Source organism: Rhipicephalus sanguineus, unplaced genomic scaffold (assembly GCF_013339695.2).
Source record: "Rhipicephalus sanguineus isolate Rsan-2018 unplaced genomic scaffold, BIME_Rsan_1.4 Seq484, whole genome shotgun sequence".
Taxonomy (NCBI): Eukaryota; Metazoa; Arthropoda; class Arachnida; order Ixodida; family Ixodidae; genus Rhipicephalus; species Rhipicephalus sanguineus.
The window spans coordinates 462,389-606,567 of record NW_023615352.1 but is presented as its reverse complement, the minus strand read 5'-3'; the positions used below and the strand labels follow the sequence as shown (position 1 = coordinate 606,567).

General features: G+C 47.8%; 2 protein-coding genes and 1 long non-coding RNA gene across 3 annotated transcripts in view; 1 reads left to right on the top strand and 2 right to left on the bottom strand.

Annotated features, from left to right (window-relative positions):
* Positions 1 to 786, bottom strand: part of LOC119377522 (uncharacterized) — a 21,824-nt gene extending 21,038 nt beyond the window's left edge. The window contains exon 1 of the mRNA XM_037646957.2: positions 664 to 786. Coding sequence (XP_037502885.1) covers positions 664 to 775 — 112 coding nt within the window. The 5' untranslated portion in view covers positions 776 to 786. The remainder of the gene's footprint in view (positions 1 to 663) is intronic.
* A 23,829-nt stretch (positions 787 to 24,615) lies between these two features.
* On the top strand, positions 24,616 to 24,796 carry LOC125756694 (uncharacterized). Its single transcript, XR_007414691.1, has 2 exons — positions 24,616 to 24,658; positions 24,714 to 24,796. It is a non-coding gene; the product is annotated as an uncharacterized LOC125756694 (long non-coding RNA).
* A 37,388-nt stretch (positions 24,797 to 62,184) lies between these two features.
* On the bottom strand, positions 62,185 to 131,446 carry LOC119377529 (ATP-binding cassette sub-family A member 7). The gene is made up of 22 exons (XM_049411600.1): positions 131,155 to 131,446; positions 129,360 to 129,575; positions 124,854 to 124,985; positions 124,163 to 124,357; positions 113,850 to 114,031; positions 111,988 to 112,131; positions 109,612 to 109,729; positions 108,947 to 109,101; positions 107,687 to 107,842; positions 98,210 to 98,420; positions 97,081 to 97,333; positions 92,098 to 92,355; positions 89,353 to 89,503; positions 85,520 to 85,693; positions 85,368 to 85,402; positions 83,231 to 83,646; positions 79,064 to 79,189; positions 77,845 to 78,015; positions 73,134 to 73,441; positions 71,427 to 71,561; positions 69,404 to 69,963; positions 62,185 to 62,772 (listed from the first exon to the last, which is right to left on the bottom strand). Exons 1-22 carry the CDS (start codon positions 131,444 to 131,446, stop codon positions 62,481 to 62,483), a joined length of 4,680 nt encoding a protein of 1,559 aa, XP_049267557.1. The 3' UTR covers positions 62,185 to 62,480.
* Positions 131,447 to 144,179: the final 12,733 nt, after the last annotated feature.

Sequence of the window (144,179 nt, the reverse complement as noted above, 5' to 3'; positions counted from 1 at the left end):
ATCCCAGGTACCTGTGTACACGTTAAAAAACACCAAGTTGTCGTAACTTCCGACGCTCTACACTACGGCGTCTTTCATAAGCTGTAAGTCTCGCATACCCGTTCATATGGTGATGATGATGAAAACTTTATTGGGGTCCAGAGAAGACGCAGGGGAGACCCCGCGCCACCCGGCTAGTCCCACGATTTTGAAACGTACAGCCCTAACAACCATCACCAACATCACGAATTACGATTCATTTATTAAGGATAACAACATCGCCTTTATTTCATTACCACGATCGGATATCACACTACCAAGATAATGTCATGTCGAAAAGTGGCAGGCAACATCTGATCAACCATGACCAATTACCTTGGAGTGCCTCGGAGAAAACACCTACCCTTGTTACTAGCGATGCGCTTCGCAATAATTTGTAAATGTATTCGCGCTAACTGGGCCCTCCTGAACGCAAGATGCACCACCTATAGCAGGAAACGTGAGCTTCGCCACAAGTAGACAAAATAATTAGGCTAGATTACTTCAGGAAGACTATGCGTTCGATGAAGGTTCTCACAAGTCTCACACTCATAATTCTCACAAATTTAACTGAACGCCTTAGGTTTCTGTTCCTCCTATAAAACATACTCGCAATGCATCACGTAAAGTGTAGCTGTTCCTTACCCGTTCTTTCTTCGCAGACATCAAATTTCTCGTCTTTGGATGCAGTCAAGGAAAGGAGCAGGAGGCTACTAAGTAAGCGCAGAACTATAGCTTCGAACTTTACCGTGAGCATCGTCGGGCCGTTACTGCGCGTTGGTGTGAATGTGTGGGGGGTATTCGAGGTTTCTTGTGGGGAATGTTTTTCGACCTTCGCTGATACCTAGCTGCATGAAGGCAAAAGTTTGTAAAGCAGGCGAGCAGTCATCCTTGAGCATACAGAACATAACTCACACAGTGCCCCAGAGACAGGGTTTCCAAAACAGAATCCCAGGCAAGATTCACACCTCCTGACCTGTTGACACGTGCCTCTTCTAAATGATGTCTGCGCAGACGGTTTCAACACGGCGTGTTTGAAGAACACTCCCCGTCTGTGGGTCATTAATAAAAGTACGGACGCCGTTTCAGGAAGGTGACATTTTTGGTCTTGTTAAAGCACGGATTCCGCAAATAAAGGAATGGAGCCGTCGTTGCCTGCTTGATTTAAGAGCTAGTGGAACTATCAACATTCATTTTACACTGGCGTACTGTTTTAAGCGAATGCGCATATGGCTAGGGGAAACAAAAAAGATGGTATGTCCTATGCACGCAGAGACTGCCAGCGTGTATGTGGCAGGAAAACTGGGCGATCGCCACAACTCACCACCGGTCCACTCATAATGTAGAAGAGCAGGTGTGAATGCGGAGCGAGAATGGGAGCCTGTGAATAAAAATTCACAGGCTCCCTTATGCATTCACTTAAGACGACAGGGAGGCGAAATGCATCTTCTTCTTCTTCTTTTTCTTCTTTTCGGTCGATGTATTGGTCCTGCTCCGCCACTCCGAGAACTTTGCGCACCTAGCGTGGTTTTGCATCGCCTCCATGATCGGAGGCTTCTCACTTGGTTTTGCACTCCCTCCTTAATCTGCCTCATTTTGACAAGCTACGATGCCACATCACATGACGGCATCATGTGATGACGCCGAAATTTGTGACGTCATGGTGACGTCACAAGTTTTGGTGATCTGTCACGTCGTGATGACGTCATATCGTGACGTCATCACGTAATGAATCTTTTTTACATTACTTATTTTTAAATTATTTTTTGCATTGTCCGGCGTCCGACACCGGTGGACGTCAACGCCCTAGAGGGAGGACGCCAACGCCGACGGCCAAATTTTGCGTTTGATGAGGCATTTAAGGCTTTCGCCTGAATAAATGATAAATAGAAAGGCAGGCACACCATTGGCTGAGCTATAAGAGACGCCGTTCTCTCCGTCGCCGTCTCTCTGCGTGCAGCATAGGTAGGGCACGCATCGTACGAACTCCCGAACAGGAGGTAACTTACGAAGAACAGCGCCCGTAAAGAATATATACGAAAAAGTCTTTAATGAACCATCTAGATTAACCCAGGAGTAAAGAGAGAAGACGCACCTTTTATCTTCACTGGCTATACACGCGTACGGAGTGCATGGGCTGTCCCAAGGGTACGTACACATGTACACCTACCCGGCACGGCAAAAAAATGGAGAAAGCACCATGAACATCAGCTGACAATATGCAGATATACAAGAATGTAACCAGCTCCAAGGAAAGTATTTGTTGAGTATACGGTATCTGCAGAGAGCAGTGCCATGTCCACGCACTCAGTGCATTACGGTTCAGTTATCGCAGAACTATCACAGTGTGCTTCCAAAACAATACTCTTCGTTAGATTCTGTAACGGAGGCTTCCATGCGATAATTACTGGCGCCATTACAACGCCGGCGTGCCCAGGCTGAATGTGAAACTTATGAGAAATCCTGACAATAATAGAGTTGAGCTATTAGGTATGCGTATCTACGGTAAAAGACTGGGCTCAGAAACGCGGACACAACAGAGAAAATTGTGGTGTCTTCACTTCTCTCTGGTTTCCATGTCAACAGCCCCAATCTTTTAACACGGATACCTATCAGGCATGAGCATGTGCAATTCGACATACACATTCGTAAATATAAAATAAGAATGCCCAATTTTCTAATACTTCCACTACGTATATCTTCCACTAAACATTCCTTTCTAGGAAAGTTTAGTGCGCAATTTCTAGGAATGTTCAGTGCGCACGTGTTGCAGACGTCGACACAACTTAGGAAGTGCGATGACCGTTCCTACACGCTTTCCTTCTCCCATTCGAGTCGACTTGTGCTGCTAGGGGGATTGCCGAGTCCTGCGCCGCAGCGGCTGCAGTTGGTTGCTGCGGCAGTTGACGCATCGAGGCAGTTCCCGTGAGATAGGTCACGTGCTTTCCGGACACGGTTATTGCGGACGTCAGCTGCGTGAGCGCTTTCGCATTAATAAGAAACAACAGGGACGGTGCGCTGCTGCCATTTTGATTTTTTCTCCATTCTTTGCGCTGTTCGTGATTTCTTTTACCTCAACAACTCGCTCCGCGGTTCCTACATTCAATAGCTCAAATATCCTTACATCGTGCCCATCGTACTCCCTCGCATGCGCGTCACAAGGCCCGCCTCTGATTGCAAATTTCGAAGCTGATCTACAACTGCGGGAGTGTAGATGACAGTGATGAAAGTGAGAGAACTCTCGTAAGAGTGCTCGCGTCTGTTGATGTAATTACAAAGCAGTATTAAGGAGAGAAATGAAGAGAAGCGATAGTACAGCACACTGTCCTGCTGCTTTTAAGTGCGAATGCACTTTATAAGCGACCCTGAATCCGCCGTCCCATAGCAACGGCGCGAGGAGCGGAGAGGAGCGTCTGTAGCAACGGCGCAGCGACGTCACGCCCCACGTGACTGCGCGCGCTCCGCCCTCCGCTCCGTGGCTGCGCGCGCCCCGCGCATTGCCTGTGGTGATGAAGGCCGGCGGCGAGACGCCGAACGAAAGCGTGCGAAGCGAGCCGAGCACCCCGAAGCCGATCTGGCGCGGGGACGCGCGATGCGTGAGCGAGCGCGGGCCCTCGAATTCGATCGGCCGGACGCGCGCTTCCAGCGAGACTTCCTGGACCGCAGCTTCGGATATAGCTGCGCGGTGTGCGATCGACTGTGGTTCGACAACAACCTGAGCCCCATCTCGGGCGTGCGCAACGCCGCCAACAAGTTGAACGCGTTGCGGGTTCTTTGGAACGAGTTCGGAAGACAAATCATCATCATCAGTAAAAGTGCTTTGCACTTAAAAATGGCCAGACCTCCGTGGGTCGGCTGGCGCGTGCTCTCTCGCTGCCGTCTCCTTCGCTCGGCTCTGCAGTTTAGTCGCGCGCCCCCCCCTCATGGCATCACCCCGTGCTTCGCACTTCCTCATACTCCCCTTCGTGGAAATGCGGGTTTTTTTGGTGTTCATCTTGCATACTACTTGCACAATGGAACGGTATATATTGTCCCATACTCCCATAATACATCACCAGAGCTGTGGTCGTGTGGAAGCGGCTCACAGATATGGGAAGCGGTAGGATCAAACATGGTCGGGAATGTCACGCACCCGCTACCTCTAGGAGGTCGGGGGCTTGCATGCTCAAGCGAGAATACAAGCCACCTCCCGCCATGCCTTGAGGCTATTACTGGTAAGAGTGCGGAAAAGTGTTGGATTGCATCGCTGGGCCCCAGTTGTGATGGAGCTGGGACCGGGCGGCTTCCCTGCATTCTTACATCGGCATTCATCTTCGAACGAAGCAAAGATACAGATGTTATTTTCGAAGTTTGGCGTTGTTTTGTTTAAATACGAACTCTGAAGTTGCGATTATCTTGGGGTCATATTTCTTTGTTCATATGCTACTCGCTGTGGAAATGAAGTGCTGTGGTTAAACAAAAACTAGCATAGCTTGCACTGCAGGCGCAGTGCTAAAGAGACAGCAGAGCCAATGGGCACCCATAAAGTCATGGCTTTTGCTCTTTTGCGAAGTTTTGCAAGTTTCCTCTTTCTGTATTTCTCTATTTCTTTATTTTTCTCATAACACTATTGCTTGTGTATGTAGTTTTTGTTTCTGTTCGTTTCGAAATCTTTCTCTCTCTCTCTCTCTATTAATTTATTTCTCTTTCTTGGCCTTTCTATCCTTTTTTCTGTTTCATCCTTTTCTTTCTCTCTTCCTCACTGTATTTCTCGCTTCCTCTTTCTTTCTATTTCTTTTTCGTGCTTCCTATTTCATTCAATTTCTATCTCCTTTCTCTTTCTGCCTTTCATTCTCTCTCTTTCTCTTTCTTTCTATGCTATGTTTTATCTCTCCCCTCCTCCGTTCACTCCTCCTCAACCTCACATCTGTTCTCACCCTCACTTCTTTTGCCACCCCCTTGCTGCATTACACTCTACAAGGCTATGCTATGCTCTGATAACGCGCCTCCACACCAGAGTGGCTCTCTTTCTATACTTTGTTTCATCCCTCCCCTCCTCCTTTCACTCCTCCTCACCCTCACATCTGTCCTCCTCACCCTCACGTCTGTATGCCTTACCCTCACTTCCTTTTGCTACCCCTTCGCTATACTATACTATACAAGGCTATGCTATGCTCTGATAGCGTGCCTCGATATCAGAGTGGCTTTGTTTCTATGCTATGTTTTATCTCTCCCCTCCTGCTCTCGCTCCTTCTCGCCATCACATCTGTCCTCCTCACCCTCACGTCTCTACGCCTTACTCTCACTTCCTTTTGCTACCCCCTTGCTATACTATACTATACAAGGTTATGATATTGTTACGAATATATTTAACTTATTTACAATAAGGAATAGTCCAGCAGTCAAGATGGCGGTTGTGTATTCTCAGAACACCGACACGTCGTCTGCCTCTTCTTCGCACACCTCCCCAAGTCATAGCTGCAACCCCGCTACATCGACCTCCGGCGGCGAAAGCGCCGACTCGGCGCTTGTTAGCAGGTGGTGGGCGAAAGGTACGGCTTCAGGCGAGCGACGTGGACGACGTTGGAAGACGTAGAGGGCGCCGTGTGGTCCAGAGGGGCGATGTCATAGGTGACCTCAGTCACCTGGCGTAGCACACGGTAAGGGCCGGAGTACTTGGGCAGAAGTTTTTCGGCCAGGCCAACATGCCGAGACGGAGACCACAGGAGAACGAGGTCACCCGGATTGAAGCGAACGTTCCGGTGGCAGCTGTCGTATGTATGTTTCTGGCGGAGTTGCGATTCCGAAAGGCGTCGATGGGCGATCTGACGGGCCTTTTCGGCTGTGCTAATAGCGTGGCGAGCATATTCGGTGGACAGGTGGGCAGGGGTGGGTACGAACGTGTCGAACGGCAAGGTCGGTTCTCGTCCATACAAAAGGTAAAGGGAGAATATCCAGCAGTGTCGTGGCGCGAGCTATTGTAAGCAAAAGTGACAAAGGGTAGCGCAATGTCCCAGTCGCGATGATCGGTCGAGACATACATGGCGAGCATGTCAGTGAGCGTGCGATTCAAACGTTCTGTGAGTCCGTTAGTTTGGGGATGGTAGGCCGTCGTAAGCTTGTGCTTGGTTGCACAAGACCGAAGTAGGTCCTCGATTACCTTGGATAAAAAGTAACGACCTCGGTCCGTGATGAGTTGACGAGGAGCGCCGTGATGTAAGATGACGTCTTGGATCAAAAACTCGGCGACGTCTGTAGCGCAGCTGCTCGGGAGAGGTCTCGTAATGGCAAAACGGGTCGAATAATCCGTAGCGACGGCGACCCATCTGTTACCGTTGTTAGAAAGTGGAAAAGGTCCCAAAAGGTCGAGGCCGACACGATAGAAAGGCTCAGCAGGTACGTCGATCGGTTGAAGGAGCCCGGCGGGGTGCACAGCTGGCTTTTTCCGGCGTTGGCACGACTCGCAAGTAGCGACATAACGATGTACGGAACGGTAGAGCCGGGCCAGAAAAAGCGTCGGCGGACACGGTCGTACGTTCTGGCAACACCAAGATGGCCGGCCGTTGGTACATCATGTAGTTGCTGAAGTACGGTCGAGCGGAGATGAGTGGGTACTACAACTAGTAGTTCTTGTCCCACTGGGCGCATGTTCCGGCGGTATAAAATGCCGTCGATGATGACGAACATGCGAAGCGAACTGTCCGTCGAGTCAGTATTCAGGCGGGTGATTAGATCTCGTAGGGACGCGTCACGCTGTTGCTCGTCACCGATGTTGCCGAAAGCGGAGAGCGAGGAAATACAGATGGACGTGTCATCCGTTACGAGGTCTGGATCGTCGACGGGGTACCGAGAAAGGCAGTCGGCGTCTTGATGTAGACGGCCGGACTTGTAGACCACTGTGTACGTGAATTCCTGGAGGCGCAGAGCCCAACGAGCTAGGCGCCCTGTTGGATCTTTGAGTGCTGAAAGCCAGCATAGAGCGTGGTGGTCTGTGGTAACGGTGAAAGGGCGACCATATAAATAGGGGCGGAATTTACCAACTGCCCATACAAGCGCCAGGCACTCGCGCTCAGTAATAGAGTAATTGCGTTCGGCAGGAGAAAGCCGGCTGGCATACGCAAGAACTCTATCGTGACCGGATTGACGCTGGGCTAACACAGCGCCAATGCCGTAACCACTAGCGTCGGTGCGGACCTCGGTTGGAGCGGACGCGTCGAAGTGGGCGAGGATCGGCGGTGGTGAGCAGCGTAATGAGGCGGGAAAAAGCACTGGCTTGGTCAGGACCCCACCAAAATGGCACATCCTTCTTGAGAAGGTCAGTGAGGGGGCGCGCAATATCTGCGAAGTTTCTGACGAATCGTCGGAAATATGAGCATAGGCCCACAAAACTTCGAACGTCTTTGGCACAAGTTGGTACGGGAAAATCGAGGACAGCGCGAACTTTGTCGGGATCGGGTCGGATGCCAGATGAGTCGACGAGATGCCCTAGAATAGCAACTTGGCGATGGCCAAAGTGGCACTTCGATGAATTAAGTTGTAGCCCAGCCGCACGAAACACGGAAAGAATAGACGAAAGTCGGTCGAGGTGAGACTCAAAGGTGGGAGCAAATACAATGACGTCGTCCAGGTAACAAAGGCAGATAGACCATTTAAAGCTGCGCAAAAGCGTGTCCATCATCCGCTCGAACGTGGCCGGCGCATTGCACAAACCGAACGGCATGACTCTGACTTGGTAGAGACCGTCAGGCGTTACAAAGGCGGTCTTCTCACGGTCGAGGTCGTCTACGGCGATTTGCCAGTAACCAGAGCGTAGGTCTATCGAAGAAAAATAGGTAGCACCATGAAGGCAGTCCAAGGCGTCATCGATACGAGGAAGCGGGTAGACATCCTTTTTGGTGATCTTGTTTAAATGCCGATAATCCACGCAGAAACGCCAGGTGTTGTCTTTCTTTTTAACTAAGACTACAGGGGAAGCCCACGGACTCGAAGAAGGCTCAATAATGCCTTTTGTGAGCATCTTGTCGACCTCCTGTTGAATAACTTGGCGCTCTGATGGTGAAACTCGGTAAGGACGCCTGCGAATTGGAGCTGCATCACCGGTATCTATGCGGTGCTTGACTTGCGAGGTTTGACCTAAGGGCCTACCGTCAAAGTCAAATATGTCAGAGTAGGTCATAAGGAGATCACTGAGGTCTTTAACTTGAGAGGGCAAAAGGTCTAAGGCAATCATCTTGGTTATGTTCTTGTGCAGTGTAGAACAGGTGACTGCGTCGACTCTATGCGGGTTTGGAGAGACGACAGCGGGCAGTTCGGGTGACACCGATGAGATCTGGCACTTGTACGACGGTGACAGAGTAGCGAGAGCAATGCCTTGTGGTAGGACTTGAGGGCTCAATCCGAAGTTCAGAAGAGGAAGGCACGTCTTGTTCGCTGTAATAGTTACAACTGTGTACGGAGAGGATACGTTGCGGGCTAGTAGAACACTGGGAGAGGGAGAGACCACGTAATCCCCATCCGGTACACTGGGATATGGTTCAACAGCGACGCAAGTTAGGGCTTGTGGTGGCAGACGAACAGCCTCAGCACACGAAAGTTTCGTCTGAACCACCTCCGACACGTCGGCGGTCGCAGGCAAGTCAAGTTGTACAACACCGGCCGAGCAGTCAATGACAGCAGAGTGGTCAGACAAGAAATCGAGTCCGAGGATGACATCATGAGGACAATGAGCGAGAACATGAAACAGAACGGACGTCTGGCGGTCGGAGAACCTCTAACGTGCCGTGCAGATTCCGAGTACAGCCGGAGTTCCCCCACTAGCGACACGTACAAATAGGGACTCTGGCGGCGTAAGGACCTTATTTAATCGTGCACGGAGATCAGAGCTCATAATAGAAATATGTGCGCCGGTATCAATGAGGGCAGTAACAGGCAGGCCATCCACTTCCACAGCAAGCAGATTCTGGTCCGTAGTGAGGGTCAGCAGAGGGTTTTCAGGTCGGGGGTCGAATGCAGCATCACCTCCGGGAGCTGCATTGCTCAGTTTTCCGAGTATGGACGTCCAGTAGGGCGAGGCGACGAATGACGACGGGGCTGAGGTGACCGGGAGCGACGATCGTGTGGGGACGGCGAACGGCTGGAGCGTCGGACCGATGTCGTAGGAGCCTCATCGTATGGTCCACCGTCACGAGCGGGAAACTGCAGGGGCCGGTGGTTGTCGTCACGTCGATAGCCAGCAAACGAGCGAGATGGAAAGGTGCGAGAACGACAGTAGCGGGAAATATGTCCTACACCGTGGCAACGAAAGCAGATCGGCTTGTCGTCCTGCGTTCTCCACTGGGCAGGGTCACGATAGCGGCGCAACATTTCCGGTGCACGAGGAGGCGTTATAGAACTGACACGAGGTTCCGTCAACGAACATACCGGCTGCAGTCCGACATTTGCAAGCTCCTCCCTCACAACCTGCTGGATCAACGAGATCGTTGGTCGAGGATCATCAGATGGCCGCGTCAGGAAAGATGGTGGCGACGCCGCCTCGATTTCTCGGCGCACGATGCGAACTACGCTCTCGTTGGTAGGCGGTTGACCGCATGGCGGCTGAAGGTCCTCGCAGGATGATGTAGCGGCCGTGTTCGGAAGTCGCATGAAATGCTGGGCAATGCGGCGACTCTTCAGCTCTTCGAACCGGCGGCACTCTTTGATGATGTCGTCCACGGTGAGCAGTCTTTAGACACGTAAATTAAAAGCGTCATCCGCAATTCCCTTGAGCAAATGGCTTACTTTGTCACTCTCTGACATGTTGGTGTCGACACGACGGCAAAGGGCCAGGACGTCAAGGATGTAGGAGACGTATGATTCGGTGGAAGTTTGTGTCCGACAGGAGAGTTCTTTAGAAGCGGCCCGCTGGCGTCCGACGGCTCTACCAAATAGGTCGCGAAGCTTCTGTTTACAGGCATCCCAACTTGTTAAGTCAGCTTCATGAGCTTGAAACCACGCGCCTGCTGTTCCGCAGAGATAGAAGTCAACATTGGCGAGCATCATTGTAGGGTCCCACCTGTAGACCGCTGCAAACCGCTCGTACTTCGCAATCCAGTCATCGACGTCAACGTGGTCGGTGCCGCAGAAGTTACCGGGATCGCGCGGTTGAGTCAATACGACCGGCTGTACCGGCTGTACCGGTTGTACCGGAGTCGCGGTCGAAGCGGCAGCAGCAGAGTTGCTTTCTGTTGACATATTGAGGCTGTCGAGGACACGTCCGCTGCGGAGTTCCGTCTTGCGTAGTACCCAGCACCACCACCAAAATGTTACGAATATATTTAACTTATTTACAATAAGGAATAGTCCAGCAGTCAAGATGGCGGTTGTGTATTCTCAGAACACCGACACGTCGTCTGCCTCTTCTTCGCACACCTCCCCAGAGTCATAGCTGCAACCCCGCTACAATATGCTCTGATAGAGTGCCTCGATATCAGAGTGACTTTGTTTGTATACTATGTTCTATCTCTCCCTTCCTCCTCCCGCTCCTTCTCACCCTCACATCTGTCCTCCTCACCCTCACGTCTGTACGCTTTACCCTCACTTCCTTTTGCTACCCCCTTGCTATACTATACTACACAAGGCTATGCTATGCTCTGATAGCGTGCCTCGATATCAGAGTGGCTTTGTTTCTATGCTGTTTTATCTCTCCCCTCCTCCTTTCACTCCTCCTCACCCTTACGTCTGTCCTCCTTACCCTCACTTTATTTTGCCGCCCCCTTGCTATACTATACTATATAAGGCTATGCTGATAGCGTGTCTGATAGCGTGCCTCGATACCAGAGTGGCTAAGACGCTCACCTTCGTATCGTGGGCACGCAGGTTGGAATCTCGCCTAAAGAAGAAATCCCCCGCCCCCAAGAATTTCCCTCTTTCTCTGTCTTTTTCCCTTGTCTTTCTCTCTCGCTCTGTACTCGTTGACTCGTCCATCAAGTTATTGCATCCCTCGCCGGAGAAATCGGCGCAGGTGTTCCGAGTGCGATGCAGAATATGAAGAAGACGACGACGATAAAGAAGAGGACGAAGAGAGGGCCCGCCGGTTCATGATCATTTTCGTTTCGCGGCTGACGAACTAACGTACGCCTTAAACAGCCCCGCTTCTAACGAGAATTTAATGTTCCCAGGTAACTTACAGGCGCTTAAGTTGGCCTTTAATGAAGGAAGAAGTGATGTTGCTTGCTTTTGGTAGCGGTGGCTCCTGTAACACCCTTTTGCCTCCGCGTTTATTTCACTGCTGTATAGAGTGAGTGATGAACAGATAAACAAAGCAAAAGAAATTACGCCATCTCCCACTAAAGGGATCCATGACGGGATGCGAAGCAGCGCATGGGTCGACGTAAAGTTCCGTTCATCACGGGCACCTTGCCCGATGTTAACGTGTCCTTAGTGGAGCACACCATGAATTCACTGTAGTAGCTGTTGCTGTTACTCGTCCCGAACTCTTGTTAGAGCACGACACGCGGGTTCATCGCGCGTCTGCAGAATCTCGTTCCCCGACGCCATCACGTGATTGCTGAGAGAGTGTAAGGGGGAGAGGCCACAGCGCCTTACCCAGCCCCTTACACAGGCCCGAACGCGCTAGCGCGGGCCAGCGCGTTCTGACTAGGATACAACGCGTTGGTTCATAGCGCGTCTGCAGAATCTCGTTCCCCGACGCCATCACATGATTGCTGAGAGAGCGTAAGGGGGGAGAGTCCACAACGTCTTACCCAGCCCCTTACGCAGGCCCAAACGCTCTAGCGCGTGCCAGCACACATGATTTTGTCAGCGTTACGCCAAGCTAGGACAGCATACCGCAACCCAGGCCCCTAAAGGGCTCTGCACGTATCATCATCAAGACGGTCGAAGAACAACACGAAGACTTCTTGGCACGAGGGCGCGCTCAATATGTTACAGATGGATATGGTAGGTTTTAGAAAGCGGACGGTCGCCAATGGAACTACGGACAAAGCCCGGCGCAAAAGCTGCTTCGCATCTCAAATGGCAGTGATAGGGACATGCAGTCCGAGTCCGAGGTTATTCAGCTCAGAAAATCCGAATTGCGAGGAACACGTTGCCTGCCCAGAAGTTGAATTTCGTGGGATCACAGGACACCATTTCTATCGCCCACTGACGTGAGGTAGCGCTGCGAATGGATGAGCACGGAGTGGCTACGTAGGAAAAGTTTGTACTACGTGGTTGTCTGCAGCAATTTTTCAAGCCAGCCCCAGGCCCCAGGAACTGAGCGCCAGTTTCGGTTTCAAAGAACATGCGCGCTCGTAGCGCTTGTAGAGCATCCTAAGATCTGGTTGAGCGAAGTGAGGACGATGTGCATGTTCGCATTTATTGTCTTTCACAAGTTTTTACTAATGAAGAAACGTTGATCGAACCGTGAAGAAGCCTTCTTTTGTTTATTTGTCTTTTTTGTTTCTGCTTTCGTGAACATTAAATCGGGCGAAGCGCGGAAATTGGTTGACTTGTGTTCGTAACGCTTGCATTCGCCCACCCTTACCACTCGCTCAGCGATATCACAAGTCCGATCGCACTGGGATATCTTGCTCAGTTGGCGTACCGAGTATGAATACGGGAAAGATAAGACATTTGATGTGGCGTGCGGCGAACGGAAGCAGCAGTGAGCCACGTCGAGCAGGTCGGCGATGCATTAGACGAAGATGGCTAAATCGGGGCAGCACATGATTTGCGCGGCTCTGTGGTCTGTTAATCCTGGGATTTCCAGTTCGCAAAGGTTTTTTCAGCTTTCCAACTGACAACGGGTGAGCGCAAGTAATTGGCTTCATCATTTGAGGAAGTATTTCATTTTGCACAAGTAAACCCAGTTCAGTGCAAGCCTGATTGGACTGACATAAGCGCAGTGTCGCTAGACTATTTCTTCATTACGACAGCCTACCTACTACCCGCACAGTACGTGTAATCACAGGTTTGAATGACTGTTGGTTCACTTACATAGTTTGTTCATCCTTTACATTGGGCATGAAGTTGAAATGATGTGAAGCAATTATAGGCTCCTTCCTATTCATGGAAAAGTACGTAGCCAGTTTGAAGCTTTGTGGGCCTTTGCTTCTAATACTGTCACTGAAATACATAGACTCACTGATACTTTGAGAAATCGTTTAACAGGGAATGTCTTCTGGAGCCAGCGTTCTGACAAGTCTTTTCTTCGTCAAAGCAATGCAGCTGCCCGGACGAAGACAGGTCAACTTGCCGAAACATTGTATCCAGGGGCATTCCCTGTTCAACTATTATTGCAACAGCAATTATATAAACAGTCTCGACGAGTTTTTGCCGTCGCCGTCGCTGTTGCCGTCGCCGTCATGTCTTTCCGGTATGAAGTCCAAATTGATAAGGTCCCCCCACGCATTGTATGTTTTACCGCAAGTAAAAGCGCGCGAGCGGGGGTGACGAACGTCGCCCCCGCTCGCGCTCTTTTATCCGCGGTAAATATACCGAAGCAGAGGTCAAACGAGCCGGCCCATTTCCATCGCTTGGAGGGTGCATGCGATAACATCACCCCGCTCGGGAGGCCTGTCGTCGAAGCAGACAGGAAACGGCCCGCCCATCTTTAACGACAATGAAAAAAGACGCGAGGTGCGAGGTGGGGGGGAGGGGGCTTGTCGCGCGAGCAACCATATTGAACATTAAATCTAAGGGCGCGGTCGCAATCGCTGGCGCGAGCGCTGTCTCGAAAGCCATCACAGCGGGCGGCTCGTATACCTGTCGACGTGCTGCGCTCTCAGAGCGAAGTGACTATGCGGAGAGCATCTCTCCCTAGAGCGGCCGCATTCTTTTACACCAGCGTTTTGTAGTTACGCGAGATCGGATACAAAAGTTAGCTGCCAGCCTCACTTCGTGTAACGCTACAATTTGTTGCTATCGCTTTCGTTGCTTCGCCCTTGTGGTGAAACTGTGGCATTTTTCCCCTTCGCTTCCAGCCTCCCTCTTCCCCTTAACCTTTGTCTTGTTTCGTACTCAAGCTGTGTAAGAAAAATATGTGTGCCGTCATAAAAGACGTGATTGAGTCACGTACTACGTGGCCTGCTCGTGGTTGTTAATAATTTTCGCATTGGTTCGGATATTATGGGTGCGATGTTTGCACATTATATGCATACCTCAGCTTTCAATTAAAACTGTTTTTGCAGATTGACGCTTTCACACTACGTGTGTATCTCTGTATATTGGTGCCAACTGTGTGATTGACAAGAAATTTGGGCAGGGGCGAAGCATGTAGGTAAGGGTGTTTCAGCTCCACTAACGTGAAACCTGTGAGGTGGCGAAGCATGCAGTGTGCGGTGGTGTCTCCCACAGGAAAATCACTGCTAATGGTCAATGAGAGACAAAAAAAAGATTAGACACAGAGACCCGCAGTCCGCTTCTAGTTAACGTGCACGCTGCGAATTTTCATTGTTCAACTACGCACAAGAGAAATCTCCCAGCGGCACTACATTGCAGGTCAAGATCCAGTGCCTATATATACGGGGTAGCTGATGAACGGTTATGCAGCGCGAGCACTCAGTATTTTTAATCCAGAAACTCGCTAGCAGACGCTGCCTGCGTCGGCATTGTCTCCTCGCGGGTGAGGGCGCGTTCTCGTTCCTTGCGAGCTGGTAGTTCAGCCTTCATCGCAGAAAGAGCGTTTCCATAGTCAATGCGTGCCGTACGCTCTTTCTCGCCACACGGCGAGGGCTGAGGCAGCGGCGCCCTCTCTTACGCTCAGCAAATGGACAGGACACGATGATGCGCGCAAGCAAATGAGTCAAGACGGTGCACGTGGCGACAGCAGACGACGATTTACCGCCGACAATGTGAGATCCTAAGGTGCTTCGACCCTAAAAAGGATTTGAAGTTTACTTGTGCTGATCGAGTTTTCTCTCGTTGATAAATCGGTCAGATTTAGTTTGTCCACTTAACACACGAACAAAATTAATAAGAATAGTTAACATAGTTTAACAAATGACCGCGTCGCCCGAGCGGCTAGTGGACCTGCAAGAGAGCACGAACACATTCTGCTTGCAGAGGTTTAATGTTTGGCGGAAGCCCGTCTGGTCGGCATGATACATGGTGAAGGTAAAAGAACCTCGAGGCACTGCGCCGACCAAAGTGAAAATTAAAACAGACAGAAAAAGACGTTTCGGCTCCCACACGGTGAAGCATGTGACGTGGGAAATGAGGGTTTCCACGGCAACCCTCCTGCTCTCGGTTTCGCGCCCTTTCCCTCTATTTGCTGAGCCACTCTGTTTGTTGCTTAGTGCAGACATGGTATTATGGTGCCTGTTATGTCTGATAACACATTTGGAACGAAAGCTGGGAGTTAATTTATTGTCTGCTGTTAACCTGTGTGCCTTGTGTAAAAGGCAAATACGTTTTCAAATGTAACTGAAACCACTGAAAGGGAAATAGCTCATTGACAAATATGCCTCCCATCCCCGTAGCTGCCACATACCCTGTACACAGCGGACTTTCTACACACCTAGGCTACTGTCCACCATCTGCCCACGTAATATACTGTCTACTATCCACCCACATTATCCACCATCCACTATCCATCCACCTTGTCCACTATCCACCACTACCCACCATCCACCCACTGCATTAATCCACTATAATGGTGGATGGTGGTTTCCACCATGCCCACCATTTGTCTTTTTCCACTAGGGTGGTCTTTCTTCTGTGTACCATCCACAAGAAAACGGTCTTGTAGAACGGTTCAACAGTTAGGACAGTTTTGTAATCAGCTGTGCAGATAGCACTATATGAGCGGCAGTGATATTTGCGTCGCCATCACTTGGGCGTCTAGCGCTACACACGCTAAGTCACAACGGGAATGGCGCCCTCCTTTTTGCAGGATCGCCGACTGCCACAAACGCGATTTCAAGATCTTTGGTTTACCGGCCAAGTATTTTCACGAAACCCCAGCAGCAGCGATGCAAATGCTGCATCAGCGTGTTAGATAAAAAGAAGCTTCTTCAACTTTTTACGCAGACGATTGTCGCGTAGCCTGGACAACACTATGCTGTCGACGAGTACGTTTCCGTAAGAATTTCCACAATTCACGGAAATATACCGTGGCAGTTTTCGGACCACAAGAGGATTTTCGTACAACGATGACCAGCGCCATATATTTTGGGAGGCGGTAAAGCAGAGAACGCTTCAAAGTTTCCAGCAACAGGACCATAAGCTGCGGTGAAATTCACAACTGATCGTCCTGATTTTCTACAGCAGCCTCTACGTCTAGACGACACGCCTCTTCGTGGTAGCGTGATGCCTGTGACTGCGCAGCTTGCTGACTGTCCGCTTACATCACGGCAAGCGATAACAGCACAAGCCATGAACAGAGAATCCATTACAGAGCAGTCGTCACTGCAGAACAACATGACCGGCCCGACAATATAGAAGAGCGATCGAGTTAAAAAACATATCCGTTGAAGCTAAGGGATTATGTACTGCGCAAGGGGTAAAATTTTTTAGCAGTGGATCTGTCCTAGGTCAACCCTTTGCCGTGCGGCGTCACGCAGGGGCAGAATCAGGTCACGTGACCAGGAGAGAATTGATTCAGAGCAGCCGCGCCATGCAGACCACATGATGAGGGGGGGGGTGGACTACGCACGGCTCGAGCGGCAACGGAAACTAGCACGAGAGCGGCAGCACCGACGTCGAGCAACACACTCCGAGCTTTGGGAGCAGGAAGCGCAAGCCAAGCGGCAGCGGAGGGAAGCCGCCGATCCCGAGCTTCCAGAGAACGAATCGCAAAGGAAACAGAAAAAGAAACGCAGTCCGCTACAGAGAAACCCGCAAGAACTACAGTTAAACAGAAACGACGCCACCAAGAATCACAGCTAAACACAAGTACGACACAAGAACGCAGATTTAATACACCGAGGTTCACAGCAAAATGCAGAAAAACAGGGAAGGAACGACCACAGCCCTGCTATATCCCCAGATTTCACTTAGTTGAACTGCGTTGGGTTTTTTTATCAACCGCGGGAAATGTATATCAACGCAGGCGAAGGTGTGGGGGTATGAAGGAGGAATGTTGTGTTCATGCACCGGTTATCTTTGTCCTCCTAAATAGAACACTTCAAATCACGTAAAAGGTGCTGGCTTGGACCATTGCTCTAGGCAACGACGATTTGGAAACTTCCTCTAGTAGACACTTCAAGATTACCCCTTTGACAGCCCTGCGTGACGTCAATCGGCTATGACTCAGTGTCCTGTGGCTCCGCAAATTTTGAGTTCGGGGTTGACTATTTTTTCCTAACGTATGCTGAATTTTCTAGGCTGAATAACATGGGACAGAATGAAGTGCCGTTTTTGCAGTATTTATTTTTCTATTCTTCGTTTCTACAAAACCCACAAATATACAATGGACGCTAGGATAGTGTTAGAGGGGGCCTTCACAAGCAGAACCAAGCAAGGTCAATCTCTTCCTGAGTCGCAAAATGAGCGCCTTTAGGTTATAAGAGGGGATTAAAGTATTTTAACCCACTTTAAGTACAGAACTTTTCTCGGCAACAAGAAGCAAATATGAAAAAAAAATATGCGCTGACATGATGATTGAGCAGCTTGTGCAATAGAAAACAGTGCCAACTTTCGGAAACCTCATTCCCGTTTCTCCTTCGTTTAAAGATTATTGTCGATGTAAGAATGCAGGGAAGCCGCCCGGTCACAGCTCCATCACAACTGGGGCCCAGCGATGCAATCCAACTATTTTCTGCACTCTCACCGGCAACAGTCTCAAGACGTGGCGGGAGGTGGCTTGCATTCTCACTTGAGTATGCGAGCCCCCGACCTTCTACAGGTAGCGGGTGCGTGACATTCCCGACCATGCTTGATCCTATCGCCTCCCATATCTGTGAGCCGCTTCCACACGACCACAGCTCTGGTGATGTATGATGGGAGTAAGGTACAATATGTAACGTTCCATTGTGAAAGTAGTGCCAAAGCTTAATCCGACAAGCAAAAGGACAGTGTACTGTCCTATCGCTTCTCATCATATTGTCATTCCCAATGCTTTATGATTTTCTCAACAGACGCGCTCACTCACTAGGGCTCCCTCACTCTCATCTACTATGAACCTCACTCATTTGAGGTTCGGTTTTACAACTATGACTTTCTCTAAACACTACTACCATGATACTGCTGCTAACGCAATGTCGTTAAGAGCGTTCTCTCAGGAATTCAGATGTCGGTGTCGCGGCGTTGGTTGTGAGAGAATAATCGGCATTGTCCGTGAGTGAACTAGACAAGCCGAGCCACACTTCCGAGCCGGAATCGAAGCCAGGCCCTCTGCGCGGCAATCAGCTGCTCTACCACAGAGCCGCCACGCCAGTGCTTGAAGCGGTTTAAAAAAATGTACTATGCAGGCGTCATGAAGTGCGAGGAGTTGAGCTGACACACGTAATACTGGGTAGAAGAAGCGTCAAATAACAGAGAGCTGTGCTGGTACGTACGTTTGCAAGACCAGTATTTTAACAACAGCGTAGAATCCTAACAGTGTTCACGTTCTCTGAACTTGCGAACGAGTTGGTGCCTGAAAAACTCACCCCCTACAAAGCGCTCAGGTGTAATTCATTATCATCAACATCAACAGCATCAACAAAGTGGGCAGCTGTATGGGTGCGTACACTGCCTTACGTACACGTAGTAGGTACATCGCTAATTCGCACCGAGAAGCGACGTGTGGCAAACGAATGACAAGGCGATGCGAGAATGGGGCCCGATTATGCTGCCACGTTTCACTCAAGACGGTGAAGCTCAAGCGTTCTCGAAATTTTGTTACTATAATATGAACAATATGTAGTGTAATGTAACAATATGTAATGTAATGTAACGTTCTGTAATGGCGCAGTGCCTCAGGTTGTTTTACCTTCACTATAATATGAACAGCTCAAATGAAGGAAAAGGAAAAAAAATAAGGAGCAGCAGCTCACCTTCCTGTTGTCCCCTTATTTACCTGTCTCCCTTCTTTCTGCTGCTTAGTAATAACGTCACTGAGGTATGCTGGATGCTTATTTCGCACGAATCACGTAAACGGGTGATCATAGTCATTTCCAGGGCGGACTACAAAGTGTAGAGTGGAGGAAACGAATGGAATTGAATATTGAACATTTCTTTATAATTCACAGATAATTATGCCACATACTGGTGTTGATAACTGCAGAATTAAAAGCGCAAATGGAGAATGATAAGCAGTTTGAAGGTAGCAAAGTTTCACTCCGCAAGCAATGTAGGCTGCCGCACTACGTACATCCTTTTTATGACTATGGTAGCTTACTTTATTTCGACATACCTAAGGCGCAAACTGCTCCTGCATGATAGGTAGGAAATGTAAAACGAAAATCATCCAGTTGTCAACGGATCCAGTTGTCAACGAACACGGAGATCCCAGGGTTCAATCACTTATGAGCACGAGGGCACAGCAGTCTCCAATGAGGCGATGACAAGTTGACCCGACAGCGGGAAAGCCTTGTGCACGGAAGAGCAGAGGGGAGTTCGAGGAAGACGAGACGTGCAGAAGGTTGTTCCCGGACCATGCATTGAAGATGGGCCGTCGGGTTGCGCACCCCAAGCCTCCAATACTTCAACCAGCAGGAGCCTCCTGCCGTCGCGTTCCCGAGTGAGGACACCAGCCATTTTGCGCGAGCTCCAGCTCATCTCCGGCGGGCAACGTAGCAGCAGCAGCAGTTGGGTCACGGGCCCGAGCTGTGCATCGAGCTCGCTGGCCAGGTTGCCCTTGGTATCTCAGCCCGTTGCCCAGCAGCCTCCGTTTCGTCTTAGTCAATATCCAGCCCGCATCAACTCTTCAAGCTGGAGCCACCGTGTTCTGGTTGCGTATGCGTCAGCCAGCCCTTAATGATATGGTGAGACTGACCACCAGTTATTAGATGCGAAGCATCTTATGGCGGAGTTCATCCGGTGGTGGTGTGCGGCGTGACCACCTTTAATGAACATGCGCAAACCCTCTCCACTCCGACTCCCCCTTTGAAACGCGGGCCCGACATGTCGAAACGCTGCTTCGCATCGCCTCATGGTGCCCTTTAGCGGGAGATGGCGTGATTTTTTCCACCGCTCCGCCGCTCATCCGCGATGAACTATATTGCTTAGTTTAAGTGTGTGAACTAGCGTTTTGGTTGTTATTATGAACGCTTTATCGCTTGCAGTGAACTTTTTGTCAAGTGTTGGATTTAGGGCAGCTAGATGTCTTTTTTTTTTGCTTCAATTGTTTATTTAAAGTGTTCTTTGTTAAACAAGCGGCCTTCTCCTCTTTCATGCTTGGGAGGCTCAGCCACAGATAGCTATTACAAAAGTAGAAAAGAACATGTATAACAAATTTAGTTTTACACGTATTTAATTTTATACCGGGGTTATCTGAAGAAAATGACCGTGGCCTTGTATACTGACACTCGTTTAGGTGTTTCGACTCGCTATTTTACCACAAATAAGCACGTAGTACATCTTTGCAATGTTTTAATAATATCGCGCGAGCCTTGACCACTAGACATAGTAACACCTATCCTAGGCGAGAAGTGACGATATTTCCTACACGATGCGCAAGCGCAAAGAGCACGCACGTGCGCGTGTGCCGTGTGCTACGCAGTTTATTTATTTATTTATTTATTTATTTACACATACTGCAGCGCTAAGTGCGCTATGGCAGGAGTGGGATACAAAGATACGCGGAATTTTAACAAACATCAATGAAAATTATGTAAACAGGCAAACTAATACAGATGTGTGATTATACAAGGTCAAAAGTGCACAAACATGTGATGAACATGATTGAAAATAGATTAAAGAAACAATGCTACTCAAGAGATCACACCAACAGCAAATAGAGGATACATATGCTTAGAGATACATATGAACTATCAGCCTTAACTGTGTGAGCACGTTTTGAGAAAGCCGGTGTGACCCTGATCGTCGTACTGCTGATCTCGTTGCTTCTCGCCGATGTTACAAACGATCGCGTCCTGGCGTCGATGCCCGCCTGATATTATTAAAACATTGCAATGGTGTACATGCAGAAGGTCGTCTCATCAAGGGTGAACACCTCATTAGTATCGAAGACGTTATAGAAGCTGATGTTTAACGCATAATTCGAAAATTTAGAACTGTGTTCAGTGACGCCATTGTTACACTTCATAAAACGAGCATTGCTCTCGTGAAGTAGCGTAAACGCCTTAGTTTTGCCTGCGTGAGTACTAATGAGCTGTTCTCCTGAGTGTCGTCGACTGTACATGGCGCGCAGAAATAGACCAAGTCGGGAGAAATTTAAACAAAACAAAATTAAGCAAACAAAACGATATGCTGTACATATGCAAACCAAACGATATGCTGTACATATGAATAATGTCAAACGCATTAAAGTTGATGTAAAAGTCGTGCTCCACATTGACAATCTTAGCTACCTCTAAAATGCCGCACTACCCAAGTCTGTTGTATCGTTACGCAGTCACAGCGCAGTAGATGCTCTCTCTCTTTCTCTCTCCCTCTCTCTCTCTCTCTCTCTCTCTCTCTATATATATATATATATCTATATATATATATATATATATATATATATATATATATATATATATATATATATATATATATATATATATATATATATATATATATATATATATATTCTAGACGTGTCCTCTCTGAAAACGAACTTGTTTAATATTCATTTGCTAACAAAGAATACTGGCGCGTTTCATTTCACTAGTGAGAATGCGAACACTAGATGTTGCGTCATGCGCTTACATGACCTACTGAAGAAAGAAATTTGCCGAAGTATGTGTGTGAAATGGTGCAGCGCACGCATTATGGAAGTGAATTTGTTTAGGTGATTGTTCCCTTAGTCTCTGCCATTTTAGTTCCACTAGACTTTTTATAGTCTACCGTGAATTTTTACTCTTAGCAATACATTGGAGAAACCCCAACTTGTTTACAATTTTTATTAGATGTGTTGTATCTTTAAAGTCAAATATTATATTACGGTGGTGATGAATGTAAGAAGTTTTCAGGCATAAAATGTAGGCATCTCCCTGAGCATCGGGTAAATTGGAGATTACAGGAAAGAACCTGCGTCATAAAGTGGACATAATGTAGGCTGACAATGATCACTATTGAGAATCAAAATCTAGACGTCATTCTCGTTTTAAGTCAACTATATGGGGTGTTTTGGCGCTCTGAAGTGCAATGATCCCCTGTTTTATCTAGACACGCCGCCGTTGTTATCGAAATGATCAAAAGTTGAGCTTAATTATTGTATGGAAGCGTCCATTCTCCAACCTTGCGTTGGAAATATCGGTGCTTCTGGGAAAATTGCGGTGCTTCTGTGACAAGTGAACCACAACACACTCACCGCGGGAACATGGTGCTGCTTTCTATAAAGACCATAGAAACAGCAGGCTCTCGTCTTCCAGCTGGCTCCACGCTTATAATCGCATTTCAATTTATTATTAGCTGAAGATTTGAATGGCGTTTTCTTCATTTGTTGTGTATCGAAGTGGTCTATGTGCATGAGTACGTTTAGGGAAGGATTTAGCTAGGTAAAAGGTCAGCTTTGACAATTGCACCAGTTCCTACACCAAGCCGACAGCGGAGGTTTTCTTTCTAGAACGCAGCTTTTAGGCGCCGGTTTCTGCGTTGAGCGGCGTCGCTGTCGGTGGCGTAACCAATAGACATGAATATGTAACCGATAGACATGAAAAAATTATACGAGAAAAACATATCCAGGATTGAATGGGATTTGAACCCGGGCCCTCTGCGTGGCAGTTGAGTATTCTATTGAGTATTGAGGGACGCTGGTGCTTGAAACTTAGTCGCAAAAACGACCCTATACAGGCGTCATACCTGGCAAGGAATCGCGTTAAAATATGTAGTACAGCATTGCAGAAGAGCAGCATAGAGCAGCATAACAACCAGGGGTCACACAATGCTAATTGCGAAGCGAGTGGGTGGTTTAATGCTTTCCACCCACTGCAAAGTGCTCAGCCACAATTCTTCATCGTCATCAGCCGCATGCAGCATCAACCAAAGTGCACATAATACCTTACAGATGTGTAGCGGGTAGCTCGCTTATTCGCAGAAACATGAATAATGGCGTAGTTGGGGCTGTCCTACTTCACAAAAATTATGGTTTATGGCGCGTAGTCGATACCCTGCGGAAAGCCAAAACATCAAACACAGTTGGCCTTGCCCCAACACGAAGCTGCGCTCAGAATTCGCATTAAGCAGTATCTTAATGATCGGTGAATCCGAGCCTGAACGGGCTGAAAATGTGACTTTCCTGAAACGGCGTCTGCACGTTTATCATGCACTTTTGAAGCACGTCGTGCTCAAACCGCTTGCATAGGCACCATTTATAACAGGCACGTGTCGACAGGTCAGTAGATGTGAATCTTGTCAAGGGTGCTTTATTGGCAACCCTGCCTCCGGAGCGGTATGTGAGTTATGTACTGTGTGCTTACGGGTGCCTGCTTTCCCTTTAATACATTTTCCTATCGCACAACTCATACAGACAATTCACGATTTCGCTAAGGCAATTGATACTAGGGAGCGGGTTGATGTAATAGCCATAGATTTTGCCAAAGCCTTCGATAAGGTGCCCCAAAATAAGTTGATTTACAAGCTAGACACAGTTGGACTTAATACCACTCTTATAAATTGGATTAAAGCATACTTAACCGATCGCAACCAGAAGGTAAGAATGGATGGTCATGTCTCCGATTCACTGGCGATGCTCTCGGGAGTACCGCAGGAATCTGTCCGGGGACCACTCTTATTTTTGGTGTATATCAATGACATTTCTCCTATCATGGAGCCAAGTGTAAAACTGAAACTGTTCGCGGATGACTGTTTATTTTATTCTACAGTACGAAACAAGCAGGACCAAGTTAAAATTAACAGATCATTACAGGCGTTGAGCGAATGGTGCAAAAAGTGGAATATGGAAATTAATTGTTCTAAATCTATATACACACACATTACTACAAAGAAGTACCGTCTTTCGTTTTCATATACCATTGGAGATAAGTGCTTAATAAATACTGCTCAATTTAAGTATCTACGATTAACGATATCGCAAAATTTATCCTGGAACGTACACATAAACAATGTTTGTTCAAGGGCATACGGGAGGCTATGTTTCCTGCGAAAAAAAACTAGAGGATGTAACACCCGATGTGAAACTTACTGCGTACAAAACCTTTGTAAGGCCAGCTCTTGAGTACGCGTCGGTGGTATGGAGCCCTCATCAAAATTATCTAAAAAAATTAGAAAAAATTCAAAGGTACGCCGTGCGATTTATATGCTCCCGGTATCGAGGGACAGAGTCAGTCACGGAAATGCTTCGTTCTTTTAACCTGCATCTGTTAGAAACGCACAGGCGGAAAAATCGTCTGAAGCTATTATTTCAAATAATAAATGGTCAACTAAGTATTAACAAAGAAGTATACTTGCTGCCACCAGGTAAACAGAGCTCAAGAACGAACCACAACCGGACAATCCAAGCGTACATCACTCACACCGACAGGTTCAGGTACTCCTTCTTTCAGGACGTAGTTGAAATGTGGAATGAATTGCCGAAGTGTGTTGTCGAACAGGATGATTTGTCCAAATTTGAACAGACCTTGGAAGACTATCGGTGCGAGTGTACCGCTGACCTTGATGTAACCTGTATTTGTGTATTTGCGAATGAGGTTCTTTTCTGTTTTTATTACATTACCCTCTCTGTAAGGACTCTCGCAAGAGAGTTGACAGTATTGTGAAATAAATAAATAAACAAATAAATAAATAAATAAAACTACGTACATGTATAAGCGAATGCATAAGATTATACGCAGGTATGAAATTTTAAATACGTGCCATCCAACCTCACCAACACTCACTAACGGCGCGACGATGCGCAGGTTGATGTCCGCAGTTTCACTTTCGGGCTCATCTGTCGGTCTCTCACTGCTTTCCTTGGCTGCCTGCAAAGACGAAAAGTTTGATGTCTGCGAAGAGAAAACACGTATCCAACAGTTTTACCTTACTGCATGAATTTCGTGTAGTCATTTGTTTACCCCACGTGCGTTTGCGTCGCAACATTATAAGATAAAATTGCGCAGCTGGAACAGGAAGCGCAATGCTAAAGAGACAGCGGAGCTGATGGCCACCTAGCTAGCCTTGGCTGTTGCTGTTTTGCTAAGCTTTGCAAACTTATTTTTCTTTCTTTCTGCCTCTATTTCTTCCTTTTTCTCTCTTCTCTCTGTTTTCTTTCTGTAAATGTCCCTCTTCGTTTCTTTTTATTTACTCATTTCTGTCTCGCTCTGTCTTTCTATTTCTTTCTCTTTCTCGGTCTATATTTCTTTATCTTCCCTTTCTTTTTCTCTCTCTCTCTCTGTATTTGTCACTTGTCTTTCTCTCTCTCTCTCTCTCTTTGTCGCTATTTCTGTCACTCTCTCTCTTTGATTCTCTCTCTTTCTCTCCTTCTTTATGTGGTATGCTTTATTTTCTCCCTATCTTCTTTCTTTGCCCCTCACCCTCATATTGGTCCTCCTTTCCCTCAATTCATTTTCCGGCCCCCTTGCTATACTGCACTATGCAAGGTTATGCTATAATGCGCCGCTCTGCTAGCGTGCCTGGATAGCCGACAATAAAGAAAAAAAAACAAGCCTGGATAGTCGCGTCGTTAAGACGCTCCCCTTCGGATCATTGGAGGTGGATTTGAATCTCGCCTCACGAAGAAATGTTTTAGGTGCGAAGCACCTTAGGGAGGGCTCGGCTTGCCGGCGTCTAATGTCACGGTGTGTCATGTAGCGACGGTCCATCATAAAACATAAAACGCGTGTGCGCCACAAAAATTGGGTAATGCCCACTACTCGCCAAATTTCCGCTAAAAAGGAAGAAGGGAACAGTTAGTCCAACAAATAGCGGACGACGTTAGTGGAGCTGAAACACTCTGCCCACATGCCGTAGCTAACAGACACCGGCAACGTAGGGAAGAAGAAGAAGAAAAGAAAAGGAAGAAAAATAATAATAATAAGAAAAGACAGAAAAATAATAAGAAGAAAAAAAGAAAAAAAAAAGAAAATGGAAAGGAAGAAGTATAAGAAGAAGACCTAATGGTAAGCTGCGTTCCGACGACGGTAGTGGAGCGGAAACACCTTTCCTTAGATGCCCGGTTTCAGGCGTGGTACCACTAGTGCCTCACCAAAGAAATATATCTCGAAACACAGCATGCATCGCACCTCTCCAGGTTTCACGTTAGTGGGGCTGGAACACCCTTGCCTACAGGGGCGTAGCCAGAAATTTTTTTCGGGGGGGGGGGGGGGGGTTCAACACATACTTTATGTATGTTCGTGCGTGCGTTTGTATGTGTGCGTGTATACATACGCAAGCAAAACTGAAAAATTTCGGGGGGGGGGGGTTGAACCACCCCCCGCCCCCTTGGCTACGCCCCTGCTTGCCTACATGCTTCGCACGTCCCCAGTTTTATGTACAGACACTAAGTGACCATCTGCCCTAATAAACACAAAGCCATATCGTCTAGCTGTCAGAATCATCCCTCATGTTCTCCTTAAACTTCTCTCATTCTCTACCTTCATTTCTCTTTTTTTCTCTCTTTCTCATTTTCTCTCTGTAATTGTTGTCTAGCACGTCAGCATTATTGCATCTCGCGCCAGACAAATCGGCGCCTGTGTTCTTGGAAAGAAACAGAAGATGAAGAGGAGGAAGACGATGAAGAAGAGGACGAAGATAGCGTGTGCCGGTTTATGATGAAGATGGTCATTTTCTCTTCGCAGCTCACGAACTAACGGCCGCCTTAAGCAGCTTCTGAGCCACGTAGCGCCTTTCAAATTATCTTTTATCATTTGGTCGAGATGTGGGAACGCTCACGCTTTGTTTTGTAAGCGGTGGAGCTTGAACCTAAGGGGGGCACAATTCACGTCAATACATTTGCAAATGCATGCGAAGAACTTCTTTGGCGGACAAGCCTAGTTGATTTCTCTCGGCTTTTCGTAGTCTAGAACACTGCTCGGTCGTTATTTTCCAGCTCAACTACTCCTGACACACAACCTAAAATCTTGTTAATCACATTAGGTTGACAAATAACAGTGGTCGTGAAAAAATACTTCGCTACCTCTAATTACTGACTGGTAATTGTAAATATAAGTATTACACAGGTATCATTCACGTAGTGCGGCTAATTATTTATTTCATTTTTTTTTTCGGCATACTGTTAACCCTTCGTTCAATATCGCGACAAGGAGCGTGCAAAGAATAAAAGTTTCATATACAAGTACATTTCACGACGGTCGACTAAAACGTCACAGCATACTGGCGAAAATGCTCCTCTATGAATATTTGACAATAGGATCCATCACCTCTTCCTGTCCCCATCATCATTTTATAACTCTTTTTCCCCCTTCCCCTTTTCCCCTGTGCAGAGTAGCAGGCTAGAGCGCTCAAGCTCAGGCCGACCTCTCTGCCTTCTAATAAATTCGCTCTATCTATCGGATCCATCATTTCACTGTGCAGCGTCTCCTGGCAAACTGTTCCGTAAGTTAATAGCATCAGGCAAAAAAAAAAAAAAAATGGCTCAGCTTTCACTAGTGGCGTAAGGCTGGAACCATCAGAGGAGCTACTGTTGGACCTAGCTAAGTTTTGCTGGTATTGCCAAGCTTGTGCAGAGAGGCTAAGTTTTTGCTAGTAGTTCTAAGTATGCCTAGATTTAGCTAGAATGGGCTAGATATGTCCCGCGACTACTTGTTCCGTGATGTGATTTTAGTCACGTCATAAGCTGTTACGTGGTTCTTGGTGGGAACATGTCACGTCGCTCTGTGTTACGTGATTTATGGAGAGACATGTCACCTGACCAACTATTACGCGATGTTGCGTGATTTTAGGCTCGCGACAAAATTTTACGTGATTTTTAGTCCCGTGTCTAGATGTTGCGTGACGGTACGCGACTTTAAGTCACGCGAGTAGTCACATGATATTACATAATTCTAGTCACGTCGCTAGTTGTCAAAGTACGTGATTTTAGTCACGTGAGTGTTATGTCGTTTTTATTCACGTGACTGGATGTTACATGATTTTAGTCACGTGACTACTTATTGCGTGATGCTTCGCACTAGTCATGTCAATCCTGAAGGGGATGCGGAGCTGGGCGGCCTCATTTGTTTCTCTTTATTTTGCGATTTCTTCCTTCCTTTCTTTGTCTCTTTTTTTTTCATCTCTCTGTTCACTCTGTATTTTTGGATCTGTCTATTTCTACTTTTGTCTTTCTGTCTTCATGTATTTCTTTGTCTTTCTCACTCTTTCTGTCTTTCTCGTTCTGGCCCTTCTTTCTTTCTCTCTCTCTATTTATCGCTTCCTTTTTCTTTCTATCTCTTTCTCTTTCTTTATATATGTATCTATCTTACTTTCTCTTTCTGTATTTTTCCGTTTGCTTTTCCCCTTCTCTTTTTGCTATGCTTTACTTTCTCCACTCCTCCTTTCTCTCCTCCTAGCTCTCACTTCCTTTTCCCGCCACTTTTCCCGTCACTTTAGGACGCTCGCCTTCAGATTGGGGGGTAGGCGGGTTCGAATCAAGCTGCCGCACCGGAAATATTTTTTCGCCATAATTTTCTCTTTCTTTATATCTTTTTTTTTTTTGCTGCCTCTCTGTTTCTGTTTGTCTGTTTATCTCTATCACTGTACTCGTTCTCTCCTCTCAACAATCAGGGGTGAGAGGAGACAACAATCAGGAGAGACCCATCAGGCCGCGCCGGAGATATCGGCGCACGTGTTTTGAGGCTTCACTCAGAACACGTGCGCCAAAGGCGACGACGAAGTCGAGCATGTACCGGATCATGATGATGATAATTACTCTTCGCACTACCAGGTGCAACGAAAAGCTTAAGGAGCTCAGTGCGCGTTGGCAATGAGCCCAAAATCAATGCGCGTTCGCATCGTTTCCACAATGATGGTGTGAGACGTTAGCTGGCATTGTTTGTGAAGCTCATGCTTTACATATGTGTCTACGGTTATTTTTAGTTTTGCAGGCTATATATGAAAGAAAAAGAAAACTATTCCACCTGACAATTCTGTTATCTTCATTCTAACAGTTCCAAATCGCATTCTTTGAACGTGCGCTTCACCCGATCTGTACGCCTATGTTTCGATCATACAAAATGTGCAGAGATGCGCTGAATACGTACACTTTCTTTATTAACAGCACTTCCAATGCGCACCTCAAACTGCATAAGCGTATTGTAGAACTGGGCGCATATGCGTTTTGTGCGCGAATAATTGACCACTTTCGTTGTTTTCGCTTTTTTTCTCGTCAAAAACGTAATACTTAGTATGCTCACAAGCACAGGTTTTATGCATGATGAGTGCAATTTAATTTGCTTATAACTGTCGCATCCAAGTAATTCCAGAATTCTTTCCTCAATCTTATATTGATCTCCTGAGGCCTCTCCTAAGACATCTCCTAAGGCCGACATACTTCTTAATTGGCAACAGTGGAACACATTGACTCCTATGTGAAGAGAGACATAATGTACCAAATTTGGGGGGAAGTTTAGGCCAATGTGGCAAAAACAGGAAAACAGAAAGCATTTTAAAATTCGAGACATCACGCTGGCATTCATTCATGGAGTTTGTGGCAAGAAATTCGTAAATCAATCTTTCACCTTCATTATCACTTCCACGGGTAAGCCCGCGACTCTGGAACGGACTGTAGTGAAGTTCTGACTCAAAAATTAATCAGTCCGAACTGATTACCTCTATTACTGTAATCTCCATTTACACTTCATTTAATCGCGAGTATTTGTGTGTTTAAAATTAAGGTGGTGAGGACCTTCACTTTTTTTTCTCTTTCAGGAATTGCTCAGAAGGCGAAGGCAACACGGTTAAGGGCGAAGCTGGTGGATAAGTGTTTCCTGCCTGTTGCTGGCGCGTACAAGTTCTCTCCCAAGATGTTCCAAAGGGTGGGCACTGCAATGAAATTTTTCAGTTTTGATCTGGTATAAAAAAACTGCCGGAGTCTCTCGTAGGGGGCGCTTTGCGTAGCACCACAGTTCTATATCTCTATCAAGCAGATAAACGGCAAAACGCGACAGTGTGCTCAATATCATTGCTTCATTAGGTGCTCTCATTCATACTTTGCAATGACTGTTGTGAAAGTTAACAGAAGTCACTTGAGACGTTAATATGGTTTCGATTCTCTAGAGCAGCACTTGTGATCATGATTAATAATATTAAATATGCATACGCGAAATACAAAGACATAGATGAAACAAGCGGGCTGACAATGTCCACCCGGAGGGGCATATCGCCTGCCTACACTTTTGGAAAAGGGAATAAATACAGGGAATTAACATAGAAAAAACGAAAGAAGCAAGAATACAGGAAATTAACGAGTGTCAGACACTCAAACCAGAATTGAGTTGGAACACAAAGAAATATCTCCAGACGGAAAGCCAAATCTGTTTTGTTCAGGAAGTTCAGGAGTGTTCGATGGGCCTAGTCTCATCGAGAAGCACACCCTCTCGGAAACTGATGATCACCGAAATTCGCACAATTGAGTCAAATAAGTTAATATTCTTTAATTAGCAATGAACGCTGTACATCGAAGAAATCCGGTGCGCTCTAAGAAATGACTTAAAAGTTTTCATAATATTTCTACACAGTACCAGTGAGTGTGGCTCAATAATCTAATTATTTATCGTCACTCATTTTACATCGCCGTGGTATCTCTTGTTTGGAAAACAGCAGATATAATGCTATTTTCTAAACCTGGTTGTGCGCATGACCCGTCTAATTATAGGCCCACATTTTTAAATGCGAAGCATTTCTTAGCAAACCTCAAGCACTTTGGCCGTTTCCATCTATCTATCTATCTAGCTAGCTAGCTAGCCGCCTACGTCTGGGCGCTCTTCTGGTGGCCTCCATGGGTTATAATATACCAAAATTTGCATAGCAGAGGTTCAGTGCATGAAGAACATAAGTTACTGGTCATGACATGAATAACGCAAAATACCTGTCGCGTACGTCATGAAACCCTTTCTATCAGACACGTGTGGCACATACCCGCATACCAGAGTTCATTTTATGCGGGTATGTGCCACAGGTGATAGAGTCTCAATCAACACAGTAACGGCGAACATACACATTAACACGCAAGGAAAGTGATAATAATAAGAATTGTAGGGGTTTTACATCCCAAAACCAAGATATTATCATCATATCGTAGTGGAGGGCTCCGGAAATTTTCACTATTGTTCCAGTGTTCTTTAGCCAGTGTTTAACCAGTGTTTAACCAGTGTTCACCAGTGTTTAACGTGCACTGATACAGCACCAGTACACGTCTCTTTATTGTTTCGCCACCATCGAAATGCAACCGCCGCGGCCGGAATCGAACCCGCGACCTTCGGCTCAGCAGCCGAGCACCGGAGCCGCTACACCACCGTGGCGGACGCAAAGAAAGTGACGGAGCTGATGACGGAACACGCAAAAACAGGGGTCAGTGCTACCTACATTTACTCTGCCGAGAGGACTATGCCCCTGTTCATTGCCGGTGACTTCAACATTGATTTATCAAAACCCAACAATGCCTGCTTGTTACACTGCATGAAAGACAGCTTGGATGTGAACAGAGCATCACAAGACCTCGTTGCCAGGTCCAGGACAGGAGGCAACACAGATCATTTCTTCGTAAGAGGCATCCAGGATTACCTCCACCTATGCTATACATTGCACTTCACAACACTTAGACCCCTCGTAGGCGCGATCACGAACGGAATAATTCGATAACAAGTCGGGTCCAGCTGCTGGTGCTCACTGATCACGGTGATGATGACCTTGTTCAAGCACTGTCAAGAACCCTTTCCACTCATGCACAAGAGTTCGTGAAACGTGCGTGCGTTGTCCGTCATAACGCACAAGTACAAGCATAACAACTGCAACTGTGACTGTAACGTACGTGCAGTGCGCCTGTGCGTGCCACTCGGCTGTGTATATATCTAGAGAAATTTTTCCGAATAAAGCTTAGTTCTGAAAAGCGGCTCTTCTGCGCATCTGTGTTCTTTCTTTGTCCTGTTCGAAATCGTGCTACCCAGCATTGAAGAATATAATCACTACATATCAGCCTACTGCGTCTGGTGTTGATAACACCCATGTTGCTGTTAGCAGCGTCGCGAAACTGTAAACTGGTTATATAAGACATGTGCGACTGTTCAACATATGTGTGCGCATGCCGTTTACGCATTTGTCTAACGTCATTCCGTCATGTTTTGGTCAATGTGAAAAATTACGCCACAGATACTTTCTCGCCCACGCTTCGCATACCATCAATTCCCACGGTACGTGGGATCTGCCGAATTTTTTTAACTTCCGTTAACAGTAAAAGAATGGATCATGTACTTTACTCTCACGTTGTCCGTTATCGTGAATCTAGCAATTTCTTTCTCCTAGCCAACGCGGCTTTCATAAATAATTCCAAGCACTAAAATCTATTTCCTGGGCCGAAGTTTCGATTCACAGAGAAGCCAAGCTGTTCCCCTGTTTGGGACTCTTACAAAATAGATAATTAGTGTCTGACTAATTTGCACATGACATAATATTTACACAATTATGTAACTGTCAGATACTTGCATTAACAGAATATTTTACCTCAAGTCTTTTCTGCAAAAAACGTGGCACTGAGCAAGTCAAGATCGAGAAGATTAATTCAGAGTTCCTCGGCACGAATTTTGGAGTTTTTCGGAACGATTTCAGAGAGATTGTTTTCTGAACTTACAAATAATATATTTATGAGCGCTTTAGAAAGTACAAAACAGAGACTCACATTTGGATGGTACACAACAGGCTTAAGACTTCACTATTTCAAATTGAAACCCATGTACTGGAATGGCTGATCGTCTGCGAGTTCTGCGATAAAATGAGTACAGAAGACAGCCGTGTGTTATCTACAGTTTGTTGGTGGTTCTTTCAAGTGACATAAAACACGAAATTGACGTAGATCGCTAGCCGCATTGTCTATTTGTGTACCTTTTTCTTCCTTGTGCAGGCGGCATTCAAAATGTGCCTCGTGTTTCGCATGTGCTTTCAAAAGTATAAGCCCCTGATGGAAGCGGAGGTGAGAGCGCTGCTCTGTACTTCCCGTTATTTAAAGCAAACTTAGGTTCTTGTCGCGCACCCACATGTTGAGCCAGCGACCCGTCTTTTCCACACATGACTTGCCCCATACCATGGTAATGCGGTACACTACACAGGCTGTGCAAAGTGTAAACAGATTATCACATTTCGTTAGACATGCGTGTCGACCATATTCCCAGCAGTTTACGATGAAACAATGTCTGTACTCTGACGCATACCTTTCCAAATTCCTTAGAGTTCTGACATACATTATTGACGCCGTACCTGGGGCAGATTTGCAGGAAAAAGCAGGGACAGCTATTATGCAAGCAATAGTTCACAGTCGGTTTCAATGTGATTGGCATTCTTGAAGAACCTAATTCGCTTCGCGGACACTCAATGGTTTTTCCCCACCGCAAGGGTGACTAACTAGGCTGAAATTCTTCCAACTAATCATTAAGGTTGCTCGCAATCACTACAGCAAAAACATACCCAGCACGTGTGTATGCACCCTGAGGCCCAAACACAGCGCGACATAGCCACCAATGTTGTTGAAAGCTGCTGTGAATACTATGGTACAGAATTAAAATATACATTGGCATTCACACATGTTTTGCAATCCGAAATGTTCATTAGTTGTGCGTAATCCTTCCCATTTTCATCACACACCGTATTGGCAAAACCAGTGACACCTCTTGTAAAATAACACGAGCGTTCTTACGTTTCTTTAGCCTGGCTTATCGACCATTTTCATGCCTCTACGCGAATGCGTTAAAGTTATTCATATTTAATTTATAGGGTTCTGACGTGTACCGGGAGGCAGTAGACGCATGCATTGGGAATATGTCATCCCTGCTTACCGCTCGGCTGAACCCGGTGAGTGTGGCGGCTTCATCGTTAAATGAAGATTGCCAGGCCACATCAAAGAGCTATTGGTCGTTGACGTGCTGCTACTGTGAAAACAAGCTGTATGTATGCCCCATACGTACTGCTAATTCACCATCATAGAGAAGCTAACAGCAGTGTATATATACCCGATCCAGTCTCAACATCAGTCAGAGGGAAAGTGGCGTTATGATCATTATATGTGAAAGGGAATGGTACTAGATATAAAGTGGGCAACAAGATTTTAGTTGCAGGAGTTGTGGCATCAATCAACATAATCGAAAAAGAAAATCAAATTGTCATACACAGTATGTAGATGTGATTAACATAGGAACTTAATAGCAACGTTTAAAGCAAGGCGTACTGTTCAGAGCACAGCCGCGGTCTTATTATCACCTTATTCATTGCGAAAGCAATTACACGGACACTCCAGGTGAATTTTTGCCGTCGGTGTAGTTATGAGGTTCCGTATGAAGCACACGTTGCGATAACATCGCTCCGTGCGCCATATGTTCTGTGTGCGAGTGAAAGCGCCCAAGGCTAGCCGGCGACCGCGGCTCAAGCGGAAAGAAACCGAAAGGCCACGTTTCCTGCGCAGCGGACGCCATCAGTTTCGATTTCGCCCCTAAAATTCGGCTTCGAATATCTGTAATTACGTGCAACTTTCGTGATTTCTAAAAAAAAATGAGTATACCATAAATCATCGTGCACTACAACTTTTTAACAAAACAACTGTCCGCCAGTCTATACCTAATAGTTAATTAAGGAGTTTTTGTTAGTCGCGTCAATATCGTTTTAGCTGCGGAAAATATTTCAGCCTCGACATAGAGTTCACGTGCGAAAACGTCAACAGCCTTACTGTGATAGAATTTTAACCTCCCTGCCTTTACTCCTCGTTTCTCTCTATCATAAAAAAATATTTATTGTCTAAAAAACCAGCCTGCATACAGTATGAACGCGGATATTCTGCTTCGCGGATGGCTGCGTTCTTTTTCGCCGTTGGTGTAGCTCAGTACTCTAAGTTTTTCCTTACTCTAGCTCTGGTTCAAGCAGGCGAATAAATAAATGTGGTATCGTCTGGCAACGCTATTGTCACAGTAGCTGGCGACACCATCCTTTTAGTACAGAGGCTTGCAGAAGCGTTTTGCAGAATTAAAAGGAAAAATTGTGGCAGCTAGGCACTAGTGGTGCGAAGACTGAGGAAGCTGTGGAGATGGTGGCGTTGCCCTTCCTCTCTTTCCTTGTCCTTCTCCTCACTTTCCTTTCCCATCCCTTGCTCTACTCTACACCCTTACTCTACTCCCTTTCTCTACACACGGCTGTGCTTGCTTTCTCTATTCTATCTTTTTTTTGTGTCTGTTTCTTTCTATCTCTTTCTCTCTCTGTCCCTTTTTCTCTCTTTCTATCTTTTTCTTTCTTTCTCCCACCTCTTTCTCTCTTCCTTTTTATCTCTCTCTCTTTCCAGATGATCATGCTCTCGCCCATCAGAACTATTCCATGCCACGCCGAACAAATCGGCGCACGTGTCCTTGGAGAGAAGCAGAAAATGAAGAAGAGGACGAAGAAGAGAGAGAGGACGAGGAGAGCGCGTATCGCTTCATGATCATGATATTTTTCTGGTGTCGCCACACGGCATGACGAAAATCTTTACAGGTCCGCTGTAAAAGCGATTTTTCCTACCCTGTGTGTTGTTTCATAAACAGCTAGCGTTGCATCCCGACTGAACGGAAGTCTTGTCAATGTGCATTAGTCTCCATCAATAGAACATGTCAGTGAGAGAAATAGATAGAAAGAAATGTACACAGAAAGAGACAGAAAGAAACAGACAGCAAGACCTAAAGAGAAAGCGCGGTAGAAATAGAGAGAATGAAAGAAAGGGAATGAGAGAAATAGAGAGAGAAAGAGAGAGAAAATTGGGGATGCTTAAGCTTCGCTTTTAGTGTTGAACGCGATAGCGATGTCCGGCGACATCTTCATCGTGCTCTGTTTCGCTTGTCATTATGTTCAGTCGCGCGGTCTCACACAAATGGAAACACACACACACACTCGACAAACCTGCAGTAAACGTAAAGGTTTCCGCCCTCTTTAACAGCACTTTTATGACAACAGTTTACCTTCTACGTGTGTGTAACAGAATGCGCGCACTAATGTGTATGCCCTTTGTAATGGGTGGCGTGCTTAAACCAGCAGCAATTACGCGCATGATACATTTTCGAAGTTGCGATGCACCCACTACATGTTCGTAAGGGAATATGCGCAGTAAAATGTGTGCCTTTTGTAATGGGTGGTCGGCTTTAAGCCACCAACTCGTTATGCAGTTCACATGGTGTGACGTCCGATGGCAATATACGCTTGTACGCCGTTTTACTGCGATATTAATGTGCTGCGTTAAAGAGCTGGTTCCGCAGAACTTCCGGTGTCGGCGTCGGCGTAGGCATCGCCATCGTTAGTTGTCAGCGAAAAATCATCGTCTTGTATAAAATAAATAATAAAAAAATGTTGGGTTCGAGTGAGAATCGAATCCACGCCGTCTCCGTGGCAATCAGGTGTTCTACCGCCTGCGTAGAACTGCACTGCTTGGAATTGCATTGAAATTAACTTTAACGCTTCACAAATATACGCGTCCCTGTGTGCAGGTGTCACAGTACGAGATGTAATATGACAGTAAAACGGGGTACAAGCGTATATTGCCATAGGGCATCACACCACGTGAAGTGCATGACGAGTTAGTGGTTTAAATGCGGCCACCCATTACAAAAGGCCCTCACATTACTGCGCGTATTCCCTTACGAACACGCTGTGGGTGCATCGCAACTTCGAAAATGTATCATGCGCGTAATTGCTGCTGGTTTAAAGCACGCCACCCATTACAAAGGACGTACACATTAGCGCGCGCATTCTCTTACACACACGTAGTGGTTACACTGTTGTCATAAAAGTGCTGTTGAAGAGGGCGGAAACCTTTACCTTAACTATAGGTATGTCGAGTGAGCGGTGTGGTGTGTGTGTGTGTGTGTGTGTGTGTGTGTGTGCGTGTGTGTGCGTGTGTGCGTGTGTGTGTGTGTGTTGCGTGTGTGTGTGTGTGTGTGCTGTGTGTGTGTGTGTGTGGTGTGTGTGTGTGTGTGTGTTGTGTGTGTGAGCGAGCGAGCGAGCGACCGGGCGAGTGAACATAATGACAAGCGAAACAGAGCACGATGAGGATGGGGCCGGATATCGCTATCACGTTCCACTCTTAAAGGCGAAGCTTGACCATCCCCCAATTTTGACACAGATATATGTTTCCTCTATCATTCACTTACAACCAGTCCTGTGGGCGAGTGTTTCAAGATGCTCAGCTTCCCAGGACTGGCAGGTAGCAAGCGCGAGTCGCTACCGATTCGGGTGCGGTCCAGGTTGGCATTCTCAAAAGCTAATAGCAATTGACATAGGTCTAACACCCAAGAGGGAAGGACCTGATGCCGACTCTGTAGGCCACCCCTTGTCGGCTTGGTGTTGCCTTCGTGGCTCCTAAGAGGGCAATGCAGGGGCGTACACGGTGCAAACCGGCTTTCACAGTGTTGGCCCATACGTCTGTTTCCGCAGTACGTGGTGCTATAGAACTAGTGCCGACAGCTTACAAGTTAGTAACGCTGCAATGGGCAACACAAAGAAACACCGCCTGCTTGCATTTGTGTGTGCGTTCTGATACAGGAACTCTTCGACGGTTATAGGCGTGTCACAAGCTCACTCGCTTTGCTGTGTTTCCGAACACTTTCTGGACCTTTCGAAGCACGGTTGAGAGCGCCATAGCACGGTGGCGCACGAGCGCAGTTGCGCGGTCTTATTACATCTCGCACTGTGACACTTGCCACAGTACGAGATCTGCTTGCCACGCATCCGGCCTGGGTTCGGTTCTCACTCGAACCTAAGGTTTTTTTATTATTTATATAAGGTGATGATTTTTCGCTCACAACAACGAAGCCGACACCCACACGGACGCGATACAAGAGTTGTGGGTGTGGCGTATCTTGTTTAAATATCTATGTTGTTACGTATGCAATACGAAGCTACGCGTGCGCATGCAATGATTGTGGTTGTGGCATATATATGCGATGATGTGAGAAGAATAAAGCACTTGTTCATAAGCGCCGAAACGGCTGCTTGGGCGAGTTGGTTCATGATTAAGATAGATTTACCAGCGCAAGAAAGACAGGACATTTAGGAAGGACACACACACATAGCGCTGCCAACAGCAGCACTATGTGTGTGTGTCCTTCCTAAATGTCCTGTCTTTTTTTGCGCTGGTAAATCTATCTTAGTAAGCGCCAGTCCTTGTCTTTCTAGTCTTCGTGGTCCGTCTTCATTTGCGCTGAAGTTCTGTTCCTAAATCCAGGTACCCATTGGAAGATGACAGAGTGACCATTCGGTTGAGTGATATCGAATGCCTGTATCATTTTGGAAGCCAATACGGAAAGGGTGAAGCCTTGTACATCCGCTTATAGTATAGTATAGTATAGTATAGTATAGTAAAGGAAAGCCATGTATAGTATCGAATATGAATGGCTGGGAAAGGGAGGTGAAGGCTTGCAGGAGAGAAAGAAGGAGGGCAAAGGGTGAAGCACAGCGGAGCCATGCATAGTATAGCATAGAAAGTGGTGGGAAAAGAAAGTGAGGGTGAGGAGGAGGGAAAGCAGGAAGGAACACCACCAGCTCCGCTCATTCCTTAGTCTTCGCACCACTAGTGTGTAGATGCCCCAATTTTTTTGGTCACCAACCGCGTCGTGCGCAGATCACGTGCAACGTGACGCCATCCGGCAAAATGAGTGTCCCGCACTCGCCATCTTTGCTACGAGTGGCGCTAGCTAACATTCTCAGGGTTTACACGTATAGAAATACCCAACCAAGTGAACGTTGGCGAAGCGCCTTGCATCGTAACTGAATCGGTGCAGCATGGGACGCGGGATTCAAAGGTAGTGGTTTCGGATACCACCAACAGAATTAGTAAATTTTCTTTCAGTTTAATTCATTTCGTCTTACGTCATAATTACTACACTACAGTTTTACACAATTAATGTCGCCTATGCTTTCCTGGGCCCACTTGTCCGTTGATTTACTTTGTTGTGTCTAACAAAGTAACGAGCCCGTCGAAAAACTTTAGAGCCTTTCCAACTGTTTGTAAAGAGGGAAGGTCAGCGAAGCTGGGGATGCCTTCCGACTGCAAGGCGTCGCGCGTGCGTTGGGTTTCACTTGCCCGGCCGTCGTCTGTGGCATTGGCTCGACGGCGACACGCCCACTCGCGCTTGTGGGCGCGCCGACGTTCCTCGTGCTGCTACTGCCCCCTTTTTGGAACGTACAATAGACGCCCGACCCAGGCCTAGCCCAAAAACAACTCAACACGTTGCTACAAAGATCTCTTACGTCACAATACAATGAACAAACGTGAGTGCTTGACGCCAGTTATTGGGAAAAGACAATGACGTCTTATTAAAGGCGGCTACGCCAATCGCAGTGAGCGTGTATGTGCGGATGCGCTCTCACATGTCTGCCACTGTAAGCTAAGCCGTTAATAATACCTTGGTTTGGGTGAGTTGGTCCATCATGGGAGGAAACTTGAAAATACGCTTCTATTGATGTTCCAGTCCTGTTGTATGCCCTTCGTCTTCGTCGTTAGCGCATTTCAAGTTTCCTCTAAGTCATTAATGTAGCAGCAAGACCTAGGGTCCGGTGAAAAGCACAGTGCAATGCGTGCTTTTTACAATCACATGTCTACAACGCCGCGAAATGGCATGACGTGTCCGTCTGAATTAGGGCGCATCGACGTTAATTTTGCCTCCCCTGGTGATATGGCTGTGACGGCCTTTGCCCAGGTGAGCGCCTTATTAAGACGAAGTCGTTGACGCGGACGCCACCTCTCCTTAAGGTGACGTGCAATCATGATGACTGACATGCGCATAAAACTGCAGAAATGATAAGCTTTAACAGAAACAACGAACTCAAACATTGCATTAAAGTTGTATACCATAGCGCGCGTCTGCATGTTCCCACACAACATGGCGGCTCGGTAGTAGTTGTAGCTACCTTAAATCTTGTCTACATGTGTACTCATTGATCCTAGTAGTAGACAGCTTCGAAGTAAAAAAAAAATTCCTCCTTTCGTTAACCTAAACTGAAGGCGTGAAGCAAAAATTTACTAAGACTTCATTTCATTGTGGCTATGTGCAAGATGTCCCTGCCTTTTTCTTCAAAACCGGTTGTATATTATTCCACAGGACTGGATAGAAGAGAAGGCTGGCCTACATCCTAGTGGCCTCTACTATGACGGCGTTGTAAGTAAAATAAAAGTGTGGATCGACTTAAGGCAGCCGAAACAGTGAAAAAGTTTCGGAACACTTTAAATAATCTATCTCACAGCCCCATGAAGCATAGGTTCAACCAAATTGCGATTCTGTAATTCATTTGGTAAGATGATTATGGAGGCAGAAATAGCAATGCGAGTGGAGTTCTATAACGCAGGGTTAACTCATATGACTATGCTGCGGGTAACTGCTGGTGGGACTTGAAATATGAAATGTATATGTCATTATGCTAGGTACAGCGCTGTTTTCTGAAGCTATACTACGTGATCAAAAGTATATGACGGCTAAAGTGCCTACGTTTCGTGTACGGCGTTTCTCGGCACCAGCCACCATGGTGGTCTAGTGGTTATGCTGCTCGACTGCTGACCCGGAGGTCCCGGGATGGAATCCCGGCCGCGGCGGCCGCATTTTCGATGGAGGCGATAATGCATAAGGCCCGTATGCTTAGATTTAAGTGCACATTAAATAACCCCAGCTGGTCGAAACTCGCAGAGTCGTCCACTACGGCGTCTCTCATAATCATATCGTGGTTTTCGGACGTTAAACCCCAACAACTATTATTATTATTATTATTATTATTATTATTATTATTATTATTAAGTTTCCCGGCACAATTTAGTGCGATGCTAAACTCACTTTCATTATAGCAGCACGCTGACAAGCAGCCGCGTGATGCCCGAAAGCTTTACAATATTCGCTACTACTCATATAAAGGGTGAGAAATCGTAGAGCTACCGGAAAAAAAATAAGACGTACTTCAATAACATCTCACACAAGACTAAGAGGCTACCACTGACCCTGGACATGCGTGCGTTTTGCTTGCATTGTCAGACGTGTTCTACCAGCAGGTACATGTGTTTAAAGAAAAACATGCGAGGTTGTGCGCTAAGTTAGGCTGCCGTGCTGCAAATTAACCGAAACGGAGTTATCATTCAGAAGTTGTGCAACCCAATCGCAACAGTTTCTGTAAACTTTACAGTATGTGCTCCTAAGACAAATGTATATCTTAACACATGGTTTTCCGCATATTTTGACCGCGTGCCTGTTAGCTTAAGCTCTAAAGCATATGATGATAGCATTAGCAAGGGTGTTAGTTTATTGAGTCAAGTGCACAGCACACACCCTTAAAATGCGGCATCGGTGATGGCTTTATTCCCGCTCCGTAAATTCTTAGGCTGCCACGATTAGAGAGAAAATTGGAGGACGCTTGAGCTTCGCTTGCAAGCGTAGAACGCGATAACATAATCGGGCCCCATGCGCATCGCCTTCAGCCGTGCCTCAAGGAAAATAACATTTGTGCGCGTAATACAGGCCGTTTCAAACTGTCCTAGAATGCTTACTGCAAGTACACTTGCGAAGTGCCTACTACGCCATAATTCTTCCTTCTGCAAATTGACGAAGTACCCACTCCGAGTTGGTAGGTGCAAAGCGCACCTGCACAATTTATAATGGGTGAGCAACCCACTCTTGTGAAATTCTCTTATTTTGACGTCTGGTGCGATTCTACCATTCTGCCACGCGATATTACATGAGTTACAGAGACCGCTCCCACTACAAGACATTCTTCTAGCGTTCTTTTTTTTGAACCAGTTTGAATCCTGTTTATTGAGCTAGGGTATCATTGTATCTTGTGTGAAGAGCAAGAGCGGCACTGGGGCTTGGCGGCTTCGGCGAGAGTTCGGGGGGCAGAGGAAGAGAAAGACGAGAAGAGAATAGAACAGCTTGGCCCAGGAACGGGCGTTGTCTCTATCTCGTCCTTTACAATGGCGCAGCCTACGACCGACGAACCTCTGCTCGGCGACCTCCAACCGCACACCGTCCTGCGGAGCGGACGCACCCTTTCGCGATCCGCTCCTTCTCTACGGTGGCTTCGGGCTTCGAGCTCAACCCCGCTCCTGTACCAACCGGATCATCGGAAGGCTTCCCGTACCTCAAGTCGCCTACTCCACTGCCTTGCAGATGGACGCTACCTCGGTCCCAAGGGACGCTGTCCACGCTCCCTCGGACTTCACTGCCCCAACAACAGCACAAACGCCCCTGCATCCATGCCAGAGGTACTTAGTCCTACCTCGAATGCGGCTTCCTGCGACTTTGCCGGGTTCACGCAGGCAATTACTACCTTAAGGAAGTCCTTCGAGGACACCAATGCCTGCATTACAAGAGCGTTGGCACGTCCAGCGCTGCCTTCGCCATATCTTACTGAAGTTCCTGAATTTCGAGGGTTTCAGGACGACCCAACCCTCTGGCTGCAAACCATCGATACATTAGCCCGTCACCAATCATGGCCTGAGGACGTCAAATTGTCGTTCGCCGAAAGCCGACTGCGCGACTCGGCCAAAGCATGGCAACGGTACGACGGCTGTCATCACCACACTTGGACGGAATGGAGTGCAGCTTTGGTGAGCGCCTTCACCCCGCTCTCATCATCATATGATGACCAGTTCATGCGGATGCGATCGCGCCAACAAGCTCCCACTGAAGACGTCACCAACTACATTTATGACAAGCTCCAGCTCCTAAGCGCTTGTAGGATCACGTGGCAGTCTCCAGCAGCGCGTCAGTACGTCGTCGACGGAATGTGGGATGCTACTCATGCGGCCATCCTGTCTTCTCAGTCTCCGGAGACTTCACCCACTATCTTCGCTCACAAGGCCGCGGAACTCCAGCAGAGTACTCGACGTCGTCTCAGTTTCGGCAGGCCTCAGCAGCCCGATCCGCCGCCACCCACCTCCTCGCGACGGGGTTGCTTTTCGTGCGGCCGTATTGGACACAACGCCAAGGAATGCCGCCAACAACCGCACTCCCGGATTCAATATCAGGCGTTTCAAACACCACTGTTACCAGTACATGTCGAAGGAATCGGCGAATTGTCCGCGCTCGTGGATACCGGCGCTGAACGAACGGCACTGCACCGGCGTCACGCTCCCGACACCATTTCCCCGTGGACGCAGCCACCACTTCGCGGACTAGGAGGCAGCGTGACTCCAGTGGGCATGCTTGACGTCTACATCCGAACGACAGCGGGGACAAAGTTTCTCCCAGCCATTCCTGTTTTCGAGGACCTGCCTGCCGACATGATTCTAGGAACAGATTTTCTCCTGTCAGATGACATCCAGATCACCATCGATCGCGGCCACATTGAGCTCCGGTCTTCGTCTACCGAGACTACTGCGACGGCCCTGCCAACGCCGCGAGGTGAGCTGCCTAGTCCACTTGCATTAGGTGATATACTGTCTCGTCATAAAGCGGTATTCGCCGACTCAACAGCCGATCTCCCGGGCACTAAAATGTTGTTGCATCGAATACCGACGGGCAACCACTCCCCGATATGCGTGCCGTTGCGAAGATACGCTGAGAGGGAGCGCGCCGTTATCGCAGATCAAGTGCGCGAGATGCTCTCGGCAGGCATAATTAGGCCTTCGTCAAGTCCTTGGGCAGCCCCTGTCGTGCTCGTGCGAAAGAAAGACGGATCCATGCGCTTCTGCGTAGATTACAGGCAGCTCAATAAGTGTACGACGCCCGACTCCTATCCACTACCCCGTATCGACGACGCCATTGATACAGTTCGCCACTGCAAATTCTTCTCGTCACTTGACTTACGTGCAGGGTACTGGCAGATTAACGTCGCAGAAGAAGATAAAAGCAAGACAGCTTTTCGCACTCCATCAGGCTTATATGAATTCAATCGCATGCCGTTTGGGCTCAGAACGGCCCCCAGTACATTTCAGCGTGCGATGAATTCAGTCCTAGGCTCCCTCAAGAACCGAGCCTGCGTGGTCTACCTGGATGACATCCTGGTCGTTGGCACCACCGAGGACGAACACCTGCGAAATTTAGACGAAGTGCTCCACAGACTCTACGAGGCGGGGTTCCGCTTGAACCGCGACAAGTGTCAGTTCGGTCTGTCTAAGATAGCCTACCTTGGACATAATATTTCTCCTGACGGTATACAGCCACTCCCGGAGCGCATCGCGGCAGTGTCAGACTATCCCACACCAACCAGCTTGAAGCAGGTTCAATCATTTATGGGCATGGCGTCGTACTTGCGGAGGTTTATTCCCCACTTCGCTTCGATTGCAGCTCCCCTGAGCGATCTCCTCAAGAAGGGCGTCCAATTTCAATGGGGCGATGCGCAAGACACCGCTTTTCGGACGATAAAGCAGAAGCTCACTCTCTGTCCAGTATTGAGTCACTTTAATGATGACTGGACCACTGAAGTCCACACCGATGCTAGCCAAGTCGGTCTAGGGGCAGTGCTCGTTCAACGCGATTTAGACGGCGTCGAGCACATCGTCGCTTATGCCAGCCGGAAGCTATCCGATACCGAGCGCCACTATCACTCCAATGAGCTGGAATGTCTGGCGGTGGTGTGGAGCGTGGACGACAAATTTCGGCACTATCTGTTTGGACGCAGGTTCACCGTGGTAACAGATAATGCTGCTTTAACATGGATGTTCTCCAAGCAGCAGCTCAAGCACAAATTTGCCCGGTGGATTATTACGCTCCAAGAGTACGATTTTGACGTGCGTCATCGCGCTGGGGTCTTGAACAATATCGCCGATGCCTTGTCACGCAACCCTCTCACCCGTGTGGACGGAAGTAGGCAGAATCACATCTACTTCGCTCAAGCAAACATGCCCAAAGCCCAACAAGAGGACAAGGAATTGGCCCCAATCATTGCGGCTGTAACGGGTACAAAAACAAACCCGATGTTTGTAATACGCAATGATGTGCTCTGCCGTCGTCAGTGGCACAAGGACCTCTCGGAAGAACGCTACCTTCTGGCCGTTCCGAAATGTTTGCGTACCGAAATACTACGGGCCATTCATGACGACCCCGAAGGAGGGCACATCGGACAACGAGCCACGCTCCGCAAACTACAAGAACGCTTCTGGTGGCCGAAAATGCAAAGCAATGTGCGCTCTTACGTCGCCAGTTGCGAAGCGTGCCAACAGTTTAAGCGACTGCCAGGGTGCCAGCCAGGACTGTTGACACCTGTTGAGGTACCCGATCAGATATTTCACACGGTAGGCATCGACTACATAGGGCCGCTCCCCATCACATCTGCTGGAAACCGCTATATTCTTGCGGCTGTGGATTATCTTTCCAAATACGTGGAAGTGGCAGCCGTACCATCCCTTGCCTCTGACCATCTAGTCGGTTTCCTGAAACGAAGATTTGAATGGAGGCATGGCTTGCCAAAGAAGTTGATATCTGATCGCGCAACAACATTCCGTAGCCGGCAACTACACAAGTACCTCTCTAAGGCGGGGGTGCAGCACCATTATGCATCTGCGTTCCATCCCCAGGCAAACGGCCTTATCGAGCGAACCAATCAAACTATTCAAGCAAGACTCGCTCCGTATACTAAAGTAGAGAAGAAAGGAGAGGCCGATTGGGATGTCCACCTTCGAGCTGCTGGCTATGCGGTTAACACGGCGGTGCAGACATCGACTGGCTCGACGCCGTACGAAATCGTATATGGGAAGCTGCCACAACTGAAAGCTGTCCTCAAGCTAGACGCTCCTGTTAGCATCACACGCCATGACAGCCGTACGGACGCCTGCCAGAAGATCAGAGCTGCGGCGAGGAAAAGAGCCACACAAGCCCAAGAGAAACAAAAGTGCAATTATGACCGCCGCCGGCGACATGCCCCGACGTACAACATCGGAGACGAGGTGTGGGTTCAAAGGGGCGCCAGCTGTGTGGGCAAGAAGCTACTCGCGAAGTTCGAGGGGCCCTTCACAATCACCGAACGCCTGGGAGAGAACACGTGGCGCGTTAGCACCGCGGATCCAAACTTTGCACTCGACCGGCGGAAGAGAAATAACTTCGCAGTGCACGTGTCGCGTTTCAAGAAAAGATTGCGCCGTTTGGACTGAACTGTTGTTTCTTTTTTGTTTGCCAGGTCCGCAGCGTGGCCGAGTGTGAAGAGCAAGAGCGGCACTGGGGCTCGGCGGCTTCCGCGAGAGTTCGGGGGGCAGAGGAAGAGAAAGACGAGAAGAGAATAGAACAGCTTGGCCCAGGAACGGGCGCTGTCTCTATCTCGTCCTTTACGACAATATAATTGTCGGCTCTGTGAAGCTGCAGAAACTATGGAACAATGATTTATAAGCTGCAAGGGCACCATTCTCTTTTGGAATGTTCTACAAAACGCTTTTAAAAAGTTTGCAGTGATTTAGCTCGGCTATGCCAAGATATGCGTAGCGATAGCAAAGGTTTAGCTGAATATTCTTAGCTTTCCAGATTTTCTAGGATTATTAGCCTTCTTCTGTTCATTCTTCGTATGCTGAACCACTAATTGCCAGGCGACTACTTAGGGATCTGATGAGATAAGCTTCTCGGCTCTTCTGCGCCGTCGAGCAGCATTTGTGCTTTCCTTCTCCATGGCGTTACCCACCTGCAAACGTTAGTCTGAGGCGCTATCAAGCGGACCCAGCGCAGTGTCAGACGGAGACGGCACAGCGAAGGCGAATAACTGCGCGTGGGCCGGCGCAACTGTGTCTATGGCTACGACGTCACTCCTGTCGAATGCGGCGCAGACTAGCAGCGGCGAGCCGCGCGCGGCGGTGGCGGAGTCAGCGCGCGTGCCGGCGCCAGCGTGTCTGCCGCGCTTACGACGCCACTCCTCCCGAACGCGAGACCAGCGGCGGCGAGCCGCGCGCGGCGGTGTCGCAGAGCGCGTGAGATGCCAGCTGTGTGACATCACTGATCCTCGCGCATGCGCAGCACGGCTCATGACCATCCACGCGAAATCGGCTCCGGCTAGGCAAGTGTAGCTAACGCTGCAAGACTACTTGATTGAAATTTCTATAGCGTTTGTTGTCTCGTGCCACCCAAAAGCAGTTCTATGTCTGTTGACGTGCTCTTTCTATAGGGTATGCAGAGTTTATGAAAAACTCGCATGTTCTACAACAAACCTCGCAGTAACCTCATGAAACGACCTCGTCCTTAATGTGATCGCGTACAAAGCTGTGCAAATGAGTGCCCAAATACGATGGGCCAATGCACTATCAAGTAATTGTGCTTCATGATTGATTCCTTGTAATAAACCTGTGACCTGATGCCTAGCACAAACATAGTGTTTTTATGCCTATTTACTCTTGGAGCAGACAACCGAACATTAATTCAGAATGTCGATTGTCTTACTGGCCAGGTAATCTATGACGACGCTCTGATATCTCATACTCTCATCTTTTTTGCGGAAATGTGCCAGGAAACACAAGATTTTCGCAGAAGACTCAGCAGTTGCACTCTTTAGAATAAAATGGGTTCGAGACACGCTGTTCTAGATGACAGTGGATGGTTTCACAGCGGATGCTTAATGGATGGTTTCAGAAAATTCAGCTCACATGTGACGGCTAAAGTAATGCACTAACCTTACAGAGAACCTTTGAGGAACACGAGCTGCATGGCCAGATAAGGTGGCCAGCTCTCTCGCGGTCGAAAGGCTCTAAAAATCTTGGCTTAGGTGCGGTTCTGTGGATTCCTTGGGTGATATTACACGGGCGTATCAACAACGGCATACCCGAGATCGCAATGATTGCGCTGACAGGTGATTATGAACGTGATAGAAAAGTCACAGACGAAATCACATGATTATTTTCGACGCAGGTGGTTGACTTTGTCAGCCCTGCCAAACTGCACGAAGCAATCTCATGCTGGAATCGAGGCTCCGTTTTCCCAGTAGCGGCGATCCTGAACACGAGGGTGCACTTAAACAATATTAGCCAGCGATTCTCAGCCTCCACCGATATTTCTTATCCAGCGCTAGCGAACACTAACTAATAGTGCACATCGAGTGCTGCCAAACAGGAGGAAAAACTCAGCAAGCACTGTCTACCGCCAGCAGAGCGCTCTTCAGTTTAGCCGCCACTTGGAGACATCCAGCCAATACTTACAGACACTAGCCGATGCCACCCATTGCTCCCCACAAGCCAGTATTAGAAAGTACTATACAGCATTACCCAGCACAATTAATCATTAACCTACTATTGATCTGTAGCATTCAACACTGATTGTGCATATATTCAGTATATTCTTGTCACGTCATATTCACAGTTCCAGAGTAAAGTCGCAGCCGAGGAAGACGAAAGTAAGTGACACTAAACATGCAATTGTTCGTGTTATTTACATGAAAATTGCGAGGTCTGTTGCACATATTAGTAAAACAATGTACAGCTCCCAAATATTTATTTACTCGCCTTTTCTATCTCGGCTACATCTCACTAATACACAGCTCACAGACTATGGATAAGTTCAACACAGCCTCAACTGCCATGCAAAACTACAACCTCAGTGATCTATGGAGGCTTCTCGTGCAGCAAAAAAAAAAAAGCGAAAATGGGACGTTGTTGCGCTTTGATCCAGACAGCTAATCCAGCTCATAATGCAGCCCTACAATTATTTTGTGATGAATCAAATAGGCCCGCAATCCCACCGGAAGGAGTATCATACTCTAGCGAGATCTATGTGGCACTGTCGCTTGAACGTGCGGCACACCGTGACCCAGGTTGTGGCCGTGGCGTCGTATATCTGCCATGTTTCAACCCTCTTCCTCCCAGAATTTACGGTAATCCACGTGCTGTACTACATGGCCGTGAACCTGGTGCTTGTTTATAGGTTATGGCTGCGCCATATACTTCAAGGTCTCGACTCGATGCTTTCACTACATTGTATTGGAACATTCTTACGTCTTTAATCTATGCAGCTATTTCTGAACTCTCTACTACAAAAAATCTAGCAGATGCTTACGCACTGTCGAAACTGATGTTTTACGAGCAATTAAGCGAGGCGCTTGCAATATGCCTTGTTTTCAAAGCATCGTTATATATTCCATTCTACATACCCGTTTAATAGACAATCCCTAAATGCAGTTAAGCATTACAAATACTTGACAGTTCAATCACTCAATACGTTTTGTTCCTCGCAGAATGGACTAACTTTTCAGCACGCCATTCAACGACCTTTTTCTTTCATTGGAACACAGCGTTCATCACCAACACACGCTATAGTTTGGTTTGGTGAGGAACGCAGCGTCTGTTTAATGGAGCGGTGACAGAAAATTTGTGAACCTCTTTTTTTTTGCTCTTAATCAAGTCTACTGACTCGGTAATAGCGGCAACGGAAACTCATTTGTCCCAGCGCGAGACGAATGGTTTAATTATATTGCTCTAATGTTACGACCGGAGGCAGTTTCGATTTCAAAGAGCACTCGGTGGGCCCGTGACGTAGTCGGACTACTTGTTAAACAAGACCGCAAGAACCAGTGACACCTAGATGGCACCTATATGCCCCAATTAGCGTGATTCAACAATCAAATTGTATCCGAATTTTTGTGTCACCACTCCTTTAAAAACTGCCATAACCGTGTAAAATCGGAACTTACCTAAAGGAGTCAGGTGTACTCCTTTTCTTTTCTTAGAGTGTAGGGGTGCGCCTCCACCACATCGAATACGCGTTATAAAAATGACGTCAGTTTGTTAAAATGAACACGAGCGGTTAGGTTTACCGTCAAGTTGTCAGAATCAACACAGAAAAAAGCAGTTAAGTGTATCTGTCGTCGTAATACTTATATTTTTCGTGCTCTTGTATCCTTTCATCGCCACTTTGATTGTTTGAAAATTTTGAACAATAATGTAAATTATCCCCGTTACTCTTCACAAAAAGATATTTTATTTCAGCAAGGGTCATTTACTCCACAATGTCATGCCGTAAATCTTGTTCCGTATAGTCTTCGTTCAGACGTAATTTATACATTTCTCGCTCATACGATAGTGGGCTGGAAATTTTTGTCCGATAATGCACGAAATTGCACTTCAGGCAAATTTTATGCCGCTATTGAGCAGTCGTTATACTTGCGTAAAATTTATTGCGCTTTTCCTACTGTTGCAATTGCCAGATATTTGGCTACAGTATGTACAGATAGACAAGTAAAAACATAAAGAGAAACAAGACATTCTGCACATTTTAATGCGTTAGCATTTCTATGCCGACAGTAGAAAATCCTGTCCGTCCGGCCGTCTGTCACGAAATAATATGATCGCTATAAAGGTTAAATGTACAAGACAAGCATGGCCAGGCCTGGCGGAACACGCAGCAGGCTCACAGTGCAGTTTAGGAGCGGCCCTTAAACTTTTTGTAAACTGTCTTTGGGCGCTTAGCGCAAGTGGACTTGCGAAGTGTCGACTACGCCGTAATGCATTCTCATTTTGCTTTGTATCGATGTATGCACTGCGCGTCTGGAAGGTAACGCATGCACCGACATATTTGCACACGTTGTTGATGCTTTGACTGATGATGATGACAGCAATAAAGTATGGCCGAGCCCTTTGTAATGCGTCGGCAGTTATAGACCACCCGCTCGTTATGCAATTTGCATGGCGTGACGCCTGGTTCGATCGCAGGCATCTGTCTCGCCATGTTATATTTTGTAAGGGGCTTCTCGGCCGATAGGACGCCTGAATAGGGTATTTTCCCGAATAACCTTCAAGCACTGGCGTGGCTTTGTGGTGGCACACCTGTCTGCCCCGCAAGTGCCTGCGTTCGTGTGCTGCCCGCCACCCAGAGTGCCACAGAGAACGGCGGCGGCGGCAGCAGTGGCGAAGTTTCAAAGTTTCAACAACAAGATCGCCAGCAGAATCGGTTCTTGTGCTCTGATACCGGCTTACGTTGTAGAACAAACTTTCTTTTTGATACTGGGTTTGAACCCAGGCCCGCACGCTCCCGTGGAAAGGTCTCAACCAGTGGGCTACGCACGTGTAAAAAACATTATTTCCGAATACTTCGTTAAATTTGGTTGTGTTTCAAAAGCCGCCTCCAGGAAAGAGTATGTAGGCAACTCGAAGAATTTCACATTGTAGTGTAATTGCAGGTGCGAACTTTTGTTGCTAAACATCTGTCTGGTGCTCGCACGACGCGTTTTAATGGGATCATTCGAAATGTTAAGGAACGCCAGAATGGAGGTGGAAGATGCTATGCCCGTGCTGCCTGAAAAGAACGTTCTAGAGAAGGCTCCAACAATCACGAAGCTGTACACCTGGGCACTGCTTACACAAATCCGAAAGTAGTTACTGTGTTGATTTTTTTCCCATTTTGATGAAGGCTAAAGTGTGATTAAGAAAGTTGGTGGTTCACCCGAAGGAAATTCGTAGGTTTCATTATTTCAAGCAATTGCGTAATGCATTATTCACTATATTCGCTTTCTCCTTCATCTTCTTCTTGTTTGTCATCTTGAATATCCAAACTATAACAAAATCATTTAACCAGCAGATTAAAACACTGGCGGAGAGTAGCCATCGAGAGCCATCTCTTACGCAGTACACCCGCTCCGTTGCAAGCCGCCAAACTCGTCTTTCGTTCACGATAATTTTTGAGACAGGCATATTTGCACGAACAACCGCACCCGTCAAAAAAGGTCTCCAAAGGCGGCACTCGAGTGCACTCGCCGCCTCCGCGAGTGAAACTACAGAGGCTGGATTAATTCTACGTCCGCGATGCCTCGTGCCTTGGTGCTTTAGTCCATTCCAGCTTGTCCACCTAGACTTTCCTCAATGTGGCGTAGTTTTGCCTCGCGCTCCCACGCAAAATGCTCAGCTTGACCTACACTGCCTTACAACATCATCATCAGCTCAGCGCGCTATTTCTTCGGAATGCGCACCTCTTCCACACTTCCACACGCCTTCATCCTCCGGCGTTCGCTTCCCTCGTGGAAACACACAACATATTGCCGATTTCGCAAACGAAGTATGCACGCCTGCGCGCCGCAATTTGCTGCAGCGAGTGAGATGAAGGACCTCTCTAAGAAATTCTGCATAATTCACTTAGATAAACATTCCAATGTCTTTCTTAAGGAATAGTAAGAAAAGGGAGTGTTATGCAACCGGAACGATTTAACATTTCTATGAACCGGAAAGTAGACCAAAGACGCATCGAATTGGTCTATGTTTTAATTATCAACCGCGACCGTCCCTGTATACACGTGTTGTTTGTGGTTACGAACAATCATTTAGAGGACGCTTAAGCTTCGCTTGAAAGTTAGAACGCGATAGCGTTATTAATCCCCATACGCATAGCTTTCTCTTTCGTTTGCCTCGCTCTTTAGCAACGCAAACACGTAATTTTCAAGATACAACACTGTTTTCCTGTTAGAACTATGACTTACTTGTTATTGTTCGTACTTACACGGGAGCTTCACATTGTGCCTTTGAGCACTATCATAGGGAAGCTAGAAGATGCCATGCGCTCATAGTCTTTCGCAATTGACACTCCTAGACTGTCACTTGTAGACGGCACCCAAACATCAAAAGCGTGTCAGAGGTGGCGTGGCATTTGGGAAGTAGCGAAGTACCGACTGCGTGTCTGTGACGCAATGCGCACACCTGAATGACGACATGCTTTGTTAGTGCTGTGGCCGATGATGATCATGACGATGAATGATAGCAGCGCGCTTTGTATTTAGTGGGAAGCTTTTACTCCCCTGCTGTAACGGAAGTCACATGGTGATACTTCTTGTGGAAAATGATTCTCCCACGCTGTATTACACCTGTAATTATGACTGCTCCATCGACATGACGTAAGCAGTTTGAAGTACCGCTGTAGCTGGTAGACTACCCGACTGTCGCGTGTCTGATGCGAAAAAAATAAGAAACACGGCTCGAACCATATTTCTTAATCTTTGCACCCATGGGCATTGTTTTCTCACGAGCAGCGCCGATGTTTTCACTTACGAACGCCGACAGCGACACCGCATTACCTGCGAGACGTGCTCTCAAACACAATCGCGTCAAACTTTTCAATTGAAAACTTCGGGTAGAATTTCGGATGGAACTTGCAGATGATCTGAAGAAAATCGCGCAGCATCGTGTCGCAAGTCCTGAAAGCGGAATGACTTCCGTTTATTACACAGCTTATCACCACAAGAAGTGCAGGGGAAAACTAAGGCTTCAAGAAACAAGAAAAAAGATATTTTACCAGAAAATGTCGCTGGAGAGAACATTTCAACAAGTGGATTCCTCTGCGTCAGATAAGCAACAATTGGGGCCTTGACGAAAACGCGCACAACTACTTTATTAATACAAAGATGTCATTCTGTCTCGTAAAGCTTCCGTAGAAAAATGCGGCCCACCAAGCCGTTTGCTGAAAGACTCCCATAGCATCAGCTACGACAGATCGCGGGAACGGATGGATTCTCTTAGTAGGCAGTTAAGAAATACATGCATTGATTAAAGATATAACAGTAACGCCAATACAATGCAATGGGAAGCGTTTTTTAGGTATATGGCGTTGCTATCACTTACAAGTAATCACCAGGTTCGTGACCATGTAGGACAATTACATGGATTATCATGAATATAGGGAGGAAGTGGGTTGAAACCTAGCGGATATGCGATGCCATGGCCCCAAGTTGGGTCAGGATGTACAGCACGTTCATATGATCGTGCCAGATAGATCTCGCTAGAGTATCATACTCCTTCCGGTGGGACTGCGGGCCTGTTTCATTCATCGCAAAAGAATTGTAGGGCTGCAGCACGATACTGGATGAGCTGTCCTGATGAGAGCGCAACAACGTCCCATTTTTCAATATTTTTGGCTGCACGAGGAGCCTCCATATGGCAGTGCGGTGCAGGTTGAAATTGTGATTAAGTTGCCCACAGTTTGAGAGCAGCGTCTCAGTGAGATAGCCGAAATTGAAAAGGCACGTCATGGACTTTTTGAAAGCTGTGATAGATATTGCATAGAATTTTCCGCTAACATGTACAATGTATATGGAGACTGCAGAAGTGGCACCTTGCGATTTCTTTGGCTTTCCGGCGCGTGCACACTTGAAGCGAGCGAACTAGTAGGCCCGCAGGTAAACAAGGATGCGCGTGCGCAGTGCGCGCTCTAGAGCTTCACAAGCAGCCGTGAGAAGGCGCCTTGGTGCTGTCGACCACGCGCTCCCGTGGTCCGTATTATTTTGACCACCACTGCACAATAAATTATCATGATAACGATCTGGCATCTCCTCTCCCAAGGACAAAAGTAATATGCCTTTGAATGGATAACTTCAGAAAACAGCTCAACACAGCGCCTGTTTTGTGTGCTATATTCTCGGTGTCCCGTTTTGGGGCTGTTTGAAAAATTAAGGTGCCTAAAGTATTGCAAAATTATTAGAGAGCACCTTTTAGGTACACGAGCTGCGTAGGCAGGTAACGTGCCGAGCCCGTTCACTGTCAAAGCCCTCTGTAACCACTGGCTGCGATGCGGTCTTGTAGGTTACCTGGATTACGTCACTTAACTTGTGTTCACTAACGTGGCTTACGTGGAAACTGAGCCTTGTCAGCCTTCGCTAACATTTTTAGCTAGTACAATTGGGAACACTTTCTATTCGAACGCATAGAGTGCTAGCAAACAGGATGCCGTATTCAATAAACGCTACCTACTACCAGCCGATAACTAGCCAATGATAGTCACCAGGATGCGACCTGCAGCCAAAATTCCCCCAGAACGGCCTACAGCAGTAAATTGTCTCAATATTGTTGAGCTCTACGCAACACTAGTAAGCACTAGCCCCGATTAGGTAATATTGGTCAGTAGTATTCAACAGCAAGTAGTCTTTTGTTGTTCCGTCGCATTTACCTGAGCTGCACTGCAAATCAAGATCGGTGAAACAACGATAGAGGACCCTAAGGATGGAATAATCTTCGCTATTTACGAGAAAATGATGAGGTCCCACGTCAGTAAAAAAAAAAATATCTCTAGTGTTGCCACAGTTCATTGAATTATTTGCATTTTCAGTTTTGACTACATCTCATTACTGCACAATTCCTAGAGCGTGGATAAGTTAATGGAAAATTTAACTGCACGACAATCGGCGTCTCAGTGCCCTACATAAGTTCCTCGTGTGTCCAAAAAAGCGGAAAATGGGACGTTGTTGCGTTTTTACCCGGAAAGCTAATCCAGCGTCATAAAGCAGCCCTACAATTCCTTTGTGGTTAATCAAACAGGCCCGCAGTCCCACCGGAAGGAGTATCATACTCTAACGAAATGTATGTTGCACAGTCGCTTGAACGTGCTGCACACCGTGACCCAGGTTGTGGCCACAGCATCGTATATCCGCTAGGCTTCAACCCACTTCCTCCCAGAATTCGTGGTAATCCGCATATTTTGCTACATGGCCATGAACCTGGTGCTTGTTTACAGGTTACGGCTGCACAACATACTTTCAAATAACGATGCTTTCCATTGCATTATATGCACAACACTGTTACGTCGTATTTGGGAACACCCTACTGAATAAAAAGTCCAGCAGATGTCGCGCAATGTCGAAACCGATGTTATGCGAGTCATTGATTGAGCATCTTGTAATAGGCATCATATTCAAGGCGCCGCTCTATGGGTCATTTCAGATGCTCTTTCATCAGCCAATCCCCCACCGTTAAAAATAGTTGGCAGTTCCTTTTTCTCGATATCCTTCGGTTGTAATAAAACGCTTCCATGATATGGTTATTTGCAGCGCACACTACGTTCTTCACTAAGACACATTAGACTGTTAACCTATACAACCCTTCTACGGCAGATATTGGAGTACTGCTCATTCATATGAAATCCCCATCATAAAAATTACATCAAGCTCGTAGAATCAGTAGAGAAAGAAACTTGTTACATCGATCTGTCTTCTTGATGGCAGATGTTTTTCACCTTCTTCTAATACGTACTTGTGATACGTACCACGTGACAGTATTGTCAGTACAATGCAATGGGAATCGTTATTTCTTTCAGGTATATGGCATAGCTATCACCTACAAGTAATCACCAGGTTCATGACCATGGAGTACAATACACGGATTATCATGAATACAGGGAGGAAGTGGGTGAAAACCTAGCGGACATACGACGCCGTAGCCCTAACTTGGGCCACGATGTGCAGCACGTTCTACTGATTGTGCCACACGGATCTCGCCAGAGTATGGTACCACTTCCGGTGGGACAGCGGGCCCGTTTGATTCATCACAAAAGAACTCTAGGGCTGCAGCAAGACACCGGATTAGCTTTCCGGAATGAAGTGAAAACAAAGTCCCATTAATCGATTTCTGGGCTGCAAGAAGAGCCTCCATAGAGCACTGAGATGCCAAATATAGAGTCGATGGAGGTCGTACTTAACTTATCTATGGTCTGGGAGTTGTGTACCAGTGAGATGCAGCGGAAATTGAAAAGGAATGTCAAACTTTTTGAGGTCTTTTTCAAACGCAGGTTTCAGCGAGAACTGCGGTGAACATGACGGTACAAGAAATAAATATCTAAGAAGCGCTGTTGAATACTGCTGACCGATATCCTCCCGAGACTCCGCAACGGGAATTTGTCCAACATATTTGGCACTAAGTAATGAGAAAGTACTCTTACGCTAACGCATTCATCCTCACAAGAAACATTTCCAATTTATTGGACACCTACTGGCCTCATCTATGCAGCATTAATAAAAATCCATCATTCAAATCCCCCTCGAAAGGGTTCCAGAGTAGCGACATTCAGTGGCAAGGCATTTTCTGGCACTTTCGAGGGATGTGAGTACCGTTTTTCTCATTTCGAACTACTCCCAGCGCAAACAGGGAAACCCCATACGTAGAACTGGCAAATGAACCTGGAGGGCCCTTGACCTTGGCCTTCAAGAGTAAGACGAGATAGCCTAGTCGGGCCTTGTGCACATCGCCTTCTGAGTCGCAACGCTAGCCATAACTTCGCTTCTCCGTGGGCACTTCCACCGTGTCAGAAGGAAAGGAATATCTGCAGGCGCAAAACTGCCTGTTCCAAACTATCCTAGAATGCCCACTGCAAGTACAGTTGTGGAGCGCCCACTACGGCTTAGTCCTTTCTTTTGCGAATCAGCGAAGTGCGCACTTTGCTTCCGCCAGGCAATCCGCTTGTCTGTGCATCTGCCCACATTGTCAATGCTGTTGCCGACGATGATGATTAAATGTCTGTGCGCTTTGTGATTGGCGGGGCATTATGCCAACCACTCATTGCGCAGTTCACGCGCTTCGACGCCCGGTGCGATTCTGCGCTACTGGCGCGCAATATTATATGCGTTGAAGGGAAACACCAGTACATTTTCGACCACATTGAGATAATGCCTTTTTCAAATAGTGTTAATAATTATATCTGGGGTTTAACAGACGCCATAGTGGAAGGCTCCGGAAATATCAACCACCTGGGGTTCTTTAATGTGCACCTAAATCTAAGTACACGGGCCTCAAACGTTGCGCCTCCATCGAAAATGCAGCCGCCGCGGCCGGGATTTGATCCCGCGACCTTCGGGTCAGCAGTCGAGCACCATAACCACTACACCACCGTGGCGGGGCGTTTTCAAATAGTGTTAACAGTCCTGTAACAAGAAAGATGGTTCATTTTGCCAAGAGACTCGTGAATAATCTTAAATAAGCAATAAACGATGTGTCAGAATCGATACCTAAATAGGGAGCTGCTTCATGCTGGGTAGATGATGACGTCCCGAAATACACTACACGCAGTCATAGCACACGTGATTCCTCTATCGCCCGGAAAGCAAGCTGGCGATGTTTTCCGATGCGGAATTCCGCTATGCCAGCTCGTATGAACTTACCAGCATCGAGTTCAGCGATGAGTGCAGTTATCTGAGCGAAGAAGCATCGCCTTTTAACCCTTTGTTTCCCACATAGTGTGCGCAGTGCCCGCAACCGAAAATGATATTTTCAGACAGTTTTTGTTCAAAGTAATACCCGGAAAAAGCTTGCAACAATACACACACATTTTATAAGAAATTTATTACTGCCACGTTTGTTGCAGTCAGGACTGAGGAGTTGAAAATAGGAGACCATGCATTGAACTATCAAGTGCTTTCAAGAGGCACGAAAAATTTGAAAGCAGTTGATTTTTTCTCAGTGTCAACGCACAGGTTCGATGCGTTCTTCTCCACAGTGTATCTTGAGATGCTTATTCACCCAGTGCCATATTTCGTTTTGTTCATCTGAGTCGACGTAAGTTCAACTTCTTCATCCTCACGGTCTGCGGAGCTTTCGCCATCCGTGCCTTGCAGTCTCTCCGGCGAAAGATATTCGCCTTTGCTATCTGAGCCTTCCAAGTTTTCATCTTCGCTTCCGCTTGAATATCAATTTTGAAAGATAATTTTTTGTATTTGCTCGTCTGTCAACTGTTGCCTCCAAAAGAAAAACCTTTTAAAGGCATTGAGGTGCTCTAAACTGCGGAGTCCTTGTCGCACAGACTACTTTACTGTAACAAATACAGCAGTGAATTATTTAGTCGACGTAAAAAAAAAAGGAAGAGAGGGGAGGGGAGGGGGGCAGCTCCTCGCTGAATTACTCGCGTAACATCCGTTCGGAAAGTTCGCGGGGTCCGCGCGATTATTTAAGTGCGGAGCGCTTTACGGGCCGGGTCTGTCGTATGCTGTCGTATGCTGTCATCGTATGCTGTCGTAGATTGGCGTAACGCAGGCAAAACCACAAACAGCATAGCCGTCTGTAGCACATTGAACGTGCGCTCGTATGAAGGAGAAGTATTCTTCCTCTTGTTCTTCGAGCGCTTTGATGATAAGTGCGGAGCACTTCAGGGGTCCGGGCTGTCGTATGCTGTTGTCGCCTGGCATAACGCAGGCAAAAGCACACATCAAAATAGAAAAAAAAGAGGAAGCAAGCGAGAAATTGAAAGAGAGAGAAAGACGACAAAAGTAGACTGGAACCGCCTTCCCGGATCTGTGGCCATCATCACCGATCATCACTTGTTTCGTTCTGCACTAGCTATCATTGTATAACGGACACACCAACTTACCTGTTCTCTTTGTACACAACGTTTATATATTTTAGCTAACATTGTATGAGTAAAGGAAATCATGTTTCACCCCCCTCTATAATGCCTTTGGCCCGGAGGGTATTACGAAATAAAAAAAATAAATAAAAAAGGGGAACAATAGGAAGAAAAGTAGTAAGAGCAAGAAAGAGAAAGAAATAGATATTTTAAGAAAGAGGAAGAAATAAATGTAAAAAAAGAGAAAGTAGAAAAACGAAAAAAGAGTAAAAAGAAAGAAAGAGAGGAGGGAAGAAAGAGAAAACCGGAGAAACAAGAAAGGCTGCCCAACTCGGCACTTCCTTGAGGCTTGGCACCCCTAGTGCGAAGCTACCTTAATTTTAACAGCGAAACTGTTTAGCAAATCGTTCCTTGTCCGGCGAATCAAAAAACTATCACCATCATAAACGGGTATGTGCCACAGCAATTTGGTAAATCCCACTACTCACCACTGTTCCCCAAAAGTGAAGAAGGCAACAGCCCAAGAAATGGCTGCAAGGCGACGGCGGCGAGCCGAAGAACTCGAGTACGTACAACTAGAGAATAGCGAGTTTTAGTATAGCGGGAAACGCTTGCGTTAGCGTTAGCGTGCGTCTCAACGCTAACGCTAAAACGGAACGCGCTGCGTGCCAATTGGTGGTCCTTTAGTACAGCGGAAGGCATTCCCGCTAACGCTAACGCAAGCACATACGGCGTCATCTAGACATAAAACATCTAGACGCGCCACTAAGTTGCGCTGATCAAAATTCACCGTTGTTGCGTCTCCATGTCGCGTTTGCAGAAGTGTTTTTCAGAAGTGAAACGCACACGCATCACGCATTAAACTCGTGCACTGCCGCGAAAAGCATGAAGGGAAACGAATCTTTACATGTCTCCGCTTGACTTGTGGCCATATCTTGGAAAGAGGCGACTGAAGACAGCGTCGCCATCTCTGCGCGCCTACAGAAACACGAGCGGACCTTGTAAACAAATTTTTTTAAGCCTTCTGCACCGCAAATCTACTTTGTATCTGAAAAAAGGAGCTATTTTATTGGCGGTATACGATTGGCGAAGCCTCATTACTCAAATCTAAATCAAATACGAACGTTATTTGGGAATGAATGAGTTTTATAATGCAGGACGACGACTACAAAGATTCGAAGTGGACGGCTCTCGCTTCAACAGGCACCGCCATCTTGCCCTACGTACGGGATCTCTTGCGTGCGTTAGCGTTGAACGCTATATCCCAGAAATAGCGTTCGTAAGAGCTGGGTACGTTTACGTTCTGCTCATGCGCGGTTAGGAGCACGCAACGCTAACGCTAACGCTAAATCCTTGCGTTTGCTGTTTTCCGCTATACTAAAACTCGCTAATACTAGGGAACGGGAAAGGCAACGGCAGCTGCGAGAGGACCCCGTAGGAATGGAAGGCCTACGCCAACGACGACGTGCCCGTACATCTATGAGAGGTGCGAGCGCTTCGTTTTAGCGCGAGGTTCTGTCTCTGCACTTTGAACATCCTTGCCGTGTCTGTCATTGTCTGCGCTTTAACTCGAACCTCTCTGCGCCGAGAATCAACGTAGAAACACCATGATAGCATCACCTAGCTAAAGCCTAGCAACTTCCTAGACGCAACCTATAAATAACCTCCCCTAGCTAATGCCTAGAAACAACCTAGAAGCAACCGGATTAGTCTTCAGAAACTTCTTAATCGTCCACTTTTGCTGTTTCAAACCTTGCGCGGCTTAGTGCAATCTTCGCAATTTTTTTCTTTGAGTGGTGAGTTCAGGAATATTACTATAAGACGCAGCAACAGTCGCAGCACAGTGCAAGGGCAATCATCGGGACACAGAGACGCAGCACATTCGTCAACTCAGTGCAAGGGAAATCATCGGGGCTTTGAAAGAATGTAGCGTGAGCATAGACTACTCACAAGCACCAAGTGTGTGGCCATATGAAACATGTGGATTACCATGAATTCAGGGAGGCAGTGGGCTGAAGCCTAGCGAATATACGACGCCGTGGCCCCAACCTGGGTGACGTCGTGCACCATGTCCAAGTGACCGGGCACATCGATCTCGCTTGAGTGTGATACCCCTGCCGATGGAACTGCGGGCCTGTTTCATACCTCATAAATTAATTTGTAAGGCTGCAGCAAAACATTCTATTAGCTGTCGGGATGAATGCGCAACAATGTCCCATTTTTATTATCTCGACGTGGGGGATCAACAAAAAACTGAGATGTATCTTGATATCAGTTTAAATAATCTTACTTACTTTAAATAATCTTACTCCTAGTCTGGTAGTTGTGAATTGTACATAGACGAGATTGAAAGCGCAAGTGACTGACTATTCCGAAGCTGTCATAGATATTAAACACTTATGTACTAATGTGTGTTGGAGATATTACAATTTGCTTGTAAATAATTCATATCATAGCACGATTAGGTCCCTAACTGTTCTTTTTCTCGGATGCTGATTAGAGAGAACTGAGATGAACGCTAAAGAACAAAAAACATTGAAATTTCGCGCGATGGGTGCTTGAATACTACTGATTATTGCTTGCTAAATCGCGGCTGCTCTTGGTTAGTGCTGTCTAATGCTCACTAATTTTAGCTAGAGGAGAGCGTCGGCAGGTGTCAGAGTTGCCAGATGCTGTCGATCTAACAAGCGAATAATTTATCCTAATAGAAGCCCCCAAAAGCGACGTCGCTTTGGTGACGCATACCAAATAAAAAGTGGTTCGTGAATTTCTCGTTCTTAGTTAACAACCTACCTACGGGCCACGATGAAACATACGGCAACATGGCAGGCACCGCCAGTTTTCTGCGGACGCTTTAGATCTAGATGTTGCCGCAAGCCACGCTGGGTGACTTTCAAAATTTGACGCGATCTTGCTACTGCTTGTACAGCTTCATTATACAGGACGGCCGACGACAAAGGCATATAAAATGCTTTATTCATTCGACAAAATAGTTGAGAACATGCATTAGAACACGCACTCATGGTGTTACAGCGCAGTACTTATGCTAAATTTGATTAAAGAAACACGACCTCAACTCACCCGGGACAAGTAGTTACGCTAGCAGGTCATCATGGAGATAATTTCAAACTGATGTATTAAAACGGCAGTCGCTTTTCAAGCAAAGCGCCGCACAAATATCAACGAGGACAAACACAATTCGCAAAATGAACAAGATAGAGAAGTGAGCACTAAACCCGGATATAAGAAGTCCGACGATTTCGCGGTGTACTAATCGATGTACACCCTAACGAGTACACAACGTCGCTAATACGTTTCAGATCCAAAACACACGGGCACAGTTGTGTCCTTCCGTTGCCCTTACTGCCTTTTCAGGCGGTCTCCACACCACTTGCGGATAAAGCTTGTCAGCGAGCAGCTGCGAGTGGAGTTATTGCTTTTCGTCCTTCTCTTCCTTCTCGCCCGAATCGGCGTCACCCATCCTGTGAGGGCGACCGCGCTCCCACCTCGCGAGGGCCGCGTACACGTGGTCCAGGGTAGTGTCGCTGATGAGCAGTTCGAGGACGTTGTACTTTTGCTTGATCGCCTCGGCGTGAGCGAACAGGTCACTCCACAGCAGTCCCGTGTTGGCCATGTGGTACTCCAGGAAACCCTGTGAAGAGTCGAGTAGGAAATACAGCCGGGACAAACTAACTCTCACCAGGGCGTGCTTCTGAAGGTACCATAGAGTATTGGATACTGAGAAAAGTCGCAGGTGGCAAGATGGATATATATGCTCAAAGTCGCAGTTCGCTAAGAAATACTTTGCAATCAATATTACCCTAACGGGTGCTGGGGCAGTCACGGGAATGCCGCTATATGTAAAAGGTTGTATAAGTGGGCCTGTTCGCCATGGCCTTGTTGCTGCATTTGACAGAACACTTCGCGTGTGAAGTTGGGGATGCATATTTTATCTTCGTTATTGTTATCCAGCGCTAAATTATCCAGTTACGCAGCGCTAAAAGAAAGGCATGACAGGAGGTGCAAAATGTTGCATTGGTTAACTTTCATGAACAACAATATGCTACGCTCGAGCTTAAGGTGAAACTCGTGAAAGCGGCAAGACAAATACGAGCGCACGACAATCAACCCAGCATGCAACGCAGAAGTGGGTGCGTGCGCTCATTTAGTAAGCTGACAGAATTACGCAGCGCGGTACTGAGACATGTCATCCAGGTTAGGCATAGCTCCTGCTCCCACATATCAACAAGCGGTATGCTGACATAGTTGATAGTGAATTCTGTGGCTCCAAAATATGTCGCGCCTGGGTCTATTCGTGCACCTTCTTAAAACAGCACCACTGGCGAAGCCTTGCTTTGTTGGACCAAGCTTTAGAATAAACATTGGTCCAAAAGAAGCCGCCCGTGTCGCCTGGGCCTGCCCGACAGGCTGAAATGGAGCGCACAGGTCATGCGCGTGCCGCACGCATTTCTCAGTGATTACCCTAAAATATTGCCAATTACCTGAAACGCGTTATAAATATGCACTGAACAATAGTAAGCAGTTATCGCGAAGTACAATGTAAGCTGAAGGGCACGTACCGATGTTTCACTTTAAAAATGCAAATATGCAGCATTCGCAGTTTGTCTTGTTCGAGTATTAGGATTTGCTCAAACATTCGCCTCTGCAGCCGCATATTCGGCCGTGACCGAATATGCGATGAACTTCGAGTATGCCTTTTTCTAATCGAATACGCTTCGAATGTGGGGTGGGAAATATTCGATTCGTATCTAAAATGTCGAATATTCGCACACCCTTAAAGAGTACACGCATACGAACGCCGGAAGTACAGATACATTCCCTCATATATGTACGCATGCTACTGAAAGCGATACTTGAACGCACCTCGAACTGCTGCTGTAACTTGCTGTTGAGGAACGTTTCGGAGATGGCCCGCATGAGTTTGTTGCGGTACTCGTAGTCCTCCTTGTACTCGTCGTGCGTCTTCACCATTATCGTGAAGCCCTGCGCGAACTTGCCCTTGAGATGTGACAGCGAACCCATGCACTGGAACTCGCCGTCGATCATGATGGCCAAGCGGTCGCAAACGACCTCCACTTCCTCCATGCTGCGCGAGGCGCCGTAGAGACGCGTTTTAGTGAGGCGGAAGCCTTAAATGCCTCATATCCAGTGAGAAATTTGTCAATACGAGTGATGATGTCACCATATAACGTTACCTTCACTCAGAGATCGCCAAATTGGTTACGTCATCATGACATCACTGCGACGTCGCATAATTTCACGTCGCATAAAGGCGTAATCGCATTACATCTTCGCTTCGTGCAAAGGCGGGCCGATCACGGAGGCAGTTCAAAGCCAGGTGAGGCTTAGAAAGCTCGCAATGCCTCCGGTTCTGGAGGTAGTACAAAACCACGTTAGGTGCTGAAAATCATTAGAAGGGGGTAGGGGGCGAAGAATCATTTATATCAAGTGAGAAGAAAAAAACATGGCTGATCTTTTCGTCAAAGGAATCGGTATAAAACGAAAGTGAAACGTGTCTTCACAGAAGTAGTGATTAATGTGTAGTGATATATACAGCCTGTGCAATGTCTATTCGTGTTTGGCAGCTATAGCACTGTTTTGACGTGGATGCACCCATGTTGACGCCTAGTGGCATGTCTCCATTGCGACGACTAACGCCAACGATCATGATTAAAGAGTTGTGGCACGACATTCGCCCGTCGAAATCGTGTCCTTTCTGCAACGCGTATTGCAGCATTTTTGTTAGTCGGCGCTCTCGCAATCGAAGCAGTCGGCGGCGGAGAAATCCCGTTGGTGCATGTGGAAGCTGCACTGCTCTCATGAGCCGGCGCATGCTAACACTAAGCGAAAGGCAAACAACGTAACTGCGTCTAGAGTGGCTCAGCGACGCCAGCGCGGCCAGTGTCCCTCGCTGGTATCGAGACGCTTTAAGCATGACCTCCGAGATCGCGCGCAATCTCGGAGTAAGCGCCAGTAAGATGTAAGCGCTAGAAAGTGTCGATCGTGTCGCAGTACTTCTTTTCACCTCTCACAGACGGCGGCACACCCTGCTCCGCCCCGCCTATACCTACACTGCCAACAGAGAGCACTGTGCGAGAGAGAATGTGTGAAAGATATAATGCGCGTTCGTGATGCGGCCAGCATCTGACAAGGTGGCTTAGTCGGTTAAGCGTCTCGCGCTTACCGTCGCGGCGACAAGGTTGTGGGTACCATTGCCAGGCACGGATCTTTTTCTTGGTTTCTTTTTCTTTCTCACCCGTTGGTGTCCATTTTGTGAACGTCATATCCGTAACGGATGTACTTGGTGGACCCCGGCATAAAACACTTTCGTGTTAAAAGGAGATGGCTTTCGCCTTCGAGTCTTCTCAGGTGAATGCGTTCGGGACCCTGCGAGTTTCGCAATAGTAAGAGTCAAGGTAGCTGGGGCACAATCACAAACCCCTAAAGAGTGGCGATTGGTGGCGTTAAGCGCGGAGTGCTAATTCTTCCCCGCCGCGTTTGGCTCCATAAACAATAAGACAAAATGTGATGGACAATCACGCTTTTTGGTGACTGTGCGTCTCTGTATAATCTGCTAATTGCATGAGCGTCTGTTATCAGTAGGGCTTAAAGTCTCCCTTCATTGGAGGTGGGGCCCTCAGAGGGCGGCGACCCCTCTCTCTCTCTCTCTCTCTCTCTCTATCATATATATAATATATATATATATATAATATATATATATATTATATATATAATATATATATATCCCTTTCAGTCACGGTGTGTACATTTGTACACATCAAATTCGGAGTCGCATCACGCACCGCGTGTTTCTTCAAATGGCCTGAAACTTAGTGTCCACATTCGCGCAGGCTTCCTGAGTGGACACCTAGCGGTTATTTAACTTCATTATGCTGCTTATTGCTGCTGATGATCACTTTGCTAGAGACACTACCATGTTCGACGATCGTTCGACGTGCGACGTTCCAGGACCGACGTCAAGAGCACTTTTTTTCTCCGCTCGAAAAGCCTATAACCAAAAAACAAAGTGTGAATGCGTTTTGGGCCTAATAGTCGATTCCTTTTATTTAAGGATTGAAGCTGACTGGTTGCAGAATAATGAGATATTTAATTACACGCTAATTAACATTAATTACTGTAACTCACACAAAACAACACATTCCTTCATTTTATTTCTTGGAATGTATTACTGGGTGCCTGGAAATCATGCATGCAAATTTGATGCATTTGCAGACAGTACATCATAATTCGTGACTGAAAGGGATATATATGTATATGTATATATATCCCCTCCTTAAGAAATTGAACGGGGGCCGGGTCCCCCTCACTTTAATCCCTGGTTATCAGCACGCGTCCGTTCCTGGACAACACTCGCGGCCGGAGGTTACCCGGCGATGTGCAATTCGTTAACGGAATTGGCCCCTGCCATATCCCAGTGAAGGTCTCTTGTCATGCGTCGTCTTTAGCGCCTCAGCTGGCTGTCGTCTGCGAGGCCACGGCTTTGTGGCCCCGTTGGCAAAATGCCACCAAAGGGGTTTTAAACAGTTCCAAACATCCTCGGTGAACACTGCCCGCAGTGGAAACGACGCTCAACGTCTACTGGTATCTGACCGTTCCTGAACATGAACTTTCAGTACGCGTTAACGACAATTTTCTTTGTGTGTCATTCGTGCATTATGGAAGTGCGACGACGGTAAAACCGCTACCGATAGGTTGGGGCCGAGGTCGACGCTTCAAAGTTTGTGGGAGCTGAGAAAGCGTAATTGGATTTGCTTCGCATGCTGCGCCCCTTAAGCAGTTTTACAGCGCTTAGTCTTAGAACATTTGTCCAGATGCACGATCCCCACAGGTATCGTTACTATTAATGCTAAGCAATGCAGGGCTACATTCGTCGAAAAATTTCGAATATTTCAAATATGTACAAATCATAACCGCTCCGGTATTTTAAATTGGGGCCTCCAGAATAGACAGCTATTGATCTAACAACTACGGTAGACGCGGTAGAGGGTGCGTAATAGACGAATGAAAGTGGAAAGCCTTCCCCCGTGCAAGTCAGCGCCTTCAGACGCTTGGCGCGCTTACCACGACTGTGATGGTTTTGCCGAAAAACTTTCCGCGTGAAAAAGAACACGTTGAGATTGTTCGCAAAGACATATGTTAATTGCGGCAATTAAAAAAATATTATAATACGAGTTGTGCTCGTTGACCCACCAAGGCGACAACATAAAAAAAAATCAATTTTCAAATTCGAATTTCCTCACTTCCGTGTCACCCACACTTCCCGTCTGGCGCAATTGAGCGGCCGCGTTTCCGGCATGCCGCGCGCGGTCGGTATCGACATCAGCCCTATAATTCGATTATGAATATTTCAAATTGCGTGCAACATTCGCGATTTCTAAATATGAAACCGCAGCAGTGCCTTAGGGTGTACAGGAAAGGCATGGAGGTGAACTATACTATCTCCAGTTTGCTACCCTACACATGGGGAGAGAAAAATGAAGTAAAAGCGGTGTTACATAAATTGTGACGCCCTACAATTTTGTCGAGTAAATACCTGTCTTGAAGTCAATAATTAAAATGTTCATAAAGAGTCACAGTTTAGTCGCTTCAGTAACATTTGAGCACTGGGAAAGTACCTGCCCCGACGCAGTGTTCATGTTCGAAGACGAAAGGAGCCTGACTGTCCTATTTTTATAAAAAGAAAAATCGGTATCATAAAATAACCACCCGATATGCGTTTGATGATGGTTCACCACGATAGAGCCCAATCTGTGATACCGATGATAATTGTGGTCTATAAAGAACTGATTAGATCACGTGCAATCCGGCTCGTAGTGGCTTCATTTTTATGTAAATTGCAAAACAGTGCTTATGTTGTATAATAGGTTAAGGTCACGCTAAAGGGGCCCTGGAAAACTTTTCCAAGCAGGGATTGAATGATTTCATTGAAGGAGTATATTGCCTAACGAATCGACTGCTGCAAAAAGTTTTAGAATTCGTGATGTACGACGGAGTTAGAGGGATTTGCCGATCGCTTTAAACGCTTCCATTGTCCTGTCGTGCCAGTGAGCGCGCTGAAGGCTACGCGAAGGAGGATGACAAGGGGTCAAGAAACGAGGGTCTGTATGTCAGCGCACGTATGAGCTTGAGCGCTTTCTTTTATTTTTTTGAAGGTGCGGATTACCTTCAGCATGATCCCGAGCGCACGCGCGGGCACGTTGTACTATCCCGCCGCGGCCGGGCCGTGGTAACTGCGTGGCTCATCATCCTCAAATTGCCCAACGGCCGGGGACTTTGGGTTTATGGCGTCATTTGTTGAGAGAAGAAGGAAGGATTGCTAGCCGACTTTGAGAAATAATTGTAAATACCAGGCCGCGTGCTGCGCTATAATGTTTGGCTCACGTGTTTTCAGGAGCCTTGACTACCGATCGGCAGCGTTTTCTGACCATGCTGAAAAAGTGCTACAGGGTCCCTTTAAGGAATATAGGCTTGTTCATAGTTATTTCAGACCTACGCTACCGTGTGTTTCATAATCAGCTCCTACTTTTGGCATGTTGGACCTGAAATTTAATTACTACGACTGACTTAATCGCTGTCCTGGCTGTTGGCGACAAGTCACGTAGATGGGCATATACTGCATTTAGAAGGGTGAAAGCTTTGCAACCGAATGATTCGACTGGTTGTAAGCCGAGAGCCTCCAGTGGAATTTGATTTCCTTTTGTCGAATATTTTTACATATTGCACTCATCTTAGTACGTCAAAAAATAAATGTAAGTAATCCCGACCATGGCAGCCAGTAATAACAATACGATTAAGTTTAGAATAAGATGCGTGTTCCGTTGGAGCACATGTCGTTGAATCGCGAAATATACGAAGACCTTTTCATACCAATACTACACGCGTCTTGCCTTAACGTAAAATTACTGGGGTGCTATCTCGGAACGATTCTATTTTTCATTCCAATGCCTTTCGTGCTTTTCGTGCTTGGCCAGTGGTCAGAACGACGGTCCGTCCGCGTTATCAACGCGATCAGACAGCCGCGAGTGGTGGATGATAAGAATAGCATAGAATATGGCATTGGAATATGGCATTGGAATCGGAAGTAGCATCGTTCCGCGATTGCACCCCTGGTGCACAGAAACAGAAGAATCAATCAACACAAGGGCGACGGAAGTACAAAAGTTCCGGACGGAAGGGCCGTGCTAGTTTATGTTGTGTGGCACTGGTAGCCGCCTAGTAAAGGCGAAAGAATGGAGACTCACCTTCCAGTCGTTATGACCACCGATATGCCAGCCACGTTCTGCAGTCCGCGCAGCGCGTCCCAAAATATCCTGCGTGAGGACACGTCCACGCCAACCGTCGGCTCGTCGAGAAGCACCAGGGGCGGCAATCCAACCAGCGCCACGGCAACGGAAAGACGTCGCCGCATCCCAGCGCTGTACGCAGCGACATATTCCTCAATGACCGTCTCCAGTCCCACTAGGCGCGCAATGTCTCCAGTCACGGAAGCCACACGGTACTCCGGCACACCTCGCAGCCTGGCGAACAGTGCCAGGGTCTCGGAGCCCGTCAGCTCCTCGATCAGCCCGTCGTTCTGTGGACAGTAACCCAGGCCTGCCCGCCAGCGACGGCGTCCGCTGCGGATCGCGATATGTCCGGTCGGAGTCTTCATCAGCGCTCGGCCTCGATCATGGGGCACTTCGGTGGCGATCATGCGCAGTAGAGTGCTCTTGCCCGAGCCGGATACTCCGAGCAGGGCCAACACCTCTCCCTCGCCGAGCCCGAACGAGACGCCATTGACGGCCAGCCGCTTTCGGTACCTCTGCGCGCCACGAATGGGCAGGTATCACATTTAGGCGGAATTGTTCAGGAGTCGCGTAGATAATTTTGAGAGAGATGACAGGTTGCGTAATGGAGTATTGTGCACCGGCCATGGTGGTCTAAAATGAGAAAGAACCAACTTGAACAATAGTGCCGCGCAGGACAGCGATAGAAACAGATGCAGCAGGTGAAAATAGTGGGCCCGTTTTTAATGACTGATGGATGCTCACACGGCAGTAGACGGCTAGTGAAAGCAGAAGTGAGTAACGGCAAATTTAATCTGATACGATACGTGCGCAATATTGCGATAGTCACCATGGCTATATGGTACTTAGGCAGTGTAAATTATGGGTGCCTATCAGTCAAAGATTATAGGCTATTGCTCGTAGAACAGTGGTGAATCTGGGCTGGGCCAGGACCCTCGGACCTCCGTTACATCTCGCGTACAAACAAGGAATGAAACGGTTTGTTGTCAGTGTTACGAGTGGTTCGACGGAGCTACCCATTTGAAAGCGCTTGTCAGCTTGACCTGACACAGCATTTTTTGTTATAACACAGGTAACCAAAAGAAACAGATGGCTCAGCCGAAGTCCCATATTGACGAAATAAAAGTGTGCTGTACTAATTCGGGAATTGCGCAGTGGTAATATCGTGATAATTTACCACAGGAAACCTGCTCCTCTAGTATTGCAAGTTTGACCTCTGACACATCAGTGCGTGATAGTTTACGTTAGTCAACTCTGAAACACGTAGTCACATAAAAGATACCCGTTTTAATGTGTGGCGTTACTGTCCTGTCACCTCACCGAAAAACGCTCTTAAACACCATCCTCATCGAGTCAGGAACTGCGACGGCGTCTAAAGGTCGTCCACACCGCAACTAGCAGAAAGAAATGCGTCATGATTTCCCATGCACCAAGAAAACCTTGTCTCTCCGTGCGTCTTCTGGGAAATTTGCAATATTTGATGAATATCCTATGGCAAGAAGACGACACCGCAATTTCTGCACTCTCCCATACCCTATGATATAACCAGTGACTGGCTAAGTAAGCACCGAGCCGTGGAAGGAGTAATGATAGCGCGTCAGATCACAGCGCATGCGTAGGTTACGTGATTGAGAAAGAGTTCATTCAAAGGTTGTACGAGTAGACAGTTGTCGCGCTGCCTAGTTGACTCCAAAGTTCCTAGCGCGTTGAAAATGTAAATTCTTCCTTCGCAAACGGCGAGTTTTGGCGAGACACAACGAAGTGAATCCAACATACATTTAGGCCATGGGAAGCATATTGCACAATAATTGTTATCTTTAATTGCAGTGTAGTAATAACATAAAGAGCCCACAGCCTTCGAATTACGCGTAATTCGGAGATTTTGGGTTAAGAACTTAGCGACGTCATTACTGTAACACTACAGTTTAAGGCAACAATTATGGTGCTCTATGGCGATGAAATGCCGACGCGGTCATACCTTACAGAACTCCAGGACGGCTAGGACGTCCTTCCCCAGCTTGCCGATGAGTACTTCGTTGCGTACGCGACTCTCCTCGGCCTCCACATCGTCGTCCCTCACTTTGTGGTCTGGCACTACCCGGTCAGGTCCCTTCTGTACAGCCAACGGTAAAACGTCGCAGGAGTTACTCTGTCAAAACTCGTGAATGGGATGCAGTCGATGGGCAGATTCCAAGGATTCATGTATATGTCCTCCGAATCGCCCCACTTAAGCGCGGGCAATTTAACAGCAGGTCTTGATTTCTTGTCTTGGAAGTTTGCGCTAAACAAGAAATTATTAATTACCAACTAGCCCAAACATGCAAATTGCTAATAGTTGCTCCTTCGGTGCTCCAGCGAACGCCGGTAGTGGTTCGAAGACATAGTCCGAAGGAAGGGTTGACACAACGCAATAATCCGGCATATGTCATGCATTGTGGAAATGAATTTCTTGCGAAGGAGTCGGGCAATAATAGCCTATGCTGGATTTTTTCACTTTGAGCCAAGCGTTATGAGGTGGTTGGACGTCTTCGTGTAAATGAGTTGTGCGCATATAGTGTGCTTACCAGGCACGCTGGCAGAACCCACGTATTGTGGGAATCGACTTCATTCAAAGCAGTCGGCGAGTAGCACGCTGCGCCAGATTTTTCGCTTTGCGAGGTGAATCAACGTTTTGGGTAATTTTAGTTTTGTGCATATCGTTCGAATTCAGGCAGTTCCAAACAGCTCACATGCAGGCGCACTTAGCCGCTTATGTCACAATATAACTCAGGCGTGCTTTAAAATTCATCAGGATTGTTCATAGTCCGGTCAACGGCGTAATGCTGCGGTGTTTCTCGATGGTACTTCTTCCGGAAACTACGACGCACGGAAACATGCACAAACATAGACACGCTCGTGAAGTTTCGGCTTTTCCTGACTTGGCAATCGGCGCGGTGACAACCACGAGGTCATGGTTTTTGGTAAACAACGACATACGAACTCCGAACTCGGTTCACCTTTAATCCTCCAGTTACAATTTGACAGGTCAAAAACTCTAAGCCACTGATTAGCACACTAGTCTAAATGGCAGAAGTTCTTTCGCGTACGATACACGCGCAGGCAGTGGCGCCGGAGGAGTAGATCAGCAGTGTGACGCATTGTGAAGTTATCCCCTTTATTACATCAATTCACTTGGATATAAAACTTCACCGACGATTACGCTACTGCCTCATGCGAATTCTGAACGCAGCCTCGCATTGGGGCAACGCCAACTGTATTTGAGGTGTTGGCTATTTGCAGTATTAGCAATGTAACACTCGTTACATATTGCCATAGAAGCTGCCAGCGCTCGGGTGCTACGCGCACCACTCTGTGCTTTGCAGGCGTCGCGAACCAAGCGAAACGTCGACAGCCCCGTTGCGACAACCAAAGCCAGCCGCAGTGCACGTGCCAGCCCTGCATCCTCACGAGCTCCGAACAAGGGGCCAGCCCAGGTGACGGAGAAAGAAATTGAGGTTAGAGGCCAGTGGCTCGTGATATCGACAGACTCCGCATTCGCTCACCTTCGTCCTCGTTCGCTCTATCGGTTACCGCCGACGCCAACGGCGACGCCGCTCAACGCAGGAACGGGCGCCTAAGAGCTGCGCTCTTATAATATAACCAAAACATAGGTACATGGCGTTGTCTGTGGCTTGCGCAAGCGCACTTGACTGAACACTGCCTTCCTGCCAGCACTCGCCTGTGGCGCGAAGAGTTCCCGTATGTGATCAATGCCGCCACCGTCGAGGTAAAGGAGAAGCAAGGCGAACGCCATGCCCTCGAACAGCATGAAAAATGCCTCGGGGACGTCCGAAATGCTAGGGGTGTAGTCTGGCAGTCGCGTGGCTCCCAGCGCGAGGAACTGTGGACAGCAGTACTCCACAAAGTCCTCGTTGTTGGTGCGCTCCTCCTGCGCCGCCACGCTGAAGCCACCCACGGGCTCCACGCAGATGCGCCTGTAGGAGTCAACGGTTCCTGCGAACAAGAGAGCGGGAGCGCACACTTCACGATACTTTCGACCACGTAAAACTGATAAATTGCTCTCTGTACCCTATTGCTCTTACTTTTGCCATCGCAGGTCCATTACTAATACAAGGAAACACGGAGGCCAGAACATCATTTTCTTTAGTTTCGTGCGGAAACTCAGCATTGGATATGTCGCTGTGATGCTACGTACTGCAAAGTCTTACTTGATATTTTGGCCACACTGGCTCGAGTAAACTGCCTGCACCTCGCCATGTTGAGTGTTTGGACCCCTTAAAGCAGGACGTAATTCATTTTTTCCCATAAAGAATCGCGGAGACTCAAAGTGGAGCCACCACTTCTACATTTTCGTGGTGCGCTTTCTTTCTTACGAAGCTTCACGTAAGAGTGGTGCGAAACAGCAATTTTGTGATGGAATAGCTGCTTCAAGTGCGAAGCATTACTTGGCAAAATAAGCGCACTTAGTATCTATCTATCTATCCATATCTATCTATCTATCTATCTATCTATCTATCTATCTATCTATCTATCTATCTATCTATCTATCTATCTATCTATCTATCTATCTATCTATCTATCTATCTATCTATCTATCTATCTATCTATCTATTCGTGCATTCGTGGCCGATAAGTTTGTGACGTAGAAAACAATATGTGGCATGGTATATCTGTCATGAAGTATATGAATGAGACTGCACGCACTCAAATATACGCGGTGATGAATGACATATACCACGGCATGAATGTCATGAGAGGATTCGCGTGACAAAATGTCAATGAAGTACTTTTGTTAGCTGCGATCTTTCAATATGTACGACGTCAGTGGCAAAACACGACGGTCCGGGACCGGTAACGTATTTTCTTGCATAGAACTAGCCCTGGTATCGCGATACTGCCCAGCCCTGCCACATCCTGTAAGTCAAAGCGCGGACACCCTCCGGCTCCTATATCCATGGGGCGCGACGTAACACGCCGATGCGCTGTCCTGTAAAGCCAGCCCTTGGGCCTTCTACGCCATCTCGCGGGTGATAGCGAACAAGCCTCCGCTTCCCTGAAGCACCACCAAGATGTGCCTTCCAACAACGGTAAATGTTGTATATAAATATCTCGCTGTTACTAAGTTGTGGCATCACGTTGTGGCTTCAGGCATCGTGCCGCAGAACTAGAGCTCGCAAGACAAGTTTTCTTCTTAGTGAGAGAGGGGAAGGGGTAGGGGAAGTGGAGATGGGGAAAGTGGGAGAGGCGCGAGGGCAAGTGAAGAGGGGGTGGGGAAGGGGAAAGTGGAAGAGGAGGTGTGTGGAAAGGCTTCGCGCATGCACAGTTAGGGTGGTCACGCCCCACACCACCGGTTTAAACTCCGCCATAAGATGCTTCGCATCTAAAAGCGGCGTGCGCAAGGGACGAGATAAGAAGGGAAAAGACAAATAGCGCTTCTACACATCACACACACGGCGTGCAAGTTCAGATGGTTCGGCGGTTAGCTCGCGGCGCCGGGCCGTGTGCACACGAGAAGACGTACATACGACCCACTCCAGCTGTGGGAAGACTCTGGCCACGATACAAGGCTAAAAGTGCGCCCCTCCTTCTTTTTCAGGAAAGAGAAATAAACAAGATGGTTGATCCCTCCGTCATAGGAATCGGAATAACACGAAAGTAAAGCGTGCCCTTACAGAAATAACTGAATGTTTACTGTACATTGATATGAGAGAGTTTGCACAATGTATATTGATGTATGGTAGCTATAGCACCGTTTAACGTGGATGCACCCACTTTGATGATTGGTGGTACATCTCCATCCCGACGACTAACGTCCACGTTAAATGATTAAACAAACCATTGTGGTAGCTATAGTAGTTAACGGTGAAAGCGTAATCAGAGAACGAGGTGTGATAGCCAGAAGAGCGTCGCATATTGGACGCAGAACTTGGTCGCCATCCCGCGGCATGTTAAAATGTGATTGAATACCACGGCCGCACTAGAGGGAAACGCAAAGCGCGTCGCGCCGCCTCGATAGCCCGGCCGCGATTTTTCTCGGGGCACACGCGTGGTAGCGGGGAACGCGTGTTACAGCCATGGTGAGGCAGGCGCGCGTCGCAGAGCTATGTTTGGTGTGGATTAGCGTGTAAAGTCCTTTATTAGCGTGTTGCTATGAGCGCCGCCGACGCTGGCGCCTTTACGACGGTTGGCCAAAGGTCGCCACCTCGCGGTGTGTTAAGGTATTGACAAAATTCAACTTCTATTGAAAACGCGCCGAGTGGGACGGACGCGTAAACGCGTTGCAGGTGCTAGTTCGCGGAGGCCACAACAATGACGAATTACTTTACCTTACCACTCCCGAGGTCAACACCACCCACCCCCGCCGACCGGGAACGTGGTAGATATAAAAGGCGCGTTCGTAAAGCCTCCAGAGTCTGTGATCGTGGCGCAGTGAATAGCGTGCCCGGCATCTGTTGTTGCGGACCGAGCGGTCGTGGGTTCGATGCCCGTTGACGGTAGCTTTTTTTTCTTTGCCATCTGATTGTGTATATTTGTTCGACGTCATTTCCGTGACGGAATACTCGTCGTTGAAGTCTGGTGGACTCCGGCATAAACACTTTCGTGTTAAAAAAAGAAAAAAAGAAAGAAGAGTACGAGCCGGTTGATACATGTGGTAACGATTGGGTCTATTTTCACGCGCTCGATCGTTTCCTTAGCGTCCCGTGCGTCTGAACTACCGTGTGTATAAATAAATACATTATTAATAAATATTTCCCTTTCTGGACGCTACGATTGGTCACGGAGGCACGTAATTCGCCCAGGGCTCTCGTTGATTCCGTGGGAGAGTGATTTGATTTGGTTTATGAAATATGACTCCCGCTGTTCGCGCTCACCCGTGTGTTCTGGAAGCCGGATTGTAGAAGTGTAGCACTTATGTGCTCAAAAGAGTGACCAGGCAGAATAATGTGTTTGGAGAACGGGAAATTGGGGAGGCCTTTCACGTGTGCCCTGTGGTTGTTAAAACGTAAACGGAACACTGTTTTTGTCTGTCCAACATATTCCTGCTTGCACACTTCACAGCGAATTTTGTATACTACATTGCATGAGTCGCAATTAAGGTCGTTATTAACTTTATACTCAAAGCCCGAATAGGAGGCTTCGGCCGTATTTGTGGTCACCATATGTTTGCACACCCTGCAGCGAGGTTTCCCGCATGGTCTAGAACCCTGATGGTGGTTGGATTTGTGTGTTTTCGCCCTGACCAGCAAGTCTCTCAGGTTTTTATTTCTTCGGTAAACCACCTTCGGTGGGGTTTGAAATACGGTAGAGAGTCGACTACTCTAATCATGTTGAAGTGGCGGCTTAATACAGAGCTTACCCGAGGGGCTGCAGTGGAGTATGTGAGAACTACATTTGCTCCTGACATTCCATCTTTATTTCCGTCCCTTTCTTCCATTGTGACCCCTCGGTCCAGGGAGCGAGCGCGCTCAACTTCATCGTCAATGATTTTTTCGGGGTACTTTTGACGCAAGAATGCTCTTCTCAGTTCCTGTGCGTGGGTGTCATATTGTGTAGTTTCAGAGCAAATTCTTCTGCATAGTGGACTTGTCGGCGATCAGCTGTTTCTGATATGGCAATCTGACATTTTATCGAGGTGACTTGTCATTTCGCATTGCCACATTCCCTTGTTTTTATAGATGTGAACGCACGGCCGTTCTTGTTTCCAGTAGTTACGGAAGTATTGCGCAACTAAGGACGCGGTTGATTGGTACAACACACGGCAAGGAAGAAGAAATCAGTTAGGAAGGAGCATTGCGCAGTGCAATAGAACAAAGAAAGCAGTTGTTCAGGCACGCATACGTCAAGATTCGATTGCTCCCATTTCCCCGATAGGCCAAGGGCTCCTGCATATTTCTCACTAAACCCAAGATATGGCTCAGGACCACTTTAGTAGAGGGGTCCCGAGGATTTTTTCTCTATGGAAGTGCGTCTACCGCGGCTGGGATGAAACCCAGGACTTTCGAGTCAGCAGCCAAACGCCATAACCCCTGCGCCACCGCGGCGGCCCAATTTGAAGCTGTCTTCGTTTGTATATGTTTTCTTTGCGTGAATAGTGTTGGTTGTGTGTTTGGAGGTATTGCGAAGCAAATTTGAGAAGAACGGCGCGGTGTTTCGAGCACCACCGCATGGTAGGCCAGGGCCAGCTGGAACGAAAGCAGTACATGGTAAGCGGCGTTCGCGCGGCGATTATAAACGCGTGGACAAGTATCACGTGGTGTGGTGCGCACCAGCAAATCGCCCCACACATAAGAATGAAGCAGATAGGCCACATCCCGCGAAACTCTTGCGACGCAGCTTCGCCGCGCGTGCTTCAAACCATCGCGTGAATGTAGCTTTTAGCGAAGCCCAGAGCTCACCTCGACTGCAGATATAGGCGATTTGGCTCTTGGACACGGTCTTGCCGATGGCCGACATTAGGGCGTAGGACGGCATCAGGCGCAGAACGGGGAGAACGTTCAGCAAAACGAATCTGACGCCGGCCGCCGCCCGCAACAGTCCGAAGGCGATTGTGCCGCTCTGCATGAACGCTGCAAAAGAGTAGTACCCGTGGAGCTTGCAGTTCTTAGCACGTAAGCTTGATCTTTCTCTGAACTAGTGCTTCTGACGAGCATAACAATCGTGAACGCAGCGACCAAATCGGGTGTCTACATTTTTCTTGCTAACAACAGTAGCTAGGAAAGTGTGTGGGATACATTATGAATGTGGTAGTGCAGGTAGAATACTGGCGGCAGATGTTATTAGCTCGTCTATTGCTTTTCCTTGCGCTAAGACATCATAACAGACAAACGCCTGCCCTCTGTTCTAACATGAGCAGTCACACACAATGCACTAGAATATAAAATATTAAATATGTGCTACAGTGACTGTCGAATGTAGTCTAGGATGTTCCGACCCCAAAAGAGCGCGCCAGCGAGCGCTGCTTGCAATAGGCAAGTCAGCAGAGAGCTCGAAAGCGATCGCTATCATTACATTGCAGTATAAGCTACCTCTAACTTGTCATGCTGTGGTCAACTACTGTACCTGCGAATACCGCGTTAGGCATAAAGCGGCTCCTTTACCCTGACGTCAATCCGCATCGTAGCGGTTCACTCAATCAAACATCGCGGCATAGAAAGCTGTTCGCTGCCTGCTTCGCATTACTGTGCCACAAAATGTTTATTGTTGAAACTACATTCCATCAATTGAAGAACGTTCGATTTGCTTAAAAGTCTTTTGCCTACGGCATAGGCGTGCGCAGGGTTCCCGTTAAGAGGGGGCGAAGGTTCGTCACGGCGGCCCCCCTCCCAAATATGTAAATATATAGCGCTGACATTGCACTCCCCCCCCGTTGCTATTATATCAATGTGTGGGGCTGTATTTGCGCCCCCCTCTTAGGTGAATAGGGGGGAGGGGGCGCCCGCCCCCCTTGCCCCCCCCCCCCTGTGCGCACGCCTATGGCCTACGGTAGTAGCGAGCTTGCATCTGGAGATAGTGTTGAAGCGTACCGCAATCTCCTATGTTGCTGGTGTAACTGCTTCCCCTAAAACTTCCTTTCCTATAGGCCGGCCTTCTTGACAGCGAAGTGTGTGTACTCACCTCCAAAGAAACTCGCGAGCAGGACAAGAGCGTAGCCTGTGGTTGGAGTGTCCGCAGCCAGGGTCAGAAGGTAGGACATCGGCACAGCACAGAAGCCGTAGCACACGAAAATAAACACGATGAGTGCTGCGAAGAAGTAGAACACTGGGATTTCAATCGCTACCAAGACTCTGGCTCAGTGGGCTGTATAAAACTTGTCCACAGTCTTCAGAAGAAGTAAATGTTAGGTAAATATACGTGTGCCGTTTATTGCGCGCAATAATGTGCCTACACGCTCAGCAAACAGTGCCAAGGCTATCCTTCAACTCGTGCCAAACGACAGGACTCATACGTGGCGAGCCTACAGCTTGATCGGCGCTGAAACTATGGCGTGTTCACACAGCTTTGCATTTGTGTGCTTAATGATCCAAAGCCTACCTGAATTGTCTGTAGTGCAAATAGAAAGGAATGTATCGCTAATACGTGGTATAACGTGTGACTCCACCGCAAGCATCAGCGGGAGTCTACCCCTAGCGCCCACATAACCAGTAACGTTTTTTTTTTTTTTTCGTTTTTCTAAGTGTGCCTCTTGAGATGGTAAATGGGACATTCAGTTTGAGTGGTGTGTCTGGATATTACCGACAACAGAACGGCTATAACTTTGTAGATGCAAGGGCCCGAATTGACCCGTATATGTAGTGAATATGATGCGCAGCCTGCTTCTGGTATGTACACGTCATCTGTGATGCCAGTCCAGTGGCATACGGAGCAGCGATTAACGTTGTGATAACTCCCGAAACCCGACGTTGTCGACTGCAATGTCACGTGTAGCTCCCATTAAGGCGTCACCGTTGCCGCGATTGGAGCCTTCGGCTGCCTTTGTTGGCTCAAAATGTTGGCCTACATAAGTATTGGCTTGAGAAGTGTTCAAACTGACTACACGGAGTTCTTAAATAGAGTTCTTAAACGGAGTTCTTCCTCTTGGAGGCCGCTTATCTCTCGCGAATCCCCCGATACGTTAAGCACCCGATCGTACTGCAGTCCAACCAGCCTTTTTAGACACATTTCACAAACAGAGCCCTGGTTCAAGACTTGCATTGAGATGCGCTTACACAGCTTCAAGGACGTTTTTTTTAACACGAAAGTGTTTTATGCCGGGGTCCACCACTGCTCTACTGATGCATTTCCGTCACGGATATGACGTTGTTAAATACAAAGACTAACAGATGGCAAAGAAAAAACTATAAGAAAAGGTTCCGTCACCAGGAGTCGAACTTACGACCTTTCGATCGCCAGCGCGCAGCGCGAAACGACTCCGCCACAGACGGCATGCTCTCTGCTTTGCTTACGGCGAGCTATTTACGTACATCATTTGCCGGTGGCGGTACTCAGAGATGGGCGGTACAGCGTGTTTTCGTTATCACCAGCGAGGTGGCGCGAAGGGCTCGAAGAGCGCGCTTTAAAAGTCGTCCCCCACGCGGATTAGCGCGCGCCTCGACAGGGCGTGGTCGCTCGTGCGGGCGCTTATCTCGTGATCTCGGTGGTCTGTACGTCTTGCGCTCTGCCTACAAGTTTCCGTTGAGAGCACGAAGGTCACCTCGCTCACTGCAGCGGCCGCTTTTGCGAAAGGAGCGCGCTGCTCACACAGAAATAAGTTACAACTGTGACAGTTCGCGCTCATCCTGTGTATGTTCGTTCCGTGCGTCCTTTCTGCTTGAGCAGCGCATTGCAAGTTTCGAGCGGCTTGCCGTTCTTCGCGTAACATTACAATTTGATGCTGTATCATTCATTCCTTCGCGCTTGGGGCGAAAAAATGCACAACAAGCGCTCAACTACGTCTGTGAAGACACGTTTCACTTTCATGTTATACCGATTCCTATGACAGAGGGATCAGCCATGTTTGTTCCTTCATTTCCCTCTTCAGAACGATTAGATTCCAGTGGGTCATAGACAATGGAAGAGGGATGTTCAGCCACTTAGCGGGTTTCGTAATCCAGAGGTGTATTAGCCCTTCTTACGGTTCGATAGAAGTGGGGGACTGGCATCCGTACTTTGTGACGGGCATACGCTTTTTTTTTGTAGTCCGAAGTTTGACGGTGCACTACTGCAATGTGTGCAAGCGTTTCAGTGTGGGCCCAGGAAGAGCTGAGAACGCTCTGTTGGCAAGTCATCGAGTGTCACTGAGGAATCCATTCGAAGCTGTAAGAGTGTTCTTGGCCGGGTCGCTTTATCCAAGTACGAAAACAGGCGACATGAACTGTTTGGTTGCACTTTTTCTGTACGCTGTATCTAGAGCAGTATACCTCGAGCTTGTTTCGAAAATGACATCCGAGGCTTTCGTACTGTACATGCGACGGTTTGTTGCTAGAAGAGAATTACCTAGCGTGATCTACTCCGCCAACGTACAGACCCTCCACAAGGCATCAGCGGACATGATGCGACTACTCCGAATGGTCTCGAAAGAGAAAGTCGCTGGTCACCTCCCCACCAACGATATTTTTGAGGTTCATTGCGCCAAAGGGCTCTTTTGGGGTAGATAGTGGAGTGCCTCATACGATCCGTGAAGCTCCCGCTACAAAAAATTATCGCGCCAGTTCTTCTGAACCGGTAGAAGGTATCGACAATTCTGGCTGAGGTTCAAGGAGTTATAAACTCTAAGCCTCTGAATTTCATTGAGACAGATGCAGGAGAACTTAGCATCCTCGTGGCCAGTTAAACTACCGCACATAACGATGCACAACCATCGTAGTGTTGGCCAGCGTCACGAGCTGCGCTGGCAAAAACCTCATTGGTTACGCGTACATAAACAGCGAAAAACGCGACCCGGGGAAAAGCCCCATCATAGCAGCAGCGGCAGTGCACCATCCCCTAATACAAAAGCAGCACATATGCACATTATGTAGTGCATATATCGTGGTTCTAGCAGGAATCAACGCAATAAGAAGTGTCAGGCTGTTTTCCAACCGTACTTCCAACATGGCATATCGACAGCTGTTCGCTGCTAATGCGTGCAGCTGCTGTTACACACTTCCCCATGCATCCTCCAGAGGCCACAGAATACAAGAGATACTATTATCTCTACTTAGTTGAGATTTGCTCGTGTGTATTCGTATACGATATTTCTCACAACGATACAGGATGAATGCGCTTTTCCGACGGCTGGTTGAATGCGGTAGCAACAATTCGAATGTTATACGAAGTAAGGCCGGTAGCTAACTCTTTTTGATACGTTCTCGCCTAACTCAACAAATTGCTCGTTTAAGGGTATATAGCCGTTCCAGAGACCGAAGCGGTTTTCGTGCTGTCAGATTTCTAAGCGCTAAGTGCTGAGATCACGTCAAGTCTACGAGCAGTCTCTTGATGTCTGTGGAGACAGCGCGGACCAGCGCTCGCGACCGCGCCCTTATGGGCAAAGTTCATGGTTGCTGCTAGAGTGACGCATCTCTTAACCCCCACTGACTAACACTCCCAAGTTTAAATGCACAAATATACCGGTAGATTGCCTGGTGGTTCTGATTAAATCTTGTGCCTAACAAAGAAAGACGAGCCCCTAATAAAGTTCCGCTTCTTTCGTTCATTCATAGTGAGGGTCTCGTTCTGGCCGACTTCATGCCTTCAGGTAGCATGCGAGGGGCTTTTCGCTAGCTGCCAGCTCGTCGAACGATCACGTTTTACGTGACGCCATCAGGCAAAAAAAGGTGTTCCGCACTCGCCACCATGGCCATGAGCGGCGCTGACTAACACTGCCAAGTTTAGATGCACGGATATGCTCAATGAAGTGGACGGGTGGACAACCGCCGCCGTAGATCAATTAGTAGAACATCCGACGCGTCATTCGAAAGTTGCAGGTTCGGTCCCTGCCGGGGGCAAGTTGTCTTTTCGGGCTGTTTATTTTACTCACATTTATATCACAATTATTTCAACTAACGTCCCCTCTACTTTCCTTGGCTTGATCGCCTGCTGGTTCTCATCAAGTTTGTGTCTAGTATCTAACCTAGAAAAACGAGCCCTTATACAAGTTATCTTCTTTCGTCAACTACATAATTGTTACAGTTCAAATGAAATCAACAAACTACCCCGCGCCTCCTTTCCTTGTCTTGATGTGTTGTTGGCTTCGCATGGCTATGTCAAATAAAGACCTCGATTGATTCGCCTTATGTCAGTATTTCTGTAACCGGAGTAACTGACTCATCATCTCGATGAAAAAGGTGCCGTAGTAGTAGAACATGGCGGAGAAGAAGCTGCCGCAGGACAGCAAGTAGACGAACAGGTCGAACATGAAGTTCGCCAGCCAATAGATGCGGAGAGGGAGGCCCGTGAGCATCTGTAGCTGGCGAAAGCCGCTCCTACGGTCCACAACGGGGAACAGGCCGCACGCGGCGGTCATCATGGCCACCGACATCGCTCCGAGCGTGAAGCGCTCCAAATGCCGCTGGATGACATCGGGCGAATCCGGGTCGTAGGCGATTGCCTCCTCCAGCTGCTTCTGGGGCCGCACGCGGAGCTTGATGGACGCCGTGTCATCGCCGACGGTCCAGCGCAGGAGCGACGTGTGAACCAGGTTCAGCGCGATAATAGCGCTGTGGTACAGCTCACCGCTGTACCTGTAACCAAGTTTTCAGTAGACTGTAAATCATTGTACACCCGCATGCTTGATTAATCTGGCTGTACTAAAAGCCTTACACCGTACAGTGTAAACACTTCACCCATTGGGGAGTCTTTCTATCGTACAAGAGTGATCCTTATCTTCCTCGCCTGCGTCTCCTTTCTCAAAACTCGGTGTATATAGCTCTTCTGTCAAAATGCTGTGTAACGCTGACAGCATGCAAGCCGCTGATGACATAGAGGTATCGGGCGCGCGGCATAGCAAAGGCAGGCAGGCAGAGAAAATGACAGCTATAGAAGAGCTGCGAAAGCGTGATTATTGAGTGGCAGAAAGTTGCCCTAAACGATACCACTGTTTCTAGAGTGTAGGAGGCAAGGGACTTAGACGAATGAAAGCGTATGTTGTGGTTACTTTAAAGAACCATAACAACCTTTTCTTATCAATCGAAAAAGATATGCGAGTGCAACCATTGCTCGGGAAACCTGTGTCCGTGTGCCCTTCAATGCTGCACATAGTTATTGTAAACATTCATAACCCACACCCCCTTCAACGGAACGTAGCACCATATTTACGGAAGTGTGTCAGTAGCGCGTACTTGTATACGCTACAGACTTACTTCCGTAAATACTCAGTTGGAAAATTTTGAGTACTTCCAAGAAAGTACACAACGAACGAACATTGAAGCTTCCTTTTTTCTCTCGGATATATCTGCCACGCGCCGCTGAAACGCACATACTCTTTTGCCGCTGGGATTTCCAAGTAAATACTGATATATGGTATTGACGCCGATCATAGGGTAGTAATAGAGATGCTTTGTCGACCAGTACATGTAAGTCCAACGCTTACGTAATTTTTTTTAACCGTGTTTTATTTTAATGCGGTAGATTTATAGGCGTTGTGCTTCACAATTTAGGATAGCCACCTTGCAGAACGATGGGGTGCGGAAACCGCGGCGTCGTAGTCGTTGTCGTTTTACTGCTTTCGTGACGCTGTACACACTCGTGTCAATGATGCAGAATTTTTGCAGGCAGACCAAGGTTGGTCTATCCGGGCCGTTTTTGCAGGTCCCCGAAAAATCCCTCATAATCCTACTTCTACAACCAGATTTTAATACCATATTGTTTCTCAATGTGCGGGGCCCAATTTAAAATGAATTCTTATGACAACCGCTAGTTGCTCTATCCCGCAGCACGTGCCATATCATTTAGAAGATAATACCCTATTTACACGAATCTAGGCCGGCCCCGATTCTAAGCCGACCGTCGACATTTGCAAGTCCAGAAAAGAAAAAAAAAACCTATTTATTGTACTCGAATCTAAGCCGACACCCCCCCCCCCCCCCCCCCCCACTTTCGCACATCCTTTTTTCGAAAAAAAAAAACATCGGCTTAGATTCGAGTAAATACGGTAATGAAGTGTCAAGCGACGGTGTTCATGCGTATTCTGGCACTCATATGCGTGCGAGACGATACCGATTCCAAGCCTTTAAACAGCAGCTTATTTGAGGCAGAGATAACAACAATTCGAGGGCTAGTTTCTAAATATACGTTAGCTTTCTTTTGATGACACTAGAAAACGGGAACATACAGTGAGCGTTAATTTCGGCTATTTTTGTCATCAAATGGTGCTCAGAAGCATCATTCGCTACAACGAATACGGCGCAACGAGACAGCTCATTTGTGAGGTACTCAGTGTCATTGTCTAGTGTCGCCACTGTACGGTATCTCACTGTCCATGGGGTCCTTGTAGAAGGTCTAAATGAACATGTTAACGCAACCCATCATACGACTACCTCATACATCAGTCTGCCTCATACGACTGCCACAGTCAAATGACTGCCTTAATTGCGTACCAGGCGATCGCCAGCCTGCCTTCGTAATCTTTAGAGACTCCCAGCTGGACGACTCCCCCGCTTGCGTCTTGCTGCCTTGCGCTTTCTTGCCAATGAGGAAGAAGCTACCGCCCACCGCGTGCTGCGCGTATTCCTCCATGCTGCGAGAGCCCACCTCCAGGAGATAATCCGTGATGTCGCGCACTCGTGCACACTGTAAGATTCCATTGCACCCAAGTACTATGAGCTTGAATAATGCGAATAAAATTGGCATTTCGTGGCACGTAATTTTCGTCATAAAATTCTGAGACGGCGACAGCAGATACGAGCCTATAGAACCTCTGCTCGCCGCCGTACAAATACAAAATGAAGCTTTAAAATTTTGCGGGTGCTAGACATGCTCAAACCACATGTAACACGGAATACTGAGGCAATGCAGCCAGACGAGTTAGCGTTGCCGCACAAGAGCCGGCTGCAGCAAGTGCAAGCTTGGCAGTAAGACATGCACGCGGAGAACGCGTACTTTCGCGCCACGTATGCCGAATGCGTCGAAACAAAGTGGCGTAACGCGCTCACTTGCCAGGCGTGCCGCAACGAGCCACAGCACTTAAATAGAGAAATTCCCGAGAGGAGCGAGAGTAGAGTACGTGCGAAATGCTTGCATTTGCGACGCCGGTGCGATCTCATACGCAAAGAGCTGTAATACAAATACCCGATGATACAGGTTATATCTCAATGTTAGCGCCCACCAGCTAGGCAGCCATCTCAGATACCATGCGTAAAAGCGCAGACTGCGCGGGCTACGCGGGTGTGCCGCTAATTACAACAGCGCGCTCATAGGAAAGCGTCCTGCTGATGCATTTTTCTATATGGCAATGTGGAATGTCCCTACACTCCGTAAATCTTCATCGCAATAACGTAACAATGAATTGGTTTTGAATTCTCCAATTTACCGGTAATTCGGAATCCTTACCTCTTTTAATATGCCTGCATAGGTTGTTTTCGAAATATTTAGTTCTACAACGGCGATATAAGCGGGCCATGCAACTTCATCCGCAGGAACTCCCCAGTGCACGGAGAGCGTAGGTTTCGAGGACGACAGAGAGGCAAACACGAAAAAGTGACGTCAACGAAACGGACGCACAGGATCACAGCACTTGTTCGCGCGGCTCACTAGGCTTGCTTGCCGCCACATACCGTTGTGTTCTTACAGTTGAAGATTCTAAACAAGTGCGGTTCTTGGACTTGTTGGCTGCACATACTTCAAGGAACATCGAAAAAAACACACACACGCATGCACACACACAGCAGGACAACACTAGACGACGCGCGCAGAGCTTAACAAGGCAAAAGTTCAGGAGGAGTTGGAGGCTTGAAGAGAGAAATATTTTTGAACATAGGGGGTCGCTAGAGTCAACGTTTCGACAAGCGGTTTTGTCTTAATCTTCAAAGCTGCGCTTAGTTAATACAGACACAGGACTAATAAAATACAGGACACAATAAGACGAGTGCGATACAACGAGAGCTCGTCGTACTGTCTCCTTGATTTCATTCGTACTGTGTCTGTATTACCTAAGCGCACCTCTGAAGATCAATGAACACCAACTAGCCCACCTCACAGCTCTCCTCAAGGTCTTTTCTTCAGGCAGCCTTCAAGGCAGTAGGAACCTTGAAAAATACAAGACCACTTGTCCAAACTTCGGCGCCAGCGACATACTGTGTTCAAGGATACTTCATCTCCAAGTTTCTTGCGAACGTTGTTCACTGCTTATGCAGGCACGGGCTTTGCTGCTCCCTGTGCGCCGAATTGAAGAGGACTCGCCATGCCGAAGTTATGCGCGGCACTTCGCTGCAACAGCACCCACGTCCGCAATCAACTGACATTTCAAAAATCCCCCAAAACCAGACGATGGCAGCAAAGTGTGTCACTGCTGTTAAGGAAGGGCGAAATCTACAAACCTACACAAAAGCAAGTGTGTCTACGCCCGAATTAGTCAAGAAACAGAGAGTACGTGCTGATCCCGTCTCGAATGCTCAACTATGAAGTCGGTGCGCCTAAACAGTGACGCGGTACATTATGTATTTTCGCACTAGATGAGGATATGCAACGAAGACTTGCAACGAAGACTTGCCTTTATCAAAAGAAGAAAGACTGTGCTAACGACTGATCAGCGATTTTGCATGGAGTGCGGTGCGGAGAGCTCCGGCAGGGCTCCCTACTGCCTCAACAGTGCAGCTCTCAGTGGCGCTTTGCTGCCGGAAACACTGTTGTCTAAAGTTACGTTCACACGTAAGGATCAGCAGTTACTGAAGTTACGTTCAGCGTGCTATTCGCTGTCCGCATTTGACTTTATTTTGCCAATGTCAGTGGTTTGCTCGTGTCACAGGGGAAGTATGATACGTAGATACTTCACGGTGGGCCTTCGGCGCTATCTCTCACTATTTAGCCCGTGCGACTATACTACCGAAACTAGGATTATCATCGGCAAGCACCATTGTTAAGAAAATTCTGAAAGAGTTTGCTAGGACGCACAAGTCGAAAAAACGTCATCGTAGCCCCGAGCGGTTCACGGCCAGTTAGCAGGCTGCGCCAGCAAACCGGAGCAGTAGGAATAATCAATAGGCCGAATTTATTTAGCACCTTGGTTGTTAATACATCTGGATGTGACGCTACACACTTTTTGCCCAAAACGCTCATTTTCAATCGCTATTCAACGCGTGCTGGATTGCGCGTGCTGTGACATGGGCACTTTTCATAGTCTAAGATCCAGTCGGTCTAAGAAGTCGGTCTAAGATTCAGTCGGCGGCGATATTAAGCTTCTGATTGCGCCGTCATGTAGAATGACATCAACCTGCTAGAAACCGGGTGGTTGTACCCGTGTAGGAGCGACAGCTCCTGATCGCGATCGAAAATATTGATCAGAGCCGGGGCTTGAACGAAAAAAAAAGTGGCTACACCACACCTATACCACACGGTCAATTTCAGTCGAGCACGACTATATACGATCACACTTTTAAATATTGTATCAAAACTGCTCCTGCTACAGGGTACCGAAATAGATGATGCGGACGGGCACCTACAATCACTACCGAGACGTACGATCACTCACAATCATCGGACCAAGCAAAATCGCAATCCGGCCAAAGTGTCCGTATCGCAGTCCCCGTTGCACATAACGCAGCGACGTTGAAAGGCGCTTGGTATAACAGTTACAGAAGGACTAAATGACGACGAAGAAAGGACAAGTGGACATGCGCAATGCTAACTACCAACATAATATTACTATTAGGAAACACGCTCATATACAAGGTAAGGTATAGGGGAGATGGGAGACAAGACAAGATAAAGACGAGTGACGGGGCTGTGCGCTCGAACAGCAACGCTCGATTGCACCCGTTTTCCCTTGCAAAACTTATCTCAGCTTCAGTAGGCAATATGAAGGGAGTGCTTACGCAGTTCTCCTTTTCCTCGGCGATCGCAAGTGCTTCTCACATTTCTCGATGCAGCTGCTGCGGCCCGCAATCGAACCTGCGTTCTCTAGCTTCGCAGAGGGAGACTTTTGCTGCTAAGCTATGTCACGGTGAGTTTGCCGACGATGTTACATGAGAAAACTATATGCGGAAAGTATAAACACGAGAGACGGCAAACCACGCTGTAACTGTAGCATCACGTGCCCCACAAGAAAGCCACAACGTCGTCGTCATAAAATGACGACGACGATGTGGCACAGGTCACAGAATCGCCTCCCGTCAAGATATTTTTCACACGGAGCTGTACAAACATCATTCGCTCAATGAAAAATGTTACAGGCTCGAGCTTGCCAACTCGCCAACTTGCCCAACTCGCTACCCAATTTAAGGCAAGGCACTTACGGGGAGCCCTTTTTGCTCGAGGTACTGGCGGTAGTACTGAGACACCAGCACGGACTCCTCATCGGCCGTGATCACGGAGGCGATGCTGAAGTTGTACATCACTTTGAGGTCGTAAGGGTACACGTCCTTCACTACTTCTGTGGTCGTGGCCCTGGGGAACAGCAGGAATGAGGCGCAAAAGAATGTAAGAGGGACTAGTTGGTTAAGCGTCAATATTAAAGGCAGTGCGAACAAAAAAGACCACAGGACAAGGCGCTGTCGTCGCCTCGCCCTGTGATCTTCTTTCTCTCGTGCTTCCGTGTCTTACGCTTCCTTTAAAATAAGGCGCAAGTACTGAACGTAGCTTAGTACATTTTATTTCGACATTTTATTTCGTGCTGAGCTATCGTTAATAAAGACACCCGTTGATCAGACATCGCACGAAAGAGACTGAACCACTTCCATGCCTCCATTAATACCATCTTTAGCCCATAAAGCTCACGACAGCAGCTGTCACTTGGTCCTCCTCTCTTTGAAGACTTCAGAAGACTCAGTGCAAAAGAAAAAAAACTCACATGGACCCGTGTGCATTCACCTAAGACGATGCGAAGGCAAAAGCCAGCTTCTTTTTCTTCTCAGCCGATGTATCGATTCTGCCCCGCCACCCTCCGAAAGCTCTGTGCACCTAATGTGGTTATGCACTGCCTCCGTGATCGGCCCACCTTTGACCAAACTATGATGCCATGTGATAACGGCATTATTTGGCGTAACGTCAAGCCAGAATATGTGACGTCATGATGACGTCACAATTTTTGCGATCGGCGCGTCACGATGACGTCATATGGGGACGTCATCAGGTGATGTTTTGCATCACTCGTGCTGTGTCCGTCGCCGCGGGACGCCGACGCAGACGGTCTATTTTCGCGCTCGATGATGCATCAAAGGTTCTCGCCTTAATAAGAAGAGTTACAAGTGCTGAACAAATGTGCTCCAGAACCGCGTGCCGCTAAGACGCCGAATACTAATATCCTTCCGAGGCTCTGCACAATTTGTGTATGCTTCCAAAAGAATATCGACGATCAGAAAGCACTCTTTTTTTACTTTTATATGGCACTATCCACGACGAATGTTGGATATTTATTAGTCCACAAATCCATGTACTGGAACGCCCGCTCAGGCAGCATGTATTACCCTATCAAACATTGCCGCAACACTGGTTGTCCCGTGGTTCAGTGTGGAGGGCCTCTCGACTGTGCTGTATAATCATTGCGGCGTAACGCACTAGGGCTCCTTTCTTTTATCAAATTTCTTTTTTCAAATGTACTACCTTGTTGATAAATAAGTGCATTTATTTACGTATGCTAAATGGCTACATCTTTATCTGTTGTTTACCCTTAAGTCTACTGCTTTGTATTATCTTCAGATTACTGTCAACCGTTTTATCCATTCTCGATTATTTTTATTGTGCAGTTGCTTATTACTGATTTCGCAACAGAATTTATTACCTGTCCGCCACTTTCAGATTTTGCTGCAATTTATTATTCCGAGAATAACAACGATTTTTTATCACTTGTGCCCCTTTCTGCTTACCTCTGAATTTCGTTGATATTGTAAATTGTGTACAGTCGTCAGCAAGCTTAACGGGAACGCTACGCCGCGTGGCCTGAACTGGTTTGGCTGATGCCAGCCGCGAAGCGCTGGGCGCTGTTGGCGAGATAATGCATCGGTAATCTTGACAGTAACATCTCGGCAACACAACCCAAAGCTACGCGACGCTGGCGCCAATCAAACCGTTTCAAGACACGCTGCGGAGCGTTTAAGCCTGCTGATGACTGTACATATACTACCAGTTAGGATTACTGACGGGACCAACAATATATAATTAAATCAATACTTAATTTGTATTGTCGATCAAATCAGAGATCATGACTGGCAATATATGTAAATAATTGACAATATAAAATCAGCAAAAAATTATTTATTCGATACTGTTCACGCTTCTCTATTACTCTTTCGTACGGTTATGACCTCTGTACCCTTATGGTATTCTCTGCAGCACCTTTGGTTTTGTAGCGTTAGCTACACTGGCCTAGCCGAGCCAGTTTCGCGTGGATCCTCAAGAGCCGTGCTGCGCATGCGCGAGGATTAGTGATGTCACGCACCGCAGCCGGCAGCTTTCTCGCCCTGCGCCACTGCAGCGCGCGACTCGCCGCCGCCGGTCTGCGCTTTCCTAAGAAGTGACGTCGTAGCCGAGGTAGACGTACTGGCGCCGGCGCGCGCCCAGCTATTCGCCTTCGCTGTGCAGTCGCCGTATGACACTGCGCTGGAGCCGCTTGGTAGCGCCTCTCACTGGCGTTTGCCAATGTGGTATAGCCACGGAGAAGGAGAGCCAAATGCTGCTCAACGCCGCAAAAGAGCGGAGAAGCTTAACTCAACGGATCCCGAAGTAGTTGCCTGGCAAAATAAATATACATGTGCCACATAATACGTATACCGTGTGTGTGTTATTGGAGCAGCAGTAAGCATGATCATCAAGCTGATCCAAGGCAATCATGAAAGCTAAGACTAATTAGCTGAATCTTTGCTAACGCTACCTTATCCTGGCATAGCGGAGCTAAGCCACTGCAACATGTTTAGCTTCGCATTCTGACGTTCCTTCGAGCTGTACAGCGCAGTGGTTTTGCAGCTGTTTCGGGACCCTTGGATCAGCGTAGCCCTAGCTACTGAATATTTGTATCCTCTCGTGCTTCTCGCGAGATCACGTACTTTCCTCTTTCGCGGATTCCCTGCAGGGCGAGCAGCAATGCTGGCGCGACGATTCCCAGCACCGGCAGCATCCACTGATGGCGGGCGAACTGGATGCGTTTGCGGAGCAGCGCCAGCAGCGCCTGCAGCGACGATTTACGCCACACGCAGCCCTCGCACTTTTCGCGCAGCGCTTTGATGTCCACGGGCTCCTGCGTTTGCTTCTGGCCGCCGGACGTCAGCATGTCCGCCTGCTCCTCTATCAGCTCGTCCGCAATTCTGCGATGGCAGTGCGAGTGAATGAACTTGTTTTCTGTACTCTTTGACGTGTATCTCTGCAGAAGTGCGCCGATGATCGAAGCAGGACTAAAGGCTATACGTCCTGATAATATTTCCGTACAATGCAAAACAGGAGCATGCGGAGCAAAACACTAAACGTTTATTCACACCTGTGACTATCACTGGCCGCGCGACCATTTGCGGCTGGCGACGAAAACGTGAATCGTGGCGACGGATGTTCACACCTGCGTTGCGGCATATAGACCCGTCGGCACGCAAAATTCACGTCTGCTAGCATTGCCATTGCCCCGTAAAATAGACTGACGTCCTGTTGCTGCGCACCTTATTGGTTCAGAGACTTGCGCACTGCAGTCGCGCGACCGAAAAATCGAGCAGCGGGCGGATGTGCCAGAGTAGTTGCTTCGCAACCGAAGCGACCATTTGTGACCAGTCACTTTGCGAGTAATGGTCGCGCGAGCGGTAATATTCGCAGTGTGAGCGAGAGTTTACATTATAAAGCAGGAAAACGGCGCTATGCATGTACCAAAGTACAAGTGTACAAGGCAGAAATGAAAGAGCAGGACATGCAAGAAAATATATATTGCTACATGCATACTGCCAGCCCCTTGAACCATGCGCGTGTGTGCCGGACGAAGAGAAGGAAGATCTCTCTCTGCTCGGGCTCTTGGCTGAACCGGTCAGCGCTGGAACCACTCCTGTAAATATATCGTGTAGATAGTCTACGGACTACAGTCTACCGAGTCGTCATTCACGTAACAATATTATCTTAAATAGCAGCATGGTGGTGTACAGGAATGTTTCTCGTGACGCTTTTCGCGAGATATGCATAGAAATCAGAAAGTATGAATGAAAAATCACGCTTATGTACTGAGAGCACGTGAGTGTTTGCATATTTTCTGTGCATAATTTTCGTGAATAAAACGCGCTTAAGCTAACAGGCTCGGCACGTGCAAGTTTAATTTGGGCCTCTTGGCCTACATAAATGGCCGGTGAAAAAAAATAACAAACGTCTGGGGGGGCGCTAATAGTTGTTTTATGAGACTTGCGAATACCAAAGGGGCTGTGCCTGACGCGAACCAAATGGAATATTTTAGAACAGTTTCCTAGTATGAAACCGGTTGTTTTAAAAATGAAATAATGTACACGTGCTAGTGAATAAAGCACCAATGGAGCAGAAAGAGAGATAAGCAGATACCTTAGAGGCACGTAAAAGTTCACAGTACGGATAATGCCAGTATCTCCTCCGTAAAGCAAGCTCTCCGTCTACCTTGACTTGCTTCTCGCCGTTATCGTTCTGCCTCTACCTTTTTCACAAAATTTTGTTCCGTAACAGCCATCTGCGTAAACTAATCTCTAACCGGTCCTCTCATTCTGTTCGCATTGAAAACTCCCACATAGTTGGAAGTATATCATTTCGTGCTGATTACTCTTACCATAGTTTTATTCCACGCACATCACATAATTGGAACCACCTTCCCGCAAGCATCGCCGCCATTGAAGACTATCTTCTTCTTAAAACAACACTGCTAATACTGTGCAATAAGCAGCCGAAAAACTCGTATGCTTATTTATTATTTGCTACCTGTCTTGCTTGCATGTACTTAGTCCTCTCTATTAATCACTCCCCAGTGTAATTTCATTGGCCTGGGGGTACCAGTAAATGAAATGAACTCAAATGAAATGGTTGCGTTTTCCAGCTCATCAACAGCTCAACGCCGCACCCATGCTTGTATGCATGCACTCTGCCCGCGGGAAAAAAACGTTATCGTAATTTTTCACGAATATTGTGTTAATTTGAAGCAGTGTTTTCTCATGTTATACAACTAATATTATTTAATGTTATAGCTATATAATGTATCGTTTAGTTGTTACATACTGATTAGTTATTACATATTCATAGTCATTACATATCTCATTATATGACACATTATCATCTTGCACACTATTTGATTCAACCAAATAATATTTAACAGTGAGAGAGCGAGATTTTCTGACAGAAAACCGTTCTTTTGAATCGGTAGGTTGTGGATATCGAGGCCGAACATTAACAGGGGAGCCTACTCACGTAAAGTACATCCACCGATGAATAAGGATGGGAATGCGATGGTGCGCATACGGTAGAAATTCTCAGCAAATCGTCGGCCATTTCACCCTGCCACTAAAGGGGAAAGTACACGGGCATCGTATTTCGCCACTTCTAACACATAGTGCAGAAACGTGCTGAATTACAACGAAAGTCGAGAGACTAAGGATCACACAGCGTGCGATGGAACAAAAAGATAAAAAGACGGCTCAGCGAAACAAAGAAGAAATAGGGCTTGGTGATATGCTTGGATCTCTAAAGAGGGAAAACTCGACCTCAGCAGGTGACGTCATGAGGAAAGATAACCAACAGTTGGTTAGAGCGGAGAAATTGACGCCGAATGGCGGGAAGCGTGGTCGACGATGGCAAAGGGTTAGACGGAGTGACAATACTAAGAACTTTACAGGCATAAAATGGAATTCATATTGTGCAGGACAGGGTGGGTTGGAATCCTTTGGGAGATGGCGTTCGTCCTCTAGTGGACATTATGTAGGCTGATGGGGATGATGTTTTTTCGAAAACTATTTTACCTGTCAAAGGTAGCTGTTCCACCTCAAGGCCTATTCTAAAAGGACAATATATGTACAGCTGACAATACAATTTCGTAGTCGATGTATTCGAACATTCGCACGTTTCCATATAAAGGCTCGTCACAACAGCCACAGATATGAAGAAGAAATGAGAGGTAGTCCGTACGAAGGCGGCATCTATGACGACATCTCAATTAAAGTAGTGTTAGGATGACCTGTGCTATGTTCAAGCCTCCTATTTGTGCAATATGTTGGCGTGAAACTACAGGCATAACGGTTGGCGTGAAACTCCAGGCAAGAACTTGCTTTGCTAGCTCACTAATCGTCACTGCTTCCGTAGTGTCGGAGCCATTCAAGGGCACGAGAAATTGCGTGCTGCCCAAGCGAGCGCTCCTCAAACCGAAGGGTTACGGAATAAGGCTCAATGGTCCTTTGCGACACTAATAATAGCGAACGGCCAACGCTTGAGATTGTCTAAAGCGCCAATTTTATGCATAGCAGCGCTCTAACAAATGAAAAATTAAGGCAAATGTAGCAGAATATTTTTGCCCCCAGTGCAAAACCCTTACACTAACCCGATGAAGTTGTAGGCCTTCGCTACAGTTCGTCGCTAGCGCTGTCGCTACACATGATGAAACATGATTTTAAAAAATTCGGCAGATCCCACGCGTTGTGGGAATCGGTTCATGCGAAGCAGTCAGCGAGTATACCTACATGCTGTATTTTATGGCTTTGATCCAAGCGTTAGGAGGTGGATCGACGTGTTTTTGTAAGTGTAGTACCTGTTTGCACATCGTGGGCTTACCAGGCACGTCGACAACACTGGCATTTAAATGGTAACTTATGGCGCGGCGTAGCGTCAGCCCTCACGTTAGAGTACATGCGTCAGTATTATCGAAACTAAGTGCACTTTTAGTAGAACTCGTTGTTGGGCTAGTTGGTGCACTGCATCAAGGAAATATATGCAGCCAGAAACGGACGAACACAGGAAACAGTGAAGAAGACAGGAAAGTTAAGAATGTGTCCAGATGGCGAAGCAGACATTCCTTCGGCAGAGCAGGGGGGAAGGGGAGAGGGTTAAGCACGTCTTTATGTACGCGTGTGCACGTGTTTGCACATGTGCGCATGTATATACTGTTGTCACGGTGCGACATAGCCATGAGCTAGCGCGGTGCTCTCCGTAGATGAAGACGACGAGTGAACGCGAGGCACTTGCGCGTGCGGCTCATCAGCCATATTGTTTGGCTGCCGATTCACTGGTGTAAATATTCATTAGATCGTCATCTCACCCCGGTCACGCTATATGCACATACAAATGCAAAAATCCGGGGCGGGGGGGGGGGGTCAAACCCGTCAATGAACAAGCAGGACCCATTGCCACATACCTACGTAAAGAGGGTCCGATTTCATGAAATTTTCATCTAAAGGTACACTCGCGAACCACTGCATGAAAATCAAGGTTATTAAATCGACGTGTATAAGATGAGATGTTCGCACCTAATATGCAGGCTGTGAACAACAGAAGCCAAGTAACAAACCCTAAACTTACACACAGAGCTTATAGGTTGGGGTTGATGATTCACGCATTGAGCATAGTTATTTCCTGAAATAATTTCTTGCTCCGCAATTTATCCAACTTGAAGAAATTGAATTCAGACAGAACTACTTCTGTTTTTTGCGCTAAATGAACGCGCGGCAGGTTAATTACGCAAGTTATACCAGACTGAAAACGATCTAATACATGGGCTGCTTTCGGTCTCGATCACAGCATTCCCACTGGAAATGACCGCCTGAATCTCTAAATAAGAACAACTATTTACATTTTCTCCGACAGAATACTTAATTAAAGAGCCAACATTAGCACACCAATGGATGTGACATCATGAACGAACTCATGCCAACCAAGTGATACGATGTACTGGCAAGGCGCACTTCCATGCTATAACTCTAACCACTGCGGCAGTAAAGGTAAAACAACTTGCCCCGTTACCAGAGCCTCTCTACTCCTTTATGCGGACTGCTTGTCGAGGTTGCGATCAAAGTATATACTGTATCAAGGCAGCTGTGATTTCCCGGAATACTCGAACCTACCTGAGGTAGACGTCTTCCATGGTGGTGACGGAGACGCTCATCATCGCTACACCGAGCTTCTTACGAAAGCGCTCGAGAACCTTGAACATGTCCACGAATCCTTCGGACGAGGTCACTCCGAGAGACAGTCGCAGTATTTCGGTGCTTTCGGACACCAGCTGGACAGTGGGTACGTACGTTTTCACTACCATTATGACGCCTCCCACGTCACATCGTCGCGGCCGCTTGACGATATCCAGGTGATAACCCGTGCCTGCGCATGCATGCCATTTGCGGTAATTATTACCAATCGGTGAAGCATTGGACAGGGTAGCGTGGCACGTTATACACACATAAAAAAACTGAATGGGACGTGGCGTAATTTAAAAAGGAAGCAATAAATTGCGTATGTGGAACGAAGTACGAACTCACACGTCGTCGTTCGTGTGCGCTGGTGTATCCCTAGTGTTTATATTCAGTTTCTTCCCGCTGCTGAAGTGAATTTCTTCGGTCACGTAGAAGGAAGCGCGTTTTTGAGATGTTCTCCGACAGGTGCCGCAACGATCGTGGTTGCTCACAAACAGACCGTCTGCTATTTCAGTGAAATAATTCAATTGTTCTCATGAATTATTCTCACAGTTAATTGCCCATTGTATTAGCTTATGTTCCGATATTATACGTATACAATATACCTCCTGACTTGAAAAAGAATGACCGATTTTCTAACCAGTTGGCTCTTTCTGAATATTCGGAAAACCCTTTTAAGCAATTATTACCCGGCGCTTTCTAACCGCATTCTATAATGAGTACTGTGATGTACGATACTCGACTTTTTACAAGACAAAGAAAGAAAAACATGAGTGGAAACCGAAAACGGTGCAGTTTAACGAAAGGCTCTTCCTATGTCGCGCGAGTTTATGTACCGTGTTTACTCGTACACTGCCAATGCTCATTAGCACGATCTTAGTTTACTTGGGTCGGCTGGCTGAAGGGTAGCTGTTCGGGCTAGTGAGTGTTCCATAACAGCAAAATGAATTAGCCGACACGTAGAAAAAAACAAGTACAACATACACGGAGAGACCGGACAGCGCTAATGGCCGAAGAGCCACTGCACTTAAGTCTGAGAATATTATGTTCGCTCTCAGCGTACCGAATCGATGCTTGAGGAACTGCGACGATCCGCAACAACGTATCGTTCCTTCGGCCAGGATGGCGATTCGGTCGCCCACGACGTCCGCCTCCTCCATGTCGTGCGTGGTCAGTAGCATGGTGCACGTGCGCCTCATCTTCTGCAGCAGGTCCCAAACCTCATTACGGCTCTGCGGGTCCAGACCAGCCGTCGGCTCGTCCAGAATGAGCACCTAGAGGGTGAGCGACACGGAAACACGGACAAGTTCCGTGACATTACAAGGTTCCTTCTTGAAACCTCTTAATGGTGGGCTTAGCGTTAAGAATGAAGAGTCACAAGCAGGTTTCTTTTGTGAATACGGCGGCAAGTAAATGGGTTGTTGTCGTAAGGGGACCTCAAAAGTGTTTTTGACATTTTCTCAGCGTTTATGCTACGTCATCATCAAATCATTAGCGCAATAACTTAAGCGGCGCACCTTGTGTCAGGACAGCTGCGGGAAAGTGTATGCTACCCTCCCTCTCAGAACTGAGTTTCCTCGACTCGTCGAACGCGCAGCCGTGGCTGGCGGCGGCATTGCACTCGACGGGTTAAGCCGGGATAACCTCTCCGTGGACTCCGCGATCAACTCCGGCAGCACGCCGTCGGGCTGCGGAGACGAAGGAGGATCGCGAAGTGGTTGAGATCTGCTCCGCCAGCTGCTGCAACACTACCAGCCGTGCTTACTTTATTCTCCCGAATGCCGAAAATCTGCCATCTCCAAGAAGTATGCGGACAAACAAAAATTATTTGAAAACGATCACCCATGATGGTAAACTCGGGCGATGTGGTTGTGTGTTCAGGGGTGAAGTTACGGCCGCAGACGCGTGGATCCCGGAGCTGATCGGATAGCGGGAGCCCGAAGCTCACTGCACCGACGAGCTGAGGCGACTCCGCTCGGCAGTTGCCCGTGCAGCCGTACACGATGTCGCACCATTTACAAGTCACAGATCGCTAGATTTGCGGCACACAACTGAGCTAGAGCCATTCATGTTGGCCGAGAAAAAAAACCTGAAGATAAACACCTCGCGCAGCTCACGTCGACGCGGAGAACGTTATAACACAGCCAGACGATGCTCGTTGTCCACCGGAGGTTCGGTGACGTAGACTGGACACATACAATCAGATCGGTCGTCTGTGCTGCGTATTATGTGACAATCTTACGTAGAATAGAAGCGGGAAGTTGAAAACTAGTTTGTCTGCATCGCTGCGATTTGTAGCGATTCGGATGTTTAGAGTATTGTAATAAATTACACAATCGACGCCGAGAGATTACATGAGGCCTGCGACACTTTTCCAAGTAATCAAGGAATGGCCTCATTAAAGGAGATTTTTGCTCATGATTGCACTGCCACAAAAAACTTTTAGAATCCGTCAAGTGCGAGCGTAGTTACAGGTATTAGTCGCACTCTTTAAGAGCTTTCTGTGCGGTTTCCTACCAGCGAGCGCGCTGAAAGCTAGGCAGGTTGGGGAATGACAAGGAGGCAATAAGGTATGCCCGTTCGTCAGCGTGCGTGATTAACTTGAGCGCATTTTGCTTTGTTTTTTTTTCTTTCACCGAACGCTCGGCTTACATTCAACGTGATCGCGAGCGAGCGCGCGGGCAAGTGCCGGCATCCCACGGCCACCGCGGTAACTATGCAGCACACGATCCTCAAATCAGCCAATGGCCGTGGACCATCGGTTTATATGGCGGTGTCATTTTGGTTTAGGGCATCATTTGTCGAGAGTAGGGCGAGTGATTTCTAGCTGGTTTTGAGGAATAATGGTACATGCCAGGCCACGTGCTGAGCTATCATGTTTGGCTCACGTGATCTCAAGAGCCTGAACTACTAATAGGCAGCGTTTTTTGAACATGCCGAAGAAGCATTGCACGGTCCCTTTAAATCAGTGTGCATAAGATACTTAGGACTTTGTTTAGCGACTAAATGCGTTTGTACGAAATTGTTAAAACCATTTCGGTTTCCCTTTAGAAATTCCTGTGCGCGTGGCATTGAGAAAGGAGCCGAAAGTTTTCACGGTTCGAGGCGGCAGCTACAAGTGACGATGACGTCCGCTCAAGGCCATAAAGCGTCTGAGCATGGTCTAGCTTGCTCTAAAAGACAATAGTGATGGATTTGGTGACGTCTACCCGAGGAATAACAAGCAAGTCGTATTTTGGATGAAAAACTTGCTGTTGTGGGCATCAGAATTAGGCCATCGTCTGATTCAAAACCTCGCTAAGAAATGAGAAGACGATGCAATCGGAGTGCGGTAACGCTATCACGTTTCAATCCTATTGGGGAGGCTCATCCATCCCCTTAGCTGCTCCTAGTATTGTTGTGACAGGAGAGAGAGAGAAGAAACTTTATTAGCACTTGGCCGGCAGCTTGTTCTTGGTGGCCTCAAAGAAGTATATATTATATATATTATATAATATATATATATATATAATATAATAATATATATATATATATTATAATATTAATATATTGTTAAGACGTTATTGACGGCGAGATTGACGGCGACGATGCACAACGACAGAGCGCAGACTCGCAGACTCTCACGAGCACGAGCACGAGGGGCGTGCTCTCCGAGGATAGGCGAAGAGGGTGACCCACTAGGAGGCGCTTGAGAGGACGACCCATTAGAGCGTTCCAATGCTTCTCTACAATTACCCCGGGTACGAAAAGGGAGCCGCCTGGCGACCTAACAGCTGGTCACTATGAGCGGGTCATGGTAGGGCTTGAGGCGCTCCACGTTGACAATGTCGCGCCCTCGACGGCGCATGTCGAAGATGGTTCAATAGGTTCAATCAGGTAGTTGACCGGGGATGTGCGTTCGACGACACGGTAGGGGCCTTCGTATTTTGGTAGTAGTTTGGAAGAGAGGCCAGTTGCAGTGGTAGGAACCGAGAGCCATACGAGCGCTCCAGGGAGGAACGTGGGTGCAGAAGTGTTGGTGGCACTGCGAATGCTCTTCTGCCGCTCTTGGTCCTGCGTAGTAAAGGTCCTGGCTAGCTCGCGACACTCCTCAGCAAGTCTGGCTGTGGCAGAAATAGGCGCACACTCCGATCGATCCGGCGTGTATGGAAGGATGTGTCGATTGTGTGCGACGGGTGCCTGCCGTACAATAAGAAAAAGGGTGAGAAACCAGTGGTGCTTTGAGGGGCGGTATTGTAGGCGTAGGTGACGAAAGGCAGAATCGAATCCCAATTTGTGTGATCGGCGGCGACGTACATCGATAGCATGTCGCCGAGCGTGCGGTTAAAGCGTTCGGTGAGGCCATTCGTCTGCGGGTGGTAAGCAGTAGTTTTGCGGTGAACAACGTTGCACTCTTTGAGGATGGCTTCGACGACTTCCGACAGGAAGACACGGCCTCGATCGCTGAGCAGCTCCTGGGGTGGACCGTGGCGCAGCATGAACCGGTGGAGCAGGAAGGAGGCTACATCGCGCGCTGTAGCCGCGGGGAGGGCGGCAGTTTCGGCGTATCGCGTAAGGTGGTCTACAGCGACGATGGCCCAGCGGTTACCAGCCGACGTCAGAGGAAGTGGCCCATACAAATCGATGCCAACGCGCCCAAACGGCCGGTCAGGGCAAGGTAAAGGCTGTAGACCTGCTGGTGACTGGTGCGTTGAAGCTTTGCGGCGCTGACAATCGATGCAGGAGCGAACGAACTTCTGCACGTAGCGGTACATCCCTCGCCAAAAGTACCGTTGGCGAATGCGGTGGTATGTTTTCGATACCCCAGAGTGCGCACACTGCGGATCAGCGTGGAACGATTCGCATATGTCAGAACGGAGACTGCGGGGTATTACTAGTAGCCACTGGCGGCCGTCGGCGTTATTGCGTCGGTGAAGGAGGTCGTCGCGAATGGCGAAATGATGGGCTTGACGACGCAACGCGCGAGTGGATGGTGTTGCCGATGGATCAGTGAGCAAGTCTATCAGTGAAGCGATCCACTGATCCTTGCGCTGTTCGGTAGCGATGGTGTGAATGTCGATGGAAGAAACGGCATTGTGAGACATTGAGCTGTGGGTATTGTCGTCAGGCAAGGGGGAGCGCGAGAGTGCGTCGGCGTCAGCATGCTGGCGTCCGTTGCGGTACAGCACGCGGATGTCGTAGTCCTGTAGGCGAAGTGCCCAGCGGGCGAGGCGGCCTGATGGATCCTTCAATGATGACAGCCAGCATAGTGCATGGTGGTCGGTGATGACATCAAATGGGCGACCATACAAATAAGGTCGGAACTTCGTAAGGGCCCAGATAATCGCCAGGCATTCCTTTTCGGTGACGGTGTAATTAGTCTCGGCTTTGGTAAGCGTACGACTTGCATATGCCACGACATATTCAGGGAACCCTGGCTTGCGCTGCGCAAGGACAGCGCCAAGGCCAACACCGCTGGCGTCCGTGTGTACCTCTGTAGGGCCGTAGGGTCGTAGTGGCGTAGTATGGGAGGCGACGTCAACAAACGACGGAGCTTCGCGAAAGCTTCGTCGCACTCTGACGACCACGAATTGAGCGGCCCATTACTTCCGAGGAGCTTCGTCAGCGGCGATATGATAGTCGCGAAGTTTCGAATGAAGCGCCGAAAGTAGGAACACAGTCCTACGAAACTGCGCAGTTCCTTGACGGACGTAGGTTTGGGGAACTCGGTCACGGCCCGAAGCTTGGCTGGATCGGGGAGAATACCGTCCTTGGACACGACGTAACCGAGTATTGTCAGCTGCCGTGCTGCAAATCGGCACTTCTTTAGATTCAGTTGCAGACCGGCCTCGCTCAAACGCGTCAAAACATGCCGCAGGCGTTGAAGATGCGTGGAGAAGTCCGGAGCGAAAACAACGACGTCGTCGAGGTAGCATAAGCATGTGTGCCATTTCAGGTTGCGCAGAACGGTATCCATCATGCGCTCAAAGGTGGCGGGCGCATTACACAGCCCAAACGGCATGACGTTGAATTCGTACAAGCCGTCGGGCGTGACAAAGGCGGTCTTCGGTCGAGCGTCATCAGCCATGGGTACTTGCCAGTACCCTGAGCGCAAATCGAGAGATGAAAAGAATTCTGCGCCTTGCAGGCTGTCAATTGCGTCGTCTATTCGCGGTAGTGGATACACGTCCTTGCGAGTGATCTGTTAAGTCGTCGGTAGTCCACACAGAACCGCACAGAACCGTCCTTCTTCGCCACAAGAACGACAGGAGACGCCCAGGGGCTGTTAGAAGGTCGAATAACATCGCGGCGAAGCATCTCGTCGACTTGCTCGTTGATTACACGGCGTTCTGTGGGAGATACGCGATATGGACGTTGCCGCAGTGGCGGCTGGGTGCCAGTGTCGATGCGATGCGTAACGGCGGACGTGCGGCCGAGAGAAGTTTGAGCGACATCGAAAGAAGAGCGAAATTCTTCCAACAGGCCCAGAAGCTGGGAACGCTGGACTGGCGTAAGGTTGTCAGCAATGGAGGAACCAAATACATCAGCGGGTGATGAACCAGACGTGGAAACAGCACCGAGCGTACTGGAACTGTGGCAGTGCATTTCATCTGGTTCGTCCATAACTTGTGCGTCTTCGAGGGGTTCCACGCTACCGAGACATTCCCCTTGCACCAACGTGACACTGTACGGGGGATTGATAACAAAAATAGAGGTGCTGCCCTGAGTGACTTGCACGGTCGCGAAAGGCACCAGCAAGCCTTTCCTCGTGCAAACACGGTCAGATGGCGAGAGGAGTGCAACGGTGTCGGAAAGACTTGCGCAGTAGACTGACACCGCCGTTGACGAGTTTGCAGGCACCTTGGTGTCGTCTTTGACATGTACCTTGCCCGCAGCCGATGGATTGTCTGCCGGCGTCCAATCAGGGAACGGTGAGAGCTCTATTTCGGCTGGTGCGCAATGAATGACGGCGTCGTGGAGGGAGAGAAAATCCCATCCTAGGATGACGTCGTGAGAGCAGGCTGGAATTATGATCAATTCGACGGCGTACAGAGCATCCTGAATAATGACGCGGGCGGTGCACACCGCTGTAGGGTGAATACTTTGGGCGCTGGCTGTACGGAGGGAGAGACCGGAAAGTGGCGTCGTCACTTTTCGCAGTAATCGGCTAAGTTTGGCGTCCATGACGGATACGGCGGCTCCAGTGTCGATAAGGGCAGATGCGCGAACACCGTCCACAAACACGTCTATCACGTTCGATGGGCTTCGCTGAGGGCTTTCGCAGTTCGATAGCGTCGCAGCCCTTGCCTCGTGGACTGCGACGACTAGTTTTCCTGGTCACGTGAGACCGGACGTGGCCGCATGGGCGACAGTGAGCGACGTCGTGGAGACGGTGACCGGCGGGTAGATGTTGCGGCGCGGGACGTCGGTGACATAGGCGGCGCTTGGTCATAATAAGGTCGGCTTGATTGGCTGGGGAGGGCTGATGCGACCCGAGGCGGCTCCATGCGATTGCAGTAGCGTGCGACGTGACCGGCGCACCGCACGAGCAGAAGCAGGGGGCGGTTGTCGGAAGTGCGCCAGCGGTTCGCGGGTCCCATCCATGGTCGCAGAACGGGACGGACGAGACGGCTGCTGATATGAGGCATTGTGGGCAGGAGTCGGGGCCTGGGGACGACGTCGACGTACGTAGGCGGCACAGGCGCGTCGAAGGCCTGGGGTACCGACGACGCTTCGGCGTAACTTCGCGGTGCAGCCACAGAATCGCTGGGGGGCCTGGCTACAGCTTGCGCGTAGCTTAGTGGCGCATGCACTGGAGGCGGTTGGTGGTATTCAGAATGACCTCTGCGATTTCCTGCTGAATCGCTCGGCGGAGAGGAGGCAGGAGGGTAGTGGGTGCTGGTCAACACGCTGCGGGGAGCGAAAGCCAGTAGAGAGATCTGGCGGGCAATTTCCTCACGCACGAACGACTTGATTTCGGCGAGCCAAGGTGGAGTGGTCGGAAAGGCCGACAAGCCCGCGAGATCAGCATCGCGTGATGGCGGTCGACGGGTCATCAGCGCTGCCGGCGCAGCTCCTCGTAACTTTGGCACAGCGTGATGACCTCTGCCACTGTGCGAGGGTTTTTGGCCAGCAGCATGGTGAAGGCATCGTCGTCGATGCCTTTCATAACATTCCTGATTCTCTCAGACTCCGGCATGCTCGCGTCGGCTTTTTTGCACAAGTCAAGGATGTCTTCAATGTAGCTCGTGAACGATTCACCGGCCTGCTGTGCCCGTTCACGCAACCGCTGTTCGGCTTGCAGCTTACGGCTTGCAGCAGGGCGGCCAAACACGTCGACGATGGCGGTCTTGAAATCGGACCACGTCGGGAAGTCGGATGCATGGTTGTTGTACCACATGCCTGCCACACCCGCGAGGTAGAAAACCAAGTTGCTCAGCTTGCCTGCTTCGTCCCATTTATTTGGGACACTCACCCGTTCGTAAATCGTGAGCCAGTCCTCCACGTCGGTGCCATCCGCGCCGGTGAAGACAGGAGGGTCACGGATGCGGGGGGCACCCGGACAAGCGGTCGGAGCAGGAGGCGGCGTTTGCTGAGCGGCGTCTTGCGGCATGGTAGATGGCACGGTTACGGGATCGAAGCTCCAGGGCCTCGAAGGAGACCGAAGTTGTGGTGACGGTACAGCACTCTCCACCACTTTGTTTAAGACGTTATTGACGGCGAGATTGACGGCGACGTGCACAACGACAGAGCGCAGACTCGCAGACTCTCACGCAGACCGAGGCGTGCTCTCCGAGGATAGGCGAAGAGGGTGACCCACTAGGAGCGCTTGAGAGGACGACCCATTAGAGCGTTCCAATGCTTCTCTACAATATATATATATGGAAACGGTATACACCTCCAACAAACTGTTTCTTTGTCGACGTTTCACCGTAGACCGATCGGTCTCCGATCGAAACGCTGAATTTCATTACTTCGGATTATTACCAGAGACCTCTTTTTCGAAATTTAAAGGCCACAACGGGTTCTTCAAATCAAGGACTTCAATTCTCCGGTTAGACATAACCTCCGAACTTCATTATTTAGAGAGTCAATTATTTAACTTTTTTAATTACTGCCTCAAATGATGACTTTAGCAATCTTAATATGCCTGCGGCTGCATAAGAAGTAACTGTGAAGACGTCGAACATGTATCGCCTTTCCCGGATGTTTGAGGATTTCGGACACAATTCGCGGACACATTTCCTTTAACATTCGTGTAACATTCTCATTTGTTGCTATCGTATTCATCGCTTCGCCCTTGCGGCGAAACTGCTGGCCTTTTGTCTAAAAACTGTGGCAATTTAAGTGCTTAGCACTTCAGTTGCCCTGCTTGTCGTTCGCCCATCTCACGCGGCGTGATCACGCTGAAAATAAAGTGATCAATACAGGCCTAAAACAAGGCTAGCAATGCTCAAAACCGGATTAAAATAAAGGAACGTCTAAAATACTATAATTAACAGATGTAACCAAGAAGTAATTGCTATAATTAACTTCAGATCGCTAAAACACTTCGGAAACATGCGCCCGACACCCGCGCCGCACAAGAGAGGGCGCCACGGCCTCGACAAGTCCGCGATTGCTCCTCCCACCGGCGCTCCTCCGCCGACATCTGAAGGAGGAAACAACCTGACGGAACTCGCTACAGGCGACACGTATCACAATTGCCGTAACAAGCAGGAACTCGATAAAGCGCAGCAAAAAGTAGCGCGTATTTCGCACTCCGAGTTTGCAAATTTCCCTAACAAGATTCTACTCGTGCCGGGGAAGCCCTACATGCTTACCCCAAACATTGACGTCATCGACGGTTTGGTAAACGGAGCAGTGGGAACGCTACGAACGGGAATCGCTGGGTTCCCGTGCTACGCACTTCTTCAGGTTTCACAGTAATGGAGCTGCATTTAGCGCTACACCAACCACCACACATTTTTTGTGGTGCTGTGTGCTCCCACGCTCGGTAGTGCTGTTTGCTCCCGACCTCACGCTCGGTTGTTTCTGAGCGTTCATCTGGAAGGTGGTCCCATAATGTTCTGAAAAAGCCTCTGGGTGCACCTTAACTCACCCCTTGATAAGGTAGCCTGGCATCCGCCGCTGCTGTGGGAGAGAATTGCTGCCGCAGGGTACGTACCAGTAAAATAGGTACACGCGCATTTCTGGCGCAGAGCTCGACACAACAAAGTTTGTAGTAGGTTGTAAGGGCTCCCACCCTTTGATAAATTGGCGGCATGGTATCGCCAGGCCTAAATATAAAGCCATTCAGCTTTTCTTTCTGGCGGGAACCCCCGATTTTCATTCCTTCAAACCGTCGTGATTTTTCAGTCACAACTAACGAAGCTGACGCTGACACCGAAATTTCTGCGACACAAGCTCTCTTTACAGGATTAACAGTGTACTTGTCTTAGCCGAAGGGACATATACAGATGACGACATGCCACTCCGTGATGTTAAATCACGGTCCCATTTCCAACAGATTGCGCACATTTTAGGGGATACTTGGTCTCAGCAGTGCTACTGTACTCACCTTTGGATCGGCGATGACAGTAATCGCTATGCAGAGCTTCCTCCTGAATCCTTGAGGAAGTGCCCGGGGGAAGCTGTTTATGTGCGGCCCGAAGTGAAGCGACTTTATTATAATCTCGACCTGCTCGGCGATGGTGTCGGTGGAGATGCGTTGAATCTACGGAACAGCAAGAGAAGGCACCCTATTCTCCGGAACTCTTGAAACAAAAGCCGTTATTTCGCGACTCTCGCAGGTGCGCTACATGTATTGACAATTTAATGAAAAACCGTCTTCCAGATTTCTTCTCCGCCTATCGGCGTATCTCTGTGAACACACTCTTTACTGAAGATCGCTGAGAATCGGACGTACTCGTGAGTGAACCTGGGTGTACGGATGAGTCGTATATTTGAGAGTGAGCGCGAGCGACACCACCAACTGCAGAGCACCGTAACGGCGCTCGCTTCGCTCCCACGCACTTCAGCATAAATTTGGTCTTTCCTGCTGAGCACATCAGCTGCCTTGCGTCCGCAGCTGCAGTGAATAATAATGGCGTGCACCTCTATTAGAGAGCGCTAAGACAAAGGTTTATCGGAATAATAGACACTGTCATAAATTTTTTCACAATGCTTCTACATAACATATTTCCGGAAATAAATATGCCAACTGTGAAACATTAACATTGCTTCGCACTTGAGTAAAACTTGGTTTTTCGCTATTAGTGTTTGGTCCCTTCACACCTAGTCGCGCTTCAATCGCAGCACCCATAAATCCCCTTGCTGATGTCGCTGGCAATATGTTCTGAACCGCCTTTCGCCCGAAGCTTGGCGACCTATTATGATCGACCTTGCCCTGGCCGCTCGCTGTGCCCTGTTATAAAGCATGTCCGCTTGCGGGGGCATGCTCAGTGGCCCACGCTGCAGGGCATATCACTGCCACTGGGGACGAGGGCGAGGATCGTTATCGCCGTCCCTGCATCTGGGCAGCTCTCTGATCGCAGCTCTCGCTTTGCAGTTGCAGCTCTTCGATTGAGAAATCGTTGTGTACGCGCAGTTATTTGTTACGCACACTGCAAAATCTCAGGCTAGAGTCACGAACACCGTAATACAAGTCATAACGACGTTCCAGGAGCTGAGATTGGAAAACGCCTACGCCGTAGCTGCCGAAGCACGGGTTACCGACGCCACTTACCGGTTTTTTAACAGAATATGACACCGTCAGGCAGCGCCTGACGGTGTCACATTAGCATTTCATAGAAGACTCGCAAATTTAAAAAACACTCACGATGGCGAAAAAGTAGAGGTGTTCGTAGACGGTCAGCTCATCGTATAGCATGTTCCTCTGAGGGCAAACACGCACGTTCTCCAGCGCGTCGTCGTGGTTCTTGATCAGGTCAAACCCTTCAATGATGGCCGTGCCGTACGTCGGCCTCAAAAGCCCTGCGAAGTTTACGTACAGAAACACGCATCATTTCACGCCGAGCCTTCTTCAGCCTCTTCTTTCGAAATATAATAATATCCGGAGTTTGGCGTGCCAAAACCACGATATGATTGAGGGATGCCGTAGAGGGGGGGGGGGCTCCGGAAATTTTGAACATCTGGTGTTCTTTAACGCACAGTGTACGGGCCTCTAACGTTCCGCTTCTATAAGAAGATGCGACTGCCGCGGCTGAGATCCAACCCACGACCTTCGGGTCAGTCGGTGTAAGCGTTAGACATTGTTTCACAGTTGTCCAACAAGACCCGCGCACTCGGTTTCCCCTCGAACATGCACGAAAAATGTTGCAATGTTTAGTACCATTGAGTCGCACAAAAAGGTATGAAAGCCAGTAAGACGTCTCACCAATGAGAATTATACCACCACGCCATCTAAGAATGTTATGCATATGCGCCTGCATGTTCTTCTTGCTTCGACTTCGGCTAAACCAAAGGAAAGGCACATGAACTTACCGGAGAGCATGTTACAAATGGTAGACTTGCCCGCGCCATTGTGCCCCAACAGTACGAAGATCTGGCCATAGTAAAGCCGCATGTTCAGATGGTCCACCGCGAACTTCTTTCGGTAGACCTGTGACGTGAACGATAGTTGCTATATTATAGCATGCCGCCTATTAAGTGCGGTAGTCTTTTTATAAAAGCCGCGCCGGCATAACAAATTCACTATATTGGCAGGTATGAAATTCTAGACATTTCTTCGCGAACACAGGCTCTTTGACCGTTTTTTTCTATCCATATCTAGCCGCCTACGTGTCGATGTCGTCGGCGTCGTCTCCTTAAATTGGTGTAGTATATCACTATCGGCATAGGAGGTCATGAGTGATCTATTTTTTAACGAGGTTTAACAGGTCATGTCATGAATAACATGGCGTGCCCCTCGCCTATGCTATGAAACCCTTTCTCACCATCACATGTGGTGCTTACCCGCTTACCGTGGTTCACGGTATGCTGGTATGTGCCACACGTGATTCACAATTCATATCAACCGGCAACAGCGTACGCAGACATTGAACATTTTGTAGGGCACATTGCGTGTGTCGAAAAAGAAAAGTACACAGGGATTTTTAGTGTTGGCGATATTAATACAGAACAAAAATGCTGGCAAGCAGTTCTCCAACGGCGCATAGCCAGCAACCACATGGTACATATCGTAAATCTATTTCGTCACCAGTTGTGATCACGCCTCAGTAAACATCACTTGCTTTGGTGGCTTATCTAACGTCAACTGTGGCTGCAAAAGGTATGGAAGCTGTGCAGGAACAATCGACGTTAATTGTCTGTGCATGCGAGCAGGGTTCACTACAAAAGACACCACCACATGTCCCGCGCGTACGCATATCGGTGATCGTTGTCAGATACTTTTTGTCTGTGCGCACAATTCTTGGCGTTTCCAGCTCAACGGCGTACTGAAGAATAAAGTGTGAAGGTCTTGTGCCGTTGCCACAACTGGCGGAGCAGATCTCAATCATGCGCTGCTTTCTGCTAGCCTAACCGATCCATTGCGGCAGCTTGACGGCGCGCAGACCACGCAGAAGGCAGTGCAGCTCAACCCGTCGAGTACGCTGCCGTCGCTAGCAATGGCTGCGCGATGGACTAGATTAGGACAATCAGTGCCTAGGAGTAGGGTAACACACAACAGCCCGAAATTGCCGTGATACAAGGTATGTTGCTTAATATGTGTTACCAATTATTTGATGATGCTGCAGCTAAAGTCTTACATAATTTTAAGATACCTTGAAAGTGTGAAGCAGCGCACGAAGACAAAGAAAGAAAAGTTGGTTCGTGAAGTGCGCACCGGCTCTCTGAAAACGTAGCCTGAACAGGAAAAAGATGCCGAAGTAAAGAAAAAAATATGCGCGGTATTACTTTATGCGCACAAAGGAGCTCGTAATATATAGAACGTCGCAAGCAGGTACGGCTTGAAAGTGGTTTTTCGTGCGCCAAACAAACCCGGCAAAATGTGTGCCACGCTGGATCGCGAAATATCTTCCAAGAAGAATTGATTTGGGTTCGCGAAGAAGTACGATGTTATGTTTCCAGAGTGTAACTCTCGATGTGGACTGTTTGCTTCTGTCACTTCGAAATGTACGCCGGCCGAACTGGCCAGTGCATTAACAGACAACTTCCGGAGCACAAATGCTCACTAACAAACACCATTCGTTCGCGCATTAACGGGTATTCCTCAGAATGTGGTTGTACGCCGCTTTTCACTGCAACAAAAAAATGCTTTCAAAACACAGGGATCCCCTGACCATAGAAATCATCGAAGCTTTCCTTATCAATGAACGGAAACAGGATTATACCAGCCATGCATGACTTGCACTCAGCGATTTTGAAGTTTATTTTTTGGAAGTTTCTTCGTATCAGTGAAAGTCATGGTTGCACGCGGTACGCTGGTATGTATGTATGTATGTATGTATGTATGTATGTATGTATGTATGTATGTATGTATGTATGTATGTATGTATGTATGTATGTATGTATGTATGTATGTATGTATGTATGTATGTATGTATGTATGAATGTATGTATGTGTAATCATTTATTCCTTTTCTGTCTTGGCTCCGTGCGCTGCTTCACACGTTCATGTGAAGGTGTAGCGGTAAAAGGGTGCCAGTGTGGCGTGGTGAGCTAAACCTCACGATTATTCGGAATAGTTTGCTAGAAAAATACACTGGTAATCAAAAATTGCTGAAAAAGACATTTGACGGTAAGTACGAAAACGCACAGAGTGCATAATCATAGTGTGCCGGCATCGCAAAATATTCCGAACGGTAAGAGTGCTGACACTTCAGTGTACTGCGACGAAGCCAGTGCGCAGGCGCATACCTTGCACAGATCGATCACCTCAAGCACAAGCAGGAGATGACGCGGTTCCTCCTCGAAATTCTCGTGACCTTCTTCCTGCGAGTTACTGCTCTCCTGGCTACCCGCCACTTTGACCTCCTCCACGACCACGTTCCAGTAGCTTGCCTGCCGACGGACGCAGAAGTATCGTCATTCATATACAGATACACACAGGTGCAAGACACACATAACAAACGCTTAAAACGGGTCATGAAACACTTCACTAAGCAATCACCGAATGACTCTAGTATCGGAGTTTATTGCCCCACGAATCGATTGCCGCAAAAATTTCTGGAATCCGTCAAGAACCAGCGCAGTTACAGGGATTTGTCGCACGCTTTAAGCGTGCTCTCTCTTCTCTCGTCTCGACAGCGCGCTGGAAGCTACGCAGGGAGGAATGGCTCGGAGCAAAGAAAATTACGTCAGCACGCCTCGTGACCTTGAGCGCGCGTGATGAACCGCGTAGCTCTCTCCCGCTCCGCTTCCTGTGCACGAGTGTGGCTCACTGTGTTATGTTAGCAGACTTCGGAGCGCGGCGCCGGCACGGCGAGCAACCCCGTGGCAAGAACCGCAAGTGATCCAAACACCCGCTGGTTATTTATGCCGGCTATTGGTCAATAGCGTGCTGTCTGCTCTTCGACGTGAAACGGCAGGCGCCGGCAGCTGTTTCTCGGCAGGAGTCCGGGAAAACGGCAAATTTGCTCACCGCTTCTAAACTCTTTTTGCCGCGGCCGACTGCAAGATTTGGCTGAGATGTTCGTAACAACGTGTGCTACCCGCAGGCTGTGTTTTCTTACAAGCTCGAGGGGTTGCTCTCGACTCATTTACGCATGTTAATTATGTTTGTTTAACTTTGTCTCTCTTTGAATTCCTTGAATCTTTAATAGCACCGTACGAAATAGTCCAGCTGTAAATCTTGTATCAGGTGTACGCTGACTGAGAAATGATCAAAATTCATGTGATACAATATTTGAGGGTGCTGCGCACTGTGGAAAATTCACAGCACTTTTTCATGGTTGTGCGCGCGATTTGCAGACATGGGGTGTGCTCACTTTTTCTTTGATTTGGAAACAAAAACTTATATACCCAATCAATTTTAGCGGTGTCCAAGCTTCACGGTCTCTTGCATGTTGGTCAGTTTTCCATGGTGTATTTTTTTTTTTCGTTCATTGCACTGCCTACAGACTGAACTACATTACTCACCCGTAGTAATGTACAGATGAGTTCATGCCTCTACATATGCGTTCATTTTCGGCTTGCGCCGGACTCATTCCTGCGTTACGTGGGGACTGTGCCACTCATGCGAACGCACCTTACCGACTTGGGCCATATACTTCCAAGCCACGCGTAGCACCGCAACCATTACACGTGTGCATTCAAGGCTTCTTCTACAAGGTTAGGCGTGCGTAGTTAAAGGCTCCTTTTCTTTGACCAGCACCATAGACAATTTGTACAGAAAGCTTGCACAAAAATAAATTCTGTGGTTTAGGCGTCGAGCACGTTGCAACTATGAGATTAGACACAGTATATAATCCGCATTAAATTGACAAACGTATTTCCAGTTACTCGTAACAGGCGCATTTTTGTTTTCTGTCTCCGTGGGAAATGTGGTCTGCATGGACGGTGTGCAACCCTTGGCCTAGAACTCAGCGGAACGGCGCAGTACCCTCTAGTTTCAATCCGCGCTTTTCGGTGGGCAACGTGAGGATGAACCACGATGACACGCTAAGCGGCCAAGCGCCTTGGCTAATGATCTACCGCTTCGTTTCGCTTACTCTTTTGCGATTCATTATATGTTTTCAAGTAACGTTAGAACATGAACTTCGCCACGCGTAAACGCGCACCATGAAGGGGAAGTGCAGTGGTAGAGGCACGACGTTGGTCCATGGTAGCACGGCCTCCAGATACCAGATGCCCAGAGAGAACACGAAGGCGCTGGCACCCATGCACAGCATGAGGGTGAACGGGGTCACGTTGTCCCTACCCAGAGCCTTCCGGTAGATGGCGGGCCAGCCGAACGGCACGTCTGCAAACGAGCGAGCCGAGAGTTGCATTGGGGTGCCCCGATGCGCGCTAGCCTGCTTGATGGAGGGAGGAGATGGGCGCGCATCGACACACAGGATACAAAAAGATTGGAAACAATGGGTAGTGTTATTTTATCTGCAAATAATAATGCATTGCGTACTAAATGTGCCGAAATTGAAGTTCAATGTACTCGTAAAGTAGCCACGGAGTCAGACTCAAAGGTTCGTCGGCTGACGGGTCGTTAAGTAGCCAATTTCGCGAAATTTCACCACCAGCGGCAACCCTGGCATAGTCATATGCGAAAGTAACATCGTTACATTGAAGACAGAAATGAGTGTTCGAATAACCACAGTCATCATATAAGTGTGAAAGTTGGAGCATTATAAGCAGATAGCGGTGGCAAAATAGTCAAAATAGCCGTTAGTTTTCTCGTTTTATCTGTCTCTGCATCACACATTACGCTTCGTGCACGTACTCGTTCCAGCCCTGCACATAAAGGTAAGACACAACCAAGAAAACCATGTGTAAACATTCTACGAGAGACACCGAGGTGAGGCTGATTGTTAAGAACGATCCAGCATGTGGTTCCGGGATGTGATGCGTTCTTCTCGATATCTAGGCGAAAAGGTTAGATGCTTCATCAAACACGTATATACCGCGGGTGCGCGTATCACCATGGGAAAAGTGTACGCCGAGCGAGCCGGGCATTCGGTCGCCTGCTGCTCGTTGGCACCGTGGGAGCGGTGGGAGCACGAAACGAAAAAAAAATAATAAAGACATGTCGCCGCTTCTTGACTATGCTTACACCGTAAACGCTGCACACATCCCAACGCATCTGCGTGTATCTCTACGCAAGAAATGTGAAAGGATTAACGCAGTGCAGTGTAGGTATTATCGAGCGGTTATGTATCGTATGTAGCGGCATGCACATTATCGCGTGCCGATACCGTCAGGACGTATTACAAACTGAGCTGCAGCAGTGAATATATTGTTAATGTTAGCAGTGAATATACTGCTAGGCCACTGCTGTCGTAGAAGGTGACTGGCAGGTGTCTTGCGTCGTAACGGTCTTTAGCACGAGCATGGGAGGAGAGAGTTCTAAGTCGCGCAAGTCGACGCGCCTCTTCGGCGCGACACAAAGTCTGCGCAACACTGGCATTCTCGTTTGTCGAGAAAGGAAGTATGGTGTCGAGAAAGGTTTGAGGATGACGAGCATAGAGAAGGAAAAAAGGCGTATATCCTGTGACCTCGTGTTTTGCGGTATTAAAGGCGTATGTAACGAAAGGTAATACAGCATCCCAGTTCTTATGGTCCGCTGAGACATACATTGAGAGCATATTGATGATGGTACGATTGGTGCGCTCTGTTAGGCCGTTGGTCTGTGGATGATAAGGTGAGGAATGCCGATAGTGACACCCACAGAGCCGTAACAACTCTTCAACAACATCAGCGGTGAACTGCCGGCCACGATCACTGATCACCACACGAGGGGCTCCGTGACGGAGGATAATGGAGTGCAGCAGAAACCACGACACATCTGATGAGGTGGCTGAAGCAACTGCCATCGTTTCAGTATACCGCGTTAGGTATCTACGCACACGATAATCCAGCGGCGGCCGGTGGCAGACTTAGGGAAGGGGCCGAGTAAGTCTATGCCGACTTTCTCAAAAGGTGAAGTCCGTGGTTTAACAGGTTGCAGTGTGCCTGCCGGATGAGTAGTAGGTTGTTTGTGGCGCTGGCAGACATCACAACTCGCGACGTAGTGCTTGGTCGTCTTCCACAGTCCAGGCCAGTAGAAACGTTGTCGGATACGGTGAAGTGTCCGGGCAAATCCAAGGTGCCCAGACGTAATGTCGTCATGCATTGCGCGGAAGACCGCAAGGCGCAGACATTCGGGGACGACGAGTAGCAGTGGGGCGCCATCGCTGGAGTAATTCTTGCGATATAGAAGGCCATCATGAACTACAAATGGCGTTGCGCGTTCAGAGCTGCGGGTCGCATCGATAATTTGTCTCACTGAAGGGTCGCGCTGTTGCTCGTGACCGAAGGCGTCCAAACTAGGGAAGTTGGAGGAAATCGCAACGAGGTAGTTGTCGAAATCGTCGTCAGCAGTGTCCACATTCTGAGATGGAAGACGAGATAAGCAGTCGGCGTCTGCGTGGCAGCGACCACTCTTGTAAGCAACAGAAAAGTTGTACTCTTGAAGCCGCAATGCCCAACGAGCTAATCGACCAGCTGGGTCGCGTAGTCCGACAAGCCAACACAGTGAATGGTGATCTGTGACGATCTTGAAATGTCGGCCGTACAAATAAGGTCTGAATTTTTGGACGGCGAGCGAAACAACCGCGAGGCATTCAAGTTCCGTTACTGTATAATTGCTCTCAGCCTTCGTCAAAGTACGACTTGCGTACGCAACGACGTGTTGACGTCCGTCATGAAGCTGAACGAGGACAGCGCCAACGCCGACACCACTAGCATCTGTGTGCAGTTCCGTGAGTGCCTCCGGGTCGAAATGACGTAAAAGTGGCCCGGAAGTGAGCACAAACTTCAGCTGCTCGAAGGCAGTCTCACATTGAACGGTCCACTGGTATGGGGTATCCTTCCGGAGCAAGTTTGTCAGTGGATGAGCAAGGGCGAAGTCCTTAATAAACCTGCGAAAATAAGAACACAGGCCCAGGAAGCTACGAAGATCCTTCACCGTCGTCGGCTGCTTAAAGTTGCGGACTGCAGTAATCTTGTCGGGATCTGGTCGTATGCCGTCCTTGTCGACGAGATATCCGAGAACCAGGGCTTGGCGCTCACCAAAATGGCACTTCTTTGCGTTTAAAATGAGCCCAGCTTGTTTGACGCAATCCAGAACAACGCTGAGCCGCTGATTGTGCTCGTGGAATGTCCGTCCGAATATAATCACATCATCCAGATAACACATACAAGTCTCCCATTTGAGACCGCGAAGGATGGAATCCATAAATCTCTCGAAGGTTGCTGGGGCATTACATAAGCCGAACGGCATAACGTTAAATTCAAATAACCGATCGGGCGTAACGAAAGCAGTCTTCTCTCTGTCAGACGGATGCATTGGTATCTGCCAGTACCCAGACCTTAGGTCGACCGATGAAAAGTAGGCGGCGGAGTGCAGGCAATCAACAGCATCGTCGATGCGTGGTAGAGGGTACACATCTTTCTTTGTGACGGCGTTAAGGCGGCGGTAGTCAACACAAAACCTCCACGAGTTGTCTTTCTTTTTCACGAGTATAACAGGAGCTGCCCAGGGGCTGCATGACTCCTGAATAACGCCCTTCTGCAGCATGTCGTTGACCTGTTCGGCAATCACTTTCCTTTCAGAAGGGGATACGCGATAGGGTTTCTGGCGTATCGGCGTAGCGTCTCCCGTGTTGATTCGGTGGTGCATACGGGATTTCGGCAACGTGAGACAACGCTCGTCTTGAGCAAAATCAAAGACTGCCACATAGCGTGCAAGGACTTCTTCGAGAACATGCTGCTCGGAAGAAGGCAGTGACTTGTTAATCATGCGTCGCAATTCGGCCGAGTAGTTGGGCGTTGTCCGACTGATGCCTGAGGACTCTGCAACCGTTCTGATGTCAATTGCGGTCTGCTCTTCAAATGTTGCCAGTTTAAGTCCGGCTGGGAGAGCAACAGGCTCTGGGGAGGCGTTGACCGTCCACAAAAAAGCATGTCCGTCGATGGCTCGAATGACACCGCGGAACCAAGACATTCTTCTTAATAGCGTTGGTGCGATCAGGCTCTACAAGTCCGGTGCAGGGTCCCAACTGGGCGCGAGAAGAGCATACGGGAACAAACACTGCTGTCCGACCAGGGATCGACACATCTTTAGAAATTGAAAGCACGTCAGCTGGGTGAGTCGGAAAGTCATCAATGGCGGCAGTTGGCAACGTGCTTTGTAGAAGAATTTCTCCTGTTCCACAGTCAAGCGTTGCACCGCATTCACGAAGGAGGTCTATACCTAAAATGACGTCATGAGTTGCGTGAGCTAACACAGTGAATTCGGCTCTGAAACTTTGTCCTCCAATAGAAAGAAGAACGGAACAAATACCGACAGGGCGCAACATTTCACCTCCAACTCCACGAAAAGTTTCTTGGCGGTCCCACGCGAACATAACTTTATGGCCTAAAAAACAATCTTTGAAACGAAGGCTCATTACCGAAATAGCAGCACCAGTGTCTACAAGGGCGATAGTATTTACACCGTCTATACGCACACTCACTTTGTTCTTTAGCATCACAACAGCAGGAGGAATTGGCGAATATGACCGTCCCGCGACCGCACCTCCATCGGTCGCATCAGCTAGTTTCCCAGCTGAGGCGGGGAAGGCGACCGACGACGCGGCGACGGCGAGCGGCGTGATCGTGTCGGAGGCGGCGTAAGGCTTCGCTCGGAGGCGGGGGACTCGTTGCGGAATCTGCTAGGCCACTGCTGTCGTAGAGGGTGAATGACAGGTGTAGAGGTCGAGGTTTCGTGCACACGAGCAGGGTACGTCGAAAAGCGCGGTGCTCGCGGCTGGCGGCGGCAGAAGCGCGAAATGTGCCCTCGGAGGCCGCATGCGTAGCAAACAGGTAGTTCCCGGCTTACATTAGTGGGAGCAGAGGTACGCGAAGTTGGGTAGTGCTCGGCAGAAGCACGTCGTGACGCCTGGTAGTAATCTTCAGGAATACGCCTTGTTGGTGCTGACTGGTATTCTGCAGCAACCCGTTGGGATGGTGATGGACGGCGGCGACTGTGATCTGCAGGTAGAGACTGGAGGCTCGTGTTGAAATATGCCTCTTCACTGCGCGGTCTGCACTCGACGCGACGCTCTCGCATCCAGTATGATGGTGGTTCGGGGCAATCGTCGAACGAGCATTGGTAGTGGGCATCCGCCGCTTGAAGCCGTCGTAGCTCCTCTCGAACTACCCGACGGATGATCAAGGGAATGTCTTCGCAGGAGGCGACGTCCATACTTGCAACGCTGGGAACGTTGTCCAAGCGCCCGAACTTGGGTATAATTCTTCGGGTCTTCAGAGCCTCGAATGCGCGACACTGCTGCCTAAATTCGGAAGGAGTGCTCAGGTTGTCCTTCGTGAGGAAATTGTACACGTCTTCGGCGATGCCTTTTAACAAATGTCCAACTTTGTCTTCGTCAGGCATGTTCGCGTTTACAATCCCGCAAAGCTTCAATACCTCTTCGATGTATGTCGTGCACGTCTCGCCGGGCAACTGAGCTCTACGCGAGAGCGTTTGCTCAGCTTTCTTTTTCTTCGAGCTCGTGTCCCCAAAGCAGGTCTTCAATTCCTGGACAAAGATTTCCCAAGTGGTGAGCACGTGTTCGTGATTCTCGAACCAAAGCAGAGCGGTGCCAGCGAGAAAAAATGCTACGTTCACGAGTTTCGCCGCGTACTCCACTCGTGATAGCGGCTCACTCTTTCGTAGTGTTTCAGCCAATCATCCACGTCTTCATCTGTTTTACCTGAGAATATGCGTGGTTCAGGCGCCCAGCAGTTAGGTTGTCTTGGTCTGCGGCCAGCTTGCTCCAAGGCCGTGGCACTGGTTGATGCAGCGGCGTTGCCCGTCGGCGTGCCTGCTTCGGCGTCGGTCATGTCGGTGATTTCCGGGGGTAGACCGGCTAGACGTCTGCTTCTTCGAAAGTCTTCTGCGAGTGGGTTGTCCAGGGCGTCGGATTACCCAGCACCTCCACCAAAGCTGTTACGGATGTGATGGGTTTATTTACAATGCGAAGTAGAAGCTGGAGAAAAACACAAGAGACGGTCGCAAACCGCCGGTCAGCAATCCCTCGTGCCAGTCCCTCTTCTTCCTCCTTCTTTCAGCGCCGCGTTACAATATGTTTATTCGACGATTACTTGTAATGTGCACCCATGAGCAAAGGTATACGGACCACGGGAGCGCGTGCCAACATCGCTGTCTACGCCATCTAGTCGCGAGCCGTCGGCTGTCGAGAGAATCCCCTTGCCGGAATCGGCGAGAGCATTACTCTGACGGAATGCGTCAGAGAAATGCTTTTCACCGCAGACGGCTGGCCACTAGACAGTGCAGACGACAAAGGTGTACGGACGGCAATGGTGCGTATACATTCGCTAACTGGTGTACTATATAATTTTACGAATGGGAGCTATCGAATTGCCAGAAATAGCTTTCCGCTTGAGCGTTTAGTGTCATAAACACTCCTGCGCTTGCCAACTGTGTCTAGCCACGACGGCCTTTAAATGGTAATATTGCATTGCCCATGAGTACGGCTATGCATATCTACAGAGTGGTCACATTTGAGCGGACACGCCAAAACACAAATAGCGTTTGTAAAATGTAACATCGGCAGTTAGTGCTGGCCAATGGTGATAAAATATTTTTCGTTGCCTGCGGTGCGAGCGACGCATTCGCTGTCTAATCAATGTATCTCATTTTACTAAATGCCGACTGTACTCTGTCGCGCAATATTTCAATCTCAAAGCCTCACCTTGTGCTCGTTAAGTCTCGGTGGACGGTGATTCCACATGGTTCCGTGAATTCGTGTCAGTGTGCGGATATATAATATATATATATAATATATATATATATATATATATATATATATATATATATATATATATACATATATATATAAGCCATCTCACGAAGGCTACGGCAACTCGCGCCGCAAAGTCCGTTTAATTGCGCACCGCTGACGTTCAAAAGAGCCAGCGTTGCCAGATGCTACCGAGTTAACAAGCAAACAATGATCACAAAACAAGCCCCAAAAAAGCGGCGCGACTTTCGCGAAGAAGCCCTAAACAAGCGGAAATTTATTGAATTTACACATTCTTGAAAATATTTTTATATAATAAAAAATGTCAGGCAAATACGAAGGAGAGCCGAAAAAACCACTTGAGCACAAACATGCGCAACTGTGAACGAAATCACATATTTACCTTTTAACATTCTCTCCAGAGAAGTCTCCGTTCGGTTGAATGCACGTTTGCCAGTTCATTAATAACGATACTTGTTGATTCCACCAAACTACTCAAAGTCATCGACAAACCCTCTATTGGCGAACGCGATGACGACTAAAATAACAATATTGGCTGCAAAAATTCAAAATGAACTAAAAAGACGTCTGATCCCACGCGTTGTGGGAATCGATGTAATGCAAAACAACCAGCAAAGAGCTGCATACATCGTCTAGTCTGTCATTGAGAAAAATGCGTGCGACTCATGTTATTTATGCTCGTTACACAGTAACGTCACGCAATACTAATTTCGGGGTAGACCAAGCTAGCGAAACAGCCGCCAGCGCACCATGAGCGTTGCACTTAAGTCATGCCATACATGACATGCGTGTCGTGATTTTCATGTTAACTCGTGTTATTTATGTTCGTCACACAGTCACGTCGCGCAATACCAATTTCGGTGTAGATCAAGCTAGCGAAACGGCCGCCAGCGCACCGTGAGCGTGGCACGTAAGTCATGTTGTACATGACATGCGTGTCATGATTTTCATGTTAACTCATGTTATTTATGTTCGTTACACAGTAACGTCGCGCAGTACCAATGTTGGTATATATCAAGCTAGCGAAACGGCCGCGAGCGCACCATGAGCGTGTCATGTATATCATGCTGTACATGACATGCATATCACGATTTGCGCGTTAGGACCTGTCAGTTATGTTCGTCATACACTCTTGTCACGCCGTATCAATTTTGCTACATATCTAGTTAACGAAACGGCCGTAAGAGCACCAAGACTGTGGCATGTATATCATGTCGTTCATGACATGCATGTCACGATTTTCATGTTATGACTCGTCATTCATGTTCGTCATACAGTCATGTTATGCCATACCAATTTTGGTGTACATTCGATTAACGAAACGAGCAGGAGAGCACAAAGTCGTAGGCGGATAGATAGATAGATAGATAGATAGATAGATAGATAGATAGATAGATAGATAGATAGATAGATAGATAGATAGATAGATAGATAGATAGATAGATAGATAGATAGATAGATAGATAGATAGATAGATAGATAGATAGATAGATAGATAGATAGATAGATACGCTCAAAATCGCAGAAGTTCGCTAAGAAATGCTTCGCATTTAAAAAAACTCGACAAGCGACGGGAACGTTCTACTAGCGACTCCGCGACAAAAGAAGCCCAAATCCGCTTATTATAAGTGGAACTGGCAACTCTGAAAAGAGCCCATACTGGGCGCTCGCGCTTAAAAGAGCAGGTGTATCGTGCCCTATCTGCCTTTGGAACATCGCTATTGTAACCAGTAAATAAACCTTCAGCGTACAAGAAGATACAGCTTCAGTAATATATAGTGCGAAAAACACTAAGACTTGTCAATCAATCTATTTTCTAACTTGTTTGGATCGCTGCCAGGGTAAGTAATGCGGTCCTGTAAAAAGGGGTCCCTGTCCAAGACCGCACTTTCTGAAACTTCCGGGCTGAGTACCCGGATGTCTCATCCACAAAGCCCGTATGATATCATCTGAATGCCAGGATGTCGCGTTTGAAGCGCCCGGATAACGGCGCTGGCATTTCGCTCAATATCGCTTGAAGGCCGGTGACAACGGGAGCTAAAAGTTCATGTTTTTAAAAAGAGAAGACGGCTTTCGCCTTCGAGTCGTCTTAGGTGAGTGCCTAACGGGCCCTGCGAGTTTTGGTCTTCCGCGAAAGGCGGTGACGTAGTTTTCTTCTTGGGCAGATTGTAGACGTTTTCAAGGATTCTTGGGATAATTTGAAGCGATAAAGCGGTGAAGTTTAGTACGTGGATTAAGCCGAGCTTTATAAACTATTATTGAGTGCTTCTTGATAGGAGCTTATAGTCGTCGAATGACGTCTTTAAATTTAAAGCAACCGTAATAACACCCAAAACTTAATTCTAGTTTTGCTAAATCTGCTATCGCGAGTGATTTAAGAAATGCGGCGGACACAATACTCTCGACTAGTAACCATCACGAAACTAATAATAAATAAACCAAACACAAGAGTTACCAATTAAACCCTATCGAGTTTCGCACCCAAGCGGGTAATTTTATAACTAGGGGTGGGTGTATCTCGACAATCCGTTAAACACCCATCGCGACGCAGCGTACTGCGCGTGACGCTCCCCTTAAAAGCTGCGCAAATCTGATAACAGCTTCGTTCTTACTTTAGCATGTTGAAAAATAATGGCCGACGCTTTCGTGATGGCAAATCAGTTATGCGGAAGACCGCAAGCTGGAGGAAGGCTTATGATTTCACTAGCGTTAACTGCTAGAGTTTTACGTGCGAAAACCACGGTATGATCTAACTGCTAGAGTTTTACGTGCCAAGACCACGGTATGATCAAGAGGCGCGCGGTAGAATCCACTTGCTCGAGCTTAGCAGCGCGATAAGGGAGGTCGATAAACGTGAAAAAACGGCCATTTACAGGTTCTTTAACACGGAGAAACAATGATAAAACGCACAGGCTTCTCAAAAAGAGAACCTCGCAGTCAAAGAAAAATTCATATTTGTGCGGGATTCGAACATGGTACCAAAGCTTTTCCGGGCGCTGGCCCTACATCCGATTATTCAACGCGGAAATTTGGTCTAGTTGGTGGGTGTGGAACTTGTGCATCTTAGCAAGCGCAGCGACTGTCTACGGGTTCCTTTCTCTTGTGTTTGTTCCGCTGAGCTTGCTGAGATGCACAAGTCCCTACATCCGAGCCAAACCTGCAGGCCAGCAAATAACAGCGCGAGGGCTCCTGTCTTTGTACGGATTGCGACGGGAGCTCCTTTATAGCTTCATTAAACAACCATCGTCTGCCTTGAGGGCGCTCGTAGAACGGACCTGTGAGCTTTCACAGAACAGAACTTTTGCAGAGCTGAGTCAAATAGAAAAAGGTGCTAAGAAAAATGTTGCACATAGTGCACGGAACGAAAACGCGCAACGTCGTTTGAGAAAAAAAAAAACGTCAAATAGAACACGTGCCGTCATATTCGTATGCGTAGTGTTAACATTATGCGGAATTTTATGTCCAAATCTAGCTCTAATAGATCACCGGTTGCGTCCTACGCGTTCACGTCTGGCCCAACAAGGTTATATACAGTTCTAAATCAAGCCATATGAAATGGTTCCAGGCTACATTACCGTACGACTCGTAGAACTCGACGATGCGAAAGAAGAAGTACAGGCCATGTATGGGGATCACAGAGGCGGATAACTTGGAGCTGCTCTTGGTCGAGATGTAGGCGGACACCGTGCGGGCAGACCACTCCAGCGACAGGAAGGGACCCAGCAGCGACACCGTCCACAGGATCAGACCACACGCCAGGCCGAGACTCGCTGCCTCGACGTGCAACATGCAAAGCCGGATTTGACAGAAGTGAGAAACAAGAAGTGAATATTGCCAATAACTCGTATTTAGGATGAAGTCCCAAGGAAATACATACGGATTTCTCAGAAAGAATGCTTGGTATTTGCCGAAAAATTGTTCCTTATACGGGGATCGAACCTGGGACTAACGCTTGCCCGGGGTGGTCGCTCAACGAATTGAGCTAACCAAGAAATGTAGCAATTGCCAGCGCGAGGGCAAATTAATCGACAACTCGAAGCACATAGACACAGAATACTGCAAATCGATTCTGCAGAATCCCGCAAGGTGGCGGAAATATTAAGACAGCGAAAACGCTTCCGCCAATTTTCGGGATTCCGCGGAACAGATTTGCCGTGTTATCCGTCCATGCGCTTCGGGTCTTTTCTGCAGATCTACGTGCACTGACGCACAACAGTGCCATTAGTTTTCTTTGACACCGTGAATGGCTTGAATCAACGTGCTTACGTGTGTCGAAGAAGAGCGAGGTGAAGAGACCAATGATGATGTACGCCGAGTTGAAGATCAGCATGGCCGTGAAGACGAGAGTCGGGTTCGTGCGGAAGATGAAGGCCAGTCCGTAGGGACCGTTTGATTTGGCTCATCATGGCCAGCACCAGCACGCTGCTCAGTGTCCACGTCGCCATGGCGCACAGGAATTGCACCCAACCAGAACCAGGTTCGCGGAACTCCCATCAGCTTCGTGAACAGCTGTTGAATTAAGGATGCGCTTTGTGGTGCGTTTCATTCAACAAATTCTGTGGCTTGCTGGCGGTATAAGTGGGACAACATCGTGACGTTGCAATTTCTCGTGTTCCTTTTGCCACCGTATTGGCCGTGATTTGTTGGTTTATTTATTTCCCACTCCGGACGCAATATCCAAGCTGCGCGGGCGATACAAATGAAAACAGCTAGGCAACAGATAATTGCGAAAGCATAAATGTAGGCAAATAATGTTACGGCACATGACATTAAAACAGAAACACGATGTAAAAGTATAATGCTGTTATTTGGTGATTCTGACCTCATTATAATCACCATCACCAGCCTCTTCTTCGCCAACGAAGGCGTGTACGAATGATGCCGAATTTACGCTAACTCACTGCCAGCTGATTCCTTTTCATTACTACGAACTTCATATTTTTAACACTCCACCTAACTCTCTGCTGACGGCCTGCATTTCCCATATTTTGATATCCATTCCGTCACTCTCTTTGGCCATCGACGTATCTCCTACGCATTAACTGATCCGGCAAAGTCAACTTTTTCCTCCTAATGGTAAAAAAAGATATTAGCCACCCCTGTTGGTTTTCTGGTGCATTCTAATTCCTTCTTATCACATATTGTTCTGCCATCATTATCCGTTCTATCGTTGTCACCTTTTTCCATTCATAATTCGGTCTTCCAAAAGGAAACATGACGAACGGGTCAGTACAGGGGCGTAGTCAGGGGGGGGTTGAAACCCCCCGAATTTTTTTCAGTTTTGCTTGCGCATATATACATGCGCACATACAAACGCACGCACGAACGTACATAAAGTATGGTTGAAACCCCGCCCCCCCCTCCCCGAAAAAAATTTCTGGCTACGCCCCTGGGTCAGTACGTACGAAGTGTACCCCTAGCGCATTCTATCGGGCGTGCTTAATACATAGATAGACATGAGCTTTAGGTGAGAGATACATGGTTCAGTTATAACCAAAAACGAAGTAATACCTGATATTTCATAGGTTAGCTGCCATACAAGTGCTAGTGTAAGCGCGGCCATTCGTGAGCAAACAATGAAACATCAGCATGCAGACGAAAAATCGTAAACCTGCCTTCCGTGCAATTATTTCACCAGGAAAATGATTCATGTGTGCAAAGTAACGAGCTTACCGACATTTCAGAGGCATTTCAATACAGCGTATGTACACCTTTAAGCAACTCTGCCCTCATCGCATTTAGTTTTCGAGTGAAATCTGTTATGAGATCACAAGAGCAAATTTTCGTGGCGTAGCTTTACGCCACCGCCGCCCGTGTCCGTAACCACTATCCCGTACAATGAGAAAAGAAATAGATTTAGATTTAAATAGTAGTTACGTAGAGAAAAAAATTTATCTTAATGATAATCTCTAGTAAGAGCAACAGAAATTATGCCCGTTTTGTTAACATTGTTTCCTTTAAACGAAAACACTGCAACGAATCGTTAGCACATTAAGGCTCGCTTCCATTATTGGTGTCTTGTATGAGTAACATACTTGTCGCCAGAACTTTGGCACTCCCTAAAAGAACGTTCTTATACATTTATGCTGATATGTAAACTGTCCTCTAAAGCAAATGTGCAAATTAGGCGGAATCGCGGGAATCTTGTGCGACGAAGTTATCTGCTTATGGCAAAGAAGAATTCCAACGCACTGTGCACATAAGCCAAGAGGTCATACGGACGATGCCAAAAGCGGCATTTCGTCCGTGCTTTATGCCGGCGTGTCCCTGCCTCCACAGAATTTCCCACAACCAATACAAGAGAAACTATTGGCACTGCAGTCGTTCCCCATGTAGCATGGAAGTGCCGGTTAGCAGGCGGATTTGTCTTATCTTCGTTCTTCTTGCTTTGTACGTAGTGATTCTACTTAACATGTTTCAAGCTTTTATGGGCCTAAATTGTGAGACTTGTTTGTCAAAAGCTATATGGCAACAATAATCTCCGCAAATACAAATCGATGAGGAATGTTTCATATACAACACAAGTTTCTTTTGAAAGGGATGCACTCGACTAATTCACAAAGCCACTTGATTCTGCGAGGAGCAACTTGAGCGAAATCTCTGTAAAGGCAATCATTCACACGCTAGAGGAGCAGCGCAGGCAACTCGTGGTAGACACTCAAGCCAATGTAGCCTGTAGCAATTTTTGTAGGCAGCTCTATACATGGCCACAGTTGCATAAGCTACCCGTAGCCACCGTATTGCCACATGAGGATGCGATCTGCAACGTGGAACATGACACTCGCCTGCATCCCGCTCTGTCGCTCCTCGATGGCACGAGTGATGACCAGGCAGAAGGGCAATGCGTACGCGACACCAAAGCGGACGCCTATGAGGAACATGGAGTTGTCGGTGTCCTCGTGGTATGTCGGGAACGGGAACTGACGCAGCTTGACCCGTCAGCTCCTCGTGGCTGCGATTGCTCGTGCGGCGATGCGCCAGCTCGTGGATGTGCGCCAAGTCGACCGCCGATTGTACAGCTGCCACACGGAGCGACATGGCTGCGAGCAGATGACGTGGCTAAGGTTAAAGCATGAATTTGTTCACTTCAGCAGTCGTTTCGTGCAAGATCACGGAGTTTCTCGCGTTGTGGCCGAAATGACGCTCTCTTTACGTGTATTGCGTGACGTTTCTTCAATGACTAGAAGTACAAGTCTTAACCCATACATGCCCAGTGTCCTACTATAGGACGCTTCTCTTTGATGCACTCTAACATTGCTATTTCTTTAGCTGATGATTAGCGACACCTACAGCACATCAAACAGGCCTCATTCTCAACGTTTGCAAGCCTAGACATTGCTTTCTTTTCATGCTGCCACGTGCCGACCGCTTTCTCCGGGCAAACGCGTGTTTTGTGTGAAAGGTGTCATGGAGAGGAAGAATTGCACGTGAAATGCTGACCGCTTTCTTCGGGCAAACGCGCGCTTTCTGTGAAAGACGTTATGGAGAGGAAGAAGTGCGATGTCGGTGTGCACGTGAAATATATCAAGGCTTACCACACCCGCACCGAGCACTCCTAATGCCCAGTGTCTTATATGTATAGGACGGCTTGAAAAACAGTGTTGCGTTTACCTTGCAATGAATAAAGAACTTCAGCTTTCGTTTGAGGGTAAAAGTACACTTCTTGTGAAAAAAAAATATTTGTTTTGTCATTTTTTTTTAGTTTGGGCATATATGAGTTAAGTCGACAATAAAAATCAGTACTGTATGATCTAGCGTGCTCACAATTAGTTGCTGGGACTGAAGTATAAATTGTAATCACTTTCGCAATCGTTTCTCGCGTGATGACGAAGTCCGAGCACTTAATATACATGAGTTGAAGTCCGTACTTAATTCTAAGAAATAAGACAGACAGTTTGTCAGATATCCGGTTTCTAACGTCGGTAAGCGCATAGCGTCCAGGGATGCTGATCGTTTTCGATTTTCCTGTTCACTTCCAATTACAGCCTAATATTTCACCCAGGAATGGGCGGTCTGCAAAATGAGGCCCCCATATGAGAAACCTTTTCCCCGAATTCCAGCCACGTACCCAAAAGTCTTTCTTTTGCACAATGCCAGCGCCGACATCAAATTTGGGAGATAGAAGTCTGCCTTGATCTACATGTTTTGACGCCGCATACTAGAACGCCAGCGGCTGCGGCGTCAAAAGATAATAATTTGGCTCAAATCAAGAGAACAGTCAAGTAGTGAAGAAGAAGCCAAGAATCCAAGGCGTTTTTTCTGCTGCCATCCGCCTAAAGAAAGGTATCGAGATGGGCGCGAAGCAGCCCAACCTGGCAACCATGCAAAGTGGTAAGTAGTCCGATTTGCCCAATCCCTGTAGCACATGCGCTTTTTCGGTCATCATTTTTAGCGGAGCACGCGAGCGGGAGTGGGGCGCCTAAGGTCGACTTCCTGTGGCACATAGCTGTGCTAGCGAAAACCTGCCTATACGCATCCATATCATCTCGGCAAATGAAGCTTGGCTGTAAAAAACACTTTGAAATATCTGACGTCCCAGTGACGTCCATGTTCACGAATTTCGGCGCGAAATTGGAAATGAAATTTTGACCTTCGTTTTCTGTTGTGTTAATAAACCACTGAAGCTGAGATAAAAGGCAGTAGAGTATTATAAAGAAATAAATTATTCGTCTCAACTGATTCATCGCTTCACTTTAATCTTTCATGAATAATTTTTCCAGAATTTGGAAAAGGAAATTTCAGGTACGTGACTCATGAGCAGTGTTTACTCACTGTCTTCAAGCTGGGAGGGCCCGTTCTCCCTGACCTCCTTGCGTGCTTTGGTAATCTCGTACACGCCGCTAGAGAACATGATGGTGTACGTCAGGTCGTGAGGAATGTCGTCACCTAGCGATTCCGTGTGGAAGTACAGACCGACCGTGTTGGGCGTCACGTTCTTCGAGAAGAGCAACTGAGCCATTTCCACTTCGTCCGCCATCGCCTTAATCGCTGAAAAGGTTCGCGGTAACACAAAGAAACCGTGACATTAGGTGAGCACAGCTCTGGTGTCTCTTTGATATGTAATGTGCAAAAGCACAGATATATTATCACCCTAACCACAAGACAAAGGTAGAGGGTGAGAGAAAATTACACCATCTCCCGCTAAAGGGGACCATGAGGCGATCCGAAGCAGCGTTTCGGCATGTCGAGCCCGCGTTTCAGAAGGGGAGTGGAGAGGTGGAGTGAGAGGGGAGAGGGAGAGTGGATAGGAGGTGTGTGGAGAGGGTGTTCGCATGCGCAGTAAGGGTGGTCACGCCGCACACCACCATCACCGGATTGAACTTCGCCATAAGGCATCTAAAATGTGAATATCCTAAAGGAGTCGCACTTGTGGGTGCTTATAAACTGTCTCTATTGAACACCTATGTTTCGGTTTACCTTAAAATGCACGGAAAGAACCGCTGCACATGCGGTTACAAAGACTGTGATGAAAAGTTTCCTGATCAAAAGCAAATCGTTCAACGTTGGCTCTTTTCTTCGTGAAAAGATCACTCGTTTTCTCGTCAGCGTTCATGTGCGCCTAGTTTGCCATTCTTAACACTCAGTTGGGAAGAAGGAAATCACGCGATATGTATGGTAGGACGACAGAGGTTGAATTTATTCACCTTCAAGAAAGAAATGTGGCCAAATTTATTTAATTCAATGGCTTAACGTGCAAGAACTGCGGTCTCAATGCGCGAGAATGGCGGCATGTGGTGGTGATCTTCGTGCATACGGTAGGTTGGTGTTCATTCGATACATAGTCAGCATATGAGGCTATAATCTCGCAACATATACGACTGCTAAAAAAGCACATTGTCGCCTCCGCTCGCATTCCTCCTTCGCGCTTTTGCAACCTCTGTGCAAGGACCAATGCCGCCCCTCACTTTTTTTCTATTTCTTGTACCGATCTGGATTACCCTTGATGCCACCATTTATCTGCTCTTTAGAGTCTGAATTGCACAGCTGATCTCGTGTCCAGTGACAATCTCTCAGCTGTGAAGATTTCCTTATATGACGCTCTATGAGGCAGGTAACATGCGATAGGGAATTGGGAGCAGATCGCCACACGGTCTGATGAGAACTGGTTAAGGCAACATCAGTTGCCTGGATCTGAAGAAGAATGTTCCAAAACCAAGCTGTTTCGAGTATATTGATCAAAATTCTACGTGTCATGGTCCTCGTCCGTGATCATAACAAAGAGAAATTGCTAGCGCCATCTATGTTCAAATACGCCAACCGAAGCAGCTAAACTGCAGGCAAGAGGTCTGAAGGAGCGGTGGTAAGCGCACTGACCTAACGTTACTCAAACGTGAACAGGGGAAAAAAAGAGAAGACGTAACATATCAGCGCGTACCACAGGTATGTCAAAACAGTAATCAAAGCTGTTGAACAAAAGTCTATACGCCGTTCAAATTGCTATACCATTTGCCGTGGTACTCAACACCTTCGATGACCTATCGTATCGTCCAGTCAAATTTTCCGTATTTACGCAGCACTGCGATTTCGCTATAGTACAGACGGAGTAACTAGGCGTTGACCAACTCACCGACCCCAGGCAGCTTCCTGCGGACTGCATTAATGATGCGGCGCGAATAGTTGTTCACGGGTCCATAGAAAACGGTGTCTAGCGTGAGGTCTGTTAAGTCCGGCGTGTACACGGGGTAGATGATGCTGCTGACAACGGCGTCGTTGCCGCCGAGGCCTCGCTCGTTCTGGATCTTGATGAACGGCACGGTCACCATGAGAATCTCGACTACGAAGGCGATCGGGCGCACTCGCAGGCGTCGAAGATACATGTTCTTCCACACCAACACCGAGAACTGCAGCACGCTCTCCATGCTGCCACTGTCCAAGCGCGGTCCAAACGATCTCGAGCTGCTTCTCCGTGATCACGTGCCTGATCGTCCACCGTGGGACCACTTGAGCAGACAGTATTTCTCTTTTAGTAACGTTCCTGTGCACCGCAGAATTTCAATGGAGCAGTTACTGAACAGCAGTGCTACAGTTTCAAGATGCATTGCTGCAATTGCAAGATTACCGAAATAATAGCACGACAATATTTCCCGTTTTACGGATATTTTCAGTCATATGACGGTCAAGCATCGTCCCCGTCTCCTTCCTGTACCTTTAGTAGGGTAGTAACGGGACAAAAAAGGTGCGGCTATAGGTGCTGGGTGAATGCCAAGTCGAATAATACCCTCTAAAGTCGCGGCTGCATGTGTTACAATGATAATCCGCCGACTGTATGTTTCTTAGACCACGACCTCGCACATAAAGTCCACCTCATTTCCATGTGAAACAGCAAAAATGATAGTTGGCCCAGTTGGTTTGGCTTCATGTTCTAAAAAGAGGACTTAACAACACGAGCGCTGACTAACAACTGAATGCTTTATCGAAACAGAAAAAAAGGAGAGAAGAAGCAAGAACAGAAAACGCGTTAGCAACCCACACACGTGTTGTTCAGTCCTTTTCTGTGTGCTTTTGTCGTTCGCGCTGTTTAAAACATGAACCGATATGCAGCAGCCTCCAGAACGAAAAGTGGGACGTTGTTGCGCTTTCTACCTGGACAGCTAATCCTTTGTATTGTTGCAGCCCTACAATTCACTTATGATGAATGAAATAGGCCCGCAGTCCCACCGGCAGGGGTATCATACTCTAGCGAGATCTATGAGCCATAGTCAGACATATCCTGCACATCGTGACCCAAGTTGGCGCCACGGCGTCGTATATCCGCTAGGTTTCAACCCACTTCCTCTCATGTTTCACGGTATTCCGTGTATTGTACTACACGGCCGTGTACCTGGTGATTGTATATGGGTTATGGCTGCCTCATATGCTTGTCAATATCAAATGTTCGCTAGTGCCTCAGCTGTACACACCTGTGTCCAATAAGGGGATTTTTAAACTCTCACCTTAAAAAATTTCACAGGCGATTTCTTTTGGGACTTGTCTAAATGATGCATAAGGGTTCGTTAGCAGTCACCCGGTGTTTCCTCGTAGTATGCTGCTGTGCTCGGATGAAGTGCGAGAAACAATGCTAAAGGAACCATGAAATGGTGAAGCGTGGTTGCGTTGCCGAAATAATAAATGAGGCCAATATGAGATTCCGAAGAAGGTGCGAGTAGTGCGCTCTTCGTTCCCGATAATGTTCCCTATCACGCGCTTGCATTTACTGCTCGTGTTCCGTGTTGCAGCCTTTCCAGGAAAGTTGCCATTTGGTGGCATCGGCACGGCGTCTATCCTTTTCTGTCTTGTGTTAGTCAGCGTCTTCCTGTAGTTCCGCCGGTACAACACATTATTCATGGGGTTCAGATATGCTCACCCTCTGCGGATGCTCGCATCCGCGAGCCTGCGGATGCGAGCGGATGGTTGCCTTTTACAGAATATGCGCGCTGTTAAAAAGGGTGAGTGGTTGGTTGGTTTGTTGGCTTCAACGTCTCAACGTAGTTCAAGCTATGGGAGACGCCGTAATGGTGGTCTTCGGATAGTGTAGACTACCTAGGGTTCTTCACCTTACACTGACATCGTACGAAATATGATCCTGTAGCATTTCGCGTGCGTTATCGAACCCGCATCTTTCGTGTCAGCAGCCAAGCACCGTAACCACGGTGCCACCACTAATGAACGTCAGATTGCTGGGAAGATGTCCTTCGTCGCGTCTCAATTCCTAACATTCATATAAGCGAAATAAAGGGAATATTATCCAGCGCTGCCTAGGCTGCGAGCTGCACTGGCTAACACTCCGAGGGATTACATACACAATCCAACGAGGTGCACGGGATACCGCCTTCCATCGTAGATCAATTGGTAAAGCACTGGACGCGTTATTCGAAGGTTGTGGCTTCGGATCCCACCGACGGAAAGGGTTTGATGATATTTTTGTCAATTTGGATTACTTTCTATCTACGTCACGATTACTACACTTGAAGACAACTATAGACGTCTATAGCTGGCTATAGAGTGAGCTATAGAAATTAAAGACGGCTGTAGACGTTCCCTATGGTTCCCCCTGGTCTATTGGTCTATTGGAGTCATTTTAATGTGTCTGAAATTGATAGAGTCATACCGGTGTGTGATATCACACCGAATACTGCTGCGCTACACACAGTAAAGCAATTATGTATAGGTTTCGGCTTACTTCATAATCTGGAATTGATTTTCTATGGAACAAGGACCCACTCCGTCCTTTGTCATGACTTTTTAAAGAAGAGTTAAGACGTGCAGTTTAAAGATCTATCTATCTATCTATCTATCTATCTATCTATCTATCTAGCTATCTATCTATCTATCTATCTATCTATCTATCTATATCTATCTATCTATCTATCATCTATCTATCTATCTATCTATATCTATCTATCTATCTATCTATCTATCTATCTATCTATCTATCTATCTACTATCTATCTATCTATCTATCTATCTATCTATCTATCTATCTATCTATCTATCTATCTATCTATCTATCTCATTGCTCAATGCTCCCTCCTAACTGTTTCCTTCCTGAATGCCGTGAATTGGACCTTCGTCCACGTCCCTAGCAGCTTAACACTTGGGTTCCTACAGGTTTCAGGTTGCCACATGAAAACTAACAACTTGAAGTGCGAGGCCACCTCGACAAAAGAACAGATTGCCGTGTCAGAAACGATCAAGACAGAACAAATTATTAAAAAAAACGGCGCATACAAACAAACATGTGACCTGCGCAGCTTAGGGAGCCGTATTTCTGTACGCTCGCCGGCACCAACTTTCTCGCGTACGACGCCGCCACCAAAATCTGTGAGTTATGAAAGCTTCACGTATAATATCTTCAAGCAAGAAATTATTATACTACGCGGGGAACATAATAGCTCTTGTGACACACTTGATTGGTCTCGTGTCTGATTTCTGTATGAAAATACTTTATTATTACATTTTCAAGCGTTAGTATTATTGCCACATTTCGGCCCACTGTAATAAAAAGATAACTGCTTCCAGAATCTCCTTTGGGACTAGTGTAAGCATTGCGTAAGCGTTTGGTGCTAATCACCAGCTGTCTCGTCGTCTAGTAATGCGCCCTTTCCTGGAACGTTTGTTTCGGTGGCATCGATGGGCCCAGCATCTTTCAGGTTTTTTGTGGCATTTTTCAGCCTCTGTAAAGAGGCTCCATCGAAAGTGGATCCCGATACCGGTTCTCTCGCTCAACGAGCATTTACCGAGGGGCCCACTGAGCGAGCCGGCGCGATTCTGAGCGACGCATCTCAAACCACCCGGTGCGGTGCTTCTCCAAACTGAATCCAGGTTGGCTATGCGGGTCGATAGTCCCGGCTCAACTTAAAGCACATCTCGCGACCATGCGAATGGATCGAGTGGTTAGCATCATTGGCATAAATGTTTCGTAAATTCAAAATTTTCCTTGTACTCCACATCGGAAGAATGCGTTGTTTTAAAAGCAGGTTAGGTGCCCGGCTGAGGCGCTGTAGGGCGCACGTCAGCCGCATTTCCATTCGGGTCAAATGCAAGAAAACCCGATTTCATAGATTTACATGCACCTTAAAAAATTCTAGGTGAACACTAATCCCCAGTCCTCTACTACGCCATTCTCCATAATGGTATCGTTTCTCATAGTCGCCGCCTACTTAATCATGGCTACTGAGCGTACCGAACGTTCCGACTCACTCGACAGCGACTTCTCTTCGATATGTTGCGTGGCTCTACATTGCGCGGTTCACTGAGCAGATGAAAATATTCAGTTTATTTTTTAACCACCCGGTAATCCGATAGAGGTGGTGCAGTTCGTTTTTTCACCTCTTCTCTTTAAGGCCCCCTTTTACTTATGCGCCGCTCCATCGCTCTTAATAAAGAGCGGCTCGCAAGAGCCAGCTCCATTCTGAGCGACACATCTTTAGCTGATAAACGCTAGAAAGCGCGAGAATGAAGCCGCGCTCATGCCGCCTGACAACAACGTGCCAGGGAAGGCAGCAACGCCGAGAGAGCTCACGTTAATGCAAGCGCGCGATACCGGACGCAAACGAGAATGAACGGCGCACTACTCGCCTCAACGCAGCGTCGAACGACGACGAATGAGTAGCTTATTAGCAGCAAGCGCTTAAGCTACGCTTAAGGTCCTCCTCGAGGAGAGTTTCGCGTCGAGTGAAGACGAAAGCGTTAGACGACTGTTGAAAAGCGCCGCGTGCGAGAACAGCTGGTGTGTGGTAGAAGAAGTGGTATGACCACGCTGGCGCCTACTGACGCAAAGTCCAAGTTAACGCGCACCAGCGCAACCTCCGCGATCAGCTTCTTCAGCGAGCCGTAGCGACGGTGCGCTGTCGGAGCTGATCGCGGAGGCCACGGCAGCGGGCACGCGACGTGCGTCTTCACTTCGTGTTTGCGGCATGCGGCGCTCCCTTCACTCATCCTAAGGTCAGAAGGCCACCCGCGCGACTCTTTGCGTGCGAGCTGCGCGTTCACCTCGTTCTTGCGGCGTTCGCGGCATTAAATAGTTAATAAATAAATAAATAAATAAATAAATAAATAAATAAATAAATAAATAAATAGGAGGCCACGTTAGCTTTCTTTCTTTAATTACAACGAGGCTAAAACGTTCCATTTATAATACCAGTTCAAAAGCTAGTAATGAGGTATACTAAAACACAAATCAACAACGCGAAACGAATCAAGTGTGCAATTTGTGTGTTCATACATCCCATATACATATATGAAATATTTGTTGCTGGAATGCGTTCTCGTGGTCGGTGACGGTTCAGTTTTTCTATTATTCTTGTTAAATATAAGGAGCATTCGAAAGAAGCTTCTTGAAACTGCGCACCCCGACTTCTCGTTTTAAGCCATGGCAGTGGAATAAGAGATTCCTTTAATCGTAGGGCATCAGTTGCAGATTACTCATAAAGCCGGTAGCTACAGATCGTTGTTTTGTTACCTGTTGCGTCGCAGTATTCTATTGCTATTCTCTGCAGCAAATACCCAAACAAAAGCATCTTGTAATTTCTTTATCGACGTCAGTTATCATGACCACACAAATGTCATCACTTCACCATACGCCGCATATCCTCCGCCGGGCTGAAGACTAACGCCTGCAAAATGTGTATATATCTGAACCTTATAAATAATATTTTTTGCCGGCGGAAAAAGAGGAATACGCTGAATAAACACAACGTTGAACAGGAAAGACGCCCCGATGGTGCCACCAGACAGCGACTTTCCTAAAACGCCGGCAACACTAAACACGAGCAGTAAACACAAATGCATGATAGCAAACATCATCGGGAATAAAAACCGCAACACTGGTCTCTTTTTCGTCATCTCATGTGGGCCACAGTTATTATTCCGTTGATGGTACAAGCATATGAAGCCGCCATAACCTACTAATAATCACCAGATTCATGGCCATGTAGCACAATACACGGATTACCATGGACTCTGGGAGGAAGTGGGTTGAAACCTAGCGCACACGCGACGCCGTGGCACCAACCAGGGTCACAGTGTGGAGAATATCGAAATGATTACGCCACATAGAACTCGCTAGTGTATGATACCCCTGCCGGTGGGACTGCGGGCCTGTTGTCATTCAACAGAAATGAATTGTAAGGCTGCAGCAAGACATTGGATTAGCTGTCCGGGTGCAAGCGCAACAACGTCCCATTTCTAGTTATTTTTGCCGCACGCGAAGGCTCTACAGGGAACTGGTGTGTGGTTGATGTGCGAGGAGCAGGAAACATCATTCGGAGGTTTTCAGTTAGTCATATGCAGCTTAACTACTCTGCAAGATGTCAAATACTAGAAGAATTTTTTTAATGCGGAATTATTTCGATGCCCACTCAGCGTGAAGCGTGCGTCTCCGGCCGGCCGTGCCTGTCACGCAAGACGAATCGCTGTATTCAAATGAAGTATAAAGGAATGCAAGCTTTGTTGGTCGCGGTTGCATTTCGAACTAACCTCCCGACGCTCACAAGCCGAGCGCCTTGTCCGCTGGTCTGAACGCCCACGCTTGATGAGGCTTAATATATGAATACGTTACATGAATGTGTTGTACCGGCGATACAAAACAAACGTAAGCGCTGAATCCTTCTCAAGAAGCACTTGTTTAAATATTTGTAAACGGTGAAATAAAAACGCTCTCTGAAACAACGTAAAAATAACTTCTGGGGCTTTACGTGCCAAAACCACGATCAAATTATGAGGGATGCTTTAGCGGAGGAGTGCGGATAAATTCCGAGCACGTGGTATTCTTCAACATGCACTTAAATCTAAGTACCTAGGTGTTTCTGATTCTTGCCACTATCGATATGTGGCCGCCGTGGCCGAAAATTGTACCCGGTCGCACCTTCGAGCTCTTCAGCGTTATTAGGTACGGAAAACGCAAAACTATTTTGTTCCGGTTAACTTGCCCAACAAGCTTCACCACTTCTCTTACATTGTTCGCGCAACAACTTTCTTTCCGGAATTATGACTTGTATCAATTTCTTTGCTCGGTTGCTAAGAAGTTTTAAGAAGCATTACAAGCCAATGCTGCTACTTCCCATGTTACAAGTCAACAATGCAATGTACTGAGAGCATTAGCGTAATTTAATGCGTGTCTTTCAAACTGCGGCTTCTTATGTCTCAAAACGCGTCTTATATACAAAAAGCCTAAAATACTGCCAAACATTTTTAAACCTCACTCATGTTTTGTAGGAAAGCAAGCAGCGAAGACTGTGCAGGGAAAAAATTTTGAAATGAAAGGAAGCTTCTGGGAAAACAATTCACTTGTTAGTCTGGCGCACTTTTAAATGCGGAGCATTTCTTAGTCGCACCTGCGGCGTCGGCGGCGCCGTCCACACCCCCACTGCGCATGCCAGCAGCAAGCCTCCACTCTTCCTCCCTCCTCTCCGTCCCTCCCTCCTCTCCCTCGAATGCGGGCGGTGTGTATATAAGCGGCGGAGCGCGCGTTCGGAATTCAGTCAAGGACGTCTTTACTTGGCTTTCGCTTGACTCGAGTAGATGCGATGGAAGCAACAGTACCTTCAATCAGCGTCCCACCACTCGTTGAAGGCAACGTTAGCCCACCCTCCCCGTCGTCGGCGTCAACAACAGCAAGCAACGCAGAAGACAAGGCTGCGAAGAGACGAGCATACGACGCTGAACGCAAGCGTTTGAAGCGAGCTGCGGACCCGGAACTTCGTGCACGCTGGAGCCGTTCAAGCCGTACTTGGTGTGCGCATCGTGTAAGAATTAAGCATTCCCAAACCATACCCAATTACGCAACATTCTCGCGATACCCCCACCACTCTGCAATGCGTTTACTCAAGTCCCCCCGTGGGAAGATGCGGGCGACTTTTTTCATCCTTTTTCTACCTCCTACATCAACTTTTTTCCTGCATACTTTTCGCTGGTGGCATTCCGTAACAAGCAATATGTACGAAGTAATCCAACGAGCCACCCATTCGAACTCCCTCGTGTTGATAATTTCAGACAGGCAGTACGGTGTAACAGCACGCGTGCTGCTTTCGAACCTAAGACTTTGTCAACTACAATCCGTTGGGTCTAAAATAACGATAACTGAATGTGAACGCCCTGACTCACAGTGAAGCTCGCAGTCAGGAAATGCCTTGGCTCCTTGATCAAAACGCCTGCATGGAGCTTTAGAACAGCGCGTGTGACCATTTGCTGCTTCTTCTTCAGCGCGAGACAATACACTGCATGCGCAAATGTTGTCCTTGTTCTTCTTCACCTTCAATTGTGTGTCACACCCACTGTGGGGGATTGGCCAAGAATTGAATTGTTTTATCAAATGTTATATTATTTTAGAACGGAGGTTAAAGAATGAAAGATTACAAATTTGATAGAAAATTTTCGCGCTTGATCAAATATGGACAAAAAATTATTAATAAAATAAAATAAATCAATGCCCTAATTTTTTTAATATATACATGTGTCGACACAGAAGGATAATAATATAAATTAGTGTCGTATAAGGCGTCACTGCCGACTACGGCGCCAGGAGATGGCACGTGCTCGGCGGCCGCCTCAGCGAAGACGACGAAGAGGAAATAAAGAATGAGGAACGAATGTTTCCTTTGATGTGCCTTAATTGATATGCACGACACAACATATTTTGGCGACGAAGATTTACGAGCCCATGTGCTACCGGTCTGACCTTCATCTTCGTGAGTGTTGTACGTACGCCTGTCGTCCTCTACGATGAGTGTTTCTGGACTACAACCACCACCCCCGTTCCTGCCGTCACCTGGACACCCGGTCATCCCTTGGGAGCAATGGATACAAGCCTTCAAGAATTACATGGTTGCTTCGGGCGCCTCCGACCTACCTGCTCTTCGGCGGAAGGCGATTCTGCTCAACTGCTTGGGCTTGGAAGGACAGCGCATCTTCCAGACTCTGACGGCAACGGACGACCCGGGCCTTGCGGCTTCGAGCCCCACGGAAGGGACGTTGGCGTCTCCTAGCCCGGATGACTTCGACCGTGCCATCGCGACGCTGGAAGGTCATTTCAGGAGCAAGGTGAACGTCACTACTGCGCGTCACCGGTTTCGTCGACGTACACAAGCCCCAGGTGAGACTGCGGCGGATTACATCACCGCTCTGAGAAGTTTGGTAGGAGCGTGCGATTTTGGTGACTTGGCGGACGACATGATACGCGACCAGCTGATAGAGAAAACGACCAGCGAGTATTTACGTGAACGCCTTCTGCTGGAAGAGTCCCTAACGCTTTCAAGGGCCCTTACTATTGCAAAACAGCATGATCAGGCGACAAGTGAAGCCAGAGAACTGTCCCGAAAGGAATTACAAGTTCATCGTGTTAAAAATAATTCAAAGGAGAGAGAGAAGCATTGTAGCACGTGCACATGCTAAGACGCAAAGTCAAAGTCAACGATCCTTCAAAGAGCAGGAATGCTATCGTTGTGGTTCGGCGGAGCACCTTGCAAATAGCCCTCAGTGCAAGGCCAAGACACATAAGTGTCGAAAATGTGAGAAAATTGGCCATTTGGAAAAGGTGTGCAAGTCGCTACGAAAGTTCGCGAAAAATGTTCAGCATGTCGCGGAAGATAGCGATACAGCTGACCCAGACGATCACTTAAGTGTGTGTCAAATCTGGAGCCGAAAGAAAGGAATTTACGCAGTATTAGAAATTGAGGGAATTTCTGTGTCATTCTTGATAGACACTGGATCATCGGTTTCCATTCTGGCTGAGGACCTTTACAAACGTCACTTTTCTAAAGTGTATCCTCTGACATCTACGTCCGTTCAGCTTCTCGATTATTCCAAGTCCGCCATTCCAATTCAAGGATGTTTCATTGCTGCGGCCTCATTCCATGGTCGATGCACTTCTATCTTATTGTACGTTGTGCCTGGAGGAACAACCATTCTTGGATTAGATGGCATCGCGGCTCTGGACATGAAATTCAGGGGTCACCGCTTAAGTGTCTTCTGATGACGCAAGAAACTCCTGTGTTGCCTGAAGAGTTACGTTTCGAATTCGAGCACCTATTTTCAAAAGAGCTCGGAACTGTTAAAGGCTTCTGTCACAAGGTCAAAGTTCGCGCGTCTGTTCAACCAGTGGCCAGCAAGCTGAGACGGCTGCCACTTGTCATTCGCGAGCAAGTCTCGGCAGAAAACAAAAATTAGAAGCCCAGGGCATCATTGAGCGCGTCGACTCGTCAGAGTGGGTGTCACCCATTGTGGTAGCTAGGAAAAAGGATGGCTCGATTCGCATGTGCGTTGACCTACGGGAGCCAAACAAAGCTGTGGTAGTGGACAGTTTTCCTTTGCCACAAACTGAAGAGCTACTGAACAGCTTGGCTGGGGCGCAGCGATTCTCAAAGCTCGACTTAGCTTCTGCGTACCACCAGTTACCACTCAGTCCAGAGAGCCGTGACCTTACTACCTTCATAACTCATGACGGACTCTTTCGCTTCAAAAGGGTTTGCTTCGGACTAGCATCGGCGCCCTCAGCATTTCAAAAGATGATGCATTTGATCCTAAAAGGGTGCAAATGCGTCTTATTTTACATTGACGACATCATCGTGTATGGACGCTCCCGCGAGGATCATCTGGGCAATTTGCGCGCTGTTTTGAAACGGCTCTCTGATGCGGGCCTCAGGTTGAACCACAAGTGTTTTTTGACGTCGCAGAGCTGACTTTTCTTGGTCATGTTGTCAGCGCTAGAGGGTTATTCCCACTTATGTCATCCATTGAGGCGATAACCAAGGCACCCTCACCTAAAAACATCAACGAACTTCGTTCGATGCTGGGACTTGCAGGTTTCTACTCCAAGTTCATCCCCCATTTTTCTGACGTTGTGGAGCCAATGCGGGCCTTGCTTCGAGGAAATGCACCTTTCGTTTGGACTGCGGCAGCACAAGGCAGTTTGGAGCGACTGAAAGCTCTTCTAACATCTTGCGAGGTTCTTCATCTTTTCGATCCTCACTTACCGGTGTACGTCACGACTGATGCCTCAGGATATGGATTAGGTGCGGTACTTCAGCAAGATAACGGAACCTCACTGCAAACTGTCGCGTTCGCCTCGCGTACCCTGCAGCCACATGAACGGCAGTACTCAGTTGGCGAACGCGAGGCTCTTGCCTGCGTCTGGGCTTGCGAACATTGGCACGTTTACTGTGAGGGAGACCTTTCATCTACGGACTGACCATGCGGCATTGGTTACGCTTCTTTCAACGAAAGGTACCGGTCACCGTCCATTAAGGATTGCGCGCTGGTCCTCACGGTTGCTGTGCTACAACTACACCGTGGAATACAGAAAGGGTAGCGAAAACGTCGTGGCTGACGCTCTTTCCCGGCTGCCCGTACAGAGTTTACTCCGCGATGCACCCGAAGAAGAATTCATATGCTTCCTGTCTCCAGTCGTTACCATGCAAGAGCTTCAAGAAGCCAGTGCCAACGACCCCGCTCTCTCTCAAGCCAAGCACTTCACAATTACTTCTTGGCCTGACAAAAATCCTTGTCGAAAGAGCTGCTGGCTTACTTTCATGTGCGAGCTGAACTCTCAGTTGTAAATGATATCTTGTGCCGGGGTGAAAGGATTGTCGTGCCAGCGTCTATGACACGCCGTTTTATGGATCTGGCCCATGAGTCACATCCAGGCATTAGTCGCACCAAAGCTCGCCTGAGAGAGTCCTATTGGTGGCCGTGCATGGACAGTCACATTGAAGAGCTTGTGCGCACATGTGTGATTTGCCAGTCCTGTGACAAGTCTGCACGTACCTCTGCAGCGCCAATGCAACCCGTTCTCTTCCTGACAAAGCTTGGGAAAAAGTTGCAATCGACATCGTAGGACCTTTCACGCAAGCTTCAGCCGACTGCCGTTTTGCCATTACAATCATTGACTATTACAGCAAGTGGCCTGAAGTGGCTTTCGTAAGAGACGCGACCACACCTACAGTGAAGAAATTCTTACTTGAACTTTTTGCACGCGAAGGATACCCACGTGGTCTCGTATCCGATCATGGGCCACAGTTTTCATCAGCAAATTTTGAAGAATTTCTCGCAGAACGTGGAATCAAGCATTACAACTCTTCTGTGTACCACCCGCAAGCTAACGGCTTGGTGGAACGATTCAACAGGGTATTGAAGTCATACATACAACTGGCTCTGTTTGAACGCCGTGATATAAAAATAGCCATGCTTGATTACCTGCAAATATATCGATGTACGCCTCACGCGACAACTGGTGTTGCGCCCGCTGTACTTCTTCATGGACGCCAACCTCGAACAAGGCTCGACATAGTGGGCATGCCCGACAAATGCTTCAGCACGGACCCGTCAAGGGCGATTGAGCAGTTGCGAGAGCGCGTGAAAAACAAGCAAACCAGGTCGAAGAGCTATACAGATGAAAAACGCGGAGCCAAGGAACCAAACTTCGCCGTTGGTGATTACGTGCGGGTTAAATTATCTGCCATTCCTGGGAAGCTATCTTCACAGTTCTCCGCGCCCAAGAAGATCGTTGAAAAGCGTGGACCAGCCTCGTACTTGTTGGAAGATGGACGAGTGTGGAACGCGTCCAAGTTAGCTGCTGTTCACCCTGCAGCTGTCAGCAAAATGAGATCAGGCACATCTGCTGTTATGAACTGGTCACCGGCATCCACTCAATCGTCTGGTACAGTTATGGGTGATCTATCGCATCCTGGCACGTCAAGAGAGGATAATCATGAAAATGCGGACTCTCCTGAACCACTCGCAGCAGACAGTGCGCAAGTTTCACCCAATATGTCGGGATCTCAAGCGCGTATTAGAAGGAGCACTCGTAAGAAGAAGACACCGCAGAAGTTCAAGGACTATATTAGGTAGCAACTTTTTTTTTTTTTTTCGCAAAAGGGGATATGTCGTATAAGGCGTCACTGCCGACTACGGCGCCAGGAGATGGCACGTGCTCGGCGGCCGCCTCAGCGAAGACGACGAAGAGGAAATAAAGAATGAGGAACGAATGTTTCCTTTGATGTGCCTTAATTGATATGCACGACACAACAATTAGCTAGTTAACCGATTTGTTTCATTGAGATAATTCCTCACGGCCACGCAAACCTTCGCATTGGAGAACCCAGAAATAGAGGCTCCAAA

Bases quoted from the DNA above. Each gene is read 5' to 3' on its own strand.
- LOC119377529 (XM_049411600.1), bottom strand. From the start codon at position 131,446: ATGGAGAGCGTGCTGCAGTTCTCGGTGTTGGTGTGGAAGAACATGTAT. The intron at 124,986-129,359 runs GTGAGTAAACAC...GGCCATGATGAG, and splicing joins GCCCTCCCAGCTTGAAGACA to CCAAATCAAACGGTCCCTAC. The intron at 79,190-83,230 runs GTCAGTTACTCC...ACTTCTTCGCAG, and splicing joins CTTTTTCATCGAGATGATGA to CACTCATCGTGTTTATTTTC.